The sequence below is a fragment of the Chiloscyllium plagiosum genome, unplaced genomic scaffold (assembly GCF_037043375.1).
Source record: "Chiloscyllium plagiosum isolate Xiang-an unplaced genomic scaffold, Cpla_swu_hap1 HiC_scaffold_26, whole genome shotgun sequence".
Lineage (NCBI taxonomy): Eukaryota > Metazoa > Chordata > Chondrichthyes > Orectolobiformes > Hemiscylliidae > Chiloscyllium > Chiloscyllium plagiosum.
In genome coordinates this window covers 35,760,344-35,882,398 of record NW_028270164.1, presented here as the reverse complement: position 1 = coordinate 35,882,398, position 122,055 = coordinate 35,760,344, and the positions used below count along the sequence as shown (strand labels likewise).

The 122,055-nt window shown below is 40.1% G+C and overlaps 1 protein-coding gene across 2 annotated transcripts; it reads right to left on the bottom strand.

The window, feature by feature from the left end:
- Positions 1-26,698: 26,698 nt before the first annotated feature.
- LOC122563227 (receptor-type tyrosine-protein phosphatase R-like) lies at positions 26,699-121,436 on the bottom strand. Of its 2 annotated transcripts, XM_043716824.2 has the most exons (12): positions 121,283-121,436; positions 120,962-121,047; positions 119,880-119,984; positions 114,612-114,860; positions 59,066-59,243; positions 45,366-45,450; positions 40,577-40,656; positions 39,839-39,976; positions 39,126-39,236; positions 35,927-36,084; positions 34,790-34,903; positions 26,699-30,737 (listed from the first exon to the last, which is right to left on the bottom strand). In XM_043716824.2, the coding sequence occupies exons 4-12, from the start codon at positions 114,746-114,748 to the stop codon at positions 30,629-30,631; spliced, it is 1,110 nt and encodes a 369-aa protein (XP_043572759.2). In that variant the 5' UTR covers positions 114,749-114,860; positions 119,880-119,984; positions 120,962-121,047; positions 121,283-121,436; the 3' UTR covers positions 26,699-30,628. The 2 variants fall into 2 exon arrangements, with proteins under 2 accessions (XP_043572759.2, XP_043572758.2); XM_043716823.2 differs by lacking the exon at positions 119,880-119,984.
- Positions 121,437-122,055: the final 619 nt, after the last annotated feature.

Below are 122,055 nucleotides of genomic sequence, written 5' to 3'. Positions count from 1 at the left end.
TTTCTTAAACAACACAGTTTAATTTTACAATGCTTATTGGCATACTACACACTTGTAAACTCCATGCAAGTTCTAATGTTTGTCTTGTACTTGAATTTCTTCATCCCCACTCACTGAGTACATTTGTTTAGTTGCTGAATGCCTTTTTATTCATGTTATCTTAGTTGATTCTCACTTTCTGATTTTTCCCAAACCAACATACTCAGAGTTGTTGTTACACAGCTCTGGGGCAGATGATGGGTCTCGGGGCTCTAAGGTAGGGACACCACCACTGTACCACAAAACCTCTTACTTTCCTTTTTTTACCTATCTATTTTCTATTCAACTTGTTCAGAGCTGTTATGACACATCTCTGAAGAAAGTGGAATTTGAACCAAGTTCTCCTGGCTCAGAGATAAAGACATTACCACAGCACCATAACAGCGCTCATTTTCACTTTATTTTTCTAGCCCCAATACTCAACATCTGCTTTTGATAGTTCATTAATGACATATTTCATTTGCTCTTTCCACAAAACCTTTAAGCAATCCCTTCATTATTATTGGTCTTGATCATCTGGGTCAATGGGCTGAGAAATGGCAGACGGAGTTTAATTTAATTAAATGCGAGGTGCTGCATTTTGGGAAAGCAAATCTTAGCAGGACTTATATGCTTAATGGTAAGGTCCTAGGGAGTGATGCTGAACAAAGAGACCTTGGAGTGCAGGTTCATAGCTCCTTGAAAGTGGAGTCACAGGTAGACAGGATAATGAAGAAGGTGTTTGGTTTGCTTTCCTTTATTGGTCAGAATATTGAGTACAGGAGTTGGGAGGTCATGTTGCGGCTGCACAGGACATTGGTTAGGCTACTATTGGAATATTGCGTGCAATTCTGGCCTCCTTCCTATTAGAAAGATGTTGTGAAACTTGAAAGTGTTCAGAAAAGGTTTACAAGGATGTTGCCAGTGTTGGAGGATTTGAGCTACAGGGAGAGGTTGAATAGGCTAGGGCTGCTTTCCCTGGAGCATCAGAGGCTGAGGGGTGACCTTATAGAGGTGTATAAAATCATGAGGGGCATGGACAAATAGACAAAGTCTTTTTCCCTGGGGTGGGGAGTCCAGAACTAGAGGATATAGGTTTAGGGTGAGAGGGGAAAGATATAAAAGAGACCTAAAGGGCAACGTTTTTCATACAGAGAGTGGTACGTGTATAAAATGAGCTGCCAGAGGAAATGGTGGAGGCTGGTACAATTGCAACATTTAAGAGGCATCTGAATAGGTATATGAATAGAAAGGGTTTGGAGGGATATGGGCCAGGTGCTGGCAGGTGGGACTAGATTGGGTTGGGATATCTGGTCGGCATGGGCGAGTTGGACTGAAGGGTCTGTTTTTGTGCTGTACATCTCTATGACTCCATGACTCCATGTCCTTTTGCCTTTTATGTTTTTCCACCAGTCCAGTGTATGTACATTTATTACTGTATGAAAATGTACATATCCATTCACTAAGAATACATTAATTAATGGGAAAACGGACCTCCAGTGATTTAGAATATTTCCAGCACTTGATTCATGTCTTATTTAAATGAATGCCACTCCCCTTGTGTAATCGGTCTCTCAAAGCAAAATGAGATTCAGTCTATTTGTAAAAAAAGACAGAAAAACTGGAATCAATGGGAATCATGGGGCAAACTCTCTGCTGGTTAGAGTCATACTTGGGACATAGGAACAAGGTCATGTTGTTGGAGGTCAGTCATCTCAACCCCAGGACATCTCTGCAGGAGTTCCTCAGGATTGTGACCTTGGCTCAAACATTTTCAGTTTCTTCATCAATCATCTTTTTCTCTATTATAAGGTTGCAAGTGAGGATGTTTGCTAATGATTGCATAATTTTCAGTACCATTTGCACCTCCTCAGATACTGAAGCCAGTCTATGTTCAAATGCAACAATATCTGGACAATATGCAGGCTTGGGCTGACAAGTAGCAGTAAAATTCACATCACATAAATGTCAGGCTATGACCACCTCCAAGAAGAGACGATCTAAACACTGCTCCTTTTCATTCAATGGCATTGCCCTTATTGAATCCTCACTATTAATATTTCAGGGACAATGTGCAGAGTAATCTGCAGAACAAAGGAGGGTGGCTTTAAGTGAATGGCTTCAAGAACAGAACTGTCCTGTCCTCCCTCCGCCCCCCGCACTGTGTCCTTATTGCAGCCTTTCAGTGCTAGTTTCAGGTGCTAGCATTACTAGTCTATACTTCGTGAGGCACCTGCTGACAACTGCCATGATCGTCATAAGGGAAATGCCAGATGCCAATGTCCATTGATGATGGATGGATTGGTACAGCTGGTGCATGTAGATTGTATCCTGAGATGGTGTTTGACCCTACTTAACATGGAGGCCCTTTGGAGCAAACAGCAAGCTAGATTCTCATCATGTGCATTCTAATTTCCATGGCATGTTTTCTCAACATGTGGCTTGTTTTGCACATTTGGTAAGATAGGAAACTGAATATTAATGAGATGAGTTGTGCCATTAGCAAGGTTTTGAACAATCAATAATTGCCCTTAATGTGAACTGGGTATATTGATAAATCTGTGAAATGTGATATTGAAATCTATACCAGGAATGAAGGTACTCATTAATAGATAAATCAGAACATTTTTTGTGCTAGTCTATTTAACAGGAAGTAAATATTTTAACTGTCTGATATGTTATAATTATTTGAAGAAACTCTCTAGTTCTTCAATTCATCCATTAATAATTTGTTATGGCCGAGATTTTACTTTTGAATCAAAACTACAGGGATTATATTCAGTAGATGTCTGCAATGGATTGAGTAACATTGTTCTCTGCTCCAAATAATTTAACTTTTTAAGTATGAAATTTTGTTCCTTCATAATTTCACTACTACTGGAGATTGGAAAAAAATTTTTTTAACTGTTTTTCTGTCTCTTGTCTGTCATAATTTCTTTCTCACCTTTTATTTTGCTTTCTCTACATGTTGTTTACAATCCCTGATTTATACACAACAGCTCAGAGAAATTCATTTACATAGTATATGTCTGGCAGCACTATACATGTTTACTGCTCTTTTCTGGAGGCAGACTGTACCAAACCTATGGTAATCTCCAAGTTTATGAATATAATGTAGGGATATCTTCTGTACATAACACATCCGAGCTTAGGAATTAGAAACAGGAGTTAAATATTCAGCCCCATGAGCCTGCTCTGCTATTTGAAAAGATCTACTTTGCTATCTACCTCCTAAACTTTTTGATTCGCTTGTCATAGAGTCATAGAGATGTACAGCATGGAAACAGACCCTTCGGTCCAACCCATCCATGCCGACCAGATAATCCAACCCAATCTAGTCAATTAAGAACCTAACTAATTCAGCCTTAAAATTACTTATTACCCTGGTTCCAATGCTCTTTAGGGAAGGAAATCCAATAGACTAATGACCCTCTGAGATATACGAAATCCACATCATTTTCATCTTATTTGGGAGACCCCTTATTTTTAATTGTCTCCCATGGCTCTCCTCTCCACCACAAGTGGAAATATCTTTTCAGCCTCCAACTTCTCAATTCCCCTCAGGATCTTATATGTTTCCAAAACATTACCGCCAGTTCTTCTGAACGGCAACAGATATGAAACCAACCTGTCCAATGTTTTCTCATTGGACAATTTTTTCATCGCAGGAATCAGCTCCTCTTAACTACCTCTATTGCAAATATATCCTTTCTTAAAATTGAGCGCAGTACTTTAGATGTGATTTCATCAATTCTACTGTAGCAAAAACCTCCCTACTTCCACAATATCGTTCCTGGCTCCCTTCCATTACTAACCATTGGCACTTGTATAGAAAGTTATTCTCTACCTCAGCCGACACGGTCTACTCAGGCTTACTTGATGAAATGAATAAAGATGGATGACAGTTTGCTTCACTGTGTAGAATAACTGAAGAATGTTACTGACACAAGGAAATCAAAAGGACGCTGCTGTTAGAAACAGTGAACACAATCATAATTGGTATCCTATCAAATAAATCTGATACATGATACCAACAGCAGCTGCCTGCACATGACATTAATACCCATGACCTGATCTGCGTGCTGTCTGCATTTTACTTGATTTATACTTTGCACCCTACTGCGTTTGGTATTTGTGGTGTATTGGGACACAAACAAAGCAATAAAGTTAACATTTAAACATTCTAAAGCAATCGTTCAAGTGTTCAGATCATCAGACAAACCGCTTTCTTATCAAGTGAAAAACTTCACCAACAGAAACGAAATATCAAAAAAAAATTAACTGTTAACATTACCATAAATAATGTAACAACATATTACGGGCAGTACCATGTTGGTGTAAAATTTGACTATTGCTAAAAATATTTTGGCAAAGCTTTTCTCTCATTTGGACAAATGCAAAAAAGAGAAATTTCAAATGATCATGACAGTTCATACAACAGGCGACATGGTGGCTCAGTGGTTAGCACTGCTGCCTCGCAGCACCAGGGACCTAGGTTCGATTCTGACCTCAGGCAACTGTCTGTGTAGAGTTTGCACATTCTCCCCGTGGCTGCGTGGGTTTCCTCCCACAGTCCAAAGATGTGCAGGTTAGGTGGATTGGCCATACTAAATTGCCCGTAGTGTTAGTTGCATTAGTCAGGGGAAAATATAGGGGAATGGATCTGAGTGGGTTGCTCTTCAGAGGGTCGATGTGGACTTGTTGGGCTGAAGGGCCTGTTTGGAGAAAGTGAGGTCTGCAGATGCTGGAGATCAAAGTTGAAACTTTATTGCTGGAACAGCACAGCAGGTCAGGCAGCATCCAGGGAACAGGAGATTCGACGTTTCGGGCACAGGCCCTTCTTCAGGATTCCTGAAGAAGGGCCTGTGCCCGAAACGTCGAATCTCCTGTTCCCTGGATGCTGCCTGACCTGCTGTGCTGTTCCAGCAATAAAGTTTCAACTGAAGGGCCTGTTTCCACACTGTAGGGAATCCAATCAAACAGGAGAAAAAGACTGCTGGTTTGTTTGCTGATCAACTCTGATTGAAGAGGAAATGCCATCGAGAAAGCAGCTAAAGGTTGCCTAAACTCCATGGTAACGCAAAAGGACCCAAGGCTTGAATATATTTCACTCATTTGCAGACAATGGGTCAATGAGTAATGATTATACATTACCCCCAACAAACATAATTGAGCCACATTATGAAGTCAACTGATTATCTTAAATTAATTACTACTGTAGTAATTAGTGAATACAGGATTCTTCTGCTGAGTCACAGAATCACAGAGAAAAGCAAACATTGGGTTTTGAGCAACAGACATTGTATCTGCATGTGGAAACACAATCCTGTCTATTCTCCATTAGTCAACCATTCCACAGAAAGAGTTGGCATCACATCGATTTTGGTCCCTCATTATTAAGTAACTAAGGTGAAGAACCAGGCCCATAGCATGGAATACCACCCACGTCATAAAAGGCAAGAGGAAACCTAGGGATCAGAAAGCAGAATTTTATAGCCTCAAACCCTGCCCAAAGCTTTCAGAATGTTGGGTAAGGGTAATTTCATCAGGCAGAAAACAAAATTCCTGTTTCCCACCAGCAGGTTTAAACTTTTGCTATTAAGTTTCAGAATTTTTTAGGTGGTTCATATTTCCCAATCATAATCAGTGGGAACCTCTTTTGATCGTGTTAACATGTCAGGAATTCTCATTAACACCTCAAACCTGCTTCTTCCAAGCTCTGATGAGTACCAACTTCTTCTTTAAACAGCCTGCTTTCAGGAAAAGGCATTTCTTTCAGTAAATGAGAGGCTGAAGCCCCTCCAAATTGACCAGTTCAAGAGAATTCTCATTCAAATGTAATCAGCCATTCTGTACTGAAACACTTGCAGTGTTTGGGTTAAAGACTGAACAGACCTCACAAACCTGCCCAAGCAAGGAGGGCGGAACTTAAAAAAGGGGACAGTGAAGAGTGGGAACTGGATATGAAGGGTGGAGAAAATAGTGGGATGTATTGATGTGCTCAGTAAGGGAAAAGAATAGTGGAATTGAATGGTTGCAAGGGTAAAGCTGGGAATGGGAATCTTAATAGGCATGGAATAATGGAGAAGAGCAATATCCACGTAGAAAGTAAACAAGCCAATAACCAAGTAAGAGAGCTGGCTGAAGAGGACAGAGGGGATGGGAAATGAAAGGAGAAAGTCATTAAGTGTTATCAGAGGGAGAGGTAAATGTACTCCAGAGGGGGAGATTAGTGGGTGAAAGAGTTAGTAAAGGTTAACAAAAACTAGCTTTCACAAAATTATTTTCCGAATGTTGGCTTTTGAGAATGTGCACTGCAAAAAGAAGGAGCCCAGGTCTGTTGTATGTGCTCAGGCACGGTGAAAATGCCAAATGTTATTGCATGAGCAGTCCCTTAAGATCAGTTGATGGATGATAAACAATCATGCACATTCTAGGTATTTATGGTCTCAAACCTACAATTAGCTACCACCGAATCATTTCATGTCCATTAATATTCTACTAAAAAGGGAGCTAAGATTCACCAGCATTGCTGATGGTGGAGGTTTGAGCAGGAGTTGGTGGTGAAATTAACACACAATCATCCATGCTGGGCCATTCACAGACTTATATATACAGAATTAAGAACATAAGGTTGAAACTGTTTTTCAGGCTAATCTGTTCAATGTGTGAGAGAGGATAAAAACTAAGTAGATTCGCATTGCTCTATTTGACACATGCATGCAAAGCATTGTGATGAAAAGAGCACAAACATCTTGCACATGCATATATTGATTGCTATTTAAGAACTAAGCAACACAATTTACCCATCCTCATCTCATCCCATCTTACAACCCTGTCCACGTCAGTGCCACTCTTTCTGAAAAATGCCCAAGATAGCCCACCATCTTCTCATTGTTTAATATGGGACCATCACATATTGGAAAGCCTCTGCTTCGAGCATTTACTTTTAGGCTGCAATGGCAAAAGTGAACAAAAACAAGTGGAAGCTGTATTTGCCTGAGAGAACAGAAATAGACTGCTTGCCTTATGACTGCCAACAAATTTATAGTCAATGAATGATCTCTGCACCCAGTTGTCATCTGTGGCAACTGTATGTCAAGTAAGTCCTGCCTGGCTTGTTGCATTTGATATTGCAGCACTCTATCCTGAAAAGGGATGTTCCTCTTGCTCAATGTTCTCATCTCCCTCCTCAGAAGACTCCACCAGCTCTCCAACTCTTTGGAGCCTATCTCTTCCCCTATTTGTCTTTTCCAGGTGTACAGGGCATAGCATGTGAGGATTATGCAAAAGTATTGCATCTAACCTCGGTCTGAGAGACGAGGTTTGGTAACAGCATCATCAACCAGATGCCATTATAAGGCATTCAGTCCTTGAAACCCAGCAAAAACATCTGAACTCTCAAGGACATAAGCATCATGGCAGCTCCTTGAGTACATGGTGCAGTCTTCTAGGATACTGTACTGATGGTCACAGATCACTTGCACATTGATTGAATGAAAATCTTTTGAATTGATGGACCCAGCTGTGTTATGCCTTGGCATTCTCAATGTGACATACATCCAGCCAATTGTGCCCTTCCCCTGGAAGATACCAGCTATGCTGCCAAAGCTGACCATTTGACCTGAAGCACTGAACTCATCACAGGGAAATGAGATGAAATGGTGAGACTGTCGTGAATTGCCCTTGTAACTGCCTTCATACATTTGTGGGTTCCTACATTGAGAGATCTAACAAGGGTCCCCAATGGCTGTTTGGAATGAGCCAATTGCATACAAGCAGAGTTTCAACTTGGACAGCCATTGTGATAGGATGCCCACTCACTCCTGCATATTGTAGATCCCCTACCACTTACTGTCATCATTCGGTGACAGTGTCCTAGGGCATCCTTAGCCTTTGGCCACTAGCCTTACTCACCTGGAGGAAATGACATTAAATGTGATAGACTTTGGATCTTTCTTAATCTCCGGACCATCCTGAGGAGACCTTCAGCTGCAGCCTTTTCATGTGAGCTCAAAGTGAGAGGCAATCAGTTCTGTGTGTAGCCTATGAGGTCTTGCATTATCTTTGTATTTTATGGCCTGCAGGTGTCATATTTCATGCACTCACCATATGAATGGATTGTGTCCTTTTCGAGTTTTATTGTTGCTTGCAACGTAAGTATACCCCTATCTAGCTAGCCACAGCCAAATGATCGTAAAGGGAACGGGATAAAATATTGTAAACCAGAATCATCAATAAAGCGAGGAATGAGCTGGGTTTTTCAACCGTTCGATTATATTACCGTTCATCATTTGTTATGTGTTGCGTGCACTTTAATTATATTACACCAATTTTACCCACCACCCTTAATCAGTGACTTAAAATAATTTACTTTTATTAATAAAATATTAAAATGTTAAAATACTAATTAAAATTAACCTATAACCTTATTTAAAACTATTCTAAAATTAAACATTAAAAATTTTAAAAAGTTATTAAATTATGTCAAATAGAGAATCCTATGAGTCCATAAAAATCCTTAAAAGCTCAAGAGTCAAAGATAACACAAGATTTGTGATGTTTTGAGCGAAGGTTTTAAATTTCTCGATCCCGAGGTCTTTCATTAGTTCATTGTTCTTTTCAAACAATTTTCCTCAGGATCCCATCACGAATCCATGAAAGGATATTCTTGTTCCTTTTGTAAGGACCATAATTTCCTTTTCTAGATGTTTATATTTTTCTTTCTTTTCTTCCCAAGCCTGTTCCAGTGAGTTAGGTTGCATGTCCATTCTGATCATTATATCTACCACAATAACATGATTCTCCTTTTTAAAAATTAAATCCAGTATCCATAATTTCCCAGTATTATCTTTTATGCATGTTTCCACGTTTGTTATCCATCCTTTTATCTTGATAAACTTTATTAATTCTTCCATTATTCTATTGTGTCTCTTAATCCTCATATTTTTTACGTAGGGACACCATCCTGAAATATGCGCAATCGTTTCTGGGGTATCATTACATCGCCGACAATTCTTGATGTTAAGTGGCCTTCCATAAGTTAGTGACGCCCTTGTAGGATATAAGTTCGTTCGTAGTAAAATTGAATTTATTACTTTGGGCAACTTCATATATTGAATTTTTGTCAACCAATTATTGGAGATATTATCATTCTTGAGGTAATGGGTGTCCGCCCTTGACAGGGCAAGGCCATCCATTTCTGAAGTTCTATTGACCTCCAGTTGGTATAGTTCTTATTACTGAATTCCTCTATACCATTACTCTCCTCATCAGTAATATCCATTTCTTCCAATTGTCGATTTATATTTGGATTCCAAATTTTCTCTAAAACTTTCAATTTACTCAGTTTTTGCATTTTTGTAGCTATACTAGAACCCTCGAATGAAAATGAGGCATGTAAAATTTCATCCTCGGATCTGTATAGCATTTCGTATTTCCTTAAAATGGCAATTGGAATAAATGTAGACAATTTAATCAATACAAGGCCACCATCACGGGTCCTAGTATATAAAAACCCATCTGTGATGGATTGTGGGAGATGTAATATTCCTTTAACTGCACTTTTAATTATATTATCAAGTCTATTAAGATAGTTAAATTAATGATTAAATTAAAGTCTATTAATGATACTCCCGATAAAATTAAATAATAATAAAGTCTATGGATAAAATATATTTTTAAGAGTTCCAATTTCTGTACAGGTTTTAAAAGAGAACCTTTAAGATTATCTATCCAGTTACCTAATTGGTCTTTCCAATTCGATTGGCTTACCATGGATCAATTTTTGCACCTAGGTATTTATTGGTGCTTCCTGGATCTATAAACTGTATATTTCCTTCATTAAGTTTACAATTAGCCCTATCATTATAAATAAACCTTTTATTTTTATAAGCAAAGTAAAATTCTTTAGTCTTTCTTACATTAACCTCCATCCCAGTATTATTACGAAAGTTTTCTATTAATTTAAATTGTATGCCATTCCTTCATAGGATTGGCTGATCAATGCTATATCATCGGCAAATGCTAAGGTTGCACAATGGTGACTATCCCTGTCTTGACTCAAAAATACTCCTTTTTTTCCCTCTTCAATGGTACTTATAAGGGGGTCCATAACTATATTAAAAAGAATTGGTGACAGGGAGTCACCCTGTTTAACCCCTCTTAAAATTTTGATCAAACTCATTTTACAATTAAAACCTTCGATTCTAGTAAAATTATTATTGTATAAACTCATCATCAATTTAATAAAAACTGGAGGGAATTGGATTCTCTTAAGGGCATTTATTATCAGTTTGTGCCCAACGGTATCAAAGGCTTTCGCCAGGTCCACAAATACCACAGCTAAGTCAGTTTTCTTTTTCTTAGCTCCATTAATAATATTCTCCATTATTTTAATGTTCTCCTCACAACCAGCAACTCCTGCCATAAAACCTTTTTGCAGTTTATTTAAATTTATAACTTTACTTAATCTGTTTGCTATAATTTTTGTAAAAAGCCTAAGCAAAATTGGGACTATTGTGATGGGTCTCCAATTATTAATATCCTTTAAACCAACCTCATCATTAACTTTAGGGATTAATACAGTTCTACTTATCTTTACTACATCAAGGATACTGCCTGTTTTAAGCCAAATGCTGTAAATTCTGGGGATTATCGTATCATCTTTATTAAATATTCTAATTACATCTCTAAGCGTCATCTGATCCAGCCCCGCCGCGGTTTTAACATCCATCGCCTTAATGGTCTGATTGACGTCCTCCACCGTTATGGGGCCGGTCAGCATGTCACACATATATCCCTCAATTTGACCTTTGTATTTAGCAAAGCCTCTCAGATTGCTTTTATCATTGGGAATACACAATCTATTTTTAAAATGATCTTTAAGCCCCTCCTTACTAAGCAGACATTCACATTTAGACGGAGCTCCCATCTTAGTTCTAGCTAGGTATTGTCTTTTATTCTTATGTAAAACTGTGTTTCTTTAAATTTTCCTTTTTTCCTACAATATCTTCTTTTAGCGTTATTTACTCTCATATTACATTCTTTTCTACTATCCTTATGCTTAGTAATTAATCCCTTTTTATATTTCAATTTATTCAACCTATTACTTTTATTTTTAGTCCCTAATTTACCAATTGCCATATTCATAATGCTATCATAGTCATTTATTATTGTACGTTTGCTTTTACTTATTTTATCCTCTATCATCTCTAATAATTCTATTAATGATCCATTTTTAGATTCTACATTCCCATTAGTATTATTATTACCCTGATGATTATCTTCTTCTATTACTATTTCCTCTATTGGAGTATCTAAATCTATATCACTATTCTCTTCACTTCTATTATCATTAATGGGGACGACTTCCTGACTTGTGCCAACAACTTTATTGCTAATCTTATTTTGTTTAACTAATAATCTTCTTTTATTGGAAATTTGTTTTGGCGTCTTAGTTCTTAATTTTTCAGCAATAAGTTTATTAATATTTTTAAAACTTATAAGTTCCTGTTCTAATTGTTTTAACATTTTTATTTCAGAGTTGGACCACACTCCTCTTTTACCTTTCTCTACTTTTTCCAAATTACCTTTTTTCTCTTTATTTCTTTTAATATTTCTTAAGTTAGGGTGCATGTGCCTCTCGTGCTGCCCTAAACCTAGAGCTGTTGTAAATCTAAGTGGGCAAATTTCGCATTGAAATGATTTATCTTCTTCTCTCTCTCTTATATTACTATTACATTTAGGATAGTGACATGCCACTGAGTGGTAACTACCCTCCCAGCCGCATTTACTACATTTAACTCTCACAGCTTTAATCCCTTTACACAATTTTAAATGTTTTCTAAACAATCCTGTCGTATTATAAATGTTATTACAAAATTTAGGTGTAAAATTATCTAACGGATATTCTATTATTATTTCTATTTTATCTTTCTCATTAACAACCGGATGAATAACCCTACTCTCACTTTTCTCTTTATTGCTCTCTGGTTCTCTAATTTGACTAAAATCAAAGGGCCCTTTAAAATTCGAATTAAAAATTGTCCGGCTATTAAAAGAACAAGATTCTGCAGGAGCTTTCTCTATGAATCCTTCAATTCGAACTTGATCTTGAATCTTCTTGGCTTTATTATTGGCTTCCTTGTGCCTGCCAGAGGGCAGCCGTGCCGGAGTACCAATTATGGTCTCTTCCGTTTGCATAGAAACGGATGGTCGAGTCCTTACTTGGCTAACACATTTAGCACACGGTGTCGCCAATAACAACCGTGTGGGACGGTTATTTTCCTGGTCTCCCACCCAACCGGAAATTTTGGAGTTCGACATAATCGCCACTGATAAAAATAGGTTTCTAACATTGGCCGGCAGATCATCAGCTGTCTCGTATCTTTTCTCTGGTCGTATTAGTCGACCTGAAGAGAGTAATGCTCATGCAACAGAAGGAGAAAGTTAAAACTGCCAGTGGCTACACAGCACCGGATAAAACCAAAGGTAAAATCAATGATAAAATCAGTGATAAAATCAATGATAAGATCCACGCCAATACAACCACTTAAGCAAGCTAAAACCACTCCTCTGTTATTGAGCTTCCTCTCACAGGTCGTTTCCAGGGGGAACCACATGGAGGTTCGACCAACTTTGCAACCGGTAAAATACGTAAAAACGATTGCAACGGCAACTACACAGGCACCAACCTGTGTTGGGAGACCAACCAAATAAATCTGTAGTCACATCCCCCCTTGTGATTACTTCGGCTTCACAGAGATAACTATTGTCAGTCTGCAATGACCATTGACATGGTCAAGATTGCCTGTGACCAGTGTTTACATTCCCATTCCCTACACTTCCCATGCATAATGCTATGAGTATGAGTGACTTCAACTTGCACCATGTACGTGACTGATGAATACAACTGTCCACTGAAGGAGCCTCACATTGTAACCATGTTCAGATGAAACAAAAAACATGTCAACTCCAAGTTTAGTCAACTGCCATTTTCTGTGTCTTTTGCGTCAATTGAATACAGAAGGTCACCCAGGTCCTACTTGGCACAGTAAACCTCTGGCTTAGTCTGATAACCAAGGGGCATCCCTGAATTTCCATGTTGCATGCTTCTTGGCACTCATTAGCCAACTTATCAGTTCCCTCACACCACCTGGAGTTATCTATACAGCTTTTATTGTGCTATCCTGAGCCCTGGTCCTCCACTTTAGACATGCTCACATTGTACTGCATTGCCACCAACCCCATCCCTGCTTGAGGCCACGGTGGTACAGATGCAGATCCCACAGGTTCCCATGTTCTCCAAGGCATGATCGCCTCCCCACCACTTAGCATTATTTGCTGAAATTCTCTTCTTCACAATTCTTGCTCCCTCAGCATTCTACATTGCCGCCTATAACCCCCGGCATTTATTTCACCAACTTCCCTAATGTAATGGTGTACCCTGATAATAGCCCCATCCAATCCCCATGAATTTTATCAGATGATCTCAAGATTGACCTTGACCTACACCCTTGACCAACTTGGATGAACAACTCTAACCCTTGATGAGTGACCAGTTTCCTAATTGATATGTGTGTCAGCTTCCAACTTCCTGTGACTCCCCTGAATGTTTGCATTACACCTGCAGGACTGACTGTCGCTCACTGACTGTATTCAAGTCAAGAATGTAGTTAGCTGACTGTATTCAAGCCTCTGTACCACGATTAGAAGTACTGTACTGAGTGAGGTGTCTGATATGACTGTGGTTTACTCTCCATCGATGTTGTGACCTGGTAATTTGGTTAAAGAACATGCAGTATGTTTGATACATTCCAGCTGAGACATGTTATAGATATGAGATGCTATGCAGCAATCTATCCACTCTCTTGACTGATGACTGCTGACAACCGTGACAAGCTGCTTGGCTTTGTATAAGGCAAGTCAATTTGTGTGCCTTTAAGCTTTGGCTGAGGGGGCAGTGTGCCAAAAGACAAGTCAAGACAGTGATTCTGTGATTATTCAACGTCAGCTCAAAATAGGCGAGTGGCAAGAGGGCAAGACAAGGCTCCTTGAGCTGTAACCTGGACAAATCCTTGAGCTAGGTGCATAAAATGTTGGTCAGGTCACAGCTAGAGTCTTGTGTGCCGTTCTGCAATCTACATTATAGGAGGCACGTGATTGCACTTGAGAGGGTGCAGAGGAGATTTGCCAGGGTGTTGCCTGGGCTGGAAAGTTTAAGGTATGAAAAGAAATTGGATAGATTAAGATAATTTTCCTCGGAGCAGAGGAGTCTGAGGGGGAAACATGATTGGGGCATATAGAATCATGCGAGGCACAGGCAGGCTAGACAGGAAGACACTTTTCCCCTTGGTGGAGGGATCAATGGCCAGGCCAAATCAATCTAAGAAAAGAGGCAGGATGTTTAGATGGGATGTGAGGAAAATCTTTTCATGCAGATGATGGTGGGAATCTGGAATGCACTGCCTGTTACATTTAAAAATGTATTTCAATATGTAGAAGAGATACCAAGGCATACAAGTGCTCAAAAATGGGATTAGAATAGTAAGGTAGTTGTTTGGACTGTTGCAGACTCGATGGGCTGTGTTTTGTGCTGTGGATCTCTATGACTCTGTGACTATCTGTGCTGGTCCCTGGACAAAGTGTCCTGGAAGCAGCATTCCAGTAAAAGGTGCTAGTGTGCTCCGAAGTACAACATTTTGAAGTACTCAAACAAAATTAATTGGAAAGAGAGACATTGGTGTGATTATTGTCTGCCCACTGCCTGCCTTTTAAGGATGAACATGGAAGTAGACAGACGTTTTTTCTTTCAAATTTGACATGCATTTGTTCCTCAAGACCCAACTGACATGATGTCATCACTTTGTTCGAAGCAAGTGAATGAGGGATCTTTGCCATATTTAGGCTTCTGGTCCAATGATGATCTGAAGTGAATATTGATTGGTTGTATGTCAAAGTCATGTTGCCTGTTCTCAAAAGTATTCTTAAACACATGTTTCCAACTATTTTGGAGAGACTGTGTGGAGGAAAAATCGACCTGACCTTTTAAAATGCCTGTGCCAGCTAATTAATCATTTGAAGCATCCCTGGGATTACATTAGATTCCCCATTTAAAGGGTCACTTCTAGCTTTGCTCGATTTCGCATCTCATACAAAATGGTGCCTTGGGGAGCAGAATCTTCCACCTTTTCTAGTGGTGTGTTTGGAGGTTAGGAGGGTGTGGGAGATGATCACCTTACTGCCATTCCCAGTCTACCATGATTAAGAAAGAACAAAGAACAAAGAAAATTACAGCACAGGAACAGGCCCTTCGGCCCTCCGAGCCTGTGCTAATCCAGATCCTCTATCACTTGTCACCTATTTTCCAAGGATCTGTATCCCTCTGCTTACTGCCTGTGCATGTATCTGTCTAGATACATCTTACATAACGCTATCGTGCCCACCTCTACCATTTCCGCTGGCAATGCATTCCAGGCACCGACCACTCTCTGTGTAAAGAATTTTCCACGCATATTTCCCTTAAACTTTTCCCCCTCACCTTGAACTCGTGACCCCTGGTAATTGAGCTCCCCACTCTGGGGAAAAAGCTTCTTGCTATCCACCCCGTTTCTACCTCTCATGATTTTGTAGACCTCAATCAGGTCCCCCCTCAACCCCTGTCTTTCTAATGAAAATAATCCTAATCTACTCAACCTCTCTTCATAGCTAGAGACTTCCATACCAGGCAACATCCTGGTGAACCTTCTGTGCACCCTCTCCAAAGCATGCACATCCTTTTGGTAATGTAGCAACCAGAACTAAGTCCAAGGCAAGAGAGTTCATTGTCATCATTCCTATTTCACCACAAACTAAAATCCTTAACTAGACGATTATGTCAATTTCACCAGTTTCCTCATCTCCCTTCCCCCACTTCACCCCAGATCCAACCCTCCAACTTGGCACCGCCCTCTTGGCCTGTCCTACTTGTCCATCTTCCTTCCTATCTATCCGCTCCACCCTCCCCTCCAACTTATCACCATCACCCCCCCACCCGCATCTACTTATCACCTTCCCAGAAGGGCTTATGCCCAAAAAGTCAACTGTCCTGCTCCTCAGATGCTGGCTGACCTGCTGTGCTTTTCCAGCACCACACTTTTCGACTCTGATCTCCAGCATCTGCAGTCCTCACTTTCTCCTGGACAAATAACGGCCACCTAAGCACCATATCCAACTGCTGCTGCTATTAATCCTACTGTAGGCAGGTACTTGCCATGCTAGGTGTCTGTAGGTGTGGCCATTGAACCTGTTGTCTTCTGGGCTGAAAGGAGATGTTCTTAAGCCACTTAGTGCCTGATTGAAGTACATGAAATTGGGAAAGTTAGGGACCCAATGAGAGAAATACCTCTGCCCATGTTGACACCATTTTATAATTCATATTCACTACAAAGCCAGCAAAACCCTTCCCATGATTACTTATCTGTGATGTGGGCCATACCCTTATCTTGCATCTCTGATGGCTGCCTTTCCTGGAGTATCCTGCGCACTGCTGAACAAAAGAGCACTGTAGTCTCATTAGCCAATATTTCTCAATAGGTGAGACATCGCCTTTCTAAAGGTTCCACTTTTATTCAAAGGCCTTACCACAAGTTGCACCATCTCACATGACCTTATTCTCCTGCAAGCTGGAACCTATTACAGCCCTTGACCCTCTCTGGCTGCAGGTTACCGATGCCTGGAATCTCACTAACTATAGATGTCCTGTCTAAGTTATCCTCTGCAGTATGAACCATATCAGTGTTCGTATTTATAGCTACGAGTGTGATGAAGAATAACAACGTTTCATTCATGCTTTCTTTTATCTGTTGCTTTTCCAGCACTACCTAGCCAGGTGGTAGTCCTTCAGGGTCTGAAAAGAGACAGGTACAAGGAAAGGAGGGGGCAAAGCAAGTGGGGAATGCCTACAACACCAGCCAGTTTGTAAATCAGAGGAGAACGAGGTTGAGTGAGTCATAGAATCCCTCCAGTGTGGAAACAGGCTATTTGGCCCAACAAGTCCACACTGACCCTCCGAACAGTAACACACCCAAACCCATTCCTGTACCCTATTACTCTACAGTTATCCCTTACTGGTGCACCTAATGTATACATCTCTAAACACAATGGGCAATTTAGCATGTCCAATTCATTTAAACTGCACAGCAATGGACTATGGGAGGAAACCCCAGGCAGACACAGGGAGAATGTGCAAACTCCACACAGATAGTCGCCCAAGGCTGAAATTGAACCCAGGTCCCTGGTATTGTGAGGCATCAGTGCTAACCACTGAGCCACCATGCATTCACCTGAGCCACCATGCAGTGGGTATGAGAAGGAGGATTATGTATGAGAGCATAACTAGAGTTTCAATCAAGCTGCTTAATGATAATTATGCCAATGATAGCGGTCTTTTATATTCTCCGCTGGGATAAAGACATGCACCTATTCTTTGCACACCTCTTTTTAGCTCATTCTGCCTCTGATTAACCACTGGCTTTATCCTGTTAGACAGAGGAAAAGGTGGCAGTAAGTGGGGTGAAATCTGTTTGTTTGATGTGACTGTCAAGATGGACAGTGTATGCAAACTAAGATGTGGGTATGAGTGCAGCAGTGGTAAATGAGTACATGGCAGTCATAAGGAGGTGCAGTAGCATTAAACAAATGTCATGGTGCTAACTATGTGAGAGTGAGGTGGAACATTCAATGTTAGTTATGATTCATAATTGATATAGATGTTGATAGGTGACTTGAGGATTATCAGATCGGCTGTGATCTCATTGAATGGTAGAACAGACTTGATGGGCTGAATGGCCTAATTCACACGTATCTTAGATCCTGTGGTCAATGTGATTGACTTTTAACTGCACTATACACAATAAACGCACTCGCCAAAGACACCCATATCCTATTAATTAAAAAAAGTTATGTTAAGCTCAGCTATAGAGCCCAGAGAATTTGCAGTTCAATTTGTCTTCCTTGTTGAACTATTTCATTTTAACTTCAACTAAGCCACTGAAATTAGACACAGTTTCTTTAGGTACAGAATGAGTAGGAGTGGAGAATAGGAACAGAAGAAGTCAGCCAGAGTTCCTGTTGCTAATTGCTATAACATTCGCTTCTTCTTCTTTGCATCCCCATGTCTGGTGGATCTGAACTGGATTCAACTCTGATATCCCACCATAATTGATAGCTTCCTAACGCACTCAGGGAGACATGCCAGAGAACAACAAGCAGCCATTGAACAGCGATATGAGCGAGTGGCGTACATATTCATAATGGGCGGAAAAGAAAACTGGACAAAGCTGATTTGTTATCAAACATTTTCAAAGACACCCAAGATGGATTTATATCCCAAGCCTGCAGAAAGAGAAGGAAAATGTTTGTTTGCACAATGTGTTCCATAAAATCTTATCATGCTTGTTACAAAGTAAGACTTAAACATGATAGTTCTAGCCCTAAATAGAATCCAAGCATAAAGTCAAACATACATGAAACTATTTATAGACACAAGAAAGATTTTACAATTTATAAGAAAGATTTTGTATCATGGATTCACGGCAGTAGTCAGATTTTCATCCAGGACAGAATGTCTGGTAAGTACATCATCTGTTTTTGTGATCAGCTGCTATCATCTTTGGCCTTTGCAGCTATGTTGATTTATAGCTGTCACATACATGTCAGCTTACTTAAAGACATGCCATATTCTAGTGGTGACTGTACTTACTAATATTTTTAATAAGTGCATGTTGGAAAACATTGCCAAACATTGAACCATTTTAAAAGCACAAAAACAAGAAGAGTATTTAAAGATACCAGAGTATTTTAGAATAAAAAATTCACCAACATTTAAGTGTTCCTTTTTTTCTGAACTCTGCCAAGTACAGAGCCAGAGTCCTCAACCACTTCTCATATGATAAGCCCTTCATTCCCAGGATTATTCTTGTAAACCTCCTCTGGATTCTCTTCAATGCCTAAGTATCCTTCCTTAGATATTGGGCTAAAACTGCTCACAATATTCCAAAGGTGGTCTGACCAGAGACTTAAACAGCTTCGGCAAAACATCTCTGCATTTCTATTCTAGCCCTCTTGAAATGAATGCTAACATTGTATTTGCTCTCCTAACTGCCAACTGAACCTGCATGTTAACCTGAAGACAATCCTGAACCAGGACTCTCAGATTTTTGAAGCTTTTCCCCATTTAAAAAATAGTCTAGACTTCTAATATTACTGTCGAAGTGCATAATCTAACATTTCCCCACAATGTATTCCATCCGCCACTCCTTTGTCCACTCACCTAGGCTGAGTCCTTCTACAGCCTCCTATCCTCCTCAACACTACCTGTCCCTCCACCCATCTTTCTGTCATCTGCAAACTGAGCAACAATGCCTTCAGTTCCTTTGTCCAGATCATTAATGTATAAAGCCAATAGATGCGGAGTTGGAGACGCGCACCAGGTCAGACAGCATCGGAGGAGCAGGAAAGTTGACATTTTGAGCCAAAACCCTTCATCAGGACTGGGAAGGGGGAAGGGAGCACAAAACTAAATATGGTGGTTGGCGGGGGTGGGGGGGAGGGGTTGGGACTGAGGGAATGGTAGGTGGGATGGTGATGGGTGTATGCAGGTTTTCAAACCCACCGACTCCCACAGCGACCTCGGCTATTAACTTCTTTCATCTGCTCTCCTGCAAAAATGCAATCCCATGCACCCAATTCCTCCACCTCCACTGCCTCTGTCCCAGTATGATGCATTCCACTCAAGGACATCCCAAATGTCCTCCTACTTTGATGATGGTAGTTTTCCCTCGTTTGTGACCAATGATGCTCTCAACCACATCTCCCCCTTTTCCCGCACTTCAGCCCTCTAACCCCCTCCCCCCAACAACAATAAGAATACAGTCCTCCTGGTTCTCGCTTACCACCCCACCAAACTCCAAATCCAATCCTCCAACACTTTCACCATCCACAATCAGACCCCACCACCAAAAAGATATTTCCTTCCCACCTCTATCTGCTTTCCTTAGGAACCATTCATTCTGCAACTCCTTTGTCAGCTCTACACTCACCACAAACACCCTTGTCAGCTCTACTCCCCTCCATACCCAGTTTCTTTCATTGCAACTGCAAGATTTGTAAAACCTGTCCTTGCACCTCCCCTCTCACCACTATCCAAGGCCCCGAACAAGCCTTCCAGGTCTGGCAGAGGTTTATCTATATCCTCCAACCTGGTCCATCGCATCTGTTGCTCCTGATGTGATCTCCTCTACATCAGGGAGACTAAATGCAGACTCAGGGACTGGTTTGCAGAGCCTCAGCGCTCTGCACGCGTCAACCAGCAGGACCTTCCGGTTGCCTCAACATAGATTGCACCAGCTTCAAAATCTCCCCAACCCTAGCCTCATCTCATGTCTAGTCTCCTCTGTCCTCCCCACCTCCATGACCTGACCTACTTGTTCATCTTCCTATTCACCTATCCGCTCTACCCACCCCACAAACCAATCATGACAACTCCTTCCCTACTTCCACCTATCACCATTCCATCTACTCCTCCTCCAGCCCCACCTGACCCCCCTATTTATTTCTGGACTTCCTTCTCCTTCCCCAGTCCTGATGAAGGGTCTCAGCCTGAAAAGTTGATTTTCCTTCTCTTCTGATGCAGTCTGATGTGTTGTGCTTCTCTAGGTCCAGATCTATTGACTCATTAATATATAACTTGAATTGCTGTGGTCACAGAACTGACCCCTGCAAAACTCCACTCGTCACTGGCTGCCATTCTGAGAAAGACCCTTTTATCCTCCGCTCTCTGCCTTCTCCCAGTCAGCTAATCCTCTATCTATGCCAGTACCTTGCCCCTAAAACCATGGGCTCTTAACCTATTCAGCAGCCTTATCAAAGGCCTTCTGAAAATCCAAATATATTGCATTCATTTGTCTTTCCTTTGACCAACTTGCTCATTACCTCCTCAAAGACTTCTATCAGATTTGTCATGCACAATCTCCCGTTGATGAAACCGTGGTGACTCCGCCCTATTGTACCATGCACTTCCAAGCACTCCACAATCTCAGCCTTAGCAATGGGCTCTAAAATATGATCAACGACAGAGATCAGGCCAACTGACCATAGTCTTTTGTCTTCTGCCTTCCTCTTTCCTAGCAGGGGTGTTACATAAGCCATTTTCCAGTCCCCTGGGACTCTCACTGACTCCGAGGATTCCTGAAAAGATAACATCCAATGCCTCTACAAACTCCTCAGCTATCTCCTTCAGAAGAAAGCTACCCACCTCCTTGACCTTTGTGACTATTTGTCTCAGTAATAGAGATCTTCATGTTTGTCTATTTCAATTTGTGCTGAAAACTAAGCTATCTTGTTACAAATGATGTGTACATTCAGACAAAGAGCCTTAAGCTTTGGGTTTTTTTTAACCATTATTACTTGCTCTGGTTCTAATTTTGTTGTATTCTTTTACATATATTTCTACCTTCCTGTCACAGTTTGAATATTTTTTGCCTCTTAATTAAGCTGCATCTCAGCCTACACATTTCTTTTTGATATTTTTAAACTTCCCTTAAAATGAATGCTTGCCAGCAGGATTCAGTTTAAAGCCCTACCTACAAACCTAGTGAAATGATCCTCCAGATCACTGGTCCCAACACAATTCAAATGAAATCCATCCAATGGAACATCTCTCTCTTTGCAATATGGGTGTCAGTGCCACATAAACCTGCATGCTGTCTTTACCTCTCTAATCTTATTTATTTTAAACCAATTTGCACATGGATCTGATAGTGATTATTACCTTTATGGTTCTGCTTGTAATCCAACAGTAGAATGTCTTTCCTGGTTCTACTTGTGTAGTTGGAATTCACGTGGACCACTGCAACTAGATCCCTCCCCTCCCACTCTACGTTTCTCTCTGGATCAGAAGAGATTTCCTGTGCCTATGCATCAGATAGACCAAACAACCTTTGGGATTCTATTCCCATTATTAGACCATCCCCTGTTTCTATTATACTATTTGTTTCTCCACCCACTTGAATAGAGCTGCAGCCAACAGTGCTGTGGCCAATTTGCTGATGCTCCCTGTACACTGTGCTCTCATCCACAGAGACAAGAAACCTTGTACTTATTGGATAAGGAGACTGGACAAGGGTCTTCCAAATCTAAATTCTGGATCCCATATCTGTTTCACTTTGGAGTTATCCTCCTGTCCCTTTCCAGAGGCAAATTTTCATATTATTAATCTAAGGAGTATGACTGTCTCCAGAATTAAATAGACCGATGTGCCCTGTCCATCATTTTCATGGATCATCTCTGCCTTATGCCCCTTGTTAACAGATCTAGGTGTAAAACGATCATCTGTGAGGTTTTCAGAATTTATTTGTTTACAGGGAGTAGAAAGCTCTCACAGAGCAAATTGGCATCCTGTCATATTGCACTTTGTATCAATACGATTGAGTTAATGTTTAAACTGCTTTCAGAAAAATATGCTACTAACATCACCATTGTCTATTGGGAGGAAAGAAGGGACTTATGGTCTAGGACATGGTAACTGAAGTACAAAACTGTTAGCCAAAAAGCCTGAAATGTGTTTTCTTCTGAAAACCAGAAATATAAACCTTATTGAAAGATTTGATTCTTCTAGTTATGGATTTCAGTTTGATTCATTCCTAAAACTCCTATACCAGGATGAGGTGCAATCCACAGGTGTTGTTGTGACCATTTGAAGCAAGGTGAATGGCTTCCCTCTCTTCAACTTCCTAAATTGGCTACAAAACTGATTTAGTAATAATAGAGTGCAGCTCTATTTTTACTCCTATTAAAATGCAGTTAAACAAAATCACCAGAAACAATAAGGAGCCAATTACAAGGTTTTCTTAAGTGAAAGGAATACCAATTCTCTTTATTGTTCAACTCAGAGAAAAAAATCATAAAGATAATTAATACATTCAAACACAGACTGATATAGGTAAAATGTTAAAAAAGGGATCAGAAAAAGGATATTAAATAACATACAGTTGGAAGCCTATTCTTGAGGTGTTAGGTTTTAAACTGAGACCACATTTGACTGGGGATGCTCTGTCTCAATGGCAGCTGTGTATATTGTAGATACTTTTAAGTTCTTTGCGTTCAGAAGTTTCCCAATTTGCTTTGTCATCAGACCTTGTCCCTTTAGAGAAAGATGGAGAGAGAAAGAGATAGGGGAAGAGAGAGAGAGAGACTTCTTCAGTTCTCATCATAAATCCATCTCTTCTGCTCTGTCAAAAGCAGCTTCCTGAAATACAGCTGGTTTATGTTTTCCCTATTTATAATGAAAGCAAATTACTGCAGATGCTGGAAATCAGAAAAAAAAGTCATAAAAACATAAGTGCTGGAGAAAATCTGGCAGCAACTGCTGACAGAGAAAGAGAGATAATGGGTTAGGTCCAATATAACGCTTCTTCAAGCTAGATAATTATGGGTGATGCCTTTCATCTCCAATATATGAATGTAGGCCAAAATAAGAGATGCAGGTTTCTTCATGCCTGCCTGGTTTCAGTCTTTTTAGATAACTCTGTTAATTTCAGTTCTATCTGGTTCCTATACAGTGAATGAAAGGAATATCAATTCTATTATTTGTTTAACCCAGCAAACAAAAATAATAAAGACATAACATCAAATACACGAGGACTCAAGTAAATAATTAAAAAGGAGACAGTGAACCAGAGAAAAGAAATGATGGTAACGTAATATGAAATATATATTTAAATGATAGTTTCATGAAACATGGCCACACTGTAAGTAATCTAATCTAATCTAATCTAATGGCACAGTAGTCAAATGATTACTGCAGACATTTTTAAGTCAGTGTTTTTTGTCTCCTTTTCAAAACCATTTTAGTCCATGTAATTCCCACATGTTAAAACCAGATGATAGAAGTCAATCATTGAGTGTTATTATTTTAATACTATCACGTGTTAGAGACCAGACCAGAATATTTTAAGAAGGTAGCCAAGACCCTAACTTTTTCTTATTTTAATGTTAAATGTGAAGTCTGCTGTCCAGGCGTGATGCAACCGGTCAAACTACTCAATGTTAAGCAAAACGCAATTTATTTAAACACTATACTTAAAATGCAAATAAAAGAAAATGGAATTTAGAATTTAGAATAAAAATGTGACTATGGGAAAACTTAACTGAATAATAGATATGGTACCTCTTACCAATTAACGTCCAATATAGTAACATCCCACAAACACACCCCTTGGCAAAAAGGTAGATTCAGACACAGATTCTTACATGTAGTTCTCCAGTCCAGGAGGAAACAACATCAAGAGAGATTTCTGAGAAAGTAGCAGTTAGGAATCATTTACTGAAAGTCAGGCAGCATCCAAGGAGCAGGAGAATCGATGTTTCGAGCATGAGCCCTTCTTCAGGAATGAGGAAAGTGTGTCCAGCAGGCTAAGATAAAAGGTAGGGAGGAGGTACTTGGGAGAGGGGCGTTGGAAATGCGATAGGTGGAAGGAGGTCAAGGTGAGGGTGATAGGCCGGAGTGGGGGTGGGGGCGGAGAGGTCAGGAAGAAGATTGCAGGTTAGGAAGGCGGTGCTGAGTTTGAGGGATTTGATTGAGACAGGGTGGGGGGAGGGGAAATGAGGAAACTGGAGAAATCCGAGTTCATCCCTTGTGGTTGGAGGGTTCCTAGACGGAAGGTGAGTCGCTCTTCCTCCAACCGTTATTTTGCTATGGTCTGGCGATGGAGGAGTCCAAGGACCTGCATGTCCTTGGTGGAGTGGGAGGGGGAGTTGAAGTGTTGAGCCACGGGGTGGTTGGGTTGGTTGGTCCGGGTGTCCCAGAGGTGTTCTCTGAAACGTTCCGCAAGTAGGCGCCCTGTCTCCCCAATATAGAGGAGGCCACATCGGGTGCAGCAGATGCAGTAAAAGGGACCTCCCTCCCCTTCCTAGACCTTTCCATTTCTATCTCGGATGACCGAATCAACACGGACATTTACTATAAACCGACCGACTCCCACAGCTACCTAGACTACACCTCCTCCCACCCTGCCCCCTGTAAAAACTCCATCCTATATTCCCAATTCCTTCGTCTCCGCCGCATCTGCTCCCAGGAGGACCAGTTCCAATACCGTACAACCCAGATGGCCTCCTTCTTCAAAGACCGCAATTTCCCCCCAGACGTGATCGACGATGCCCTCCACCGCATCTCCTCCACTTCCCCGCTCCTCCGCCCTTGAGCCCCGCCCCTCCAATCGCCACCAGGACAGAACTCCACTGGTCCTCACCTACCACCCGACAAACCTCCATATACATCGTATCATCCGTCGTAATTTCCGCCATCTCCAAACGGACCCCACCACCAGGGATATATTTCCCTCCCATCCCCTATCAGCGTTCCAAAACGACCACTCCCTCCGTGACTCCCTCGTCAGGTCCACACCCCCCACCAACCCAACCTCCACTCCTGGCACCTTCCCCTGCAACCGCAAGAAATGCAAAACTTGCGCCCACACCTCCCCCCTTACTTTCCTCCAAGGCCCCAAGGGATTCTTCCATATCCACCACAAATTCACCTGCACCTCTACACACATCATTTACTGCATTCGCTGCACCCGATGTGGCCTCCTCTATATTGGAGAGACAGGCCGCCTACTTGCGGAATGTTTCACCTGGACCAACCAACCCAACCACCCCGTGGCTCAACACTTCAACTCCCCCTTCCACTCCACCAAGGACATGCAGGTCCTTGGACTCCTCCATCGCTAGACCATAGCAAAATGACGGTTGGAGGAAGAACGCCTCATCTTCCGCCTAGGAACCCTCCAACTACAAGTGATGAACTCGGATTTCTCCAGTTTCCTCATTTCCCCTCCCCCCACCTTGTCTCAGTCAAGTCCCTCGAACTCAGCACCGCCTTCCTAACCTGCAGTCTTCTTCCTGACCTCTCCGCCCCACCCCCACCCCAGCCTATCACCCTCACCTTGACCTCCTTCCACCTATCGCATTTCCAACACCCCTCCCCCAAGTCCCTCCTCCCTACCTTTTATCTTAGCCTGCTGGACACACTTTCCTCATTCCTGAAGAAGGGCTCATGCCCGAAACATCGATTCTCCTGCTCCTTGGATGCTGCCTGACCTGCTGCACTTTTCCAGCAACACATTTTCAGCTCTGATCTCCAGCATCTGCAGTCCTCACTTTCCCCTCAAAGATCATTTACTGAAGCTCCAAGTTTGACCCCAAAAAACTTCTGACTGCTAAAGATAAATGAAAACTAGAAAGCATGGTTTGTGAGAACTGGCCACTTCCCTTCCATTGTTCCAACTATTTTTTAAAAAACTAAAGCCTCCTAAGTTATTTACTTATGCCATTTTCAGTAGGCAGTTCAGCACCTCTACCTTTACAGCCTCTCTTCAAAAACATCCCTGCATCAAATAATCTTTTTAAAGTGACAGCATTTGTCATGACTTTGTAAAGGAAACTTAATTTCTGTATGTTTTCCCACCATAAGCACAAATCTCTTCAGATTTGTAACACAATCAACAACCATTACAAGTGAAATGTTGTATAGAATTGTTTTCTTTTCATATATTATGAATAATATGATTTTTCAAAATGGCAGTCAAGAATTTGGTACTGGAAAAGAACTTTTCACCATCTCAAAATAAGCTTTCTAATGCAAAGGCAAGTGGTAGTTTTATTTAATAATGACAATGATCAGAACATTTTAAACACTACTTAACAATAACAATTAGTAGATATAAATGGCATTTGCGTAACCTGGGTTGGACTTAAAGAATGATTTAAAGTGAAACTGAAGGATTGGAAGTCTTAGCTGAAGTCTTAGATGTGTGAAAAACATCATGTATACATTCAGTAACTTTAACAGTGCAGCTCTGTTGCCCTAAATTGTTGCATTTCCCCTCTATCTGAAATTATTAGTAAATGTGTCTTTGAACTAGGTAGGTCAGCCATTTGATCTGAACAAACAAAATAGTTTATTTTTTCATTTCTTTCACCTTATGGATCATTGCAAAGATAAAAATGACACGAAGAATGGGATGACAAAGTTGTTATATTGGAGAATCTTTGGATATTTCAAAAAATGTTTGCCTTATCTGGGAAATACCACGGTCATAGTTTAGTATGGATTTATATTTCAGCTGTAGTTGTTGATGTATCAAGACTTTTATTGTGAATTTGATATATTTTAGGCTGTTAAGCAGGCAGTAAACCATCTACGAGAAAAGATTTCATCAACATGCCAGAATGCAGCATGACAGAGATAGGCAGCCAGTCATTAATATAACACCAGTTTTTTTTTATTAATTGGATGTAGGTGTCAATAGGAAGTATAGCATTCAATACCTATCTCTAATTACCCTTGAAAAGGTGGGGATGAGCCACCTTCTTGAACTGCTGCAAACCATGTTGTGTAGGTACACCCAAAAAGAATATTAGGAGGCTTCCAGCATTATGGCCAGGCAACAGTGAAGGGCAAGTCAGTGCGGTGTATTCAAATAGATCAAATTATCTCTTTTCTGTGACAAGAGAGTAACAGTTAGATCCAGACAGTCTCATTAATACCTCACCCAAAGGGTTGTGAAAGACAACACCATCAAACAGATACGCCACTTTAGACAAAAAAAAAGACTTCTGCCTCATAACATAGATTGTTCCTTCACTATTCATGTGGCATATCCCAGTGTAAATAGTCCATGGGAAGTAAGAAATAAAATAAATCTAATGACCTTTTATCTGTGCCTAACACAAAATAGACTGCAAACAGGTTATAAATGGAATATATTGCTCTTAAAGTAGATATCACAAATATGTAATTGGAATGACTAGTTATCTAAGTGGAGGCAGCTGAGAGGTGAAGGATTGGCTTATAAATCCACAGCTGAATTGAGTGTGTCCCAAGGTTTGACAGCATTCGGTAAAAATAAAATCTCAGTGCAAAATCGAATTGTGCTTCGGAATTTATGTAAGAATGTCTGAGAATTTGATGTCAGGTTTCTGGAATGCCCAGGTATACCCTATATTTTCATTTTAGCCATTTGCCTTATCTATTTCTAAATGCCAATTACATTTAGTGTTGGGGATAAAAAGGAAATCCTGTTTTCAATGATTTTACATAAAAGAACAGGGTAAGCACAGTATGGAGAACTATTTTTCTAAAATTATTGACAGTAGGAAATCCACCCTTCTGTAACACAATATTAAATCATCTTTGCCTATAGCCAGTGTAAACACTATAGAAAAAAAGAATCAAGCTGTGCAAATTTAAGTTTTCTTATCTATACAACAATGTAGCAGCACACTCAAAGAAATAACACAAAGGAAAAGAAATCACAACTTTTGAGTACATTTTTCAACATTACAAACTCTGATATGGTGCACAGAAGAGCACAAAATCTAATGTGCAAATCAGAATGTTTTTTAATTTTGCTTTACAAAAAATAAAGATCCTAAACAAAATCAAATCCATACAGTTTATATAATTTCATTAAGTACCGAAATATTTAAAAAACAAATTTTATGATTTTTATTAAAAGCTGTAAAAACATTGATATTTTAATTTGCAGTATGAAAAGTACATATAAAAATAAAGTGGTCTCCATTTTGGATGTTGTAATGCATCATTTACAATAACTTTCCATTTATCCTGGTATCCATTAAAAAATGTATAAAATGAGGAAAATGAAACTCAGTTATATTTAACTTGAAATGAAGGCAGAACTAAGAATAATTAATTACATTGAAGGAGACTTCTGCAGTAATTGCCAACACTGCTTACGGATAAACAAGCTGGATGTCCATTCCTACGAATAATAGTGGTAACTACTATTAGATGCTACACTGACCGATGGTACAACAAGGATTTCAATTGCAAATTTGCCCAGGCCATCAAGTTCTGTATCTTAGTCAGGCTATCTGGGAGAAGATTTTCCATGGGGACAACTGATGCCAATATATATAAAGAATTGACCATAGGATGGATGTGTGCATCTTTCACCAAGCAATTCCAGAGCTCTGTTGGCAAATAGTCCAGAAAAATACAATAGCCAATACAATATTGTAAGATTATAATGGCTTAATAATTTTACTGCATTAAAAGTAATGATTGATTTGGCCTATCACTTGTATTCTAAAGCAGTCCATTTGAGTAAACTGGAAACCTCATTCATCTGTAATCACATTATTTGTTAGAAACCTGGTGTTTGACATTTGAAAATCTCTGATCTGCTGGAATGGGTTCTGATGATTCAAATAAAACGTGAAAACTTAAATACAACTCAGGGAAGAATAATTGAATGAATTAGTTGCTTGGCAAGTACAATAATCTGGTCGAAGTCTTAGTGGCTTATGATTACTCCCTAACTCAACAATCATATTCTCATCCTTCAACAAGCAAAATGCATGTGTCTCAGGGAGAGGAGGGTTCAGCATGTGGCACCTTCAGATTCCTTGAGTGCTATTTGTTGTTTGACTTATGAGGACATGTATCTCCACAATAGGTGAAATTATTCTGCCACATGTCCAAATAGTTGGCAAAGCAACTTGATCCTCTTGACACAGGCATTAATGGATGTTTCATAATACCTTCTGGGATTTAAAATCCTCTAGAAAGGATATAAATTCCAAGATCCTCATTCTTTCTTATTTTTTTTCTTAATTGTTCAGTCTTCCAACTATCTCCAATTCCTTCTCTTATAAAATAAATGCGACTGACAAAATTTATGGACATTTCAGGACATACTGGTGTTTTTGAGTAGGGAAAATTTTGACAGTACTAGAGAAAAGGTAATAATGATTGGACAATGAATTATTGAATTATTGCAAAGTTGCCATGCTCTAAATTACCAAAATTGAAAATGCATGGTATTCAAGCATTTCTTACTTACAGAAGTCTCTCCTCAATGTATTAAACACCCTATTTTTAAAAAAACAGCTCTATAACTGCTACTGTATAGCAGTTTTGTAAGGGATTTTCTATGAAGTTGGGTTGAGGCACTTTGTCATAGCACTTTAATGATTGTGGCACTTGCAGTGATGTGGTTTGTGCTCAGAAGACTTCACTTCTCTTGCTGAACTTACAAAAGGTGAATACTTCATTTTCCATTCCAATAATCTTCCTAGTTCGGTAAATGTTTTGTGTTGCAAGTCTACATTTAAAAACAAATCGATGGAACCTTAACAGACTTTGAATTAGACTTGGGAGCATAAAACTGGATGAAATAAATCTCCATCCTTTTTATGTTTCCATAGAGTTCTCTGTGCCTTGTGTAAATACAGTGTAAAACATAAATGGGATGTTGTAAAGATAGACTACCATATTATAAAATCTAATTGGAAAAATGATCAGTATCTTACTCTGAAATGCTGTTGGAATTGACACTGAGCCGCTGACAGACATCCAAAGATCATAGTTTTAATATCTTACATTACAGATAAATGGAAATCTACTGTACCATAAAATTAGAATAACGCAATTGCTGAAGTATATTTTCTGCTGTCACATTCATGACACTATATTCTTTTGTTCCCTAGATAAAGTTTATTTGAAACATTCACCATTGCCTTATTAAATAGAGAGAGGAGAGCTTCACTTTGAAGTTGAAGATGAATCAGGTTTCTTCGAGAAATTGCTTTGATAAAGACATAATGTTTGATGCAAGAATTGATATTGCTCACTTGTCTGGATCATTCCACCCCTAAAAGAAAGAAATTGGGTAAACCATATAATATTTGTGAAACAACGTCATATGAGATCTTTGCACAGTTAGTAAGTATTTAACAAATTAATTCAGTTGTGAGTTTCAAAGCACTGAAATTCAGATGTCAGATTATTGATTGAACATAGTAAGTCTCTTCTGGTGTGCTATGGCCCATTTTAATGCAATAGTGTAACTCAAAGTAACTGGATATGCAAGCAGTGGAAGGACATTTTGTTCATGACCTTGAATTCTATTGTCAAGGAATGAATTGTCTTGCACAGAAAGGTTTAAAATAAATAGATAAATAAAGTATGTGGCATGCAGAATTGAGCATTTTAGAAATGGATTTGAGAAGTAAGGTAAACATTTTACGTTTTGATACCAGATATGTTTTGATAAATGCAGACTTCCTATATTATTTCCAACTGGCAACTTTAAAGCATAATCTCCTGTTAGAAAGTTATCATTTTGCAAATCAAAGCAAAATGCTGCTAAAAATACATTGGATATCTGTTATCATTTGTGGAAACAGATACAGAGTCCCAAGTCCAAATTGCCTTGTCATTTGTAAAGCTTAGGGAAGACTTTTCAACCTGTCAAAATGACAGATGTAGATATTTGAAATGTAATAAACTTCTCACTGTAATGGATATCAACACTGAGCATCTCCACATCATTCCAGGGGAATAAACAATGAGGAAAGCCCCCTCTATCTTATTAAGTGCTTCTTAATTCCTGGCCCAGATTGTCACTCCTAAGGTGAGCATGGCAGAGTTGGGGAAATTTCTTACTTCCCCATCCCAACCAGAAAAAATACCCTGGATTGTGAGATCTTAACTCCTGGGAGTGGGTGCATGCTGGAATCAGGTTTGCTATCTCCGGAAACAGTGAGGCAGTGACAACAAAGGTTATGGAGTGTAAAGGGGATGCTGGTTAAAAGGCCCACTTCTATTCTTTAGGATCTCATTTCATTTGCATTGTTCCATATTATACCAGCTCATTCTCAGCCTTCACACTATTTCTCCTCCCTTAACTAGTCACCATGAACCATTCATACCAACTCAAACCAACCCATGCCACCTATTCACTTTCAATGTCCCTCCATTCATCTCCATGGCTCCTTTATCTCCTATTCCAATTTAGTAACACCATCTGAAAACTGATTCAACCCACTGAAGCCCATAACTCCTCACAGACCCTTTGCCAACTCATGACCTCCACTCACTAGCATTTGCCCTTACACTGTCCATTCTAATTCAACTGGAACCCAGCATGGGAAGACTTCAGGGGCTGTGTTAAGATGACATTTAATAGATTTTATAATGTCTACAGCTGACTTCACTGCAATAAAAAGCCGCTTATACCAATCATCTCAACTCAGGTCTGACAGTAATTGTGAATTCCATGCAACACTCTTGCAACTGAAAAACGAGCATTTCAAATATATAGACCAGTTTCTAAATCCTGATCTCATAAAGAAAATGACTCCATCTGCTCCTTGCTCCCACATCTCTTTGGGGAAATATCTCTCAAGATGTAACTGGAAAACTTCACTAAAATAAAACAAAGAATGGCAGATGCTGGAAATTGTCCAGCAAAAACAAAAATAGCTGGAGGAACTCAACAGCATCTTGGGGAGAAAATAGAGTTAATGTTTCATGATGTTGCTTCAGAACTGCAGAAGACAATGCTGCCAGACCTGCTGAGTTTTTTAAGCTATTTCTGCTTTTGCTGAAAATTTAACTATTCTTGCTCCCCATCTCAGGAGTAAAGGTCGAGACAAAGAATCAGTGATTCCAAGTGACTTTAGTGAGCATTTTAAATAAGAACAGTACAGATGTGGCAAATATCAACTTGACAGTCCATTTTTGAAGAAGCAATAGAACTGGACTTACTAAAAGTGAGATATAATTGTATTTTTACAAAGTATTGATGAAATGTCTCAGAAGACACTCATTAGAAAACAATCCAGAATATAAGAAGAAAATTGGAACCATTGATAGACAATTTGTTAGATGGACATGATACAATCAATTAAGGCAAATGAATTTTCAACAAATTTGAGTTTGACATGAGCCATTGTTTGGACAGTTTTATTCTGAGTGTACGTAAATCATTTGGATTTTGAAGTAGTGAGCAAAACCATAGTGTTTGCATTTTATATGCAATTGGAAAATTGCACCAAAAATGTGCTGGGATTGATGCTGGCTACACTATGGTTCACATTTCCAATAACATTATTTGGCATTGTCATGAATTCAAGTCTTCCATTAGTCATGCAATTAGACAGAGTAACAGAATGTAACTATCAATTTTCAGCCATATTAATAAAATTACATCCGTTTACTACTCTTTAAAACATCAATTCTTCTTTTCTAAAAATAATGATGTATTCAAGAGTAGTAAGCTGATGCAATTTTATTAATATGACTGAAAATTGATAGTTCACTAAAAATAAACATACTCAAAACCGGTCATCCATTTGTGAGCAATTAGACTTAAATTTTGGAAACTAGCTTAAGATAATGATTCATTTCCTATTTTAGTTGGTGTGTATTAGTCAGTTCATAAAAATGCAGGCATTTTCAATATGAAAACTTTTAAATTGCACACATTAGGCCTACATGTCTAGGAAAATGAACACAATTTAGAGAAAGTTCCAGAACCAGAGTAATTGGCAGAATCTCACATTTTTTTTACATGGGATCATGGTCTTATTGAGAGGACTGATTTCAACAAATTAAATCTTAAACTAGCAAAAGGATCATGAAATATTTGGACACAAGTACATCAATTAACACTAATATTCACCTGTCTTTGTCAGAATGAGGTCTCGGCGGCTGGCTATGGGTGTCATGAACAAGAATAACTCAGATACAACATGATGTGACAGATGCTACAAAAAGACACTGACTCAGAGCAATGGTAAGGAGACCCTTGTCAAGTTAAGTGCGGGATGGACAGAGGATAGTGACAGTCTTAGTAAAATGAAACCTAAAAGCTTAATGCACTTGTTGGGATTTAGGGAAAAGGGGTCAGAGAAAGGAATAGTTGTTAAGGAAAACTTCCAGGAGTGGAGTTATTTTGAAAATGAAACATGAGGCACAATCATGATCAACATGCTCAGCTAAATCTAATGCTGAATGTCACCTACTGTACATCAAATACACTTAAGTCTACATCTTTGGGCTTGAAGAAGTGAAAATGGGTTCAATACTGATGGGGAATAGTCAGGGTGGCAGAAAACTAGTGTCTCACTGAATATAGGGACAATACAAAAGTCAATAATAGGGAGTTGCTGAACAGACCAAAAACTGAAAAGTTATTGTGTTGAATGGAGGACAAGGGTTGGATAATCGAGAGATTGAAAGTGCTTTAGTAAGTGACTTGGAGGTAGAGCTTACATAGAGTAGACATAGATCTAAGCAGGATAAAAAAGGGACATGTGATTTGACAAGTGAAGAATATCAGGCAATAGTCAGATATAGTGCCTTTCATATTTTCAGCATATGCTAAGGCATTGTGCAACAATAAAGTTTAACTTGAAATGTATTTGTTTTGTGGGAAGATGTAGCAACATACTTACAGAGGAACCTCAATTATCAGAAGGACACGGGGTGGGGGGGGAGCATTTTTTTTGGTTAATCGAATGTTGGATAATTGAATGCCAGATAACATTGTTAACCAAACATTGGGACCTTGCCATCTTATTTGGATAATCTGAAATTTGGTAAATTGAATGCCGGATAATTGAGGTTCCACTGTATATGCAGTCATTTGTCAGAAATTGAATCCCAACTTGTACAAACGAAGGATTATGTGGAATTTCAACAAAACAAGATGCTGTTTCTCTGATACTGACAGGATGGCATCTTAGTGCATATTTGCGACTCGTTACCAAGTGTGCTGTCTCTTAGGTATCAGTACATGACATTGACATCTGATGCTAAAATTGGAAATGTTCTAGTCTAAAAAATTTCTTTCTGTCCCTTAAACCACACAACATCTTGAATATTGATTCGAGAAATCTTGAAAGTATCAACACTGACCTGTCTGTCCGCATCTGACATACAATTCCAAGAATGTCGACTTCGTTGGTCTCCTTCATCTGTTGACACCCAATGCTTGTAGCAATGAAACAACCTGTCCTCCCAATCCCTGCACTGAACACAATAATTACTTTCAGTATTAAAAAGCTTTATGAGGTGTAAATTATCATGGAATTTGATGCCAATGTGGGGTAAAATGGAGACAGGCAGATAAATAAAGTTGTACTTTCCAGTTACACAGACATAACATTGGAAATGTGGTGATAAGGTAGTTTACGGATTAATTCAGCTAACTACCAGAACAACCTGAATTCACAGCTACCCTGCAAGACACCTTTGACACTGGGAACATGCTAACTGCCTGAAGGTAACATAGTGTAAGTAGGAGGCACTGTTCTGAGCTGACTATGAGCCTTCTTCAAATACATGACCACAGCTATGGTCACTGGGCACCCCTCTCCACAATAGTGGTCTATCAAACATTGCTTTCCTCTTTCTATTTTCCTTAAAATTACTGAGAACTTACATCTAGATGGAGGTGCCCTCTTGCTTCCTGGCAAGGCTGCAGCTCCTTTCATGACCAAGGGATTTTGGACAGTGAAATGCCCTCTGCCACTAACTGGATGATTCAGGGAAAATCACTGCCAGGTGACCACTCCCAACCAGGTGAGAGATTGGAAGTCACATTTGGCTTTGACACTGGAGTCCAGACCTAAAACCAAAATTCATCCCTGAATTTCAAATCAAAATACAATGATGCATAAGCACAAACCAAATACAGTTAGTGCTACTATTCTGATAAAGATGCAGATGGTATTTCTAAAAGAATTATAAATTGAAATCTTATTTCATTGACTGTACAATCCTCAATAGTGAGGATATATGTGATTGCTTAGCTATTACCCTTCCCTGATGGCAATAGACAACAACTTTTCATATTTCTAAGTGATATTGCATATTGGAAAACGTATAAGCATTTTTGTGACAAAAAGTAAGTTCAGGCAAAAATAACCCCAAGTAGTCAAATTTCCATTCTTATTGACCCACCAAACACTCACAGTCATATATTGTTACGTTTCCTCCACCTATTTTGGGTAGAATTGCTACAACTGGGAGTTACTAAAAATGGTTTCTCACCTGCAATGAACTATAATGGGTCCGCTGTTTCCTGCAGCTTGTCTACATTCTTCAACTTCATGGATGAGATCCAAGAGTGATTGTGCTGTATCTGGTGTCTTGTGATCTGGCCAGGATGAGTACCAGTAGTGCTTTACATTTCGAGATTGTTCTCCATTCTAAAAAGAAACAAGTAATTTTACTTTTACAGTTCTGAGGAAGGTCACCAGACCTAATATGTTAACTCTGATTGCTCTTCATAGATGCTGAGCTTTTCCAGCAACTTCTGTTTTTGTTTGTTTGAGTGATTTTAGTCATTGTTCTTGTAGAGTTTCTGTGGAGATCTGAGGAGATAGTTATTGGACCAAAACAAATTGTCTATTCACTTTGTTCTTTAAATTTCTCTTGCTGCTGAGTGGTCATCCTCACTCTCCTACTTTGCAATGTTAGCCATCAATGATTCTACTGATCCTTAATATTAGACAGAACTTGGAAATGGCCTGGAGAATTTGCCTCTGTTTTTTTTTCTTTCTTTCCCCTTTTTGAGGATAAGTACTTGCCTTCTCCATATAGATCAAAACAATTCTGAAATGATCGTATGACATCCTAGTTGATCTTGATAATGGTAAACCATCCCTCCATATCCTATGTAACCTGTTTGTACAACACTGAAATGCATTATATAAATTCAACTGTTTTTATAAAACAAGTACCTGTATATTATTCACTTAGAAAATCACTTAGACAGCATCTTCCAAAGCTACAGCCACTTCAGTCTAGAAGGACAGGTTTGGCAGATAAATGGGAACACCACCACCTGCAAGATTCCCTCCAAGCTACTCACCTTCCTGACTTGGAAATATATTTCTGTTCCTTTGGTGTCATTTGGATCAAAACTGTGAAATTCCCCCCCCCAACTGCATTGTGGATCAAATGACAGCAAATGGACTGCAATGAATTAAAAAGTAGCTCACTATCACCTTCTCAAAGGCAACCAAAGATGGCGATAAACCCAGCTAACAACATTCATATCATATGAGTGAATTTTTAAAAGAGTGTACTTTTAACTTTTTAGTTGTGCTATAAGCCAGTGATATTAATTTCCCTTCAGTCCGTTATTTAATGTTTACATAGAAATAACAATACAGCTTAAGGTCAGTATGTAAGTTAGCTCGCCTGAGCTGGAAGATTTGTTTTCAGATGTTTTGTCACAATACTAGGTAACATTATCAGTGAGAGTCTCTGGTGAAGCGCTGGTGGTATGTGCTGCCTCTCTATTTATAGGTCTTGGTTTCTTAAGGTGTTAGATGTCATTTATGATGTTTCAAGGGAAGGTAGCTAGGGTCTAAATCAATGTGTTTATTGATGGAGTTCCTATTAGAATGCCATGCCTCTAAGAATTCTTGTGCATATCTTTGTTTTGCCTGTCCAAGGATGTGCATGCTGTCCCAGTCAAAGTGGTGTCCTTCTTTGTCTGTATGTATGGAAACTAGTGATAGTAGGTCATATCTTTTGGTGGCTAGTCGGTGTTCATGTATCCTGGTGGCAGGTTTCTTGCTTGTTTGTCCAAAATAGCGTTTTTTAAAGTTCTTGCATGGTATCTTGTAAATGACGTTAGCTTTGCTGGAAGAATCCAATGGATTGTTCAGGTTCATCAGTTGTTTAAGTGTGTTTTGTGGGCTACTATGATGCCAAGGGGTCTGGGTAGTCTGGAAGTCATTTCTGATATGTCTTTGATGTAAGATATTGTGGCTTAAGATCATTTAACCTCACCAGTCTATTCACATTCATCCTGATTGTCATCAATTCCTAATTCTAGTTTCATAAACCTGTTCTATCCTATTCCCAAAATATTCACCCTTTCCTCAATCACCTATGTTATCAATCTACCTTTTAATTATCAATCCAATAGTATACTCAACAGCACAACAACCCTGCATTTTTAAAAAAAGGGCTTCTTCTTTTCTAAGTCTCTTACATTTAATAAGAAATCTATTACTTTTTATGGTAATCCCCTCAATTATTAGAAATGGCCTGCTCTGCCTCCATTTTTAAGTCTCTTCAGAATTCATCCCAGAGCAAATTGCTGAGTCTCCTTCGACAGCATCGTTCAAGCACATAATCTCTACAACCTAAAAGGATAAGGGCAGCAGATTTATGGGAACGCATTCAACTTCTCCTCTAATCAACATACCATATTGAATTAGAAGTATATTGCTGTTACTTCATTGTCACTGAGTCAAAATTCTGTAATTCCTTTTCTAAAAGCACATCCTGACAATCCAAGACTACAACGGTTCAAGAAGGCTCCACTTCATCAATTTCTTCAGAGAAATTAGGGATGGTAACATAATCTGGCCTAGACAGCAATGCCTACGTCCCTTGAATGGTTTAGGAGTAAGAGTTGGCCATTTAATCCATCAAACTAGTTCCATCATGTGGTCAGCTCATGGCTGACTGTTTGTAGCCCTGAGTATATTTTCCTACCCACACACGCTGCACTTTGACTCCTTGGTTAATCAGGAATCTATATCATTCAGCCTTAAAAATATGTAATGAACTTGTCTGTATACTGCTCTGTGAGAAAGTAAATTCCACAAATCTTCTAAGAAAAATATTTCTCCTCATCTTCATCTTAAATGGAAAACTCTTACTTTTAAATCTATGTTCTATAATGTCTCAGACAAGTGAAGCATCCTTTCAGCATCCACTCCATCAAGTCCTTTCAGGATTTTATATGTTTCAATACGACCATCACTTACTCTTCTAACTTACAGTCACAGGCACAAATAGCTTAACTATTCCTCTTCCAACAACCCTTTCATACCAAGAATCATCCAAGTAAACATTCCCTGAACTGCATCCATGCAAGTGTAAATGAAAAGAATTTGCATTTTATGCAATTTTCTTTGTAACTATTGCATAAATATACAACTTCACACCATCAATGCATTGCATTGTTAGACTGCTAATTGCAGAGAGGGACTGTACACAAAGGGATATCTGAATATCTGCATTTACTTGCCCCTTGCCTCTAATTGCTGTACCATGTGAATATGAACAAATGTGAGTACTATTATGCTCACTATTACTTTGATAGGAAATTCTAGACCATTTATTTTATAAATGGACAATATACAAAATCATGGTTACCAGCATTAAATCTATCTGCTATATTTTACAAGTATTAACAAAGTAAATGTGATTATTGCTTTGGTACCTTAATACTTATATCTCGAATAGTGTATCCATCACATTCCTCTGTATTGTTTACAATAATTTCAAACCTGCCAAAGGTGTCCTGATTTTCTGGCCAATAGACAACACATTTCTGAAAATACAAGAAGCCCAGTGTCAGAGAGAAGGAATAACTTTGCATTTTGATATTATCTGCTCATATCAAATCTTCCCAGCAGTTTGTACCATAAGATTTTCTATCTGATAATGGTGTACTTAAAATAATTGAACAAAATCAAATGATGATTTAAGCAATTTAAGGGGCACTAATATTTAGGCTGTATGACTGTGTCAATCACTTGACAAGTGGATTCTGATAAACAGAAACAGCCATGGAGGAGAATGGCCTGTGTATTAATGTATGTAGCTTCCAATACACATACATACATCAATACAAGGACTCTGTTGAAGATAGAAAGATCATGTACATACACCGTGTCTGTTTTGACTCAACAAAACAGGTTACAGCCATTCGCTGGTTGATTTCACAGGACAATGCTTTCCCAATCAGAGTCAACCTACTTGGCTTAATACTTAAACAAAGCCTGGCAGTTACTATCAATCATCATTGACTGGTACATTCTCGAGATCAATCTCTCTACTAATCTGATTCCAATTGCCAACAATATATCATTTAACTCTCTTTTGCTTTGAATGTCAACTTGAGTTTAAAAAAAAACTTTCATATACATATACCTCATTCTTCTCTTTTAATTTTGTAATCATCACAATAATTGGACAATCTTCCTGCCAAACCATCTCCCAGAAGTCATTTACTGTATTTATCATGGGGCCTTGGGTAGCAATGAATGCTTTCTCCTTTCCCCCATACCCCTGTATGAAAGTGATAAACAAAGGTGATCAGGTCCAGATGTCATATATTAATAGGCTCTCATGTATGAAATTCTATCCATTTGTTTAGGATTGAAAGTGTGCAGGGAATGATAGGAAGTCAATGCTTGCAATAACACAATAAGCCAATCAAGTGAATAGGACTGCACTGGGAGATTTGAAATGCTAGTACAAATCATTATGCACATCCAGATTGAAAGCCAAATCTATAGAAAAAAATGTTAAAGTCAAATTCATAACTACTTTCTTTGAATTCGGGAAAGACATCTAAGACATTGGAAATTGGAAGATAAGTTATAACTTAGAAAGTTTCAAGATAGATCACAGAACAAACAGGAAGATAGATGAGGACCATCCTTAATTGATGCCATTGAGAATTACTTCAACAAGTTAAAAATAGGGGCAGCAATGTCTCCCCATTATTAATTTGAACAAAATGGTTCAGAATTTAGAACTTGTAGGTATTTGTTGAAAGGACATGTGCAAAATTAATACTGAGCTCAGTTAAACCGAGCCAAGATATGAGGATAGACAAGTTTTTTTTTATAATGTTCTATTACAATAATACATAAATAATCTTACCCGAATGTAGTTAGCATTAATATAGGAGTTCAGGTGATTATCGTTCTTTCCTGATTTGAGGCAGACTCGGGTCTGTGGGTCTAAAAAGGGCAAGACAGGTTTAAAATGGAACATCAAACATTGCAGGAGCTGGTCAAAACCTAAACAAATCATGCCAAATAAAATCATTCAGAAATTTGAATCACTGCAGGGAGAAGGATACCCCTAACCTCTGGGCCAAGAGTTGTCACTTGATGTCTCCAACTGGATTCCTAGTTGAGTGAGGCACTGTTGTTATTGCATATGAAGAGAGCAGAAATGTACATTACAAAATAAAATCACAGACAGAATGCACAATTAATAAAATAGCCCAAGTGAAATCTACCTGGAATGTATTAGACAAGTGTTAAACGGACAGAAGCTGTAACACAAAAAATGATCTAATTTGGCTACTATGAGATAATTGTGGAATTTTAAAACACACAGTTTGATCTCTGAGGACTGAGGCCTAGTAACATGTGGGAAAACCAGGAATTTGGGAGGGGGCGGAACGGGGGCTCCCTTAAGCTGTGAACTTACATATGACATCATTGATTGGTTCCCTGCCTGGATGTCAGCCTCATTGTCAGTCTGAGAGGGAACATTGCAGAAGAGTTTGCAGGATCAGGTAAGGAGTGAGCTCTAGTGGAGTGGAAGACACTGATCATTACAGAGGTATGCCAGAGAAAGGTGTTGGAGGCCTAAGCAATCAGATGTGGGGAGTGGTCAGAGATTGGAAGCCTGTTGGATTGGAAGCTAGTGGGAGGTCTGAGGGAGATTGGAAGGATTGAGAATAAGTCTGATCATCAGGCTGGGGAGGCAAATGAGTTGAACTCAGCATATGTAGAAAAGCAGTTAGGTCCTAGAACAGCGATCTTGCCCTCAGGATAGCTAATGAGTTTCCTGAAGCTCGAGAAATCCCTGGTTTTTAATCAAATTCATACCACCTCATTATAATATTTAAATGAGTCTGTCTCCCTACTTCCAAGATGGGGCAAGATGGAGGCAAGTTGGGAGTCAGGATTTTTAAACACTTTCACCATCCATCTAATCCAAACACTCAGTTTTTGTGCTTAAAACCTGGCCCATGTGTGGATGGCATGTCCTTCTAATGTTAACATTAATCAAAGTGAACAGAATATCCTCAACATCTTTCACTGATACTGAAGAGAGGGAACTTTGACTAATCTAACAAGAATCCTGAAACGTGCTGAACTGAGAATGTCTGTTGGCTAGAATGGGTACTTAGAAACATTTCTTTGTTTAGTAACATAGAATCATAGAATCTCTACAGAAGCATTGGCCCATCGAGTCTGCACCAACCCTCTAAAGATTGTCCTGTCCAAACCAACCCTACCCGATCCTCATAACCTTGCATTTAGGATGGCTATTCCACCTACCCAGCATATCTTTGCATTGACCATGATATATGTGACATAAATAAATGCTTTAGTAAGTAGCAGTGAAAAGGAATCCAATAAATATAGATACTCCGCTGTATCAAAAAGGCACAGGAACAGTATTCGAGTAGTCATGGTACATTAGAGCAACATCAGAACAATTATTGGAAAACATATCATGTAGAATGGGTCTATATATTTTTGTTCGTAATGATATTGCTCACTGTATCTATAACTACACAATGGATTGTTACTGACCAATTAGTGACAAAATATCTTTTATCATCCATTCACCAAATAAACCTGAGCAAGTACAGGAGTTCAAGATAAACTATCCACTTCAATTTCACCATAAAGCAATGCATTCAGTCTGTGGTAACTGAGGTCCATTTGATAACTGGATTTACAATAACATGGAGTAAATACAATGATGAATATTTCACAAGAAACATGTTGTTTAAACTCAAACCTTCAATGTGAATGTGGTAAAGAAATTTAGATACATGGTATTAAGTTTTAAACTGTGATGTACCCCATGCAGGATTTGGTGACAGATTGATGACTCTCACAGATATTAAAAGGAAGGGACCCTTTTCTTAAAAAAAAATTGTATTTGAGTGCTATTAAAAATTGTGTGCTTATATGATTTGTTACATTAAATCAAATATATTCTATTTGACATACCAATTGAAGTTTATTATTTTTGCTAATTCTGCAATATTTGATCAAGTTGTATAAAATTAGGTATCTTATATTGTTGGACCTGCCACACTTGATTAATCAGATTTGATTTGTATGACAATGAATAGCTTTGCTTTACTGTGTTTCCTTGTGATCAGATCTGGTGTAATTAACATGGTACTGAGGGTGTCTTCAGATTGATTTTGTTTGTGCCTGTTCATGGCTAAGTTTGGTTGATCTATTATTTGGAGTTTCTACAGACAGTTATCCAGGTATTATTTTATCTCTGTGCTCACTACTCCAACCCTAATTTTTATTTTAAGTTTATTTGTGGTGCAACTAAATTATTCATGATCTGGAAATGATGAGCATAGATTAAAGGCAAGCAATGATGTTTTGACTAACACTCTTTCTATAGAGAAGCAAAATCAAGAGAAATATGGATAGATAATAAATATGACATACAGAGCAAGTCTGGATGACATTAGATTAGATTCCCTACAGTGTGGAAACAGGCCCAACAAGTTCACACCAATCCTCTGAAGAGTTACCCACACAAACTGCTTTTCCCTCTGACTAATGCACCTAACACTATGGGCAATTTAGCATGGCCAATTCACCTAACCTGCACATCTTTGGACTGTGGGAGGAAACCCACACAAAACAGGGAGGATGTGCAAACTCCACACAGACAGTTGTCCAAGGTTGGAATCGAACCTGGTGCTGTGAGACAGCAGTGCTAACCACTGAGCCACTGTGCCACTCTAAACATTTGACTTTAAATATGACAAAAGAAAAACTGTTCAATTCTCTATGCTGATAAGACATTATTTCCACCTAATTTCAATTGCTGATACTTTTTTTTTAAATTGTGCACTCTGTAATTTTTGTTAACTTTTGATTTAGTACAAATATGTAATAAGCTGGATAAAAGTTCTGGCATAATTTTAACAGTGAACTATTGTTAGCTTTTTAATTCATTCAATGATAGTTACCTAGGAGAAGATTTCCATGAGCTGACTGATTCAATTGTTGTAGTTCAAGAGCTGAATGTAGCCATTAAGAGTACATTCCATGGTTAAATGCAGTGACAATAAATGAATGAAAATATGTGTAAGTCAGGATGATGTGTGATTTTGGGGTGGAACAAGTAGGTAACTGTTGGAATTCATTTACTGTCCCTAACCTTCTATAACGAGTAGTTCTGGGTTGGACAGGTGCACCATAAAAGCTTTGGTAACTTGTTGCAGTGCATCCTATAAATAGTGCATACTGCAGCCACAATATACTGGTACTGAGGGTGTTATAAACATTGAATCATAAAATAAAGGAGCAGGAGTAAGTCATTTGGCCCTTTGAGCCTGTTCTGCCATTCAATAATGTTTTGGCTGTTGTTCTCTACAAAGGTACTGTAGTTAAGTGAATAAAATTCATCATATTGCTTTGCCTCTCTCATTAACACTTTCTTTATTTCTTTCTACCACTCTCTTGTTTTCTTCCTTTATGTCTTTCTCTGTTTAGCTTTCCCTCTTTATTCTTCTCCCCCTTCTCTTCTTTCTGGAAATGATATAATTCTTAAATTCCAATCCATATAAGTTTTTAATAAAGAAGGAATTCTTTGGATTGTTTTGACAACAAAAAATATAAACTGGTAAATATTTTAATTGCTCAAGTCAATAAACAGCAAACAGACCCAGGAGAAAGTGAGAACTGAAGATGCTGGAGATCAGAGACGAGAGTGTGGTGCTGGAAAAGCGCAGCAGGTCAGGCAGCATCCAAGGAGCAGGAAAATTGATTAGATTAGATTACTTACAGTGTGGAAACAGGCCCTTCGGCCCAACAAGTCCACACCGACCCGCCGAAGCGCAACCCACCCATACCCCTACCTTTACCCCTTTAACCTAACACTACGGGCAATTTAGCATGGCCAATTCACCTGACCCGCACATCTTTGGACTGTGGGAGGAAACCGGAGCACCCGGAGGAAACCCACGCAGACACGGGGAGAATGTGCAAACTCCACACAGTCAGTCGCCTGAGTCGGGAATTGAACCCGGGTCTACAGGCGCTGTGAGGCAGCAGTGCTAACCACTGGGCCACCGTGCCGCTAATAATTTGATGTTTCAGGTATAAGCCCTTCATTAGGAATGAGGCTGTGGACCAAGGGGCAGGTGAGCTAAATGGTGGAGGGGGCAGTGGTGTGTGGGGGGAAGGTAGCTGAAAGTGTGATGGGTAGGTGGAGGTGTGATTAATGGTAATAAGTCAGAGATTTATCTCTCAGCCTCCCAGCCCACGAGCCTTATTCCTGATGAAGGGCTTATGCCCGAAACATCGATTCTCCTGCTCCTGGGATACTGCTGTGTTTTTCCAGCACCACACTCTTGACAACAAATAGACCCAGTTAGTTTGCTTTATTAAAATTATTAATCAATAGATATGTTTTTATTCTCAATAATTCTGACTGTCAGTGTGTGGTATGAAGAAAAACATGTATAAAGAATATAACAATGTCGTATCAGTGCACACATTTTATCTATCTAGCAGTGATAATATTAAAATAATGTTACAATAATACAATGACATTTTCATTCAAATTCACATTTCCACAGTCTGGAGAAAGGAAGTGCTGATAAAATGCACCAAATTACAATTAGGATTGTTGTTAAATAGTATTTATATAACAGACTTACTTGGCAAGATTGTTTTATATCTGTTTTTAGAAGCATGTCCTGGGATATTCAATTCATCAGCATCAATAAAATTGGGTGGAATTCTCTAAAGAGGAAGAGAAAGGACATATCAGAATGTGACCTGAATTATTGCACATTTAACAAAAGCACAGAGCCCATGAAATGTTACTGTTAATATTGCACTGATTAAAAGGGTAAGTAAAAGATAAAAGATAAAATATAAAAGATCACAATTTTTATTTTTCTATATTCTTAATTGTGGACTGGAATGGCAAAAAATAACTGTTATAAAAAGGAAAGAATGATGAAAGACTGCTGTACTTTATAAGCAAGTAACTCACTGTTAGCACTCTTTACAGGTACATAGAACATAGAACATAGAACAATACAGCACAGAACAGGCCCTTCGGCCCACGATGTTGTGCCGAACATTTGTCCTAGCTTAAGCACCCATCCATGTACCTATCCAATTGCCGCTTAAAGGTCACCAATGATTCGGACTCTGCTACTCCCACAGGCAGCGCATTCCATGCCCCCACCACTCTCTGGGTAAAGAACCCACCCCTGACATCTCCCCTATACCTTCCACCTTTCACCTTAAATTTATGTCCCCTTGTAACACTCTGTTGCACCCGGGGAAAAAGTTTCTGACTATCTACTCTATCTATTCCTCTGATCATCTTATAAACCTCTATCAAGTCACCCCTCATCCTTCGCCGTTCCAACGATAAAAGGCCTAGCACTCTCAACCTATCCTCGTACGACCTATTCTCCATTCCAGGCAACATACTGGTAAATCTTCTCTGCACCCTCTCCAAAGCTTCCACATCTTTCCTAAAGTGAAGCGACCAGAACTGCACACAGTACTCCAAATGTGGCCTTACCAAGGTCCTGTACAGCTGCAACATCACCTCACGACTCTTGAATTCAATCCCTCTGCCAATGAACGCTAATACACCATCAGCCTTCTTACAAGCAACAGGTAGTTCTATAATGTGCTGGTTGCATTCTTGGGCAACCCCATGTTACAGTAAAATCACACTTTAGAAACAGCGCTTAAAGGGTTTGCGATGTAAGCGTGTTACAGCCAACACACATTTTATATGTTTGCGCTTTAAAAAGTGTTACCCAATTCATCAATTGCATTACAACAAATTTGCTTTAATGAAACACACATTATAGCGGAATGACCTGTATACACTGTCTATCTGTTTGTTTAAGTAGTAGATGAAGTGTGTAATTTCCAAATGAGTTCAAGCCAAGGGCTATGTACAAATGAAGATTTGGCTGGCAACAGTTAGTTGATGGTCTGTGGACTAATGACCTGTTATTGATGAAAAAAGCCCTCTGCCTGCTAACAATTGTATGAATGGTTCTTGGGTGGCGAAACAGATTGGGGCTGTGAACAAGACAGTGAGAAGCCTTAAAATCTCTACCTGCTGAAGAGCTCTCTCTGTTCTCCGTGGTAAAAGCCACTTTAAGCCTAGTTGAACTGATTAAGCAGTCTATCTTTCCTTTAGCAATTGCTGTAAGCTTAGATTTTTAAGTAATACGTCAAGGACCTTTCATAAATGTGAACCAGCTAACCTGTCTCTTTGTAAAAAAGTTAAAGCATCTGGAGATGAAAGACTAAGAAGCATCATTCTGATCAGCACAAGAACCATCTCTGCAGATCCAGGGAACAGAACCTTCTGAGTTGTTTTCCCAGTTTCCCTTCATCTCTAACATCCATGTAATTGTTTCTTCTGTGTGTGTGCATGTGCGCTTTTATGCGTGTGTGTGTCTGCAAGGGTGAGCTTATGTGCAGATTCAAAATTTAACGAATAGTGTTGTATGTTGACAGTTCATAATTAGTAGAAAGTGAGGACTACAAATGCTGGAGATCAGAGTCGAGAGTGTGTTGCTGGAAAAGCACAGCAGGTCAAGCAGCATAAGCCCTTCCTGGTGAAGGGCATATGCCTGAAACGTCAATTCTCCTGCTCCTTGAATGCTGCCTGACCTGCTGTGTTTTTCCAGCAACACACTATTGAACTCATAATTAGTGTAGTAGACAGCAAAGAAGGTTGCCTCAGAGTGTAGTGGGACCTTGATCAGATGAGCTAATGGGCTGAAGAGTGGCAGATGAAGTTTAATTTCGATAAATGTGAGATGCTCCATTCTGGAAAGGCAAATCAGGGCAGGACTTATATACTTAATGGTAAGGTCCTGGGGAGTGTTGATGAACAAAGAGACCTTGTAGTGCAGGTTCATAGTTCCTTGAAAGTGGAGTATCAGGTAGACAGGATAGTGAAGAACGCATTTGTTGTGTTTTCCTTCATTGGTCAATGCATTAGGTACAGAAGTTGGGAGCTGTACAGGACATTGGTTAAGCCACTATTGGAATACTGCATGCAATTCTGGTCTCCCTGTTACAGGAAGGATGTTGTGAAACTTAAAAGGGCTCAGAAAAGATTTACAAGGATGTTGGAAGGTTTAAGCAATAGAGAGAGAGAGAGAGAGACAGAGGATGGTACATCTATGAAATGAGCTGCCAGAAGTGATGGAGTCTGGTAAATTACAACATTTAAAGCATCTGGATGGGTCTATGAATAGGAAGGGTTTAAAGGAATTTGGGCCAAATGCTGGCAAATGGGATTAGGTCAGATTGGAATGACTGGTCAGTTTGCACAAGTTGGACTGAAGAGTCTGTTTCCATGCTATATGGCTCTATGACACTGTGTGCTCAGGGACACACACACTGAGAATCTAACTGTTTGTTCACTACATCTGCCTTGTGCTGCCTTGCCCTTCCTTTTGTGTTTTCCATCTCAGCCAGAGGTACCAGGATCATAGTACATCATTCTTGCCTTGCTACATTGTGCAAACACAAAGGAAGAAAAATTGGCATGGTTATCAGCAGACCAGCAAGTCAAAAGTTATAGGCTTTGATCAAAGGGTCCCAGCACAGTCGTAAAGGGTAGCTTTCCATACTAGTCCAAAGGTTTGGAAATAGTCAGTCACTCCAGGTATCCAGTCAGGGTGCTCTCACATAAGAGCTGAAGACCTGAACATTGGGCATCCCACCACCCATCTGGAGTCATTCAGTTTTATTGGGGTCTGTCTCCCTCCTGGAATGAGAGAACAGGTGTTAAGGAAGATAAATATGCTGTGTAAAAAAGAAAATAGCTGCGGATGTTGGAAATCAGAAACAAAACCAGAAATTGCTGGGTAACCTCAGCAGCTCCAGCCGCATCTATCAAGAGAAATTTCTGAAGAAGGGTCGCTTGATCCAAAACATTAACTCTGCTTTCTCTCCTCAGAAGTTGTTGGACCTGCTGAGTTTCTCCAGCAATTTCTGTTTTAGTTTAATTTTGTAAATGTGCTGTGCATTTCTCTGGGTGGCTGGGATTGTTTTAACCCAGGTGGCAAGCTCAGATTAGGTTGGCACAGTCTGGTATTGTGGCCTCCACAGCTGGCCCTGGGAGATGTGAATGTCTCACTGCTGCACACCGGGTGCTCCTGGTCCCTGCCCGCACAGTGCCAATTTTCCCTTGTCTGCCAGATCTGGGATAAGTGACAGGAACTGTGAGAGCAACTTTGGACTGGGAGTACTTGCTTGGGTGCCCAGTAGGTTCTTAAAGATGAGGTGGGTGCAGGATATCCGCTGAATGTTGAGTTGTTCTGGGAATGGCACATGGTAACGTGAGGCCCAGAAGTGGACATGATGAATTCCATAGTGCTGGTTAATGAGACAAGTTCAGTGCAACAAAAACCTTGTGGTGGAAATCCCTCCTAAAGACTCACATCAGTTGGGTCTTAGTCAAAAAAGGTAAAGTTCAACGCAATGCAACTGAACTACACCAGTGACTGTCATACAAAATAAAAAAGATACTTTTAATCAACCTTTTCAGCAGCACCATGCCATACCTCCGAGGCAGGTAGAACGTGAATGTGTGGATTTAGCAAATCTCTGTCAGCATTTCCCAATAGGAGTTGAGAGAAACTAAAACTAGAAACAAGGGACAGAATAACCCAGTTTGGCCACTAGGTGGGGCTAATGTCTGAGGAGAAAGTGAGGTCTGCAGATGCTGGAGATCCTGTTCCCTGGATGCTGCCTGACCTGCTGCGCTTTTCCAGCAACACAATTCCGGGGCTAATGTCTGGTCAGACAATAATTCAGTGCACCAGTCAAATGGACATGTGCAGTCGTGCTCTAATAGGGCCTGTTAAACCATACAATTTAAAAGACACTCATTATTTTTCCTTTTGCATGATATATCAAACATATGTTGCTCTATTTGACTACCAAAAATAAATTAATTTGTCTTAAATCAGTTTCAAATTTTCTTTCAATCATAAATTTTACTCCTGGATAGCTCTGATCATGTCCTTCAAGTATACACCAATTTCTTAAATGTTAGACTTAAATTAATCAATTCCAGGTACAACAAATGTGACAAAGACAGATCCCATGGATTTCCCAGAATCTCTCCCAAGTGAGAATGTGACATCAAACCTCATTAAACTTCCCAAGGGATTACAATTCTTCATTTGCACCAATCTGGCCTTAAAACTCCCTCCCAAGAACCACTCCATCATGGACTGCCTCAACAATTGTTTCCATTCTGCCAATTCTGTTCAACCACCCTCTTTTCCTGAGGGTCTATGCTCTCCTGGACTCCAAAAGCTACACTCAAGTACTCATTTACAAACATAGCTTGAGCCCCTCACTGACAGTTAGCTTCATCAAGCTAAAACTGACCCTGGGTTTTTCCTGAGTTTTAATCTTGCTCAGTTCCATCCAGCAAATATTACCTGTGGGCTCTTCAGTTCACATGGCTTCTTCTAAATCCCCCATATTTCTGAGGACTTCCTTGCGACCTCACTACACAGGGCCATGTATTCAGCTGCAAATGACCTAACATGGAGAGTGCTTCTGCACTTGTGTGTCTCCTTCTCCAACTAACTGGAACTTTTGAACTCCTCAGTGACCCTTGAACTGTCCAAGAATAACATTTGGAAAAATGTTGTAATAAGCCCCTCCCTGTTATGAGTGGAATTGAAAGCTGCACCTGAGGGACTCTTGGAACTAGAATAGAATCCCTACAGTGAGGAAACAGGCCATTTGGCCCAACAATTCCACACTGAAACTCCGAAGAGTATCCTACCCAAACCCATTCCCCTAATACTCTACATTTACCCCAGACTAATACACCTAGCTGACACATTTCTGATATCTATGGGCAATTTAGCATGACCAATTTACCTAACCAACACATCTTTGGACTGTGAGAGGAAACCAGAGCACCCAGAGGAAACCCTCACAGGCACAGGGAGAATGTCTATGTGGAATTTGCACACTTGCCCAAGGCTGAAACTGAACCCGGGTGCCTGAAGTTGACAGGCAGCAGTGCTAACCACTGTGCCACCATGTCACCCCAACTGTCTGTTCCATAAACATTAGCAACACTAGATTTCTGGTTCGCCCAGTAAAAATGCAAAACAGATGTTTTAATCACAGTTAAAATAATGCACTTAAATAATGTGGGAAAAGGAGCATATTAATTTGGAAACATTAGAACCTATGTTCTGGTTAGGGGCTATTCACATTGAGTCATAGAGTCATAGAGATGTACAGCATGGAAACAGACCCTATGGTCCAACTCGTCCATGCTGACCAGATAATCCAACCCAATCTAGTCCCGCCTGCCAGCACCTGGCCCATATCCCTCCATATCCTTACTATTCATATACCTATCCAGATTCCTTTTAAATGTTGCAGTTATACCAGCCCACACTTCCTCTGGTAGCCCATTCCACACACACACCACCCTCTGTGTGAAAAGGTTGCCCCTTAGATCCCTTTTATATCTTTCCCCTCTCACCCTAAACCTATGCCCTCTAGTTCTAGACTCCCCCAACCCAAGGGAATAACCTTGTCTATTTACCCTATCCATGCCCCTCATGACTTTATAAGCCCCTATAAAGTCACCCCTCAGCCTCCTATGCTCCAGGGAAAACAGCCCTAGCCTATTCAACCTCTCCCTGTAGCTCAAATCCTCCAACCCTCGCAACATCCTTGTAAATCTTATCTGACCCTTTCAAGTTTCAAGCCAACATCCCCACTTCTGACCTTATGATGGAGGGAAGGTCATTGATGAAGCTGCTGAAGATGGTTGAGCCTAGGACACAACTGTGAGGAACTCCTGCAGAGATGTCCTGGAGCTGATAAGACTGACCTCAAACAACCACGGCTATCTTCCTATGTGTCAGGTATGACTCTATCCACTGGAGAGTTTGCCCCTTGATATCCAGTGATTCCAGTTTTGCTAGGACTCCTTGATGTCACTCTTGTTCAAATGCAGCCTTGATGTCAAGGGCTGTCACTCTCACCTCATTTCTGGAATTCAGCTCTGTTGTCCATGTTTGAACCAAGGCTGTAATGAGGTCAAGAGCTGAGTGGCCCTGGCAGATCCCAAACTGGTGTCACTGAGGAGGTTATTGCTGAGTAGCTGCTGCGTGATAGCACTGTTGATGACACCGTCCATCACTTTACTGATGCTCGAGAGTAGCCTGATGGGGCGGTAATAGGCCCGGTTGGATTTGTCCTGCTTTTTATGTACAGAACATACTTGGGCAATTTTCCAGGAGAAAGTGAGGACTGCAGATGCTGGAGATCAGAGCTGAAAATGTGTTGCTGGAAAAGCGCAGCAGGTCAGGCAGCACCCAAGGAGCAGGAGAATCGACGTTTCGGGCATGAGCCCTTCTTCAGGAATCCAAGGAGCAGGAGAATCGACATTTCGGGCATGAGCCCTTCTTCAGGAAGAAGGGCTCATGCCCGAAACGTCGATTCTCCTGCTCCTTGGATGCTGCCTGACCTGCTGCACTTTTCCAGCAACACATTTTCAGCCTTGGGCAATTTTCCACAAAGATATTGCAAGGGTGCTGGAAAAGCTTTGCTAGTGGTGTGGCACTTCTGGAGCACAAGTCTTCAGTACAATTGCTGGAATGTTATTTGGGCCAGTGGCCTTTGCAGTATCCAGTGTCACCAAACGTTTCTTTGTATCACACGAGTGAATCGAATTGGCTAAAGACTGGTATCTGTAATGCTGGGGACCACTGGAGGAGGCTGAAATGGATCATCCACTTGGCACTTGCTACTGGAAATTGCTGCGAAAGCTTCAGCCTTATATTTTGCACTGATGTGCTGGGCTCCTCCATCATTGAGGATAGGAGTATTTGTGGAGGCTCCTCCTCCAGTGAGTTGTTCAATTAACCACCACCATTCATGACTGGATGTGGGAGGACTGCAGAGCTGAGATCTGATCCATTGGTTGCTTAGCTCTGTCTGTCACTTGTTGCTTATGCTGTTTGATATGCAAGTAATCCTGTTTCAGTGGCTTCACCAGGTTGACGCCTCATCTTTGTGTATGCCTGGAGCTGTTCCAGGCATGCTGTCCTGCACTCTCTGTTGAACTAGGGGTTGATCCCCTAGATTGATGGTAATGGTTGAGTGGGGGATATGCCAGGGAATGAGGTCACAGATTGTGCTGGAGTCCATTTCTGCTGCTGTCGATAGCCCACAGTGCCTCCTTGATGTCCAGTCTTAAGCTGCTAGATCTGTTTGAAGTCTGTCCCATTTAACATGGTGATAGTGCCACACAACACGGAGGTTATTCTCAATTTGAAGGTGGGACTTCATCTCCACAAGGACAGTGTGGCAGTCGCTCTTACTGATACTGTCTCGGATAGATGAATCTGCAGCCGGCAAATTGGTAAGGATGAGGTCAAGTATGTTTTTCTTCTTGTTGGTTCCTTCACCACCTGCCGCAGACCCAGCTTGTTCAGTAGGTACTGCTGACATTGAAATCCTCCCCCTAGAGTATACTTTGTGCTCTTGCCATCCTCAGTGCTGCCTCCAGGTGTCCTGGAGGAGTACTGATTCATCAGCTAAGGGAGGACGGTACGTGGTAATCAGCAGGAGGGTTCCTATCCCATATTTAACCTGAAGCCATGAGACTTCATGGGATTTAGAGACAATGTAGAGGGCTCCCAGAGCAACTCCCTCCCGACTGTATACCACTGTGCCGTCATCTCTGATGGGTGTGTCCTGCTGTAGGGACAGGACATTTCCAGGAATGGTGATGGTATCTGGGACATTGTCTGTAAGGTATGATTCCATGAGTATGATTATGTAGGCTGTTGCTTGACTAATCCATGAGACAGCTCTCCCAATTTTGGCACTAGCCCCCAGATGGGGATGAGGAGGACTTTGCAGCATCGACAGGGCTGTTTCTGTTGTTGTCTTTTCTGGTGCCTACGTCAATGCCAGGTAATGATTGGTACAATGGAATAATTTGCTAGGCCATTTCAGAGGGCAACTGAGAATCAGCTATGGGTCTGAAGTCCCATGTAGGTCAGACAAGATGAGGATGGCAGATTTCCCCTTCCTGAAGGGCATCAGTGAACTACGTGGGTTTTTCCCAGACTATCATTTGGAGATCATCAGTAGATTATTAATTATTATTAATATTGAGTTCAAATTCCACCGTCTGCTGTAGTGGGATTTGAACCCAGATCCCCAGAACATTACATGGGTTTCCGGATTAATACTCTAGAGCTAATACCACTAGGTCATCACCTTTCCTGTTTATACTTCTGACAAGCAGAAAGGTGAGTTTTTTTCGCTAGGCAGCAAGTTTACAATTAAGTTTTATTGCTTGTTAAACATTTTATTAACACCTCAGCTTCCTACCTGACCAAATGCAGCGAACAAGCCAGACATTGAGAAATGCCGACATGGAAATCGGAGGAGGTCCTTGGTGATTTCAGCTCACTGCTGACTGCAAGGTGTCTCCTTGGTGCTCAGTTTCAAGCAGTATCTCAGGGTACCTTGGCCACCACCAGCCATGCCCGTTCGTTGTCCATGGACATTGTCATCCAATATTTGCTAACTCACCATGACCATTGTGGCACCTCTCCAATCCACTGACAGAACGCTTTGAATGCACAGACTTGTGTTCTGGATTCCCTGACAAGGTTGCAGCAGGGATATGTTGCCTTCAGCTCACAGATTGGACTACAATGCACCTCAGGACTACTTGCCTGTTCCTTAGGTTAACAGCTACCTGCATCATCACAGCATCAAAGCCTTGTTTTGCCAAAGCTTTGCTTGCAAAAGGTTATTAGCATTCTGATGCTGATATGTTATTTTATGCAGACACACAGATGTGCTGCTTATTAGTGTGGGATCTTTCTGCAGGGGGAGGAGGGACCTCTCTGGCTGCACGGCACACCAAGGCAATCTAACTGCTCCAATGTGTGCCAGCTGTGTGTGCATCAAACACATTTGCATGTTCACTCAACCAAACAATTAGGCTGGAAACTGGGTAGTGCCTAGTCCTCAGGCCAGTCAAGGTGGGGGATGGTGAGGAAAGCTTTCAAACTGTGTCAATCAGGGATCCTGGTATCATCAGTAAGGGGCAACATCTATGCACAGTCCAGGGGCTTGGACACAGTCAGGTTGGGACACTCGCCATCAGGGGGTTTGTCTGACTGCAGTCCGGGAAGAGGGCAATAATCAATCCTGGAGGACCTCCTCCAGCAGGCTGAGGAGTCTTGTATCATCAGATGGGGAGCTGCAAACACAGCGGTCGGAGTCTGGTCACTCATGTTGTCTAGGGGCCTATCTGAGGTCTAGGGCAAACCCAACTTCCAGGTAACCACTACCTGCACAATGGGTACAGTAATTCCATCACCATTCATTCCTGGCTGTCAACAGGTGACCTCAAAATCTGGATGCCAGCAGAACACTCAGATAGCAATGAGAGGAGCACAGGTAAGCAACTGGCTAGGAGAATCACAGAGTATTTCCCAGGTTGCTGATCGCTGACGTCACCACAAAAATGCACAGCTTTGTTTTGTTTTGCTTGAGCTTCAATACAGAAAGTGACACTTGATTTGTGGCATGTGACCTTGGTGACCTTGGTATTGTGATAATTCATCTCCTTTGTACAATTAGATATGAGGGATATGGGCCAAACGCAGGCAAGTGGGATTAGTTTAGTTTGGGAAACCTGGTTCAGTGTGGACAAGTTGGGTCTGTTTCCGTGCTATGTGACACTATGACTCAAAATGCAGTCCTGGGCATCCATCCATCAGTTATTAACAGGCTGCAAAAGAGACATGCAGTCTCACTTTCAAAACAGGTTTGGAGTCAAAGGTTGGGGGCAGGGCAGTAAAGCAGAGGCATTTGCAGAGATGGGAACAAGGGTGGTGCTGGCGGGATATCCAAGGGAGGGGTAGGTCAAGCAAAATCAGAGGGCATAGTAGGCTATAGGAGATGGAGTTTTATTGGTAGGTGCCACCAATATGAACTCCAAAGGGGGAGAGTGGAGAAGCAAGATGGACTTCATTAAGGCATAATGTCAGATTTCAGGAGGCAGAGAGGACAGTTGGAGGCGAAGTTCAATGTGGATAATAGATGGAAATGGGCAGTCACGATAGTGCAAGGTAAAATGGACACGGAGGTTTTGAGGATTATCTGGCATCCAAGCAGGGCTAGATGCTAATAGTGTCCAACAACTGCATTCCTTTCAATCACTTGCCATTCTCCAAATGCCAAATGCAGCTGATAAATACCTCAGGCAATGCCCAGGGTAGGCATAATCAATGCCAGTCTGTTGTGCAAAAGTTGGGGTTCCATGTCTGCTGGATATTAGGACATTAAAAGGGCAAATATATGATGCATAGGCTTGTAAATCCCAGGTAAATTTTATTTACAAACATTTCTTTTTCCATTTGCAATGCATGTAGGGTGGACATGCTTGGCGTTCAAGTGTCAGTCAATGTGGTTTGCACCATACCATTGGTGCTTGCAAATCCAACATTGCCATCTCAAAAATGCCAAGGTTAGAAACAATAACTTAAAAAAAAGGTGAATACTATCTCAACACCTACGGAATTATCAACATTGCTTTTGGACAGGGGGAGCAAAACTGCATCAGGAAACTACAAACCTGTCAGCTTGACATCAATAGTGGGAAAACTGATGGAGGCCATGCATTGGGATAAAATAAATATACACAGAGAAAAACAAGTTAATACTAGACAGTCAACATGGCTTTGTCAAGGGCAAAATATGCCTGGCAAACTTAAATGAGATCTTTGATGAAGTGACCCAGGCAGTAGACGAGGGTATTGCTGTGGATGTTGTATATTTGGACTTCCAGAAAGCATTTGATAGGCGACCATGGCATGTTGGTTGGCAATTTAGAAATTTTGGGGATTGTTTGGTCCCTGGCAGCATGGTGTAGAAACTGACTGAAAGATAAAAAAAACACAGGGTAGGTAGAGATGTGCATTTCTCAGACCTGAGACGAGTTGCAAGGTATGTTCCCCAGGGATTGTGTTGGGATCCTTGCTGTTTCTGATTTATACAAATGATTTGGAGATCCATGTTGAGGCCAAAATCTTTAAATTTGAAGATGATACTAAGCTAGGGAGAGTAATGAATTGTAAGGATATGCTGAGCAACTTCAGAGAGACATTAGCAAGTTAGCCAAAATGGGCAGATACCTAGCAGATTAATTTCAATGCAGAGAGATGAAAGGTATTGAATTTTGGTCAAAGACACATGGAGACACAACACAGGACCAATGGTACAACTTTGAGGGCAGTACAGGAGAAGAAAGTCCTCAAGGTTCTCAGCTTGGCCTGCTGCGCACTGCATAACTATGATAGGCAGTGAGGCAATATGATAGTCACTGAAGATCGAGGGGAATGGGAGCAATCATCTATGGATAAGGATGAGAGAGAGGAGCCAGTTCTCCTTGTGGATGACAGATCTCAGCTGCATCTGGTGCTACAAGGCAGACAGGATATGATTAACAGCCAGTTCAAATAGGTGAGGACTGGATGCAGAAGACCATCTCAGACTGTCAAGGTCAAGATGCCAGTATTGGATTCATATCATGGAAGCAAACTGCAGCCTCTATTTATTTTTAGTGTTTTTGGAAAATGCCTCCAAAAAGCTCAACACAATGAAAAAAAAAATTAGCCTGAAGTATTTTTACCTGAAATGATTACAATAAACTATTTTTGCAATGTGTAGGTAGGACAATGGTGGCCATCTTGGGATGCCACATCTTAAATTCTGTCCTTCTCAGGTGACTGAGAAGGACATAAATCAAAATCAACAAATTGACCATTTCACTGAGTTCACAATAGAATGTGCCAAGCAACATAGCTTCATAAGGAAGCCCATTTTCATCTTTTTGTTTAAGAAGTTTAACCTCCTTCTTCAGAGGGAGAAAAAGAATGAGCTCCAATTCATGATCATTAGGAAAGAAAGGGTCTCTGATTGAGAGGAGCATCTTGCAAAACCTTTCACTTGCATTTACCCGAATATGAAATTTCAGCTTCAAATAAACATTTTTATTTTAAAATTCAAAGCTGGAAGGCTATTATTAAATGTGAAAACCCTATGAAAGAACTGGTAATGTCATCTATCAATAAAGCAGAGGCCAGGCAGTATGAAATGGTCAGTTGAGCCATATGTGTCTATGAATGAGTGAATGAATGAATGAATGAATGATTTTAATGTCATGAGTATTTTACAGTAGGAATACAATAAAATACAGTGGAAAGCTTTCATTTGTTGCCACTATTTGGCACCACTTTGATTAATTTAAGAATAAGAAACAGGAAAGACATTGCTTAAAGAGAGTCCATCAGTCCTGAGCCAGCTTATCACCACCAATGATACCTGTGCTGCCATCCCTCTTCCAATGCCTCGCTGCCACCCGTGCTGCACCAACTAACATCAGAGTCGCATCTCTTGGTGCTGGGCCCACCTAGTCAATGTCACTGTGATGCCCTTTCCCCACCGCTTCGCCGTCACCAGATCCAGCTCCAACCAACAATGAAGTCACTGATCCTCGGGTGCCATCTTTCACCAATGGTCACTTCTGCTAATGTAACAGCCACCAATTCTGATGCCTATGCTCACCCCAGGAAGGGAAGGGAGGACTCTCTCTAGATCTGTGCTGGGCCCATTCTATTCCATGCTGGGCTCAATCATAGTACGCACTGAACTCATCAAGGTCCAAGTGCAGGGCCCACTCGAGGCCCACACTGTGCTCGCTCAAGGTCATTGGTTAGGCCATAGATTGGATACCTCTGCTATAGGAAAGAGTCACTGACTGCTGCAAAAATTGGCAAAAACCTTGTTTGCCGAAACCAGTTTGGTAAGGAAGTTAGATATGTCATAGGACTGTGAATAATGAAAAACACCAAGTGTTGTCCTAATTCCTATTCTTTATTCAGTCATCTATGAAAATTGTGGTCAATAACATAATTCTTTTCTTTAATCGATGAATTATTTCTTTGTGACTCAATTTTTTGAGTCCTTGTTATCATTCAAGTTTTTATTTCCAAAATACTCTATACAACAATGAAAACCAATAGGTGTTTTAAATAGCACACAAAAACAAAAATTGTTGAAGAAACTCAGCAGGTCTGGCAGCAGCTATGGAGAGGGAAACAAAGTTAACATTTAGAGTCCAATGTCCCTCCTTTAGTGATATGAACAGGTTACCTTGCTGACCTTAATTCCCCCTGCAAGCGGTCTAACCAGACAAGTAGTGCTACAACAACTGCTGCATAAAACAATGTTGCTCAATGCAATCTATTTTTCAACTTATAACTTGAAAATACTTTACCGAAAATTCAGCTTCCAGTGCTTGTATGTTATTCGTGGCTTCTTTGAGTTGTTCCTTGTTTAACACAGAACTGGTGGTTTTGAGGTACAGCAGAGTTATTTCTCGTGGGGTAGACTTGATGGGTTCTATATTACCCAAAGCACTCACATCCAGTGTAAGAGATACATTCGAGCCTCTCCTAAAATGTATAAGAAAGAGAAGGTGTTACATTTACTTAATAGTCATAATGAGCATTTGCTTGGCACTTCTGCACCACTGCCATAACTTGGCAATTCCTCCACTTGTGTGCACAAAAAAGGATTCCTGCTGATTCCTCACTGAAGTGAAATCTGACAAGCAACAAAATCGCCAAGAAAATTCTGCTTTGTTATGTCAAATTGTTAATCTTTTTGACTGTATCATACATTCAAAATAAGAAAAAGAAGTTGGAAATAGAAAGCAAGTTGAGAAATAGAATGAGCATTTCTGTCAATGAATTTCAACTTGTTGAACATGTTGCAGAGTCAACCATTAACTTTGGTGTAGAATATTTCCACCATTCTTTCTTTCTACTTGTTTGAAATAAATATTAAATTGGTTCAGACAGCACCTGGTGATGACAGAAACTTACAAAAGAAACTTAGGTTGGAATGCTATCACTAGAATGACAACACACCCCAGCTACTAAAGGCCAATAGTATGCTGGTTGTCTATGCATGCTCCCTCTCCATGGACAACCAAGCACAGACATAACCACCAAAAAGGTGCAGACACTTGAGCTCCATGATGCCTCCACAACCCACTGCCTGGATGTGTTGAGAATTCTCCTTCCTAGATATTTTCTAATCAATGTATTTAGAGATGCGATTACATATCTCCAGGATGGGTGAGATTTGGAATCCAGACCTCCTGGCTCAGAGGTAGGGGCACTACCATTCTACACTATGTCTAAGGGCCCATTTAATTAACAGTGGTACATGTTCCTAGTGAGTTCTGGTTCATCTTTGAATGGTCAAAAATAAATTGCTTCCTCAGGTACCTGCAGAATGTGTTCACACTGTGTTCACGGTGATGATCTGAGTGAGCTGTAATCATTAAACATATCTTCTTAAACTTGCACTGTTTAGCTATTATCAAAATGAATGAGATTGGTGTAGAAATGCTCTACTGATACAGAGGAGCATCCTTGTTCTGAGTGGGATTTGGAAGTTGTCTAAGAGCTTTGAGAACATTCACCTGTGAGCCTGGTTTGTACTGTACTTCAAAATCATACCCTTAAGTCTTTACAAGTTATGGTCATGGAGATACACCTGTGAGAGGTTTCTAACAAATCATAAACAATTGCTTGTGGTTGTTCTGAACAATGAAATATTTGCTGAATGGATATATTGAAATCTTTTCACTCTGAGACTGAAGTATAAATTTCCCTTTCCATGTTGGTGTACTTTCCCTGAGCTGTCTTGGGATGTGGGTGATGCTGGCTGGACCAGCATTTATTGCCTGTACCTAGTTGCCCTTGAGAAGACAGTGGTGATCTTCCTTCTCAAACTGATACAGTCCATTTAGTATGGATGGACCCAAACTGCCATTAGGAAGGGTGTGTCAAATTCATCACATGCATTGTCTGACTGCATTAAATCTGCAAGCTGTAACATTGCAGGTATCTTTTGAACATTATGCTGGACGACCATAGATGGAAGTTCTTTGGTTTTTTTCCATTTCACATGCTGCTGTTGAAAATTCTGTTGCACTTTGGTTTCCTCTGAGCACTCAAACTTCTTGCATATTGTGGCCATATGTCCTATTATGGGACATAGCTTGCATATATTATGAATTACACGACACCATTTTTTTGGTTGTGGCAATCCACATTTGGCTATTTAGCTGACAGAATTGACAGTTGCAAAAATTATTACAGAGTTGAACACCTGCATATACTGCTGTCCTGCAACAATTGCTTCAAAATTTCATCCTTCTTCGAGCAGTGCATTAATGGTATAATCCTTAGGCTGTCTAGATGTGCGTTTTAGAGGGATTTGATGGATGTTAGATTCAGTGACTAGCTCCATCAGCTTTGCAGGGAAATTAGATGAAAGGAAACCACATTCTGGACGTGTGTGCCCCTATCTACCAATGAATTGATTATTCATAGAGTCACAGAGATGTACAGCATGGAAACAGACCCTTCGGTCCAACCCGTCCATGCTGACCAGATATCCCAACCCAATCTAGTCCCACCTGCCAGCACCCGGCTCATATCCCTCCAAACCCTTCCTATTCATATACCCATCCAAATGCCTCTTAAATGTTGCAATTGTACCAGCCTCCACCACTTCCTCTGACAGCTCATTCCATACACGTACCACTCTCTGTGTGAAAAAGCTGCCCCTTAGGTCTCTTTTATATCTTTCCCCTCTCACCCTAAACCTATGCCCTCTAGTTCTGGACTCACTGACCCCAGGGAAAAGATTTTGCCTATTTATCCTATCCATGCTCCTCATAATTTTGTAAACCTCTATAGGGTCACCCCTCAGCCTCTGACGCTCCAGGGAAAACTGCCCCAGCCTGTTCAACCTCTCTCTGTAGCTCAGATCCTCCAACCCTGGCAACATCCTTGTAAATCTTTTCTGAACCCTTTCAAGTTTCACAACATCTTTCCAATAGGAAGGAGACCAGAATTGCACACAATATTCCAACAGTGGCCTAACCAATGTCTTGTACAGCTGAAACATGACTTCCCAACTCCTGTACTCAATACTCTGACCAATAAAGGAAAGCATACCAAACACTTTCTTCACTATCCTATCTACCTGCGACTCCACTTTCAAGGAGCTATGAACCTGCACTCCAAGGTCTCTTTGTTCAGCAATACTCCCTAGGAACTTACCATTAAGTGTATAAGTCCTGCTAAGATTTGCTTTCCCAAAATGCAACACCTCGTATTTATCTGAATTAAACTCCATCTGCCACTTCTCAGTTCATTGGCCCATCTGGTCAAGATTCTATTGTAATCTGAGGTAACCCTCTTCACAGTCCACTACACCTTCAATTTACGTGTCATCTGCAAACGTACTAATTGTACCTCTTATGCTCGCATCTAAATCATTTATGTAAATGACAAAAAGTAGAGGACCCAGCACCGATCCTTGTGGCACTCCACTGTTCACAAGCTTCCAGTCTGAAAAACAACACTCCACCACCACCTTCTGTCTTCTAACTTTGAGCCAGTTCTGTATCCAAATGGCTAGTTCTCCCTGTATTCCATGAGATCTAACCAAACAATCAAGTTTGTGAGACATGATTTCCCACGCATAAAGCCATGTTGACTATCCCTAATCAGTCCTTGCCTTTCCAAATGAAATAATGTGAATTTAAAAATCTTCTAAAAATTGGAACTATTGTTGTGATCTTTGTGCACAAGAGTTTTATTCTTCACTATATTTTCCTTCCAAAAGTGAGAATATGTTTCACTGTCTTTGTCAATTATTTGTTGATCTATGAAGTGAAGATGAATTATTTCTTTGGAAATTTAAATTCTGATAGAATGTCACTGGACTGCCATTCCATGTTCAAGTTTTTGCTTTCCAACTTTTCCTGCAAGCATTGTACTCCTTAAAAATTGCCTGTATCTGAAGGATCTGTACTGTAGTGTAACACTTTCCATATTTTGTTAGCTTCTCTCTTTATGTTCCTCTCCTTATTGCTGCTTTCGAGATTGCCATTTTCTTTCTCATTATATTTTCTTCTTTTAAAAGAAGTCAGTGAATAATGCCTATACATAGCATTTCTGCAAAGAAATATCAGAGTGACATCACATTGGCCTTTTTTCTGCTTTCGCACTATTTCTAAAGAAAACAAAATAGTGGAATTGACTGTTGACTGTGGACAGGAAAGGCTTAATATTTAGAACATATTTTCTCACATTTTGGGCTGTACTTCAGTCTAGAATCACTTTGACAAATTGGAGCTGTCCTTGGCCTTTTGTACAGTATATATATATATTTAAGTTAGACATACCTTATGTTTCTTTTCTGAGAAAGAGAGAGAGTCTACAAACAACTGTCTGTCTACAGGGGTTGCTGTGCTCCAGTGCAGTTGTAGTCATCAGTTGTGGATATCAGATGTGAACTTTAGCTTCACATTCTGACAGCACCTTTAACTTTGTGAAATTTGCTCAGATAAAGTAAAATTGAAATGTGCCTCCAATACATTTGGATAACCATAAGACAGAAAAGGCTTTCACAGCTGCTACTACAGCAATACCAACCTGCTGTGAATAGCTTTTTGTGCTTAATTCTGTCATCATTTTCTAGAGCTCACTTGCTGTCACTATAATGAGGTTTTCTCTCAGTTACCCCATGTAACATATAGCACAGACACTCAATCTTATCAAGACTTTTGAATTTATGTACACTAATGTGACATCTCAATTTTACATATACTGTCTGGAATATATGCTTGTTTAAATTACAATTACATTATATCCATAGTTGGCTAACTGACTGATCTAGCAGGCTAACTTGCTGACCTACTAACAGATTGATAGTACAGAAAGTAAGATGAAGAACATTGTGTTGGAGCATCACATGTAATGATGGCATTGAGCTGTCTTAAAGTTATACTGTATTTTTGAGATCTGTGCAATAATAAAAGAACCATTGCATTTTGAAGTAAACAAATATCTGTTTTAACATTTCACAGCTTGGGAGGGGTGATATTAACAGTTGGAAATTGCAGCTTCCTTCAATTCTCTCATGCCCAAGAACACTGTTTACCATTCCGAATAAATTTACATGTAAGTTCAGGTCAGTGAGAACAGAATTTTATTTTGCCACTATATGTTTTAACTGTTGCTGACATCTCTCCCACCCTGTCCCCAACCACCACCACGGCCACATCATGTTTTCCTTCAGACTGGTCATATGTCTTGGATGAGCTTCTTTCTTAGAAGTTACTGTGACAGTATATTCTCTCATTTTCTGCACAAAGGAAAGGGTGCAGCCGCAAGGGAAATTTGCCTCTTTTATTGTTGTACAGTAAACCAGACAGTTAAAATGGCTGCCTCATAGCCACAGACAGGAGACGTGGCCAGCACAATGCCTGCCTCCCTGTCGGCAGCATATGGTTCCCTTACAAAAGCAATACTTGGCATTTACTAGAAGAGTGGCAGGTTATAACAGCCAGCCACACTTTTTGTGTTTATATTCAACAAATCTTGGTTTATTGTGTTATCACTTTACACTCTACATGCTGCAGATATTCAGTGCCCTGAATGCAATTGTGTTTTTAGAAAAATCATTCCACAACAATTAAAGAACTTCAAAGCTTTTGTTGAGGACACTGAAAGTCTTTGTGAAGTCCCTGTTATCTCCATTTAAGACTATCAATGATAACAAAATACTGCATTTGATTGATTGATGTAAACATCTCAAGAAACATCTAAATACATGGTCTATCTTCAGATTTCAAAGGAAACAAAATCACACAATGTACTATTTGATAAGATATCATTGATGATATTAGGCTGCATTATGGAGAAATGCATCTTATAACTGGCTTAGCAGCCTGGAAGTTTGTTTGCATTCTGCCAATTCCAATAGGGTGGTGTTGGAAATGGTGAGAAAGTGGAGTAGTGAGGCCTTCTTCCACCTGTAAGATTTTCCTCAAACAACTACCCCAGCATCTCCCTCAACGGGATGACTCCTTCTTTTCTGTTGGCTATGTAGTGGGAAGGTATAGCTTGTCAAATCATCCTTTCACTGACCATTCAGCTGACCCACCTTTCTCAGGGATGGTGGCACGCTGGGACCAAGGGACCTCTGCAGAGTAGGGAGGGACAATCCTATAGGGAATGTCCTAAAATCCCATGGACAATCTGGACATAAGTACAGCATGACTGGCCAATAACAATATTATTAAACCATTTCCAGGTTTTCAAGGTAACTAGCATAACAAGAAATGATGATGACTTGAAAGAAACAACTTAAATTCATTATTTAAAGCGACATTCCAGACTGCAATTTGATAAAATATGGAGTACAACAGAAAAATTCTAAAATGCTGTCCAGATGTTGAAAAAAATGCACTTTGGTTTATTTATTGTGTTGCTGGTCTATCGGGGCCTGCAAGGAGTAATCCTACCCAAGTGAAGGGAATGAAATGAGGAAAGCATGGCTAAAGGTTACCCATGCACTCAGCAACAGGAATGGGGTGCTACAGATGTGGACTCAATGTCAAAAGTGGTTTTGTGAGATAAACAGAACAAGAAAGATGTGGATAGCAAAGGGAAGATGTCACTTTTTTACCTGGAGTATGATATATCATCCCAACGTCTGTACTTAAACTCACTATAAAACATCACTCCTCATTCTAACATACTATCCCTCTTTGTTTATACACTTCCTCACATCCCCATCTTCTTATCCACCTCTGTCACCCACTTGCATCTTTGTGCAATGATATTGCTATCCCTTTTAACCACCCTCAGCAAATATTTGCACTCACTCATTCAAATATGCAAATACTCCAAGTCACTGTGCTCCTGTTTGGTCTCCTCCAAGGAGAGACAGAGCAAAAGGACAGGCAGAGAATGTAGTTGACCCTCTAGTCATAATCAGCATGCTTACTAAGATGGAAACAGAATTGAATATCATGCTGCCTCATGGAATGTAATATTCTTTCATATCAGCAATGAGTGAAGTATGATCTTGTGCATAATGATCAATTAAAAGATTGCTACTTTGATAGCTTGAATTTATATCTTTAAGCTTTTTCTTGAACTTAACCATCTCACTCCTGAAGTAAGTTTCCAACTTCCAAGAGATCACTGACTCAGAACCTGCACCGTCACAAGATACATGCAGACTATGGGCCAGCTCAGATACTCAGACTTACTGGTACTAGGAAGGCAGATTGTTGATTTTCTGATGCTGATTTACACTCGAGCACAAGAGTAGGAACTGACAGCAGGGACAGCAATGTGAGTCCCCAGCAGAATAGAAAGTATGCTCCAAACTTAGCTTAGCTTAATACTAATGCTATGTCTTGGGCACCATCAATGAACAGGATAGTTCTGGAGCAATAACAAACAATGTGTGTTGTGCTACAATATGCGCGCTTGCTGAGAGCGTAGAGGAGTCCATTTCAAGCATGAGTGGCATGTTATTATAAGGCTTGGTGATGATACCTTTACTCAAGGAAATGAAGCATGAAACATAGTGATGAAATGACAGCATACCAGCCCTTACTAATAGCATGAATACTATAATTTTCCAACATAAACAATTTCACAAGCTTGACTGTTCCTCACCTTGTTTATCTGCAGCAAAGTATTCTCCAGCTCATTGCTAGCAATTAGCTGGACCATGAGAAGGATGATGGTGAGAGGAGAAATTGAAACAGGATCTTGGCTCAGAGCATTTCTACTTCTCACCCCACACTCCCAACCCATGTCAGTTCTTGACATGTTGCCTGGCTTTCATTTAGCTGTGCCTGTGTTCACATAGATGCAGATATGGAAGGCTTTTGGAGAACTCTCATAGGCTCCAAAGCCCCAATGATATAGGGCCAAGAACTGCCATGGCAGAGATATGAGAAGCCAGTTTCTATAACAGCTGAATTTGCAACAGTTGCAGCACATGGAACTGCCACTTAAGAGTAAAGATTTATGGTTGCAAAAAACTACGAGTATGGCCGTGTGACATGCATTCTAATGTTTAATTTCTGTTTTATTTTTGAGCTATGTATATATTTCTTATTTCACCACTTTCACAGTTTCCTTATTTTGTTTTTGATTTCTGCTTGGCAAGTGACCTTTCCATTTCTGGGAACGAATTGTCAGCAAACAATGGATGAGTGTGAAAGGGATGGTAGGTTGATTGCAGAAATGTTTCCTTCACATGTCATCAAAAGTTGGGTAGAGGGTAGCTTTATTAGGGGGTGCAATAAATTGTTATTTCATGTGGTTTTCAGATAGGTGAGCTGGTGGAAACTGTGACCCTCACAAAAATGAGGACATCCGGGGAATAACGTGTACTGTGGCAGAAAACTGACCACATCATGTTCCATTTCCTCCTCCACCTCTTTCCCAGAATCATCTGAAGAGATTGTGGGTTCTGCACATTGTTCCTCCCACAGGCACAAACTTCATTACCGCAAAATATTGTGTACATGCATATTTGTGACACTATATCTGGTGTATGCTGAAAGCCACCTCCAGATCTGTCCAGGAACCTGAATCACACCTCCAGCATGCTGTAGGCTTGTTCAGTGCCACATTCATTTGACCTATGGCTTTCACTGTGCTATTCCAAGTCTCTTTGGTTGGGATCCTCATGGCTGTCATCAACCACATTCTGAGGAAGTATCCCTCAAGTCTGAGCAGCAAGTCAGAAATCAGCTTTGAGCTGCTGAGATAACAAGTATAGGAAAGATGGCAAAATAAAAGCATGTAGGTGGAAATCATGCACAAGATCATTTTGTAGTTGGACATTAACTGCACATTGCTGCAGTTGAAGCCGTTACAGTTGATGAGTACTCCTAGGTAGTCTGGGGGTGTTTCAATTGCCATGTGCCTGCTGTCAATGTTTCTCTGGGCATATGGAAAGTTGCAAACCTGAGCACCCACTCACTCTGACTGATGTCATCAAAGCAAAGGCTAGCATCATTGCCAACCTTGGTAAACAATCCATCAGTCATCATGTGTTTGTGGCTTGGCAACTGTGAGATGCTGCAAATGTCAGCAGCAAAGATGTTGAGTGTGTAAAATAACTTTGACAGCCACTGGTAATGGATGGTCACCAGGCCCATTTGGTAATGGGTCTTGCTGTGAGAGGCTGCAGATCTCTGACACTCCCTTACACAACAGCCTGTGTTTCCTGACGCAATTGATATTCTAACATAGAGTCAGAGAGATGTATAGAGTGGAAACAGACCCTTCGGTGTGACTTATCCATGCCAACTAGATATTCTAAATTAATCTAGTCCCAATTGCCAGCATTTGGCCCATATCCCCTTAAAACCTTCCTAGTCACATACCCATTCAGATGCCTTTTAAATGTTGTAATTGTACCAGCCTCCACCACCACCTCTGGAGCTCATTTCATTCACACACCACCCTCTGCATGAAAAGGCTATCCCTTAGGTCTCTTTTAAACCTTTCCCCTTTCACCTTAAACCTGAGCCCTCTAGTTTTGGACTCCCCCACACTGGGGAAACGACCTTGGCTATTCACCCTATCCTTGGCACTCATGATTTTTAAATCTCTATCGTCACCCCTCAGCCTCTGATGCTCTAGCAAAAATAGCCCCAGTCTATTCAGACTCTTTCTATAGCTCAAACCCTTCAGTTCTGGCAACAACCTTGTAAATCTTTTCTGAACCCTTTCAAGTTTCACAACATCTTTCCTATAACTAGGAGATATTGAGGAAACTTTCCTCTCTCTGTAAACTTGCATGCTAGAGATGACCTCTGGTAGTGCACACTTTTCTGCTGATCTATCTCCAGTACAGCTGCAGGTTTCTGAGCAACTGTTGGTGCTGCCTCTGCTCATCCTGATGTTGCTCAACTTGGTCTTCACCTGGTTTCTAAATTAGCACAACTTAAGCTGACCTGATGGATCAGAAATCTGAAATGTAGGTCAGATCATGGTGCAGGTAACAATTCAAAAGTTGTAAAAGCAACATCTCAGCACAAGTGCTGTGAACTAAACCCTTCCCACAAAGAATCAGTAGTGTTGTTTCTTTACATATCAGTTTTATTTTCCTGTCATGTTTCAATATCTTGAATTGCATCTGTTTTCTCATCCGTTTTCAATGCTAAGTTCAGGAAATAAGGGAGACCTGTGGATCCCAGATCAGAATATTGATATCAACAACTTGATTCCCCTGATCAAAGTACAGTATGCAGCCTAACTGTGGAAGTCAGTTGGATGAGAATTGGCTTTCCGTTTATGCACTCTTGTTCCTGAATTAGCTCCACACCTGACTCCAAAGTTCCAGCCATAATAAAATTTGAGAATATTTGCTGACATGCCCAAAGCATTCTCAGAACTCATGTGTAGAGAGTGTGGTGCTGGAAAAGCTCAGCAGGTCAGGCATGTATCCGAGAAGCAGGAGAATTGACGTTTCGGGCAGAAGCCCTTCATCAGGAATGAGACTTGTGGGCCGGGGGCTAAGAAATAAATGGGAGGAGGTGGGGCTGGGGGTGGGGAAGGTAGGAGAGAATGCAATTGGTAGATGAAGGTGAGGGTGTTAGGTCAGAGAGGAAGGTGGAGTCGATAGATGGAAAAGATGATGGGCAGGCCAAGAGGGCAGTACCCAGTTGGAGGCTTGGGACTGGGTTACGGTGGGGGAGGAGAAATGAGGAAACTGGTGAAACCCACATTAATCACATTGGTTGCAGGGTCCCAAGGCGGAAGATGAGGCGTTCTTCCTCCAGGCATTGGGGGTTAGGGTTTGGTGATGGAGGAGGCCCAGGATTTGCATGTCTTTGGTGAAGTGGGAGAGGGAGTTGAAGTGTTCAGCCATGGGACAGTGGAGTTTGTTGGTGCAGGTGTCCCAGAGATGTTCTCTGAAATGATCCGCAAGTTGGTGTCCTGTCTCCCTGATGTAGAGGAGACCATCTTAGGTGCAACGGATACAGTAGATGAAATTTGTGGAGATACAGATAAATTTCTGTTGGATATGGAAGGATCCTTTGTGGCCTTGGGCAGAGGTGAGAGGGGAGGTGTGGGCACAGGTTTTGCACTTCCTGCGGTGGCAAGGGAATGTGCCAGGAGTTGGGTGAGGGCTGGTGGGGGCATGGATCTAACATGGAAGTCGCAGAGGGAATGGTCACTCTGGAATGCTGTTAGGGGTGGGGTGGGAAATATATCCCTAGTGGTGGTGTCTGTTTGGAGGTGGCAGAAGTGGTGGAGGAGGATGTGATGTGTACGGAGGTTGGTGGGTAGAAGGTGAGGACCAGGGGTTTCTGTCCTTGTTACATTGGGAGGGGTGGGGCTCAAGAGTGGAGGTGCAGAAAGTGGAGGAGATGTGCTGGAGGGCATCTTCAACCATGTGGGATGGGAAATTACAGTCTTTGAAAAAGGAAGCCATCTGGGATTTTCTATGGTGGAATTGGTTATCCTGAGAACAGATGCCGCAGAGGCAGAGGAATTGGGAATAATTTTGTCTCCCCGATATAGAGGAGACCAATCGGGTACAACGGATACAGAACACCAACTTGCAGATTGTTTCAGAGAACATCTCTGGGACACTCGCACCAACCAACCTCACCGTCATGTGGCTGAACACTTCATCTCCCCCTCCCAATCCACGAAGGACGTGCAGATCCTGGGCCTCCTCCATCACCAAACCCTAACCACCTGATGCCTGGAGGACGAACTCCTCAACTTCCGCCTTGGGACCCTGCAACCATGCGGGATTAATGTAGATTTCACCAGTTTCCCCATTTCCCTTCCCTCCACCTTATCCCAGTCCCAAGCCTCCAATTTGGCACCGCCCTCTTGACCTGTCCATCATCTTTCCCTTCTATCTGCTCCACCCTCCTCTCCAATCTATCACCTTCTGCCCCATGTTCATCTACCTATTGCATTACCAGCTACTTTCCCCCCACCCCCACCCCTCCCATTTATCTCTCAGTCCCCCCGGTCGAACAAGCCTCATTCCCGATGAAGGGCATATGTCCGAAACGTCAATTCTCCTGCTCTTCGGGTGCTGCCTGACCCGATGCTCTTCCAGCGCCACACTCTCGACTCTGATCTCCAGAATCTGCAGTCCTCATTTTCCCCTCAGTACTCATGTGCCAAATGTAGATATGCAGAACCGCTCCCAGTGACATCATTCTATTCCAGTTGCTCTTACTTATTCTGCTTAATTGGGTGCCACCATGATTTTTTTTACTAGCAGGGCATTTCCCAAATTATGCAATGCATAGTGATTTCTGTATGCGCAATATAAAAGTTTTGAGAGTGTCAGGAGACACAGCCTTAAATTTTCCCCCAGACAGACTGTGAGAAATGGAACTGAACGTGTGACATCACCTATTGTAAATCCAAAAACATTTTGTTTTGGAAAGCAAGGAGAAGCAAAGGGCTTTGGTTGTCCAAGCACATAAATTATTAATTGCCAGTGCATAGGTACATCATGTAGTCAAAAAGGCTTATGGAATGTTGATTTTCATTCCATGGGAACTGCAACACAAAAGAAAGGATGTTCCCTTCATTTTTACAAAGCCTTGGTTAAACCCAACTGGAGTATTGATTGCACTGTGCCTCTGAAAATAGCACTGGGGGCAGTACAGCCTAAAATTGCCAGAATAGTACCAGGGCTTCAAAGATCAATAACTCGCATAGGTTACATTACATAAATTTGTTTCCATTTTTAGTTCAGTTGTGAAATGATCCTGTTGAGGTGGTTTGAACGATAAAGGAATTCGAAAGTGTGTGTACAAGGAAACTATTTCCTTTAGTAGCATATTTCAGAACGATGGAGGCATATTATTAAAGTTTAAGCTCAGCCTTTTAATTGTAAAATGAAGAAGCTTTTTGCACCAAATAGTAGAAAATATAGAACTTTCTACAAAAAGCTGTAGGTAGTAAATCAATTGAAATTTACATTTGTTTTGAAAAGCATACTCCCTCCCACGTCCAACCCTAAATCAACACTCAGCTTTGTTTGGCGATATGTAAAGAAATTTATCTCCTATATACAGCACAAACAGGCAACATGTTCACTAACATTGACAAAATATTCCTTGATACAATTATGAGTATTAACTTGTTAAATTTTGTTTACTATCATTAAAGATATCAACAAAATCAGAACCTTATAGTAACCCAATTTTAAATAGCTGAAAATTACATTCAGAAAATATACTAACCTAACTAACCACTTAACCATAGCACACTCAATGGGCTAAAGGGTCTGTTTTGATGCTGCAGAGTCCTCTAGATTGATTACAGTAGTCAGTTCCTTGTAATTTAAAATAAATCATCCCAAAACCTTTCAATATGTAGCCGTTCATAGGCCTAGAAAATCCAGTATAATTTTTGGAATCTACTTAAACCTTGAAATGAAGTATAATTAACAGAGTTTCCTGTGCTAACTAATTCACTCTGGGGACAGGGACAGTGACTATTTGTGAGTAGAGCCTGATTCTTGAATCATATTTTTAAAACTAACAAAGAAGATTACAGGAACTTTATTTTGTGAATACAATTTGCTTTTAAAATAGCCTGACTCTTTCTGCTGATTGCATCAAAATTGAGTGAATTCGAGCAGAAACAAAATAGGTGAATTTCTTTGATGCTTTTTTAATTTAGGTTTTGTTCACTACTGGTATTCCTGTAGTTTCATGACTATATTGTTATGATAATGGTAAACACAGGCTATTGATATTATTGACATGATTTGAAGTTAATACCTTCATGGACTAAAGTAAATTTCATAAAAGAGATATACCTAAAATGGCTGCTGTGATCACTTGACCATGTTGAACCAAACTCATGAAACTGTCAGTAAATAAGGATCATTCCGAACTGAAATTAATATCACTATAAAAGGTACTGGGACTCAATATTTTGGAAAATTGCAACCAGTGCATGCGCTATCTCTGTTGCTATCTCTTTTGGGATCCTAGGATGCAAGCCGTCAGGGCCAGGAGACATATCTGCCTTTAGCCACTTTAGTTTGTCGAATACTACTTCTTTACTACTTCAGGTTCCTGTTTGATGACTGTAATAATCCAAGGTTGCACTGCTACAGGCAGATTTCAAAAGTGAATTCAACCCAGCTACTGTCTCTAGAAGAACAACCGGCTTAGTCTCAATTTCTTTTAATTGGAGCACTGAGACCACTAAGCTCAACCTGAAGAAAGGCAAGCCATCAAACTTCACTGCATATTCCTTTTACACTTTTAGGACTCTAATGGTCCTCTTCTCTTCATTTTGTAATCCGTATTTAGACCATAAGACCATAAGACATAGGAGCGGAAGTAAAGCCATTCGGCCCATCGAGTCCACTCCGCCATTCAATCATGGCTGATGGGCATTTCAACTCCACTTACCCGCATTCTCCCTGTAGCCCTTAATTCCTTGTGACATCAAGAATTTATCAATTTCTGCCTTGAAGACATTTAGCGTCCCAGCCTCCACTGCACTCTGTGGCAATGAATTCCACAGGCCCACCACTCTCTGGCTGAAGAAATGTCTCCGCATTTCTGTTCTGAATTTACCCCCTCTAATTCTAAGGCTGTGTCCACGGGTCCTAGTCTCCTCGCCTAACGGAAACAATTTCCTAGCGTCCACCCTCTCCAAGCCATGTATTATCTTGTAAGTTTCTATTAGATCTCCCCTTAATCGTCTAAACTCCAATGAATACAATCCCAGGATCCTCAGCCGTTCCTCATATGTGAGACCAAGCATTCCAGGGATCATCTGTGTGAATCTCCGCTGGACACGCTCCAGTGCCAGTATGTCCTTCCTGAGGTGTGGGGTCCAAAACTGGACACAGTACTCCAACTGGGGCCTAACCAGAGATTTATAAAGTCTCAGTAGCACATCAGTGCTTTTATATTCCAACCTTCTTGAGATAATTGACAACATTGCATTCGCTTTCTTAATCACGGACTCAACCTGCATGTTTACCTTTAGAGAATCCTCAACTAGCACTCCCAGATCCCTCTGTACTTTGGCTTTACGAATTTTCTCACCATTTAGAAAGTAATCCATGCTTCTATTCTTTTTTCCAAAGTGCAAGACCTCGCATTTGCTCACATTGAATTCCATCAGCCATTTCCTGGACCACTCCTCCAAACTGTCTAGATCCTTCTGCAGCCTCCCCACTTCCTCAATCCTACCTGCCTGTCCACCTAACTTTGTATCATCGGCAAACTTCGCTAGAATGCCCCCAGTCCCTTCATCCAGATCATTAATATATAATGCGAACAGCTGCGGCCCCAACACTGAACCCTGCAGGACACCGCTTGTCACCGGCTGCCATTCCAAAAAAGAACCTTTTATCCCAACTCTCTGCCTTCTGTCAGACAGCCAATCCTCAATCCATACCAGTAGCTCACCTCGAACACCATGGGCCCTCACCTTGCTCAGCAGCCTCCTGTGTGGCACCTTATCAAAGACCTTTTGGAAGTCTAGGTAGACCACATCCACTGGGTTTCCCCGGTCTAACCTACTTGTTACCTCTTCAAAGAACTCCAACAGGTTAGTCAGGTACGACCTCCCCTTACTAAATCCATGTTGACTTGTTCTAACCCGACCCTGCTCTTCCAAGAACTTAGAAACCTCATCCTTAATGATGGATTCTAGAATTTTACCAACAACCAAGGTTAGGCTAATTGGCCTATAATTTTCCATCTTTTGCCTTGATCCTTTCTTGAACAAGGGGGTTACAACAGCGATCTTCCAATCATCCGGGACTTTCCCTGACTCCAGTGACTTTTGAAAGATCTCAACCAACGCCCCCGCTATTTCCTCAGCCACCTCCCTCAGAACTCTAGGATGTAACCCATCAGGGCCAGGAGATTTATCAATTTTAAGATCTTTTAGCTTTTCTAGCACTTTCTCTTTTGTAATGGCAACCATACTCAACTCAGCCCCCTGACTCCCTTTAATTGTTGGGATATTACTCATGTCTTCCAATGTGAAGATTGATGCAAAGTACTTATAAAGTTCTCCAGCTATTTCCTTATCTCCCATCACTAGGCTTCCAGCATCAGTTTGAAGTGACCCAATGTCTACTCTTGCCTGTCGTTTGTTTCTTATGTATCGAAAGAAACTTTTACTATCATTTCTAATATTACTGGCTAGCCTACCTTCATATTTGATCCTCTACTTCCTTATTTCTCTCTTTGTTATCCTCTGTTTGTTTTTGTAGCCTTCCCAATCTTCTGATTTCCCAGTGCTCTTGGCCACTTTATAGGATCTCTCTTTTTCTTTGATAGATTTCCGGACTTCCTTTGTCAGCCATGGCTGTCTAATCCCTCCCTGGATAATCTTTCTCTTCTTGGGGATGAACCTCTGTACAGTGTCCTCAATTTTACCCACAAACTCCTGCCATTTTTGTTCTACTGTCTTCCCTGCTAGGCTCTGCTTCCAGTCTATTTTCGTCAGTTCCTCTCTCATGCCCTCATAATTTCCTTTATTTAACTGTAACACCATTACATCCGATTTTGCCTTCTCTCTTTCAAACTGCAGACTGAACTCTACCATATTATGATCGCTGCTTCCTAAGCGTTCCCTTACTTTAAGATTTTTTATAAACTCTGGTTCATTACATAGCACTAGGTCCAGAATAGCCTGCTCCCTTGTGGGCTCCATGACAAGCTGTTCCAAAAAGCCATCCTGTAAGCATTCCATGAATTCCCTTTCTTTGGATCCACTGGCAACATTATTTACCCAGTCCACCTGCATATTGAAGTCTCCCATGATCACTGTGACCTTGCCTTTCTGACATGCCTTCTCTATTTCCCGGTACATGTTGCGCCCTGGTCCTGATCACTGTTAGGAGGTCTGCACATAACTCCCACTATGGTTTTTTTGCCTTTGTGGTTCCTCAATTCCACCCACACAGACTCCACATCATCCGACGCTATGTCATTCAGCACCATAGATTTAATTTTGTTCTTAACTAACAAGGCAACCCCGCCCCCTCTGCCCACCTCCCTGTCTTTTCGATAAGTTGAAAACCCTTGGATGTTTAACTGCCAGTCCTGACCCCCCTGTAACCACGTCTCTGTGATGTCTACCACATCATAATCATTCACGATGATCTGTGCCATTAGTTCATCTGCTTTGTTATGAATGCTACGAGCATTCAGGTAAAGTGCCTTAATGCTAACTTTCTTATTAGAGATATTGGAAGTCATAAGATGTCCTAAGTTATCCTTCCTTTTTGCTGCATTCCCAGTCTGTCTCAAGTTTAAATCTGCCTGCACATATGCTATCCTGCCGCCTATCTTTCCATTTGACTCCATACTCCCTGTTGCTTTCACTTTCCCTTTCCCCCAACTCAGAAGTTTAAAGTCCTACTGACCACCCTATTTATCCTCTTCGCTAGAACATTGGTACCTGATCAGTTCAGGTGGAGACCGTCCCAACGGTACAGATCCCCCCGGTTCCAAAACTGATGCCAATGCCCCATGAAGTGGAATCCCTCTTTCCCACACCAATCCCTTAGCCACGTGTTTACTTCCCTAATTTTCTTATCCCTATGCCAATTGGCACGTGGCTCGGGCAGTAATCCGGAGATTATGACCCTTGAGGACCTGTACTTCAATTTTCTTCCTAGTGCTCGATAATCCCCAAACAGGTCCTCCACCCTAGCTTTGCCTATGTTGTTAGTCCCAACGTGGACCACAACAACTGGATCCTCCCCCTCCCGCTCCAATATCCTTTCAAGCCGATCAGAGATGTCCCGAACCCTGGCACTGGCTAGACAACACACCATGCGAGACTCCCGATCCGGCTTGCAAAGGATACTATCTGTCCCCCTAATTATAGAATGTGAAATTGAATTTTATTGTTTTACCTTGATTTGTTTAAGCATCATGAAGATAAGTAACCCTGCCTAATCAATTCTTTGGTAATCACAGAATGTAAATTGCATATACGACAAGTAGATCCTTTCCCAAAATAAAAAAAAATCTGTTGCTGTCTCACAAGGATAGGTAAATGAAGGGAGACAATCAACCTCCAACCCACCCATCCACCCACAACCTGACTGTATTAGTATTAATTGATGTTGGAATGGTTTTGGCATGGAATTTGGGCTTTTAAATAGTGAATAGAGAAACTGACTTTCAAGTTCCTGCTGTGACAAAATATCCATTAATAACTGCTTTCTTTCTCACTGTGTAGGTGGCAGTTTTGTCTATTCTGACTAACTGCTTTAGCAGCAGAATCCATTTTCATTGAATAAAATCACTGTGTCTGATAAATCTGAAAACTATTAACATCAGCAGATTTTCACAGAACATAAAAGCAGCACTGATATCCGGCTGTTTATTCTCAAAGAACATCAGTCACTTTTTATTGTATTCCCCAACTCAATGAGCATAAAATATAGATGTGATGGAGATGTTAAAGAAATGCTTTCTTTACCTAAAGCTTCTCCCTCTTTGCTTCATCAATGCTATCTTCTACACTGCTGTCCATTCTGCCTACTGGATGCCCACACATGCATTACTATTGAGTCTCAAGACTTGGTATATACAGGAAGTCTGGTACTTCAGTTGCACAGCTGCCGCTGGTTTACTTTTCCAGCTAATTTGCAGTTTCTCCTCATTTAGTTAGGACAACCTAAAAGTAGTTGTTTGCTGAAGTTTTGATTCTGGCTGTCGCTTAACATGTATCTGTAGAAAATAGTTCCTTGTTTGTGATAGGCAATGCTGGCTCCATCCATTATAAATATGTTTCCCATAATACAGCACTGACGGCAATCACAACACATTTGCCAATTATTTAAAATCACAATTTGTGCTCAAGATGTTCTAATAAAGAGAAACTGAACGGCTGACAAATACTGCAAAGACATAACCTGGGAAAGAAAATGGATGAATCATTGTATCCTTCTGTTCTGAATGAGAACCAAAGAATCAGTGAAAGAAAATTAATCAGCCAAATAGGAGTTTAACTGCCAATACCAGCACTAAGGCCAGCTAAAAAAATTCATCACACATGTTTTAAACAAGCTGCAATTTTTAAAATGTATCTTTGTTGCTATTTTCTTGTAAGATTGCAAGAAATTGATAAGGAAACCCATTCAGCATCAATTAACTTATCCAACCATGAAATAAATCTTAGTAATCTCTATCGTATTATCTATTACATTTCTGAATGATTTTGCTTCAACTCTTTTGCTGGAAATCTATTTTGTGTTACTTTTTTCAACAAAATTTTCTTGACATCAGTCCCAAACTTGACGTTTTCTAACTTGGATCTATATCAGTTTCTGTTTTATCTCATAACACACCATAACATTTCTGCAAAATCTCTCTTCATTCCCAATTTTTTGATTCTGAGCAAATTCAAAGGAGATTGCAAAGTCCAGGCCACTAGCTGAGTTCTGAATTAAGTAGGAATGAAGTAACCATCGAAATGCGCCAGCATTGAAATAGGTCAGTCAGCTCATCATGTCTGGGCCAGTTGTATAAACTAGTCACCTATTCTAATCCACTCATTAGACAACTTTGAATAGGTTTCTTAAAATAGGAAGTTCCCAGTAAGAAATTCCACCCTCAATCTTAAAATTGTTGGGCAGAGTTTGCAGCCCTTAGAAAGTAAATTGGAAAATCCTAGAAATTACAACCAGTTCTTGGCATTTTCTAATGGATTCTATTGGCCTTTTGCCAAAATTACTGCAAGTGGTCAGCAGAATCCCTGAGGGAATTTGAGACCTATACTACCTTACTAATATCTACCTCACCTACCTTACTTGTTCTTGTCATATCATAAAATAATGATCTGGTGACAGCCATGGCCATAATGCCATTATAGATCACTATTTGGGGTGGCACAATGGCTCAGTGGTTAGTATTGCTGCCTCACAGCACCTGGTTCAATTCCAGCCTTGGGCAATTGTCTGTGTGGAGTTTGTACATTCTTCCCATGTCTGCGTGGGTTTGCTCCGGTTTCCTTCCACAGTCCAAAAATGTGCAGGTCAGGTGAATTGGCCATGCTAAATTGCCCATAGTGTTGGGTGCATTAGTCAGAGGGAAATGGGTCTGGGTGGGTTATTCTTCGGAGGGTCAGTGTGGACTTGTTGGGCCGAAGGGCCTGTTTCTACACTGTAGGGAATCTAATCTAAAAAAAAGTATTTCTAAAATTAATATTTTAACATATCACCTCTGCTGCTATGCAACTCATGAGGTAGAAGTTTTATTTGTTTTACTCACTTTGCTCAGTAATGTTATTGCACACCTCTGGAGAAGGTGAGACCTGAACCTGCTGGCTCAGAGGCAGAGACACTATCACTGCACTACATGAGCACCCAACAATTGATGTTGAAGGTAGAGGTTTTATTCTTGCATTTTGCCGCTGTTACCCATGATAATTGTTAATTAAGGCTGATTAAAGAATTTCAATTTGAGGTTGGCTTGTCAACTTAGTAGTTTGGCCAAACTGGTCCTCACCCTTAACAATTTCTCCTTCGAATCCTCCCACTTCCTCCAGACCAAAGGGGTAGCCATGGGCCCCAGCTATGCCTGTCTCTTTGTTGGCTACGTAGAACAGTCCATCTTCCGTAACTACACCAGCATCACTCCCCATCTCTTCCTCCGCTACATTGATGACTGCATTGGCGCACCTCATGTTCCCACGAGGAGGTTGAGCAATTCATCAACTTCACTAACACATTCCACCCTGACCTTAAATTTACCTGGACCATCTCTGACACCTCCCTCCCCTTCCTGGACCTCTCCATCTCCATTAATGATGACTGACTTGACACTGACATTTTTTACAAACCCACCGACTCCCACAGCTACCTGGATTACACCTCTTCCCATCCTACCTCCTGCAAAAATGCCATCCTGTATTCCCAATTCCTCTGCCTCCGCCATATCTGCTCCCAGGAGGACCAGTTCCACCACAGAACACACCAGATGGCCTCCTTCTTTAGAGACCGCAATTTCCCTTCCCACGTGGTTAAAGATGCTCTCCAATGCATCTCGTCCACATCCCACACCTCTGCCCTCAGACCCCACCCCTCCAACCGTAACAAGGACAGAACTCCCCCCCCCCGGTGCTCACCTTCCACCCTACCAACCTTCGCATAAACCAAATCATCTGACAACATTTCCGCCACCTCCAAACGGACCCCATCACCAGGGATATATTTCCCTCACCACCCCTTTCCGCCTTCCACAAAGACCGTTTCCTCCGTGACTACCTGGTCAGGTCCACGCCCCCCCACAACCCACCCTCCCATCCTGGTACCTTCCCCTGCCACCGCAGGAACTGTAAAACGTGCGCACAAACCTCCCTCCTCACCTCCATTCAAGGCCTCAAAGGAGCCTTCTACATCCATCAATGTTTTACCTGCACATCCACCAATATCATTTATTGTATCTGTTGCTCCCGACCCGGTCTCCTCTACATTGGGGAGACTGGATGCCTCCTAGAAGAGTGCTTTAGGGAACATCTCCAGGACACCCGCACCAATCAACCACACTGCCCTGTGGGCCAACATTTCAACTCCCCCTCCCACTCAGCCGAGGACATGGAGGTCCTGGGCCTCCTTCACCGCCGCTCCCTCACCACCCGACGCCTGGAGGAAGAACGCTTCATTTTCCGCCTCGGAACGGGGCGGCACGGTGGCACAGTGGTTAGCACTGCTGCCTCGCAGCGCCAGAGACCCGGGTTCAATTCCCGACTCAGGCGACTGACTGTGTGGAGTTTGCACGTTCTCCCCGTGTCTGCGTGGGTTTCCTCCGGGGGCTCCGGTTTCCTCCCACAGTCCAAAGATGTGCAAGTCAGGTGAATTGGCCATGCTAAATTGCCCGTAGTGTTAGGTAAAGGGGTAAATGTAGGGGTATGGGTGTGGGTTACGCTTCGGCGGGTCGGTGTGGGCTTGTTGGGCCGAAGGGCCTGTTTCCACACTGTAAGTAATCTAATTTAATCTAAAACACTTCAACCTCAGAGCATCAATGTGGACTTCACCGGTTTCCTCATTTCTCCTCCCTCCACCTCACCAAGCTCCAAACTTCCAGCTCAGCACTGTCCCCATGACTTGTCCTACCTGCCTATCTTCCTTTCTACCTATCCATTCCACCCTATTCTCTGACCTATCACCTTCATCCCCACCCCCATCCACCAATGTACTCTTTGCTACCTTCCCCCACCCTCCTCCCTGACCTATCACCTTCATCCCCACCCCCATTCACCTATTGTACTCTATATTACTTGCTCCCCACCCCCACCCTCCTCTCATTTATCTCTCCACCCTTCAGGCAGTCTGTGTGTATTCCTGATGAAGGGCTTTTGCCCTTGGATGCTGTCTGAACTGCTGTGCTTTTCCAGCACCACTCTAATCTAGAATCTGGTTTCCAGCATCTGCAGTCATTGTTTTTACCATTGTCAAATTAGTATGTTTTGAACAATTAATTTCTCAAAAGCAATTGACGATGAAGAGTGTAGTGGCCTAATGCAGGTTATCATTGTCCTGTTCCTCTTTAATCTGTTAAAAGTTTGAGTTGAAGCTCACTTGTTGTAGCTTACTTGTTGTGATTACTTTTGGCATGACGTTAACACTTAAATTCTACACTTTGCATATCATTAACAAACGGTCTATGCTGAAAAAAGCTATGATTGTAAGTGCTGCTTCAGTCACTAGTACTTCTTAGCAAATAGCAAGCATGTAATAACTGACACATTTATTGCAATACAGTGAAAGCTAATTGCAACTTTTCTTAAAACAGAGTTAAATTTTATCAATTTGTGAATACTAAATGGAAAAATGGAACAACAAAAGCAGAATATGTTCCATTATAGCCACCATACATATTGGAGTCTTAGATTGGCTTGCTTTAGGCTGCTCCTTTCAATGTGTGCCCCTGGAAGCTGCTGATGTTGAGTAAGCAGAGACTTTGAAATTGCCTTTTTCATTCATATCTATTTCTGCCAAACTGAAAGTAACACTACATATTTCTAAAAGCTTTTGTGGTACATTAACTTAAGTTTCCTGTGAAAAAAATTGAAAACTTTTAAGACAATGTAAATTATCGGATTTGACAAGCCAACAAGGAACAGGAAAAGCTGAGGCAGTCCATCTAACCAAACGTTAAACATATTGACTTGGTGTTTCTACTTAACTGCATTTTCATTTTAAGGACAATTCCTCTGCTAATGGCATAACTGGGACAAATTGCATTTAGTGCAACTCAGTTTCGGTGTATTATTTAAACTCTACTACATTATCACTATTTAGATATATTGCTCAATTGTGCTCATTCATGAAAAACATTCCAATGATCAATATGCAAACATATTTTGTTACAACTAAATAAAAATAGTTTACAAAACAGGCTCATTTTATGGTGCCTTTTGCATCAGAATCACCGGTTACAACCAAAGCAGAAAGTCTAAACTCGAGTTTGAATAATACACTGAAACTGAGATGCTCACAATAAAAAAGCATTTTACATCACAGCATCAATCCATCAACCATAAGTGATCAGATTTGGAATGACTGAATGAAGTTTTCATCAATTCCAACCAAAACAGAAACTTTAATCTGTTAATCCACATCTCTTGGGTAGTTCAAGCCAAATATACACTTATTCTAACTTACAGTTAAAATGCAGGTTATCATTGTCCTGTTCCTCTTTAACCTGTTAAAAGTTTGAGTTGAAGCTCACTTGTTGTAGCTTACTTGTTGTGATTACTTTTGGCATGACGTTAACGCTTAAAAATGTCCATTCTTCTGGTTTGTCTCAATGTTCTGAATGTGTATAAACTACGCTGATGTTTGAAAATAACTCTTGTGCTGAAAACATCATTTTACTTTCTGAGGTTTCTCAGCCTAGTAATTTGGATGTTGAAAGTAAATGCACAAGTCTAAATTTGGTATGCTATGATTAAGAATAAACAGCAAGAGATGGGGAAGATAATAAGCATATAAGGCAAAATGGCTTTAGGTATTGTTAAGACTGTGATGGGAGGAGTGCACTGTCTTTCTCTTGTCCCAGTGCTCCACAGGTCACAACATAAATTAAGAACATATTTTACCTATGTCCCAATATGGGCAATCTTATTTCATATATAAGACTTAAAATGAAAAGTTATCAACCAGATTTCTTCAGCAAACATAAAATTATCAATTTATTATAAAACATAACCCTCCTCAGCAATAATACAAATTGGTTAACACACATAATTTGTTGTCTGACAATATAAATCTTTACCCCTCCAAGTTACTCAAAACATACGATCACACTCACCCATGTCAAGTAAAGGGAAAAAGAGATTCATTGACTAAAATAGTTAACAGCCATTCGCTGGTAGATCAATCAGAATCAACTTGCCTGGTTTAAAATTTAAACAAAACCTGGCTGTTAATTGTCAATCAGCATTAACGGAAATAATCTCCATGGGGCCTACTAATAAGACTCCTATTACCAACCAATTTTCAATCTATGCTTTTGTTTAAATGTTGGTTTTTCTCATCAATTTATATTCTTGAGCAATGTTCTGACGAGTGCAAGATGAAAACCTTCAGTAAAATGTGTCCTGGGATGCAACTCTACTCTACATTGTTCCAACAACATTCTAGCCATCAGAATGCCTGGGCCAAATTACTTATATCATCAAATTTAGTGGCTTGATTGTTTTACTTACTAAACACTTTATGAAATTTTACCTATGTAAATAAGAGATTAATATTATAAATTGTTACACATACATAGACAGTTAACAAGTGAATCATCTCAGATATTGTCAATCACCTCCCTTCTCTGAAGATCCAATATATACCATTTTCTTACCTGCTTGCATCTTCTCTTGCCCTTCCTAACAATTCAGAAGGAATATGCTTTTGGAATTTGAGATACTGAGGTTGGTGTTTGTCTTAGCTAGCTCTCAGAAATACAGCCGACCTAATTCTTAAGTTCAGATATTGATGAAAGCCAAAATGTGCAAGTTCTAATATGTGTGCAATTGCTTCCACTTGGTTTATTTCTCTGTTGTGTTGTAAAGGTAAAAAACTTCCGGCTCTTAAAGATAATTTTTGAAGTAAAACTGGAATAAGAGTAAGGACTGAATAAGAAGCTAAGTCCATGTGGCTAATGTGATGCCTGTACATAGCCTATTTTTTGTAGTTATTGTTGAATGATGGTTACCTTTCCTTGACTAGTTACCATTCCAGTCATGCAACACCTAATGTGGTGTACCGTGTGTAAACTGAATACATAAATGTTCCAATCTTGAGAAAAGTGTTCTGCTTTAATAATAATGTTCCAAGAAGTAAGATCCACTTTTTTGATGTGTCTTTTTGTGAAAATTGATTACTTTGACTTTTACTGAGTGCAATGTCAAAGACCATATATTTTTTATTAACTTTACAAAATAAATGCCAAACAAATTGATTAAGAATAGCCAGCTTTTTTTTTGGTTTCAGGCCTTGAAACTAATGAGAGGTGAAGCTTGAGGTGTCAGTTGTCTATCAAAAACTCCATGATTTTGATGAAACACTGATGGAGCAACTTACACTCAAAAGCTGTCAGGCCGTAGATATGTGTCTACGTGGCACTCTCACTTACTGCATTATTATATGTAATATGGTAGGAAATGTCAGTTTACATAATGTTGAGCTGTCGCCACCTTATTGATGGAGACTTTCCCGTTAATGCAAATGTCAGGTTCCTGTCAGCTGTGGGATAGAAATGACCGAATGTTATGTGTGCTCAGCATAACCCATTAATCATTCCCAAGGACTGAGCAGAAGCAAGTATTTACAAAAACACTTCCTCACCAGCTTTTCATTTTGTAAACAATTACTGCTTCTCTCAGTTCATTTCACTTCAGTAATCACTAGTGGATGGTCCTTGAATGGATTTATTTATTTTTCTGCAACTAAGATCCTGCAGACAATAGTATCTGCCATTACTAAGATGGTAACAGCTCTGTTTCAAATAAACTAACATTTCTTACCACACATGTAGCCTCTATTCTTAAATATCTGCAAGAGGCTGTTTGGCATTACAACAGAGACTGAAATGTAGCAGTTCATTTATTTTAGACAGATACATCTGCATTTATTTTTATTCAAATTGTTGTGACATATATGCAAAGAAATGATGTAGGCATTAAATTTTTCACATCTGCCTCTAAACTTTATTTTGTTTCAATGTTTTAATTATTTAAGACAGTGGTTTTATTTATTTTCCTGCTATTTCTTTTCAAATTGGAATTCTCTTCGTACAACTCTTGTTAAAATGACAATCAGATACTTTAGTGAAGGTTCACGCTAATACTGCTATGTTGGCACTACTCAGCATTACAAAATCAGCTCAGACCCTTGTGGGCGGCACGGTGGCACAGTGGTTAGCACTGTTGCCTCGCAGCGCCAGAGACCCGGGTTCAATTCCCGCCTCAGGCGACTGACTGTGTGGAGTTTGCACGTTCTCCCCGTTTCTGCGTGGGTTTCCTCCGGGTGCTCCGGTTTCCTCCCACAGTCCAAAGATGTGCAGGGCCAGGTGAATTGGCCATGCTAAATTGCCCGTAGTGTTAGGTAAGGGGTAAATGTAGGGGTAGGGGTATGGGTGGGTTCGCTTCGGCGGGTCGGTGTGGACTTGTTGGGCCGAAGGGCCTGTTTCCACACTGTAATGTAATCTAATCTAATCTAAATAGTATGAGTTTGTTAAATATTGAATAATCGGTAATTGTCATTGGATCAATATGCATGTAGTCAAGAGTAGAATGTTTCAATGGCAAAGCACAGGACTGAAATTTTGGAAGATAATTCCTGATCTCAGCCCTGCTGTTTGTCAGAGAGACTAGTGGAACCAAGACACTCAAAGGTAGAAGACAGAGGGTGATGGTGGAGGGTGTGGAGGCTGGAGCCTGTGACCACTAGTGTGACCACATGGATTGGTGCTAGGTCCACTGCTTTTTGTCAGTTATGTAAATGATTTGGATGTGAACATAGGATGTATGTTTGCAGATGCTACCAAATTTGAAAGTGTAATGGACAACGAAGAAGGTTACCTCAGATTACAAATGGGATCTTGAGCAGATGGGTCAATGGGTTGAGAAGTGGCAGGTGAAGTTTAATTTAGATCAATGCAAGGTGCTCCACTTTAGAAAAGCAAATCAGAGCAGGACTTATACACTCAATGGTAAGATCTTGGGGAGTGTTGCTGAACAAAGAGACCTTTGGAGTGCAGGTTCATTGTTCTTTGAAAGCATAGTCGCAGGTAAATAGGATAGTGAAGAAGGTGTTTGGCTTTTATTGGTAGAGGAATTGAGTTCCGGAATCCTGAGATCATGTTGCAGTTGTATAAGACTCTGGTGCGGCCGCATCTGGAGTATTGTGTGCAGTTTTGGTCGCCATACTATAGGAAGGATGTGGAGGCACTGGAATGGGTGCAGAGGAGGTTTACCAGGATGTTGCCTGATATGGTAGGAAGATTGTATGAGGAAAGGCTGAGGTTGTTTTCATTGGAGAAAAGAAGGTTTAGGGGTGACTTGATAGAGGTGTACAAGATGATTAGGGGTTTAGATAAGGTTGACCGTGAGAACCTTTTTCCACGTATGGAGTCAGCTATTATGAGGGGGCATAGCTTTAAATTAAGGGGTGGTAGGTATAGGACAGATGTTAGGGGTAGGTTCTTTACTCAGCGAGTCGTGAGTTCATGGAATGCCCTGCCAGTAGCAGTGGTGCACTCTCCCTCTTTATGGGCATTTAAACGGGCATTGGATAGGCATATGGAGGATAGTGGGCTAGTGTAGGTTAGGTGGGCTTGGATCGGCGCAACATCGAGGGCCGAAGGGCCTGTACTGCGCTGTATTCTTCTATGTTCTATGTTCTATGTTCAATTGTGCATATTGGAATTAATTCAGTAATGCTTTCTAGAAATCAGATGAATGATCATAACAGCTTGCTTTGCTGTAAAGCCTGCTGGGGCTGTTTTCAACAGTGACTTGCTTGGACAAGTTCTTGTTTTTTTCTGTTCAGCTGGAGGAAAGCCTGTTAAGAAACAATGGAGTTGGAGGGAGGCCTGCTTATGAAAAGCTGCCCAGTAAGTCTCTCCTGTTTGTAAAAGGTAAGCACTCTACAGCTATTCACAGTGAAACCTACTTGTTCTTTTGAAAGAATGATTGATTGAAAGATTATCTCAGGCTTGCACTTTCTGAACAAGCTGTGCACAACTTCACAGACATGCTTGATTGGTGACTTGACCACGTAAGGGGAGTGAAGGAGAAAATAATAGCTTAATCATATTATCACGAGACTATTAATCCAGAGACTCTGGTAATGTTCTGGGGACCTGGGTTTGAGTCCTGCCATAGCAGATGGTCAAATTTGAATTCACTGGAATTAAGAGTTTTATGATGACCATGAAACTATTGTTGAATGTGAGGGAAAACCGCATGTGGTTTACTTTAGAGAAAGAAAAGGTCACATGAGACTCCAGATCCACAGTAACGTGACTGACACTCACCTGCCTTCTGGGCAATTAGGAATGAGTAATAAATTCTAGCCCAGCCAGTGAAGGTCATATCCCATGAATGAACAAATAACTCATGCCACAACATCAGACTCCAGAACATTCTATTCTTTATCCTTTTGCCTTCAAGAATAACATTTTACCAAAGTATTTTCTTTCAGAATACTAAACTCTGCAGAGAAGTCTTTTTTTGTTTTCTCTTTTCTTGAAGAGAGTGAGAGAGTGGGTGTGTATGTTTTGATGTATTTAGAAGGATGAGCATTTATAGTTCTTATTGTTGATTCTCAGTGTTAACCAATAATTACATCTTTAGTGAATAAGTTTGATTTGGTAATAAACCCATAATTAGCTTTATAAATATACCTGGTTATTAGATTTGTTGTTTAAAACCTGATATAGATAAGGTATTTAGTTGGTCATCTTGATAACTGCAAAATCATTTTTATTTTATGTTGTAATGCTTGGGACTAGAGTAACAAGACTTGCCCCCAGCCCTGGATATAACACTACTTTATGCAGACAGCATTTTAAGTTGGAAATTTAGGAGGGAACACATTGAGGATCTGGTTTGTCGTTATACATTAAAGAGGCATATAAGCTTAGGATTAATTGTCTTTCAGTGTTTTAAGCAAGAGGCAAATGAGACAATTGACTCATATCACACATGTCTGAGGCAGTTAGGAGACAAATCTCACTTGAGGTAATCCAAAGAAAACTCATTAACTCTGTTCCTCTCTCCAAAGATGCTACCAGACCTGCTGAGTTTCTTCAGCACTTTCTGTTTTTATCCAGGTCTCCAGCACCTGAAGTATTTTGCATTTATTTTGAGTACGTGATGTTGAACATGTCGAAAGGAAATTTCAACTACAAATAGATTAGACTACATTACATTACAGTGTGGAAACAGGCCCTTCGGCCCAACAAGTCCACACCGACCCGCCAAAGCGCAACTCATCCATACCCCTACATTTACCCCTTACTTAACCATACGGGCAATTTAGCATAGCCAATTCACCTGACCTGCACATCTTTGGACTGTGGGAGGAAACCGGAGCACCCGGAGGAAACCCACGCAGACACGGGGAGAACGTGCAAACTCCACACAGTCAGTCGCCTGAGGCGGGAACTGAACCCGGGTCTCCGGCGCTGTGAGGCAGCAGTGCTAACCACTGTGCCACCGTGCCGCCGTGAAGAGTATCTTTTTAATCAATTGTGCCAAAAAGCAATCCAGAAAGCTGTAATGTTTGAAGAGCTTCTGGAGCTAGCAAGATCACTATCACTTTCCGAGTCCATAGTTACTGAAGTTGAGGCTGTAGCAAAAGCTATCACAATTATGTTTAACTCCGGTGAATATTGTTTACCTCATATCTGCCAGGAAACACTTGGAAAGCAATAACAGCAACAGAGTTACAATTTGTCCACAGGAAGTTTCCACTGTGGTGACTTATCTATGCTAAATAGAACATCTTGCTGCTGGCATATAGTATAAAGCCTGTGGAAAATGCAATAATTTTGCTTCTATTTGTCTGACATCAGTAAGGATCAAGTAAAGGCCATTATCATCAGATGGTGCCACATACGTATAAGAATGTTGCCAAACTGGAGACAGAGGACCCTAAATATAGTTTTGTGATTTCTTTCAAATGTAATGTGGGATGTGACAACTGACTGCTTGGAAGTAGATGATCTCCTCAGTCCGGAAGTAATGTCAATGTCATTGGAGACAAAATGCTCAATAATTTCCAGACTGTCCCATCTTCTGTGAATCAGAAAACATGAAAACATTTTGCCTTACAAGAATGATAAACCACTGAAAGTTTTTGGGATTTTTGAAACACCAGTCTCATTCAAAGGAAACAGTATCTATAATATGCCATTTCTGGAGAATGTGTTATACTTATCAGTTTCCACACAAAAACAAATTTGCACAGAATGGCTATCATATACACATATCAACAACATTCTTGAAGTTTATGTTGACTGCTTCACTGTTATCAATAAACTGAATGCTTTTAAATGCAAGATGCAGATAGACCCTAAGTGGCCTAAAATCAAGCAGAAGTCAATGAATGCAATTTAGTGGTAAAAAGCAGATAGAGCAGGAACTTCATCAACTACCGGCCCTTGATTTTCCTGGAAAATTTTGGGGATGAGCCTACCCTGAGGAACCAAGGCATCAATCTTCCCAAGATTGAGAACCAGAGTAAAGTCTACAGTTACCAAACCAAGCCATTCAACAAAAAGCCACATGACATTAACAATTAATGATGCTATGGGACAGGAGCCAATTGTTTTCCTGACATTTGATATTGTTAGAGTACCAAGAAATTGAACTTACAGAAGAATTGAGGTATTTTTCAGTATTATCTACCTTTAGCAGATGTTTTTAATGTAAGAGTTTCAACTTTGGAGTCAGGTCATATGTGTCAGTCTGTGCTTTCGGGACTTGAAGACACATTGAACATCAATGACAACAATCTCATCTAGAATTGCACTGAAAATGAACTCAGGACACACCTACATACATATTTACAATGCTTTAGAGAATGCAACCACACCTTCAACAAAGCCAGGTGCTTCAGTAATAAAAGTAGAATTGATTTGTTCAGTCATTTGTCACCTGACTCATCAAAAGTTGAAGCTGTTGTAAATGTTGCAGATCCTACAAACATGCAAGAAGCCTGGAGTGTGCTAGGATGTGGCACATACTGAAGTCATTCAATTCCTGACCACACTATAGTATATGCTGCCCCCAGTCATGAGATTGGACAAAAGTAACCAACAATGAGAGTGGACTAAATCTCACAAAAATGCTGCACACCAAATCAAACAGTCATCAGAAAAATGCCAGTTTTGACCCGAGGAGAATGATACAGCTAGCCGTGGCACATGCCCAGTAGACCTAGGTATAGTTCTTTTAAAAAATAGTGTGGAGGTGCTGGTGTTAGACAAAGTTGAAAATTGATGACACCAGGTTAGAGTCCAACAGATTTATTTGAAAATATTAGCTTTCAAAGTGCTGCTTCTTTGTCAGGTAGCTACCCGACAAAGGAACAGTACTCTGAAAGCTTGTGTTTTCAAATAAACTTGTGGGATTATAACCTGGTGCTGTGTGATTTTCAAGCTTCTGCAGAAAGACAAGTCAGGTAACTTGTCCATCTCCCAATTCCTGTACACCATCTACAAGGCTCAAGTAAGGAGTGAGATGGAATAGTCCTCACTTGTCTGGATGGGTGCAGTTCTAACAACACTCAAAATGCTTATGACCATCAAAGACAATATTGCCCATTTGATTGGCATCCCATTGATCACATTTGACATTCGCTCCCTTCACCAGCCTGCCAACAGTGCGTACCATCTACAAGATGCTTTGCAGTAACTCACGAAAAGTCCTTTAAAAACATGTCCTAAACTTGCAATCACTACCACCTAGAAGGACGATGCGAGAACATCATGACCTGTGAGTTCCCCTCCAAGCCATACATCACTCTGACTTGTAACTGTTCCTGCACTGGTACCAGATCAACATCCTGGAGCTTCCTTCCTAACAGCATTGTGCATGTATCTACATCCCAAAGCTTGCTGTAATCAACAAGACCAATTGCCACTATTCCAAGGTCTATTTGTTATGGGCAGTAACCGCTGACATTGCCCGTAACACCCTCATCTCATGAACAAATAAACAAGAATTGCACAATACAAGTTTTTCATAACATACAAAATGAGTGCATTGTTATAATCATATTAGATTAACAATTGTATTGTCATTCCACACTTATTTAGGAAATGGGATGTCGGCATAGGACATGGAGGTTTCTTGACGAATTGCAAAAACTAAACAACTCCTTCCAGAAAAGGTATGATAATCTTAGAATTTATTGCACAATATGGCAGAAAATCAAAAAAAACCACAATATCAAACCTTCAAGAGTTTCTCAAGGTGGTCTAAACTACTTCCAGGTTCATGGATTAAATCTAGCATTAATTTTGCAGGTTTGCACATTGGCACAAAGCTATTGTTGTCACTGGTGGATGTTAGAGGCCTTGGTTTTTCAGGTTCTATTTACTTCTCCTTCACATGTGCTCTCTTTAGAAAGAAACTCACTGCTGGAAATCCCTATTGCCTGCAACGTCCACCACAGCTACAACGTGGCTTCCCTCACCAAGTCCTGAGGGTTGTAACTGACTAGCTTCCAACATATTTCAGTAAGACTACCTATTTTCATGACGGTAAAATAACCTGACTCTGATTAGCTGCTGTTGCAATACTCATTCCTGTCTTTGTTACGTATGGAATTGAGAATTTAAAAGTATTTCTGACCAACCTCCCTCATTCCACCTGTGTCAAATTGAACCAATCCAAACAATCACTCCTGTGCTTGCTGACCTGGGTTGGTTGTCAGTTAAGCAAACATTTGATACTAAATTTCCCATCCACGTTTTCAAACTCTTCCATTCTCTGCCTTTCTCTAACTTCATAACCTCCTCAAAACCTACAACTCTCTCAGATGTCTGTTCTTCTTTAATTTCAGTCTCCATTTTCTTGGTGATCTTCAATTTTAATCACGCTATTCCTTTCCCTATCAAGGGTCTAAACTTTGAAATACTCTCTCAGTCTCCCGTTCTTTCTTCCTTAAGACAGTCCTTCAATCAAAACTTCAGCCATCTACATTTCACTGCATTGAATGTGTTTAAATGGATGAGGCAGCTGTCCCTATGTGCCCCCCCTTGTTGTCACATTCTTTTTCATTCTTTGTGTACTTTTCTGCTGATCTGTCTTTCTTCTACTTGTCTGTGTACCTTCTTTTTTTTTCCTTCTTCCGCCCCTTGTTTAGGGATTTGAAACTGCATTATTCAATTCTTGCAAGGTTTGTGAAGGTTTGTAGCTCAGGTTGAGGTTTAGGGTGTAGGTTTGCTCGCTGAGCTGTAAGTTTGATATTCAGGCGTTTCATTACCTGGCTAGGTAACATAATCCGTGGCAACCTCCAAGTGAAGCAAAGCTGTTGTCTCCTGCTTTCTATTTATATCTTTCTCCTGGATAGGGTTCCTGGGTTTTATGGTGATGTCATTTCCTGTTCATTTTCTGAGGGGTTGATAGATGGTATCTAGATTTATGCGTTTGTTTACGGCGTTGTGGTTGGAGTGCCAGGCCTCTAGGAATTCTCTGGCATGTCTTTGCTTAGCCTGTCCCAGGATAGATGTGTTGTTCCAGTCGAAATGGTGTTTTTTTTCATCCGTGTGTAGGGCTACGAGGGAGAGAGGGTCGTGTCTTTTTGTGGCTAGTTGGTGTTCGTGTATCCTGGTGGCTAACTTTCTTCCTGTTTGTCCTACGTAGTGTTTGTGGCAGTCCTTGCATGGAATTTTGTAGATGACATTGGTTTTGTCCATGGGTTGTACTGGGTCTTTTAAGTTTGTTAGTTTTTGCTTGAGAGAGTTGGTGGGTTTGTGTGCTACTAGGATTCCGAGGGGTCTTAGTAGTCTGGCTGTCATTTCTGAAACTTTTTTGATGTATGGTAAGGTGGTTAGGGTTTCTGGCTGTGTTTGGTCTGCTTGTTGTGGTTTGTTCTTGAGGAATCTGCGGACTGTATTTTTTGAGTATCCGTTCTTCTTGAATACGCTATATAGGTGGTTCTCCTCTGTTTTCCGAAGTTCGTCTGTGCTGCAGTGTGTGGTGGCTCTTTGGAATAGTGTTCTGATACAGCTTCATTTGTGTGTGTTGGGATGGTTGCTGGTGCAGTTAAGTATTTGGTCAGTGTTTGTCGGTTTTCTGTATACGCAGGTTTGTAGTTCTCCGTTGTCCTTTCTTTCGACTGTGACGTCCAGGAATGAGAGTTTGTTGTTGGTTTCTTCCTCCTTGGTGAACTTTATGCCTGTGAGGGTGTTGTTGATGATGTTAAATGTCTCTTCTATCTTGTTTCGTTTTGTGATGACAAAGGTGTCATCTACGTAGCGGACCCAGAGTTTTGGTTTGATGGTTGGTAGGGCTGTTTGTTTTAGTCTTTGCATTACCGCTTCTGCCATGAATCCTGATAGCGGAGAACCCATGGGTGTACCGTTGGTTTGTTTGTAGATTATGTTGTTGAAGGTGAAGTGGGTGGTGAGGCACAGGTCCACTAGCTTCATGATATTTTCGTTGGTAATGTGATTGATGGTGGTTGGTGTGTACGTGATGGTCTCTTCTAAAAGTGTGGTGAGTGTTTCCTTTGCCAGGTCGATGTTGATGGAGGTGAACAGTGCTGTTATGTCGAATGAGATCATTGTTTTATCTTCCTCTATTTTGGTGTTTTTGATGATTTTTAGGAATTCCTGGGTGGAATGGATGGAGTGCTGTGACTCTTCATCTAGGTACTTCAGTCTTGCGTGTAGTTCTTTGGCCAGTCTGTAAGTTGGTGTTATGGGTAGTGAGACTATGGGTCTGAGAAGGGCTCCTGGTTTATGGATTTTTGGTAGTCCATAGAATCGTGGGGTGTTGGTCCCGTCTGGTTGCATTTTCTGGAATTCCGTCTTGTTTAATTGTCCGGAATTGTGTAATTTTCTTAGGAGATATGTAATTTTGTGACCTAGTTGTGGGGTCGGATCTAGCGCCACCTGTTGGTAGGTGTTGGTGTCTGCGAGTAGTGCATTGGCTTTCTCTATGTAGTCCCTTCTGTTCAGGATGACTGTGAGCTGACTTTTGTCTGCAGGTAATAGAACGATGTTTTTGTCTTTTTTGAGTTTTTTTTATTTAAAAGACCCAGTACAACCCATGGACAAAACCAACGACATCTACAAAATTCCATGCAAGGACTGCCACAAACACTACGTAGGACAAACAGGAAGAAAGTTAGCCACCAGGATACACGAACACCAACTAGCCACAAAAAGAAACGACCCTCTCTCCCTCGTAGCCCTACACACAGATGAAAAAAAACACCATTTCGACTGGGACAACACATTCATCCTGGGACAGGCTAAGTAAAGACATGCCTGAGAATTCCTAGAGGCCTGGCACTCCAACCACAATGCCATAACCAAACACATAGATCTAGATACCATCTATCAACCCCTCAGAAAACGAAGAGAAAATGACATCACCACAAACCCCAGGAACCCCATCCAGGAGAAAGATATAAATAGAAAGCAGGAGACAACAGCTTCGCTTCACTTGGAGGTCGCCACTGATGATGTTATCTAGCCAGGTAATGAAACATTTGGATATTAAACCTACAGCTCAGCGAGCAAACCTACACCCTAAAAATGTTCAATTCTTCATGTTATGAGTCCAGAATGCTTGTGAACGATTTTCTGGATTTTGGAATTTTCTGAATTATACAGTGACATTAGTAACATTGCAACAGTAGTAGGCTTGCCAACTTTAAGGGCAGTTAAATGGTCATTGGATAAACATATGGATGAAAATAGAATAGTGTAGGTTAGATGGGCTTCAGATTGGTTCCTCAGGTCGGCGCAAAATTGAGGGCCAAAGGGCCTGTACTGCGCTATGATGTTCTATGTTCTATTGAAACACAAGTCACAATGCAGTCATGAATATTTACCTCAACAATGTAACTGTAATCAAATATTATAAAGCCTAAGAAACTTGTTATACAAATATTGTAGTTTCCACGTTTGTACTTCCCAAGTGCGCTGTGAAACGTTGCCAATAATCTTGAAGGAAAGCGAGTTTGTTCAATTAATTTCCAAACAATTGGTCTTTCTGATCAATAGTTTTTTGATCAAATAGATTGCAATGTATTTCTAGGTGCAATTATTTGACTTTGCCATTATTTTATGACGGGAAAATCCTCTATTTTGCACGAAATTAACATTAAATGGAGATGAATATGCATTAATATAGTTAATTTCACGTTTTTAGTCCTTTAGAATTTGCTTTTTTTCAGCCCATCCTTAATTGTCCAGAGGACCATTACGAATCAGTCACATTGCTGTGGGTCTAGAGTCACATGTGCCTTTCTAATATGAACTGCAGCCACTGAACACTCCTCTGATCCAATATTAGAACAGAATTAAAAGTCAAATATTTATTGTCAACAAGATAATTCAAGCTCAGCACAACTTTTCATAGTTCTGAAGAAAGAATAATCCTATTTTCACTTCTTGCATTATAAATCAATTGTAACTTTTCAAAATAAATATTTTTATTGAAAGCCTTTTTAAATCTTTTACAAAACATTTACATACAAAGAAAAAGGATAACACCATCAAAACAGAAAAAAGGCAGTACAAAAAAGGCCATAACACAATACTATTGTTAATAAATGACCTACTATTCTACCAGAACAAACATATCTACTTAAACTAGACTAAAACATATTAAATAAATACTAACTTAAAACTAAATTCAAATAACTTACATTAAATAATATCTCACTACTTTATTCGATCTCACTTTTCACACCTCCACTCACACTCCCATCCCTGGGAGCACCAGCTAAGTACCCATATTCTTTTTCCCCAGTCTCCTCCTCCCAGGGCCCCACAAGCACCCATACGGATTCCCCGGTTATATCATGGCCTTGATTAATATTGCTGATAAGTCAGTGTCAATATAATTCAAAAAGGGCTGCCACGTCTTGTAAAACTGTTTCATTTTGTGGTGCACCATATTTGTGAGGTAGTCTTGGGGGAGATGCTCCATTCAGCAGCTCATGCCAACCCATAAGACCTGGTGGTTTTTCTGATATCCAATTCACCAGAATGTTCTTCCTCGCACAGTGGGTAAGAACATTACACAATCTCTTCCTGTGTTCCCCCAGAGAGGGCAAATTTGGCAACCCCAAAAGAAGAAATACCGGATCCACATTAATTTCAATCCCCAGGATGTCCTTTAGCTCCTTTCCTGTAGCACTCCAGTATCTCTGGATCTTACAACAGGACCAGTAACAGTGTGTAAGAGTGCCTATACTAATGTTACATTTGGGACAACCTGATAATACTCCTCTCTTGAACTTAGCTAGCCTCTCTGGCGTCATATGAGCCTTGTGTAAGATCTTCAATTGTATGGCCTGCTCTCTGTTACATACTGAGATTTTCCTTACATTCCCCCAGATGTCTTCCCATACCTCCAATGAAATATCCTCTCCTAACTCTTGATTCTACATCCTACAGAGCCCTTCCATGTCCCTCAGAGTGTGACCTTTCTGTAAATGATATAAAGTAATGAGTGAAAGAGCACCCGTACACCGGAGTATTCTTTTCTCCACTGTCTGATTTGTAAAACTGAACCAGGAGCGTGGTCTTCCTCTGTATATTGTCCCTTATCTGGAAATATCAGAAAAGGTCCCTTTTCTGATAATCCATATTTCTGACTTAACTGACTAAATGACATCAGGACTTCCCCCTCAAATAAGTCTCCCAGACAGAAGATTCCCTTATTCTCTCATGCCTTAAAGCTGGAGTCCATTGTCCCAGGTTTAAATCCTTGGGCTCCCACCAATGGGGTAAATGGTGAAGCCTTCGACCAATTGCTCTTGTCTTGCCTCATTATCCTCCAGGCTTTTACCGTATTTAAAATAATTGGACTTTTACACTGCTGGGTCATGGATTTCATCTTGTTCAATTTTAACTTTAAAGAATTGCTGAAGAACAACTGTGGAAATACTCATTCATCCAAGTGGCTGTATTTATGAACATATTGCCTGTAACACCATTAAAGTGCACCTATAGATTCCCAAGCCTGCCCCACCTCCAAACATCTAACTTTGTCAACATGTGCTGATGAATCTTCCCTGTTTACAAGTCTAGACAAAAAAAAGCAGCAAAAATGTATGTATTTATGAAGCATTGTTTCACTTCTACAAAGATCCTCACACAATAGGTTATCCTGCAATGTGTAATTCCTGTTATGTGATAATGTAGCAATTTTTTTTCATCAACAAGGCCTTTACAAATTGTACCGATGTCTATGAATAATTCATCGCATTTCCAATGTATTGGTTGAACCAGGTCATTGGCAGAACTGTTTGTTTTCTATGTAGTTCCCTTTAAGAGAAGACCATTTTTATTGTGTCAGCAACAAAAATCAGCAACTCATAATCTGATTTTCCGATGTACAGTGCCAGTGGTTTGATTTACCACTGGCAGAACAACGCCATTCAAATACCCTTTTAAACTCAGTCTCCATGGACAATGCAATGTGATTGCATTTCAGATTCTATCCAGAAGGTGTCTTCTTTGTTAAAGCAATGTCAGATTAGACTAAGAATGAATTTGTTTTGTCAATCTTCCAGCCTGATTCAAAGATTGTGGACTTCATTCTGTTAATTGATTGAATTGATTGCTTCACAAAAAGACTTTGCAAATAATGCTACCCAATATAAATTGTTTATCTTATCCAAATCTAAGAAGCTAAAAAATATTGAAAAGGAATGAAACTAGAAAGACAGCCTATAACTAGGCACCAGATATGACAACACAGCCATATGGATTCTATAAACTTCTCCCTGCTCATATCAAGCAGCCAGTGCCAAGATTGAGAGAGCTGTTTCATGAGTCAAGAATCATACATTACAATATCCCAGATAGTACCATCACCAGCCCTGGTTATCACTTGTCCCTACCGTGGGATGGACTCAGCAAAGGTGGTGGCACAGTGGTATACTATTAGAAGCCAGGTTGCCCTGGGAGTCTTCAATGTTGATTTTGAGTTCAATGAAATCTCATGGCATTAGGTCATATGTGGGCAAGCAAATCTTCTGCTAATTACCATCCACACTTGGCTAAAGAGTCAATCCTCCATCTTGAGCACAACTTTGATGAAGCACGGAGGATGGTAAGGGTGTCAAATGTAGTGAGGGAACCAACAAGAGGCAAAAAACATACTTGACTCCATCTTGATCAATCTGCCTGCCCATAATGGTATCGGAAGGAGTGACCACCGCACAGTCCTTGTGGAGACAAAGTCCCATCTTCATATTGAATCTTCCCTCCACCATCCTGTGTGTCACTACCACTGTACTCAATGAAAGAGATTTTGAATAGATCTAGCAACTCAAGTTTTAGCACCCTGACTCACTGTGAACCATTAATTCCTCTATTTTGTTTCTCGGTGCATAGATCTCTAAGATCTATGTGTGGAAGTGACTTCTGAAACCAGAAGTTGTTGCATTCGCCTGACAATCAACTTGTGTGCAAACTCATAGTAGCAATGCACCCACGCAGCTTCGAGAAGACATTGCTGTGCACCATCAGCAGCAGCAGAATTGTGCTCAAAGCACATTCTGCAGCCTGTTGGCCTGGTGTATCTCCCACTCTATCATTAACCTCAAGCCAAGGTCTAATGACGATTGCAGAGGGCGTGCCAGGAGCAGCAGCATACATACTAACAGGCACACTGGGCATACAGATAATTAGCTGGTACAGGCACACTGGACTGAATGGCCTTCTTCTGTACCATAATAATTCTGCGATGCCTAAAAATGAGCTGTCAACCTGTTGAAGCTACCACAGCCATATCCAATGGAAATATCTAAATTCTGCAGTCCAGCCACATCTAGTCATGAATGGTGGTGAAGTATTAAACAAGTCACTAGAGGAGGAGTATATTCATCCTTAATGATTGGCAAGTTAACCTGTGCAAAAGTAAAGGCTGAAACATTTAGAAAACTCATCAGAAGTGCTGAGTGGATAATTCATCTCAACCTCCTCCAAAGCTCCCCACCAACACACTTGCGAGTCTTCAGCCAGTTCAATTCACTCCACATGATATCAAGAAAGGGCTATATACTGCAAAAGCCAAGGCCCTGACAACATTCTGGTAGACATTCTCAAGACTTGTGCTCCAGAACTTGCTGCTTCTGTGGCCAAGTTGTTCCAATACAGTTGTAACAGTGGTATCAACCCAGCAATGTGGAAAATTGCCCAGGTGTGAGCTATTCACAAAAAGCAGACAAATTCAAACTGGCATATCAGTTTAGTCTTGATCATCAGTAAAGTGATGGAAGGGGTTATCAACAATGTTATCAAGCAGGACTTAATGAGCAATAATCTGCTCACTGATGCTCAGGTTGTGTTCTGTAAGAACCACTCAGTTCTTGACCTGATTACAGCCTTGGTTCGAATGTGGACAAATGAACTGAACTGAAGATAGTCTCCTTGACATCAAGGCCACATTTGACCAAGTATGGCATCAAAGGGTCCAAGTAAAATCTCAGTCAATGGAAATGAGCAGGAAACCTCTTCACTGGTTGAAGCCATAACTGATACAAAGAAAAGTGCTTGAGGTTGTTGAATGTCAGTCATTATCATCTCTTGGACATTTCTGCAGGAATTTATCAGGGTGGTGCCCCACGTCCAACAATCTTCAGCTGCTTCATCAATAAATTTCCTTCTATTGTAAGGTTAGGCATGGAGATTCACTGATGAATGCATGATATTCGGAGCAATTCAAGGTTCCTCAGGTACTGAAGCAGTCTGTGTTCAAAAGCCTGATATCTAGGCTTGAGCTGACAAGTGTAAAATAACATTCATGACATTTAAGTGCCAAGACATAACCATCTCCAACAACTGTTGTCCTTTGACATACAATGGCATTCCCATTGCTGAATGCCCTACTATCAACATGCTGGAGATTACTATTTACCAGAAACTCAACTGGATTCACCACATAAATGCAATGGTTACAAGAGAGGCTAGAAAAACTGCACTGAGTAACTCACTTCCTGATTTCCCAAAGCCTATCCACCACCTACAAGGAACAAGTCAGACAAATGATGAAATATTCCCTATCTGGAGGAGTGCCGCTCCAACAACACTCAAGAAGTTTGTCACCATCCAGAACAAAACAGCCCAGCACCACATCCACAACCATTTACACCCTCCACCAGTGATACATGGTAATAACAGTGTGTGTCATCCACAAGAAACAATGCAAAAATTCACCATTCACCAAAAATCCACCTTCGCTAGGCAACAGACTTATGGAACACCACCACCTGTATGTTCCTCTCCCAAGGCCTCATTATCCTGACTTGGAAACATCATGGGATTTCTTTACTCTCTTTGGATCAAAATCTTGAACTCCTTTATGAGAGCGTTGTGAGTGTATCTGTACCTAATGGACTATAGTGATTCAATAAACCAGTTCACCATCAGCTTCTCACTGATAAAGGTAGGCAGAAAATGCAGGCTCCAGTCAGCACATCACATGAATGAATAAAAACAAATCTTGCGTTTCCTTGGACTGAACCAATGGAGCCACTTCTTAGCGAGATCAAATTGTCTTAGGTACAAGAGCTTGTTGGTAAGAGGACTTTGCAGCTGGGGAATATAAGACCTGTTTTATTGCAGATATTACGTCATAGCGCTTTACTGACAAATACTGATTTTCTCCAGAAGCAACTAACCTTCTTCTGTCATAAATTATAAACTGCTCTTTTATTTGTTGTATCTTTTTATTACCACACCTCATGTAAAATACCTACTGATAGATGATCTATAGAATTACTTGCTTAAAGAATCTTCTTTTTTCCAGCTGCATCATTGCTGGGATGACACATCCCAATGAAAGGATGACACAATCTGTCAATGTTCCTGAACTGAAGTACAGTTAAGATATATAGCATAATGAACTCAACCTTTACGCAGCCTCCCCTTCATCACCCCTCTCACTCCAGGTTCTGCATTTGATTTACTTTGCTTGTTTCTTTCAAAGGATAAGTCCAAGATTGTCAGCTTTCACTTGATTAATAAGATAACTAACAGAGGCTCTTAAATTACATGCTGTAATCATTTCTGCATATTGCTTAATAATTCAGTCAAGAATTGGCCAAGTATCTAATTGTGCAAACATTGTCTAAAAATGTCCAGCAGCTTAAAGAAAAGTATTAACTCACAAAATTTGTGAATGCCATTCCACGTAAAGTAACTCCTTCCTGCATTTATTTTCACCAGCTACAAGGATTATCAGGCCCCTTTAGTTTGAGTAATTTGTCACTAGAAGCATTTGTTAAGATATCCTTGGCGCTTGCACTGAAGTGAAACATTTTGTAATTTGAAAGGGAAATGTTGCCATTAAATGTTCTGCAATAACAAGAGTAACCCGGATATGTTGAGTCATGTGCTCATTAACCACATACCAAACCTGATATTGTGGTGATTAAGTTTGTGCCATATGTCCTGACATGTGTGGGTGGACTGACTGATGTCTGCTGATAGTTCTTGAGGTTGAGCTGCTTAGAGGTGAGGTGTTTAAATACTTTATTAAAAAACTGTTTTAAAATACACTATTTCTTAAGAATCCTCCTTTCCCTTTCTTGTTCAACCTGTAAAGTGAAGATGACTACGTTCATCATCTGGGATATTTGCTAGGGTTCAGTAGGCACACAGATGATGCTAATGCTGATCCTTGCGCTGAGATTTTAGAGGTAAAGAGAATAAGATGCTGATAGAAAGTTGAGTCTTTGATGAGTTGTTGACTCAGAATTTCCACTACTTGCATTTTCTCTCTGCCTTTGATATGCACTTGTTTTTGAAGTAAGCCCCACTGTTTCTTTTTTATTTTTGTGACTGGCTATGATCTTGAGTGAGCTGTTTGTAGGATTTCAAGTTGATTCAAAACTTTTGAGAGGAGCTTTTATATGTTTGTTTTTTTGGCACTTCCAGTGCACTTGAGACTCAATCTTGTGATAGTCCAGTGTCATGGATTCTGGTCACATGTCCAGTTGTTTCAACTTGGTTGAGCACCTCAGTATCTCATAGTTTGTTCTGGAATCTAAGTTTCAGAAGCTTCCATGGGCAGCTCAAATAAAAGTGAGTTCTTGGCATGGCTTTGGTCTATGTAATCCAAGTGTTGCAAGTGTAGAGCAGATGGGCTCTGATTTCTGCCAAAGGCTACAGTTGCTTTGACCATTTTTGTGTCTTGTTATAGCTACAGACAGCTTGAGATAGTGTGCTCCTGAAATTAATGAACTTATCCAATGCTAGCAGCTTCTTGCCATGGTCAGACATCTTGGGGCTTGTGGTAAGTTTTCCTGGAGCAGGTTGATGCCTGCCTTTCCCCTTGAAAAAGAATGAAAGACATCTTTTCATCTCTAAGATGTGTGTTTGGTTCCAGTTCGGGGTCAAAGATTGTGAACAAATTCTGATTTTTTGTGAAAAGATTCTGTACCATTGCAATATTACTCTGAAGCACACAAAAAGATTTCCAATAAATAACAATCCTAACAGTTACTGGTGAATAACTGAATGGCGTGACTCTGATTTATACAGATCTGGAAAGGTTTAGCCTTGATTATAAACTTGTGTTGGTTTGGCCAACCTTCACTGGTTAAATAATCAGAAACATTGGGAGATTATTATGAAGCAGGAATCAGTTTATGAGGTCTCATTTATGCACTAGTGGGCTGCAGACAGATAAAGGATAAAAGATGGTTCATGTTCGAGTTACTCATAGAGAGAGGTGGCAGACATGTTCTGCGGTGGAAGATCCTGAGGAGGACTTTGAAAAATTGACCTATAAGAGAACACACAAGGGTTTGCTCACAAAAATGCTTGTTGTGTTGGCTGGCTGCCTGGACAGCATCCTGCTACTGTCAGCAACAAGCATGGAGGACCGACAAATATGCTTTATATCTAGCCCATAAGATATACCTGCATGAAAGTGAAAATGATATCTTGCTTGGTAGTTTTGCTGGAACATCTAAAAATGATAATGCCATTGAAGGGACCATAATAACTTCTGCACAAGATTCTGGTAGACAGGTTTTCATGTTGCCGACTGGCTAAATAATTCTACCCATTCAGTCAGTCGAGCAGCTTTTCACTTGCCCGGAATGAACTGTGAACTGCCCTACAATATGAATGAAACAAATGCCTTTATCCAGGACCCTCCGATAATTTTTTTTTAGTTTCTTATGGTTAACATCATTATATTTTGTGGCTCGTATCCATAACATATCCACTGACCGCCAACTTCAATGAAATTGCAAACAATGTGGGCGGCACGGTGGCACAGTGGTTAGCACTGCTGCCTCACAGCGCCAGAGACCCGGGTTCAATGCTCGCCTCAGGCGACTGACTGTGTGGAGTTTGCATGTTCTCCCCGTGTCTGCGTGAGTTTCCTCCAGGTGCTCCGGTTTCCGCCCACAGTCCAAAGATGTGCAGGTCAAGTGAATTGGCCATGCTAAATTGCCCATAGTGTTAGGTAAGGGATAAATGTAGGGGTATGGGTGGGTTGCGCTTCGGCAGGGCGGTGTGGACTTGTTGGGCCGAAGGGCCTGTTTCCCCACTGTAAGTAATCTAATCTAAATGTTTGAATCTATTTATGTTTCAGGAGAAATACATGACACAGGCTAGCCTCCCACTATGTTTTACAGTGTTGTTAATACAAAGGAGCTAATTTAAACCTTTTAACAGGCTGAGGAAGCCAGGGTTTCACTTCGTGAACTGGTAACTATGGCAAATTAATACAAACCAGATTCTACCAATCTAAAATGACGTACGTCTGGATTACTGCTCCCAGATCTGGAGGACTGAGCCATTCACTGTAGATGGTAAAAGGAACAGGATAAAGTACCCTGAAGCTTGCACCTTTGTTCCAGAGTGCTGGGGCTCTCTGCGGGTTGGGTTGAGCAACCCAGCATGTGCTGAGGCTGCCAGGTGTGGAGTTGAGTCGAGCAGAAGGTTGGCCTCTGCCTTTCTCAGCTAACATTCTGGTATGATTGCACTAACTCGCTGAGGAAGTGCTGTATTGTCAGTGGTACTAGTTTTCTGATGAAATGTTGACCCCTTTTCAGATAAACATTAAAAAACCCATGGCACTATTCAAACAGAACTGGTGAGTTTTCATTTATGGGCTGGCTAATATTTAACAAATATCACAAAAAGAAAACAGATTATTTGATCATTATTACATTACTGTTTGTGAGAGCGTTCTGAGTGCAAATTGTCTGCTATATTTTGTATTACAGCAAGGATGATATCAACAAATTCTTCCATAAAATGCTTTGAGACAGTCTGAGGTTGTGAAAGCCACTTTAAAGAAATGAAGTTTTTCTTTCTAAACCTGCTTTTCAATATTGATTTTTTTCAGGTCACAGAGGGACATTAATTTAACATGCCGTCACAGTGCATGGTCCATGTCACAACTGTCTATCTGCTCCAAGCAACTGTCTTTCCATGCTTTCTTTATGTTTTTCTTTCAGCATCCACATTTATCTAGGAGAAAGAGAGGACTGCAAATGCTGGAGATTGGAGTCAAAAAGTGTGGTGCTGGAAAAGCACAGCTGTTTCGAGCATAAGCGCTTCTTCAGGATTGTTCCTGATGAAGAGCTTATGCTTGAAAAGTTGACTTTCCTGCTCCTTAGACGCTGCCTGACCAGCTGTGCTTTTCCAGCACCATACTCATTCACATATATCTATCAAATAAAAGTTAGCTTCAATGAATAATGCAATCCTAATTGCAATAAACCTACACACAAAAATGATCATTTTAATCTTTATATTTCTTGGAACTTGTATTGCAGTGCATTTATTTCATAATCCTTGTTGCCTCTCGACTCCATTATTCCGATAATCTCCTGGCTAACTTTCTACCTTGCATTGTCTATAAACTTGAGCCTATCCAAAGCTCTGCTCCCCATATTCTAAATCTTACCAAATTTTACTCTCCTACCATCACTGTACTCACATTATATCTGAAATATAAAACACCTTAATTCCAAAATTTTCAATTCTGTTTTAAAAGCCCTCCATTACCTTGCCCCTTCCTTCAAGTTTGCAACTCTGTGTGATCTCTCTGTTTCTCTGATTTTGGCTGTTTTTGCATCCCTAATTTTAATTGTTCCACAATTGGTGGCTATACACACAGTTCACTAAGTTCTAAACTTTAGAATTCCCGTTCTCTTTGCCTCTCTACCTCTCTCTATTTCCACAAGAAATCTCTTAAAACCGACCTTACCTGTCATAACATTTCTTTATATGGCTTAATGTCAAATTTGATATGGTCCCTGAGAAGAATTTTGGGATGGCTTACAAAGTTCACATTCTGTACAAATGTGTGTATTTTTGCTAGTCCAGATGAATATGTGCAGCGCTTTGAAAATGTAATTATATTTTGAATTATGTACACATTTTCTGAGGGCTATGAGGTTTATAGCAATAATGCAAAACATCAGAGCTATTTAATAGTTGTTGCGCAGAAGTTAAAGATCACAGCTCATCTGGATCAGGGTTTGTCTGTTTGTTGCAGAAGTCAGAGGACCTGTACTAAAAGCACCAGCAAAGGAATAACCTTTTGTTTTGAGAAATCTTCACTGCCCACGCTTAGAAATGGTCAGATCTGTACAGCAGCCGGCTGTAACTGTTACAGGAACTAGAAAAATAAATGCATCACATGTTCATCAGGAATGACATAAAACAAAACTAATGTCTGCTGACTCATTTCTGGATTGGTAAAGAGGTGAATAAAATAATTTTGTGTGGGTGGGGAGCAGGAGGAATGAATGATTTTAAATCAAGTTGAGATAAAAAGTGTGTAATTAATGAAACAAATCAATAAGAGACAATATTATTAATTACTTCAATGTCTGGATTAATTAATTTTTACATGTCTATAAATAATATTAAAAATGTTTACTTATGTATATTTGTAATGTACTTGTCCTTTATGTTTAAATGGATGCTTTAAGTAAAAGAAAGAAATTGAAAATTAATATTTCAAGAAAGAGAGAAAACATAATTTGTCACAAAACAAGAATGCTTTTGTGAAAAGTCATGTAATAGATGGTGGACAAAACATATTGGACAGATGGGATACAATCTTATAGGGGTCTGACTGGCATGGGCTATGATGGGATTTGTGGCACAGTGAGGTGGGAGGTCCAATGGGGCCTACATGATGTCAGGAGCATCTCACCACATCTTTTATGTTTTGCAGAGCTGTGTGGTGAGTTTTTCACTAGAGCCGAGCTGCCAAGTAAGTACAATTAAGATTTGTGAAACACCTCATTATTGAAACAGCCAACTCAACCTCATTAATATTCAACTTACCAGCTTACCAAACACCAAATCAGACATTGAGAAATTTCAACATGGAAATAACAGGGTATACATAACAACAGTTGTTGTGGGTATGTTCACCATGCTGAGAAGTTGGTCTGCAGACGTTTTGTCCCATTTCTGGGGACATCCTCAGTGCTATGGAGCCTCATGTGCAGTGCTGCTATACTACATTGGTTGAAATTTATTTAGTTTCTATCCCGCTGCTTCCAACTGTCAGTTCCAGTTGTTTATTACAGTGATCAGTATATTGAGTCCCGGTCAATGTGTTTCTTGATGGAGTTGATGGATGAGTGCCAAGCTTCTAGGAATTATCTGGCTGTCCAATGATTGGCCTGATCTATTATTGTTGTGTTGTCCCAGTTGAATTTGTGGTCCTTGACATCTGTGTATATAGATACTAAGGATAGCTGATGTTCACGAATGCAGTTGTCTGCCTGTTTGTCCTATATATATAGTGTTTAGTGAACCGGCAACCGCAAGCAGCTGGAATGAAACCAAATAAATTCCAACTGACACAGTACAGCAGTGCTTCACAGGAGGCGCCACAGCACTGAGGATGTCACCAAGAAATGGAAAAAAAATGTCTGCAAACCGAATTCCCAGCTCGGCAAACATACCCACACACAAGCTACAAATCTTTACACAAACCTTGAATACATAATAACTTCAGCTCATCGTTTGATCTAAAGGACCTTCAGTTTGGACACTGCCACCAATACCTCAGGGCATGCTCCATCAGCACCAGCCATACACAGCCCATGTCCACATTGGTATCTACAGAAAGGTCATTGCGTGCTTAGGAACACACACAGCTCAAGTTGCATCTGTGGGTTCTTAGCTTGCTCTCATAGTACTCACCTACTCTAAGTCCACCTCGAGGTTCACAGTATCTCTGCATGGTCTTGCCTTTTTGTGCTTTGCCCCTTCAGCCAGACATACCAAGCTCAGACTCCTTCTGTCTTGCTTTGGTTTTTAGCACAGTCACAAAGCCAGGAAGCTTGACATGGTTGTCTGCAGAGCCAGTCAAATCAAGGATTGATAGCCTTCACTCAGGTGTCCTGGCTTAGGAAGTCCAGCGCTGCCTCTGATATCAGTTCAGAAGTTTGGACACTACCATTCAACTATTCAGGGAGGTCAAAGTCAAGATGTCCTCCATATAAGCTGTGAGGAGATGACAATCAGGTAGGCTATCATCCGTTTTGACTCTTTTTGCCCTTTTGTGAGCTGTTTTCTTCCGGAAGGGAGTCAGTTATTAATAGAGGTGCAAGTGTGCAGCACGGCTGTTACTGCAGATCCACGTGGGGAGGTGTCCCAAGCAAGTGAATAGATAAGTGAAGAAGATATGCAGGGTTACTTTTGTAGGTTATGGTTGGAGAAAGTGAGCAAGAAATAATGTCACATGGGGCAGTGAGTGTGTTTAAGCATGAGCCTTGCAGCGGTGAGAGGCCAGGTCTGGGGCAAATATCAGGAACCAGTCAGCAGAACATCTTCAGACTGATTGTATTTGTCTGAGTACACAATGGGCTGTCAATAATGGCAAGGAACAAGTGTTGCGATCTTTCAGCAGATATCAGCAAGTGACAAACCTTTCTGGGAGGAGTGTATGATATGGTGTCGAAATTTATAAATGAGAAAATCAATAGGAGCAAGGTAGGTAGTTAATGATGCACATTTGGTAAGATATCGTGCGAACATTCATGAAGCCTCATGGTGAGAATATCTCTAAAAGGCCTAATTCAATTCGCACTTCATCAAAAAACACGTAAGATTTAGCCCATGCTAATATTCCTTGGAGATCAACAGTGGGTTGAATTGTTTAAATATAATTGTATTTAAGACATTAATAATAAATACTTCAGTCATATTGAGAAACAGAAACATATATTCATTCAAAGAACACAAATAATCAATAAAATGTTAGCTCTGAATATTTCATGAGGATACGGCAAAACAAAGCATTAATGCTAAATACTCTGACAATCAAAATACTGTAAGTTCTTGCTAAACCTTTACTTTTGTCAGCTATTGTGGTTACATTTGACGATTGTTACATGACAATTTCTGGTCTTGGATTTTAAAACACTTGTCAAGACTGAATTATATTGCCTGGTCACCTCCAAATAATCATCAAAACAGGGCATTATCCTTAAATAGTTAAAACACATGCATATAGCTTTGCTTTTCAAATTACTATTCTGTCATGTTACGAGAAAGCGTTTTTTCTCAATGCTAGAATGCATTAATGCTTGGTTAAGGCAATGCATTTTCTTCAGATGCCCATTGGACCATTGAATGTGTATAAATCATAGCTTCTCTTTAGGATAGCCCTTTTCTTGCCATGTACAAAGCACAAGTAATTCCAAGATGATTCATTGAACAACAATGAAAAATTGGACACTCAGCCAAAATCAACAGTAAGAAGGGTGATCAAAGGCTTTGGTCTAAGAGGTAGCTTTTATGTTTAATAGGTTTGGAGGTGTAGTGATTTAGAGATGAATTTGAGTGTCTGGATTCTGAGTGGCTGAAGACATATTGCTAATGATAGGGTGAAGAGAGGAGATAGATGCAAAGAGCTTGCAGTCACTGATATGGAGAATTTAGTGGGAATGATTGCTGTGCTGGAGATTATTACAGTGTTGGGAGGGCTGAAACCACAGAGAGATGTAAATATGAAAATTAAAAGTTCAGTCAACTGGGAACCAATTTAATTAAGTGAGGTAGACAAACAGGAAGCTGGAAGAACACAGCAAGCCAGGCAGCATCAAGAGGTGGAGAAGTCAATGTTTTGGGCAGCAACCCTTCTTCAGAACCTGAAACATTGACTTCTCCACCCCCTGATGCTGTTTGTCAACTTTTGGATTCCAGCATCTGCAGTTTTTTTTGTCTTTAATTGAGTGAGGATTATATGGATTTATGATTGGCAATACGTAGGTATCAGAGTTTTGAATGAATCAAACTTTATGGGCAGTCAATCAAAATGGGTGTCACATGGCACAGTGATCAGCACTGCTGTCTCACACTGCCAGGGACCCAGGTTGTGTGTGGAGAACCTGTATGGCAACTGTGTGGAGTTTCTACATTCTCCTTGTGTCTGCGTGGGTTTCCATCAAGCGCTCCAGTTTCCTCCCACAGATGTACAGATTAAGTGAGTTGGCCATGTTAGGTTGCCCTGTAGTGTCCAGGGATGTATAGATTGGGTGGATTAGCCATGCTAGATGTGGGGTTACAGGGATAGGGTACAGGGCTATGTCTGGGTGGGATGCTCTTCAGCGGATTGGTGGGGACTTGAAAGGCCAAATGGCCTCCTTCTGCACTGTAGGAATTCTATGATTTAGAAAGAAAGTAGATGTTACAGATCAAACATTAATCAACTAAGGAATTAAATGTGGAGGTAACTCAGAGAAAAGTCGGTTTTAGTAAATGAGGAGTTGAAGGGAGTCTGGAGGACAGAGATGTTGCAAAGAGGAAATAGAGTTATATGTGGATCAGCCTGAGATGATTACAAGGAAGGGAAATAGAATCAATATCGAAAAAGTAGAGTTTATGGTAAAATCCAAGCTGATGTTTTCTGCCTGTCAGGAGTTGGAGTAAACTGTGACTCTTCCAAGGCAGGATTTCAGACAAACAGTGTCATAACACAGATACCATACAGGGTTTCTGCAAATTTGTGAAGAGGAAGAGATATATAGGATTAGCATACACATACATGGAAGCTAGACTCATGGAGGAATCTTTAAAAGTGGTCAAACTCTAGATCAGAGGCAAATAGGTGTTCAACTTGGCACACCAGTCTCAATCCCAACCCCAAGACATTTCATGGCAGGAAGCTTGGGTTTGATTGGTAAGCAATGCTATTTGTGATCTGCAATTGAAGGGCCTGGCTATTAAGACACATCCACATATTACTGGAACTTCTGGAAGGCCATGTGGGTTAAGGTCAGATAGTCGGGCTGCCATGATGGAACACACAAGGCACCTTCCCCTGCTGAACCCAGAGTGGCTGTCATCCACAACTGCAGTCACCAACAGTCATCTGAAGGTGCTGCCTGTTAAAAATATCATGCTCAGGTGGCTCTGACTTTAAAAAAGTGTGTACACTGCAGCTTTTCCCTTGTTTTCTACGGAGACCCCCAGCGACAGAGTCAGTTATCTTGTTTTGTAGTTCTGATTTCACAACTATTTGACATTAGTGATGTCTACTCTAAATAGTCTTTCTCACCCTCATAGTAGTTCATGTCTATCAATTTCTATGCCCTCTATTGTATGGATAAATAATAGTGGCTTCAAAATTGTCTTTTAGGTTGGAAATTATTTTAGAATGATAAATTAAAACATGAGCTAATGTAGCTATTTTACATGCATCACGTTTTGACATTCAAAGGATAACATTTCAAAGAATATTTGGTAACTGAAAATCTTGCCATCCTTTTTGAGTTACACATCACGGTAATTTCCCTTAAGTAGCAATCTGACATCTTTTTGTTGTTTGATTTGTTAATAACTGTATTTGTTGAAATGCTGTATTATTAGTCTACAGCTTTTGAAAACCAATGCCTTGAAAATGAATACATCCTATTTGAAGTGCCTATTACAATATTTACTGGGAGGTTTACCCAAGGGAGGCACAGATGTAATCTCAATCATCAACTATTGGAACCTATGGTCGAACTGAAACCTGGATTCGAAAGGAAGAGTGAGAACAGTAAATAACACATTCAGTCAGAAATTAGTTTCCTTTCTAAAATGTTTCAAGAAGCCTTCATAATTGATACAATCTCACTCAGCTGAAATCTGTGATATATCTTATGTGTGCCTCAAGCACCGAGATTTAATATCGAATGGCTTTAAAGGTCAGAAGTGAGAAAAACTTTTTTATAAACGTATTGCTGTTCTTTGACTATTTACCTTGGATTCTATTAGAATAAAACAAAAATCAAAAAAAGCTCAACTCATTAAGTTGCAGAGCAGAAAGACTTGATTCGATCAGTACCAGATTACATGAGTATTGACCTTGATGATCTTAGTGGAAAACTGAGTGGGCAATTCAATGAGTCTCAGCACCTCAGATTCAGAATTAAGTAAGAAAACTGGGATCTCATAGCAAATATTTTGATAAATGTATGTAGATTGAATCAGACTCAGCTGTGATATTCTGCCTCACTGTCCAGATAGGGATGTTGTAGGAAACACCCAGTTCTAAGACAGGAATTGAAAAGAGGGGACTGTTTGCTTCAGAGCTGAGACAGTTAATGCAAAATTTAATAGAGATTAACATTCTGATTTTCCATTTTTATGACCTCACACTTCCAGCATTATATTCCGTCTGCAATTTGTTGTTTACTCAATTAACCTGTTTATATCTCATTGCAGCCTCTACGTCTACCTCACAACTTGCATTCCCTGATAGGTTAGTATCAGCAGCAAACCTACAGGGGAATTTTATGCCCTCCTCCCCACTGGGTTTCAAGGTGGAGGGGCAGATGCTGTGTAAAATAAAACACACGGCTCACCCAGCATCCTCTCACTTACCTCTGAGCTGGCACAACATTATAGGAGGTGGTCAAGGTGTCAGCCAACCTGCTTGCCAGTCCTTGGTGCTACTGAGCCCCAAATAAAGTCTTCAAAACCTGTTTCTGCCTCCACTGCTATAATACAGTAAGCAAAGGATAATGGAATATGACTGACCAACCTGCTACCTTTTGGTTGCACTTTTGCTGGTTTCAAAAGTACTCTCAATCCTTAGAGTTATTACTACTCCTCGCAAAGTTAAATCCCTTCTTTAAATCTAATACTATCCTTAACTTCTTTGGTAAGCCACAAATAGATCTTTCTTCCTGACTTTTGGCTTGTCTATGTGATATGTTTTTGATCAAAATATTGAATTATTTCTTTTTGGGGCAGCATGGCAGCTCAGTGGTTAGCACTGCCACCTCACAGCGCCACGGACCCGGGTTCGATTCCGCCCACGGTTGACTGTGTGTGTGGAGTTTGCACATGTAGAGTAGAACATGTATGTTTCTGCATCATAGATCATGAGTGCTGGGTTAGGTTTGTGACCCAAACCAGCCCACAACCATCAAACCCATTAAAGGCAGACTCCAAAACTGGAAAGCCTGATAATGTGGTCAGAAATAGCAGAAAAGGACGGGAAGCCAAGTTGGTGAAAAACTGGCTGAGACTGTCACTTCCTTCTACACAGATGCTGTCTGTGTAGAAGGGATTTGATTTGTAGGTCATAACTTTGTGGGCTAGATTCTGGCCAGGAGGAGGGTGATGGGGATGAAGGTTGTGGAAATCGGATAAAACTGTCCTAGTTACTTAACAGAGGAAACTTTGCACCTGCTCAAACATTATATCAAAGTTCCACACTTCCCTATTTAGCTTGAGGCACTGTTCATGCGGAAGATTGATGAAGTTATACCTAACGGGCTATGGGTGCCAGCGATCTCAATAGTTTTGAGGAGTTTAAGATGGTGGAAATTTTGACTCATTCACACTCTATATTAACCAGAAAGCTGCAATGTGTAGAAATAGTCTTTTGGTCCCAATAGACGACCAATAGATAAAAGGATTATATTTTCTAACCAAGAGCTACTTCATCGAATATGCACCAAATATTCAATTTGAAAGTATCTCAAAAAATATTTTTGAACAATTTTAACCTAATTCATCTGATAGGAAACTGCAAATTTCAGATTGAGCTCCAATTTCATGTCTGATCTGATTTTAATAAAGGGTAAAACCACGATCCCATCAGTTCCATGACAGGTGCATTTTTGGTTAAATGAGGAGCCTTTGTCTGAACACCACAAACAAAAGCACATTGTAAAATGGAAAGGAAGGTTTTAAATTACTAAGTACTGGCAGCTGAAACTTTCTTTTTTAATTGAACAGTGTGCAGACGTTTTGGCTGTGTTTTCATTTATTGTCACGTTTCTATTGTGTTCTATATTGTCTACATTTCTAAAACTATGTTCCTATATTTTATTGCACATTGCAAATGTTTTTGGCCACTGCTAACTCCAGCTCTATATTTCCTTTGTGATGTCCATCCTATGTAGCAGGTTAATCGTACAAGCATGTTGAGGTCTCAGTGTCAACAGCACCTGGGAAAATATGTGCTGCAGCTTTGCAATAGGACAAGTCAAGAACTTGAAATAATTACACAACATTCTCTAATGTTAATACAGTTAAGAGGTGGAGGAGTCAGCAAAGGAAGCACATTTGAACCTGCACACATTCAAAATTGAGGCACAAAGCAGTATTTGACAGAGAATATCAAGAAAACTTGGAACAAGTGCAATGCCCACATGTCCCTTATTCTTTTATGCTTGCCATTGTTCCTTACTCTTCAATATATCTTCACTCAATATAACAGCTCCCTGTCTCCTGAGTGGAGGAACATTTCACAGGTTACACTGATGCTGCTCAAAGCTAACTGTTAAAAGGGATATTGTAATGGTTATCAAATATTTCTATGCGTGGAAGTGTTGCAAGTAGTGACAGAGTCCCACGTATCCTTGCCTTATCCAGTTGACAGGAAAGTGACAAGCATTGACAGAAAATGTTCTGCTGTCATTGCAGCAAACAATTTACTCATTTGAAAAGATATAATATGCATTAAGATAACAAATAAAGAAGCCTGATGGACCTCCTGGGGAGTTCTAAGATCAAGGGACAACTTATTTCATGTTGGTTTGTTTATCCCATAATTACTCAACAGAGATGGATGCTAACTGAACTACAAAGCAGAGGGAAAGAAATCAGCATGGCGAAAATCAGCATGCTATGTTGCCATGGAGGGAATCATCGACATGCTAGATCCTAGCTAGATATTGCACATTAGCTTCAAGCTGTAATCAGCAGCCTGGCAAATCTTTCTCTTCTGTGACGCAGAAACCAAGTTGTACGGGGAAAATTAATTCAAAGCATCACTACACAGAGTTATCTCAATTCCCCATGCTAGACAGCATCATAGGCTGTTGCCTGTGTGAGTCATGCAGTTACACTAACAAATCTGCTTCTCCCCCACATTGTGTCTCTAGTTTTACTTGGAATGACATTATCTAAATGAGCACAGAATGGGGATCTAACATAGTTTGCCCATTGAACAGGCAAACTCATAGCATCTTCACAGGACTAATAGAATTGATGTTGATTTCAAGATTTCAATCCTTATGTTGTTTTGGAGTTTCAGATGACAACAGGAATTACTATTAAGAATTTCTTCCATGAAAGTTCATAATCATAGATTTTTAACAAAGGATCTATTTTATCATCTCCACGCATACTTTCAACTCTAAAATGTTCAAAAATCTATTTTAGATCAATTGAATGAAATTGTCTATACAAAAGTGATTCTTCTGTTGCTGAGTCATTACAATCTCACCTTTCCTGAAGACGGGTGTGTTTCACTGATTTGAATGATGTGGAAAATGTTGATGTGTGGTCCATGCTCTCTGTTGTATGTTGACCTTGACAGCTCACAGTATGCGCTGGAATGGAAGCTAGCCCAGACTGTACCATGCTTTGTGCTGCATATATTTCAGAACAAGGCAGGCCTGCGATGACACTACCTGCTGGCTTCACGATGTTGTGGGTAGTTTGGATGCAAAGGCACCCTTGAATGATAATACATCTGTAAATTATTAGAAATGACAAATTTGTTGTGGTGACAAACACTGCATACTAAGCACAAACTTCTAAGTCACTTTACAGTTAAGTGTGCAGAATAATTATATCTTTGAGGATATCTATATGTCTACAATTATACCTTTTAAAACATTATTATATCTCCCTTAAAGATTATTGTCTGAGTATTGCATAAGTTAGCAATAATTATTCTTCCAAACTGCTCACTGAATATAGATATTAAAATAAACATCTGTCATAATTTTTAGAGTTAATATAAAACTTGACATGTATATTGCATTGCAGAAATTTCTACAAAGCAAAATATAAACTTAAAAAATATCAAGTCTGCAAAAGCTTCAACAGCCTCCTGCAATTCATTTACCTAAAGTGTGGTGAAAGGAAACCATTTCGGGTGATTCAGGATTTCAATATTTTATTCAAGGTGATTCAATAAATATTGGTCATACAGCTAGTTACTGAATTTATTTGATAAGCTACTATGATTAACCGGCCTTCTACAAGATTATATTGCCTTAGCTTTTATGAAATAACCATTAATGTAAAGTATAAATTTGGAATGTCTGACATGGATTTCAGTAATTGAAGATATTCATTAATTACAAACTGAGGTCCGCAGATGTGGAGAACACAACTACTATTTATTTGGTGATATGATTGAAAGCTGCATAATTTCCATATCCTTTCTATTTCCTGACTGCAATGTCTTTGTAGTGCACTATAGTTGGTGTTCAATTCATGTTGAAATGGAATCCCATCAAAAGGAGAAGAACAAAACTCATCGATTGGGCCATAGAGTATAAAAATTAGCAAGTCATGCTGCAGCTGTGTAGAATTTTAGTTAGGCCACATTTAGAATATTGTGCACAGTTCTGGTCTTTACACTACCAGAAGGAAATGGAGGCTTTGGAGTGGGTATAGAAAATGTCAACAACGATGGCGCCTGATTTATAGGGTATTGGCTATGAAGAGAGATTGGACAAATTTGTTTTGTATTCACTTGAACATCAAAGGATGAGGGCGGCCTCATAGAAGTTTATAAAATTATGAGAGGTATGGATAGAATGGAAAGTTAGAGTCTTTTTCCCAGAGTAGAAATGTTAATTACAAGGGAACATAGATTTAAGGTAAAAGAAAGTATGTTTAAGGAGATGTGAGAGGCAGGATGTTTACTCAGCGGGTAGTAAATGCTCAAAATGCATTGCTCAAGGAGGTAGTATAGGCAAATATAATAGCAATGTTAGAATAGAATCGCTGCAGTGTGGAAGCAGGTCATTCAGCCCAACAAGTCTACACTGATCCTCCAAAGAGTATCCCTCCCAGACCCATTCACCTATCCTATTACTCTACATTTCCCAGGACTAATGCAGCTAACTTCCACATCCCTGAACACTATGGGCAATTTAACATGGCCAATTCACCTAACCTGCACATCTTTGGAGTGTGGGATGAAACAGAGCACCCGGAAGAAACCCAGCTAGACATGGGAAGAATGAGCAAACTCCAAACGGACAGTCGTCCGAGGATGGAATTGAACCTGGGTAACTGGCGCTGTGAGGCAGCAGTGATAACCACTGAGCCACCATGCCACCCTTTTTACGAGGCTCATGACACATATATGACTAGGCAAGGGATATTAGTATACAGACAGGGTAGAGGAAAACAGCTTTTAGTTTAGAAAGGCATTGTCTCGGTGGGATGAAGGACCTGTTCCTGTGATGTACTGTTTCTTGTTCACTTAAAAATCTTTTTGCTTCTACAGTTGTGCCTTTATATTTTCTTTCACAAATTAATTATTTTTTTCAAGATCTGAACTGTCAGCGGTTTAAATATGTATTGGAAAATTAGTGTCAAGAGGTTTAAGTTTGTATTGGAAAATTAGTATATATAATTATTTCCTGATATAACAAACAAATGCTTTTAGTTAAGGCTGAGGAATGTATTATTCACCTGTTCTATCTTCACCTGCTTTATCCTCTACTGAATGACGTGGTGGTACTGGTGTTGGACTGGGGTGGACAAGGTCAGAAGTCACACAACATCAGGTTATAGTCCAATAGGTTTATTTGAAATCACAAGCTTTCGGAGCACTGCACCATAACCTGGTGTTGTATGACTTCTGATCTACTCCTGAATGTACTAACTCCCAAAGGCACTAGATACTGCTTGGTCCTTCGTCTAAGTACTTGACTTTCATTGCAGATATTGGCAACTTACATAAAATTTGAGGAATTGTGGGGAATCACAAACCCATGAGCAATCAGGATTCAAGTAGGTTTTTGTGTATAAATTGGATTCTGAAAAGTACATTAGCGTCGGTGAGTCACTATTCTTCATTATAATAGAGCACACTGATTAACATGTTGGATGTAGGCTTTTCTAAATAGTAGCTTTATTTAAATATTCATTCATAGGACATAGCGCCATTGCTTGAGCCAACAGTCATTGCCTCAGAAAGTAGTTAAAATGCAACCATATTGCTGTGGATCTAGAATCACATGTAGGCCAGAATACAGATTTCTGACCGTAAAGGACATTAGTAAACCAAATGAGGTTTTGCAAACATTAAGCTAGTGGTCACCATTAAGCTAGTTTTTTATTCCAGATTTTTATTGAATTAAACTTTTATCATTTATCATGGTATGATTTGAATCCAACTTTCCATGCCTTGGGTTCTGGATTACTAGTTCAGTGACATGTCTGCTATTAATTACTGCACAGTAAAGTATGGGATAACAAACTAAACCCATCATAGAGTTGTTAAATTCAAGGAATGGATAGATAATATTTCTCAGATGTCTGTATTAGGATCACTGCTCTTTTCGATAATTGTTAATAACTTAGCATGCAGAGTAATTTAAAATTTATCGATAGCATGCACTTAGAAATCTAGTAACTAATGAGAATATTCAAACAGACAGGAGGGTATAGACAGACTTGTGAAAAGAGTGGGCATGTGGCTGATGAAATGTTATGCAGAGAAGTGTGAACTGATTCATTTTTGATAACAAAACAAAAGAGGTAACACAACCAAAATGATAGAATTTATGTGTGGGATGGTGGGATTTGGAGGGGACTGCAGGAAATGAGAAACCTGTACATGCACAAATTTTTGAAAGTAGCATGACAACTTGAGAAAGATGTTAAAAAGAAAATGAATAGCATCCATGGCTCTTAATCAAAACATAATGTACTACAACAACAAAAAAAAGAGGGTGTTATGGTAAATGTTTACAAAACATTAGTTAGGCTTCACTTGTACTCTATCTAATTTAGGGTACCACATTTTGGGAAGGATACACTTGACTTATGGTACCAAGGTGAGAAGCTTCAGTTCTGTGGAGAAATTGGAGATGTTCTCAAAAGAGCAAAAACATTGAAGAGAAGGTTTGATAAAATTGTTCTAGATCATGAATAGCAGAAACTTCATGGAAGGATTGATAATCAGATTTAAGGTGTATGAGAAAGAAAGCAGAGGCAATGTTAGGAAACATTTCTTTATGGGTAGTTGTGATCTGGAATACACCAGTTGAAGTAGAAGATTTAGTGGTGGCATTTAAAGGTAACTTGAAAAAGAAAATATATGGCTATGGGCAAGAACAAGGGTGTGGGGCTAAGTGGTTAGCTTTTTGGTACAATGAGCCAAACTGTCACTTTTTGTGCTATATTTGTCCATAAATCCATGGCAACAAGAGCTTTTAATATATTTTGTATTGTGATGCACAGATCAAAAGCAGGTTCAACTTGCACACAACATCATGTAAATTGCTTTTGTGGAAAAAGGTTTATTGCAGGATTTGTATATTAATGGCCAACTTGCAAGTGAATGTTCTAAAGAGATAATACGGGAATTCTGATGTGAATGAACAAAGTATGATATGTGCACATTTTCTTGTGTGTTTTTATGTCTACAAATAGATGTCACCATGCAATAAGAATGGTTGTTAAACTGTATATATTTTTGAAGTTGGATATTACCTTTAGTATAAAGAAAAAGTGAAATTAAGAGAAACATGCAATGAAATAATACACTGTTGAGGCATTTGACCAAAATGTTATATTTGGCCATAATAATTATTCTTACAGGGAAAAGGGGGATGCTCCTGCAAAGTTCAGGGCTTGAAATAATATTTAGTTTCTAGCATATTTTTGTGATTTAGATATATATATATATATTAGAATGGATGTAACAAGTTTGTGGTCTAATGGAGTTGGTAATTAAAACATTGCAATATCAGCATAGTCAGGTTAGATATGTAATTGATCACTGTAGCTTGTTTTACTGCAAAGTTGGATACTATATTCAATACTGATATAAAAGCTGGCATTACTCTATGCACATTACGTGTGATTCAAGTCATATAACATGGGACAGTTTAACAGAAGGCGCACAAATGCTATATCTCTGAAACAAATAGACTATACAGTTCGTCCATGACTAGTATTCTTTTGCACCAAACCCAACTAAGATCATAACAACATAACAAAAAATAAGATGAAAATGCCATCAAAACTCATCATTCCACAATTCAAACTCTTATTGTATTCAGTTACATTTTAAGCCTCTCATCATATGGATAATTAATGCTGTTGCTTACTCTAAATCTCTTATCACTCTTCTTTGTTTTACATATTTCAAGTCACATTCGTATTCTTTGCTTGATACCCAATGCTTACAGCCTCCTGGTCTTATTTGAGATAACTTATCGTCATATCTAAGCCATATAATATTTTACATGTATCAATGATGTTACTCGAATTGGCTAGTTTATATTGTACAACACAAGCAATAAGAGAATATTTGAAAAGTCATCTCCATTCATGCTTGCAATTGGACTTGTTGCTCTTTCCTATGATTTAGAAAGGAATAAAAGTCAAGCAGCTGCTCTTCATTTAACAGGAACTTACAGCTGGAAGAATTTCATTGCAAATGGATAAATTTGATGAAAGTAAAGAGTTTTTGGATATTACATGCTGTTTCCCTAAGAGAATATTCTGTACTTACTTAAAAGGGGTTGACCATACTGGAAACAAATCTGTGTGCTAGGTTATGATGCATCAAGGTAATTGGAAAGGATGTTTGGACGTCTGTATGAGCTGGACTGTCTCCCTGAATGAGTGAATCCAGATTATTGTATAGATTGATTATCAATAGCATATTTTAATTCTACCAATCTAAGGGCAATTATCATGAACGCTTGCTAGTGTTGTACAGGAGCAAGATGTTGCAATTAAAGATAGGAAAGTGTGTATCTATTCTTTAGTAACTACAGGTTCATTTGAATTTCAGTTTACTATTATATAATCCTCAAGTTTTCAGTCTCATAAACTCAGAGATAACTCCTTGTGAAAATTATTAACATATTATAAATAATCATATGATAATGAACATGTTGCTCGTAGTGGTCGCTAATTTAATAGAAGTTGCTTGTACTAAAACCATCTAGTTCTTTTATAAATATATTCAAATCTAATTTAGTAATGTAACTTTAAATATGATTTTTAAACGTTGCTATTCAACTTAAGCTTATTTTTGAAATGAATGTAATTAAGTTTAACAACAGAGATAGTCTGTTGTTAAATTGCACCAAAGATGAAAACAGAGAAGAAAAATCTATCTGGACCTCCTTCATTGGTCTGTCTTTGATATAAAGGCCTCAGAATGCTTAAACAATTTTCAGAGCAAACCAGTTCTCACTTCACAAAGGAATCTAGTAACACCCACACTGGATCTACTTTAATCAATGGGCATATCATTTTTAAAAAAACTGTACTATTAAAGTCATTTGTTCATTCTGTTGCATTCAATATTAAAATCTACTCATGAATGTGAGAGTTTTATCCCAGCAAAATAAGCTTCATTCAAATTATACCAGACAGATAAATAATTGGATAAACTCATAACATTCCACAAAAGAACATGCAATATTATGTGTCTTTTTCTCAATTCATGTTGGATTAATTTTACTCTATTGTCCCAATACATAATTACGATAATATAAACCATTTTTCTATCACTGGTATAAAGTAAAGTGCTACATCACTTTAATCAAACAAGAGGAGGAAATAGTTCAAAAAGTTACTTACCAACAAAAGGAAAGCATTTAAAATGTGTTTTACACCACAACGGCAGCAGCTGACTGTTACTCAAACTGAGTCCATGAAGTTTATTTCTAAAAGTGCAGAGAGTACACAATAAAATGAGATAGAACAAGGGCAGGAACAGGCACGTATTTTAAAGAGTTTCACAATTCCATCGGCACACTTCACACTGCAATGCTTTCAGGAGCAGTCAAATTGGACTTTGAAAACCAGTTCAACCGCACAACTTCTCAAGTTTAAACCCATTCAAGGCAAACCAAATTTCTGGCCCTTTTGTGTTCTCTGTTTACTGCTCTATGTACTCACCTAAAGTTAAAGTTAAAACATTCAGTAGAAAATTGGAATTGCTTTCCCCTTCTCTCTCTCTCTCTGTAGTAATCCCTGCCTATACTATACACTGCTGCATTTTCCTGAATGTTCAGGAAGCTGCTTATCAGCAGAGAGGTTCTTCTCACTGTTCGCTGCTGCTTCCTCCCACACCACCTACACACGGGCCTACGCACTTTCATCATTCTACTTCACTTGCAAGCTGACAAGGTGAAACAAAAGGTCACATTAAATGTACATGGCAAAAAAAAAGTGGAAAATTGGTGATACAGCCTAATACATATATTTTAGAATGTTGCAACATTTTCAATGCCAGTGTGAACCCTTTGCCAAATGTATGAGCTTTCCACATTTATCAGTGTATTTTAAAAACACACACGCACACACACCAAAACACCAGGTTACAACTTAGAAACATTTAGTTTGAAATATAAGTTTCCTTTATTAGTTAACAAACCGAAAGACTTATATATTAAAATACTGCACTTAACTACAATGCTTAATAATATTTCTGACACCTAAAACACATTTTCATACTAATCATGTGCACCATATAGTTAACTCAGAATGCTTCATGTTCTTGAAGGAAAATATATGAAGCTTAGCATTTGAAGTTGAAAGTGTTGAAATATTTACATTGCAAATCTTTCTTAATATATAACTCATTTTGGAAAATCAACATGTACTTCATGTAACTGGTAATAAAGAAATGTGTTTTAGTTTTATTTGAAAAATAAATGAATTTCTTTCAA

Coding starts and splice junctions, on each gene's coding strand:
- LOC122563227 (XM_043716824.2), bottom strand. CDS start 114,748: ATGGTACAGTCTGGGCTAGCTTCCATTCCAGCGCATACTGTGAGCTGT. Junction 59,244..114,611: donor CACACCCGTCTTCAGGAAAG/GTGAGATTGTAA, acceptor TATACATTTTAG/GAGAGGCTCGAATGTATCTC. Junction 36,085..39,125: donor TTCGAGATATAAGTATTAAG/GTACCAAAGCAA, acceptor GTTTCTTTTTAG/AATGGAGAACAATCTCGAAA.